General features: G+C 43.5%; 1 protein-coding gene across 3 annotated transcripts; it reads left to right on the top strand.

The window, feature by feature from the left end:
• Positions 1-38489: 38489 nt before the first annotated feature.
• Positions 38490-142897, top strand: HACE1 (HECT domain and ankyrin repeat containing E3 ubiquitin protein ligase 1). 3 transcript variants are annotated; one of them, XM_073675768.1, is made up of 24 exons: positions 38490-38854; positions 40608-40662; positions 40803-40892; positions 44247-44351; positions 45228-45303; positions 45645-45776; positions 52912-52994; positions 55415-55511; positions 60443-60544; positions 61878-61984; positions 67426-67576; positions 70831-71174; positions 75962-76030; positions 80937-81024; positions 88394-88505; positions 88592-88689; positions 92127-92214; positions 92308-92457; positions 93883-94079; positions 104412-104543; positions 123297-123395; positions 127154-127224; positions 136691-136804; positions 142003-142897. In XM_073675768.1, the coding sequence occupies exons 1-24, from the start codon at positions 38779-38781 to the stop codon at positions 142103-142105; spliced, it is 2739 nt and encodes a 912-aa protein (XP_073531869.1). In that variant the 5' UTR covers positions 38490-38778; the 3' UTR covers positions 142106-142897. The 3 variants fall into 3 exon arrangements, with proteins under 3 accessions (XP_073531869.1, XP_073531868.1, XP_073531871.1); XM_073675767.1 differs by having other exon boundaries at positions 67426-67672; XM_073675770.1 differs by lacking the exon at positions 136691-136804 and having other exon boundaries at positions 67426-67672.
• Positions 142898-144179: the final 1282 nt, after the last annotated feature.

The raw sequence follows: 144179 nt of genomic DNA, 5'->3' as shown, positions 1-144179 counted from the left end.
GATGGGAACAGTGCCAACAGTGAAACATGAAAAGCCGGCAATTCAGCAGCGGCATACACCTGTACCCGACAATTTAGAACCGAAAGAATAGAGCTTCACACATAGATTAGATAGATATAAACATGTCAGCCACATATATACGAAGTACAGTGAAAGTGCTGCTTACTGTACTTGTCATTTAGCGTAAAGGATTTATCAAAAAAAATAATAGTGTTTTCATGCACCGTCTCTTTAAAAAAGCCGGCCGGCAATTCAGCAGCGGTACCCGACAATTTATAACAGACAGAATAGAGCTTCACACATAGATTAGATAGATAGAAACATGTCAGTCACATATATATGAAGTACAGTGATAGTGTTGGTTACTGTACTTGTCATTTAGTATTAAAATAAAGGATTTATTATTAAAAAAATTGGCGTGGGGTTCCCCTTAATTTTAGGCTCTAGCGGAGGTTAAGCAGACGGCTGGGGCAGATGTTTGAAGCCTGGGAAGGGGGTAATACCCACGGAGCTTCCCAGGCTACTAATATCAGCCCCCAGCTGAATACATAGCCTTTACTAGCTATTAAAATGGGGGACCCCCCCAAAAAAATGACGTGGGGTCCCCCCTAATTTAATAGCTAGCAAAGGCTAGGCAGACAGCTGGGGGCTGATATTAATAGCCCAGGAAGGGAGCCATGAATATTGGCCCCCTCCCAGGCTAGAAACACCAGCCGTCAGCCGCCCCAGAAATGGCGCATTCATAGGATGCGCCAATTCTGGCACTTAGCCTCGCTCTTCCACGCTGCCCTGGTGCGGTGGCAGTGGGGTAATAGGGTTGGGGTTGATGTCAGCTTATAATGCCAGCTGACATCAAGCCCAGGTTAGTAATGGAGAGGCGTCTATAAGACACCCCCATTACTAATCCCATAGTCAAAGTTAAAAAAAACACAAACACCCAGAATAAAGTCCTTTAATTGAAATAAAGACACAATCCTTTATTGTTCTAAATTAAACCATACTTACCGTCACGCCCATTCCAGCTGAAGCCAACGATCTCCTGCAATAAAAGAAAAATAATAAAGCAACCTCATCCTTACCTTTCCATGGTTCCCACGACAGCTTCAGCTCTGCTACATCGAGATGACAGGCTGGACCGCAGCAGAACGCTGCCATCCAGCCTCTCATCCCGCAGACACTGAGAAGCGCAGGCTTGCTTGCGCTGCTCAGCGTCTCTCTGTGACGACATCCAGATGAGCCGAGTTCATGTCCAATGAACTCGGCTCACCTCATGCACGTCACTGACAGCGTGGGAAAATTCTCACGCTGAAGCGGTGAGTGCAGGAGAATTCTCCCACGCTGTCAGTGACGTGCATAAGGTGAGCTCATGTCCAATGAACTCAGCTCACCTCCTGCACGTCACTGACAGCGTGGGAGAATTCTCCTGCACTCAGCGCTTCAGCGTGAGAATTTTCCCACGCTGTCAGTGACGTGCATGAGGTGAGCCGAGTTCATTGGACATGAACTCGGCTCATCTGGATGTCGTCACAGAGAGACGCTGAGCAGCGCAAGCAAGCCTGCGCTTCTCAGTGTCTGCGGGATGACAGGCTGGATGGCAGCGTTCTGCTGCGGTCCAGCCTGTCATCTCGATGTAGCAGAGCTGAAGCTGTCGTGGGAACCATGGAAAGGTAAGGATGAGGTTGCTTTATTATTTTTCTTTTATTGCAGGAGATCGTTGGCTTCAGCTGGAATGGGCGTGATGGTAAGTATGGTTTAATTTAGAACAATAAAGGATTGTGTCTTTATTTCAATTAAAGGACTTTATTCTGGGTGTTTGTGTTTTTTTTAACTTTGACTATGGGGTTAGTAATGGGGGTGTCTTATAGACGCCTCTCCATTACTAACCTGGGCTTGATGTCAGCTGGCATTATAAGCTGACATCAACCCCAACCCTATTACCCCCTGCCACCGCACCAGGGCAGCGTGGAAGAGCGAGGCTAAGTGCCAGAATTGGCGCATCCTATGAATGCGCCATTTCTGGGGCGGCTGACGGCTGGTGTTTCTAGCCTGGGAGGGGGCCAATATTCATGGCTCCCTTCCTGGGCTATTAATATCAGCCCCCAGCTGTCTGCCTAGCCTTTGCTAGCTATTAAATTAGGGGGGACCCCACGTCATTTTTTTTGGGGGGTCCCCCATTTTAATAGCTAGTAAAGGCTATGTATTCAGCTGGGGGCTGATATTAGTAGCCTGGGAAGCTCCGTGGGTATTACCCCCTTCCCAGGCTTCAAACATCTGCCCCAGCCGTCTGCTTAACCTCCGCTAGAGCCTAAAATTAAGGGGAACCCCACGCCAATTTTTTTAATAATAAATCCTTTATTTTAATACTAAATGACAAGTACAGTAACCAACACTATCACTGTACTTCATATATATGTGACTGACATGTTTCTATCTATCTAATCTATGTGTGATGCTCTATCTTTCTGTTCTAAATTGTCGGGTACCGCTGCTGAATTGCCGGCCGGCTTTTTTAAAGAGACAGTGCATGAAAACACTATTATTTTTTTAAATAAATCCTTTACACTAAATGACAAGTATAGTAAGCAACACTATCACTGTACTTATTATATATGTGACTGACATGTTTCTATCTATCTAATCTATGTGTGAAGCTCTATTCTTTCTGTTCTAAATTGTCGGGTACAGATGCTGAATTGCCGGCCGGCTTTTTTAAAGAGACGGTGCATGAAAACACTAATATTTTTTTTAATAAATCCTTTACACTAAATGACAAGTGCAGTAACCAACACTGTCACTGTGCTTCTTATATGTGTGACTGACATGTTTCTATCTATCTAATCTATGTGTGATGCTCTATTCCTTCTTGTCTAAATTGTCGGGTACCGGTGTATGCCGCTGCTGAATTTGCCGGCCGGCTTTTTTAAAGAGAGTGTCTTCTGAGCAGTTTGTCAGCTTTTGGACACCTTTGCAGGTGTTTTCTATGTGTTTCTATGTGTTTTTGTTTGCCTGCCATTGGTTTTAACGGTGTTCGACGGTGTTCTAAGGTGTTCGACGAACAGTTCGACGAACAGTTCCTCGAACATCCCGGTGTTCGACGAACCGAACCGAACCCGAACACTACGGGGGTGGCTCAACACTACTGGTGACTTCCATTTTTCCTTCCCATATGTATGACCTTACATTTCTCCTTGTTAAACCTCATTTGCCATTTAATGCTCCACCTACCCAGCTTATCCAAATCCCTCTGTAGGTCTGCACTGTCCTCTTTTGTATTAATTGTTTTACATAACTTTGTGTCATCTGCAAATATTGATATTTTACTATTTATCCCGTTGACTATGTCGTTAATAAAGATATTAAATAACATTGGGCCTAGTACAGACCCCTGTGGTACCCCACTAGTGACGCTTACCCAATCTGAGTATATTCCATTTATAACCACCCTCTGCCTTCTATCCTTTAGCCAGTTAGCTACCCACTTGCAGACATTTTCTCCCAGCCCCATCATTCTCATTTTGTATACCAACCTATTATGTGGCACGCTATCGAACGCTTTTGAGAAGTCGAGATACACGACATCCACTGGTTCCCCCTGATCTACTCGAGAGCTAACCTCCTCGTAGAAGTCAATCAGGTTTGTTTGGCAGGAGCGATTCCTCATGAATCCATGTTGGTTCGGGATTAAAAGATTATTAGCATCAAGATGCTCCGTAATTGCCTCTTTAATGAAGCTTTCAAAAATTTTGCCCACAACGGACGTCAGACTCACCGGCCGATAGTTTCCGGCGTCACTTTTCGCTCCCTTTTTGAATATTGGCACTACATTCGCCTGTCGCCAATCAAGTGGCACAGACCCAGTCTCAACAGAGTCCTTAAATATAAGATATAACGGTCTGTCTATCACATTACTTAGTTCCCTTAGTACCCGTGGGTGTATGCCATCAGGTCCTGGTGATTTGTTTATTTTAATGTTACTGAGGCGTTTCTGTACCCCAGCTTGGGTTAGATTTGTCATACTTAGTGGAGGATTAAGTTTGTCACTTCTCATTTCTCCTGTTAGTTCGATTTCCTTTGTGAAAGTTGTCGAAAAAAAAATTATTTAATAGATTAGCTTTATCCTCATCTTTCTCTATGATTTTGCCTTCCTCACTTTTTATCGGTCCAATATTATCCGATTTAATCCTTTTACTATTTATATACGTAAAGAACAGTTTGGGATTTGATCTACTTTCCCTAGCAATACGTCTCTCTGTTTCCTCCTTCGCTATTTTTATTTGTTTTTTACAGGTTCTCGTTTTTTCCTTGTAACACATTAGTGACTCCTTACTGTTTTCCTGTTTTAATCTCTTGAATGCCTCTTTTTTGCTATTTAACGCCCCTTTTACGTTCTTGTTCAACCATATTGGTTTCCTCTTATTTCTGGCCCTTTTATTCCCATACGGTATATATCTCTCGCACTGAGTATTCAGAATTCTTTTGAAGGTTTCCCATTTACTATTCGTATTCCTTTGATTAAGAATTTTGTCCCAGTCAATAAGTTGAAGGCTTTCTTTCAGCTGATCAAACTTCGCCCTCCTAAAGTTTAATGTTTTTGTTGTTCCCTTATTGATAACCCTACTGAAGGGCATTTTGAAGTTGATAATATTATGGTCGCTATTACCTAGGTGCCCCCCAATCTGTACCTCAGTTATTCTATCAGGCCTATTAGTCAATATTAAGTCCAACACGGCCTTCCCTCTCGTTGGTTCCTGCACTAGTTGGGAGAGATAATTATCCTTAATATTTGTCAAGAACCTTTTTCCTTTCTGAGATCTACAGGTTTCTGTTTCCCAGTCAATATCCGGGTAGTTGAAATCCCCCATTACAATCACTTCATTATGTTTTGCTACTTTGTCTATTTGTCCTAATAGCAGATTCTCATTCTCCTCTGTTATATCGGGTGGCTTATAGCAGACCCCCAGTAATATTTTATTATTATTTTTAGTTCCCTCTATCTCTACCCACATGGACTCGACCCCCTCTTCTCCCTCTCCTATATCTTCCCTTAGTCTGGGTTTTAGACATGACTTTACATATAAGCAGACTCCTCCGCCTTTCCCCTGTTTCCGGTCCCTTCTAAATAAACTATAATCTAATAAATTTACCGCCCAGTCGTAGCTATCGTCTAGCCAAGTCTCTGTTATACCTACGATGTCATACCTCTCCTCCGATATAAGCGCCTGCAGCTCATCCGCCTTATTGGTCAGGCTTCTTGCGTTGGTCAGCATGCAAGATAAAACTTTGGGGTTATTTAGCATCCTATTCTTCTCTAACGATCTAACTGTACTATCCCCACCCCCCTCTCCACCCTCATTATATTCACTTCTCCCCTTCCCCCTTGCTTGCCTCACATTCCACCTATTTCCTTGGTTTCCCCCCCCCCGTCTCTAGTTTAAAAACTCCTCCAACCTATTAGCCATCTTCTTCCCCAGCACCGCTGCACCCTCCCCATTGAGGTGCAGCCCGTCCCTACGGTAGAGCCTGTAGCCGACCGCGAAGTCGGCCCAGTTCTCCATGAACCCAAACCCTTCTGCCTTGCACCAACTCTTTAGCCACTTATTCACCTCCCTAACTTCCCGTTGGCGCTCCTGTGTGGCTCGCGGGATTGGTAGTATTTCTGAGAAAACTACCTTGGAGGTCCTTGCCCTAAGCTTCCTACCTAGGTCCCTGAAATCATTTTTAAGGACCCTCCATCTACCACTCACTTTGTCATTGGTGCCGATGTGGACCAAGACCGCTGGGTCTTCACCAGCCCCACCCAGTAACCTGTCAACCCGATCCGCGATGTGCCGGACTCGAGCGCCAGGGAGGCAGCACACCGTTCGGCGATCCCGGTCTTTGTGACAGATTGCCCTGTCTGTCCCCCTAATAATAGAGTCACCCACTACCAGAACCTGTCTTGCCTGCCCTACACTTCCCCCCTCCCCCTCATTACTGGAGCATACACTCCCCCGGCGGTCAGAGGATCTGTCGTGCTCCAATAATGCCGGTTCTGAACCAGCCTTCCTATACTTCTTCCCTCTATCCCTCCTAACTGTTATCCAGCTCCCTGCCTGTTCAGCCTGCACTTCCCCTCTATGCTCCACTCCCAGTATTGACCCATTGAGTGTCTGCTCGGTGAGCAGCAAACTCCGTTCCATGTTGTCGATGCTCCTCAGTACCGCTATCTGAGCACTTAGATCCAGAATTTGGGCTTCCAAGTGCACGATATGCTCACATCTCTCACAGCAGTATGGATCCTCGAGCGGTTGCTCACGGAATGCATACATTGCGCAAGATGTACACTGCACGGCTCCGGCCAAAATGGACGTCATTCTAAATATGGAGATACAGTCAGTATATATATACAAGTACAAAACAAAATTATTTATATATAGGTGTATGGACGGGGATCAATTAGGGATGTGCAAGTGTATCAATTAGATATTGGCGGGGGATCAGTAAAGTATGGACGGGGGATCAATTAAGTATCAAGTATGGACGGGGGAATCAGATAAGTAGGTCAGGTGGATTAATTAAGTAAAAGTAAAGTAAAGAAAGATGAAATACAGTCAGCAATTCAGTCCTAAGTCCTCCCTTCCAAACTCCCTGAATCCAAAGTCACTGAAAAACAAGTCACACACTTACTTTCGTTCGCACTTACGCTCCGGACACACGCAGCTCGTTCACACTCGCAAACTAAGAGATTTAAAGAGTTTTTTTTTTTTTTTTTCCTTTTCCAGCAATGTACCCTTCACCTCAATGCAATTCCAAAGGACTTGATGTCCAACCAGCTGCCCCTTATAAACCCTTAATTATGACCCCTTCCCCTTAATTAACCCCTTGTGAGTAAATCTACACCTCAGGATTTTAGTGCAATGTAGTTAACCCTTAGATACACAGGTAGTAAACTAAGAAACTAAAACTGTAGTGAGAAAATAGGTTTTAAAAAGCCCAATAAATCTAAACAGGTAGAAAAGCACTCAGCAGGTCACAATGCAGCACTCACCGCAATTCACACAGGTATTTTCTGCAGGATTCCCAAATACCTCTGCACTGAAAAACAAGTCACACACTTACTTTCGTTCGCACTTACGCTCCGGACACACGCAGCTCGTTCACACTCGCAAACTAAGAGATTTAAAGAGTTTTTTTTTTTTTTCCTTTTCCAGCAATGTACCCTTCACCTCAATGCACTTCCAAAAGTGACCGCGGCCAGTTTTGCATTGCGATGTGAGATCGGACTGAGATCCACGGACGTCTGCATGAGCCCTAACTACTCAGGCCAAGGAGTCATGTGGGTAGCCAAGAAATAACATAATGGCTGCATCTAGGTAAGACCGATGGTAAGAGCTGGAGCATTCACGTTAGCAGGTGTCCTAATGGGTGGGTATAGGATCTCATTTTATACTATTTCCTACCCCATGGCAAATCGTTTAGAATCTTGGAAAATCTCTTTAAAAGCCATTCTCACCCTAGCAAGTGTTTATTCACATAACAAATGCATATTTTGTATCAGTGCACTGTATAATATAAAACAATATGAGAAATAGGAGAATCGCAGCTCATGAGTTAAGCTTGCTGATGCGCTCAGGCTGAGAAAAGCTCAATCAATAGTAGCATGTTGCTATGGTAGCAGTATAGTCCGAAAATTGGTGCTTCTTTTAGTGGTTCAAGAACATGCATCCATTTTACAATGTATCAAGAGCAGTAATTTCAGCAACTGAACCTAAGGTTCCCCTCAAGGGCTGATATTTTGTTGCCGTTTTATATATCAATTGTACATGCATGCTGCATAGTTGTTGAAAAGGTTGTGTTGTATCTAGCTAAATATGAGCTTTATCCACAACAATCAAACCCTCTTTCCCTTTTAAGTGTAATGGGTGTAACCTTTAAGTCCCTTTTCTCAATGCATTTGTCTTTTTCTTCTTTGTACCCCTTGTATTTGTGGGTTCCCTCATTCCCCTTTGTTGGGTGCATCGTCTGGGCAGCAGTTGGGTGCTGGCAACCGCACGTGACGCATTCTGCATTCATCACACACTGGTGAGAGTTAAGAGAAAGGAGATGGAGAACCAAATATGTCAGTATACAAGATTCTAAAAGAACAGATTGACAAAGAGTAAAACGAACAATTTGAGGGCTTGTATTGTACACTGTTCAGCAAGTTGATGCCAAGTTTGTTAAAGAGAGGTCTCTGGAGGTTTGATACGATTTTCCGCAATCTCAAAGAGGGCATGACCATATGGAAGGATAGGCTTGTGGCCCAGGAAGCTAGAAGAACCTGTTACACATCCTCCTTCTGGCGTCCTGTTAGATGAAAAGGTACAAAGAGTCAATAATAGGCAACTGCTTGGTGTTGTGGCCACACCAACCATTTTTATACAAACTGCCGCCAACCCTCAAAGGTGGTGCATGAACGTAGGCTGCTGTCAGACTAGAAGTGCCCGCTACTGAGAGCCTAACTGTGAACTCCTTGTTGTATCCCTGATAACAATTGCGACAAAGTGGAATAAAAGCTGCAGGACATCAGAAAAAAAAAGTAAACAAGTGATAGCCACTAAGTCTATATTTTGATGGATTAACAAAAAAATTGACTTATAGCTCGATTAACTGAAAATACAATAACATTGTATAATGAAGAAAGAAAACTCAGTTATTGTGCAGTGGGGACAGTGGAGGAACTGTTCAGCTTGATGTCATAAAATGTGACAAGGGGGCAACCAATATTGTTAGTCCTGATGGAGTCCCTGTTCACAGAAGTCAATTTGCTCATATGCAGCAGAGGTATCGCCCATGTCTTTACCAGGCAAAAGACCAACACAAGTGGCCAACACAATGGTATTCAAATGCAGTGGATGTTATTATCTTCAGAGTTTTTCAGCCACAACTTCTGGACCTATTAGCTAGCCCTAAGATTGGAGTGATATCTATTGTACAATAATCTCAAGAGTCTCAGCTGACCAGGCCTGTGAGTGAGAAGACTGGCCACCAGCAGATGGTCAGCAAACAGTGGACTTTGAAGAGACGGCTAGAGAAGAGAAGGCAATTTCACAACAATGGAAGGTGGTTATCCTAGAGTCTATGGGAGTAATGCTGAATGTCTGATTCACCTCCAGGACTGACTTTAGGGGACTCTTCATGTGTCTTTTCTGTCTCCCCATGAGTCTAGTTTCTCTTGTCTCAATTTGATGACTTCAGTCTTGGGCGGTAGTAGTGTGGGTACTAGCAGGAGCTATGGCTCCACTGGCCCATACACCAACAAGAGTTACTCATTTTTAGGGAACATTGTTTTCTTGCTGAATGGGAAATAAGATAGAAGGCCAGAAGACAGTTGGCTGCCAGTTAGTGTGGCTGAAAGGAGGGGGAAGTACTCCTGTGTATACCAGTTTGGCAGACATAAATGTTATGATCTGCAACATAAACTAAGGAAAGAATGGGAAAAGCTGTCCCTACAGTAAGACTAAGCTGAATCCCTACGATGTAGCGGGCAGCCTGTTCCTTGTGAACAGACCCGCCTTCGTCCTCGGCTAGTCTGAACGGAGACCTATAGAATAAAGGGAGGGGTCCCTAAAAGAACTAAGGACTGGGACAAAAATGGGACACCTCCTAACAGAAGTTGATGCAGAGCAAAAAGACAAACTGACAAAAAGTACTAGAGGTCCCAGAGGACCAAGCAAACTAGACAGAGATAGGCACCGAAGCACCTGGCTATAGAGACAGGCAAAAAACACTGAAGTCCAGCAAAGCCAGAAGGGCAGAGCTGGAATATATAGGCAGCTGGTCACGTGACCGCAAAACACAAGATAGCAAAAACTAACGGGAGAGTTCTAACAGTACCCCCTCTTCTATGAGGATCCTCCAGGCCCAGGCCTATCAGGAAACCTCCTGTGGAAAGCTTTAACAAGCCTAGGAGCAGAGACATCATCCGTCCTTACCCAGGAGTTGTCTTCGGGACCGAAACCCTTCCAGGAGACAAGATACTGTAATCTCCCTCTCTGCCATCTAGAATTCAAGATACGAGAAATTTCATATTCACCGTCTTCCACCACAGTAGGAACTGTGACAGTGGCGTCCCTATTAGAAACGTCAGCCTTTTTCAACAAGGAAACATGAAACACAGAATTAATCTTCCAATGAAGTAGGGACATCCAACCTGACAGCAGATGTGTTAACAACCTGAAGCACTTTAAATGGACCCACAAACTTAGGACCCAGTTTTTTAGAGGGAATCCTCAACCGCAAGTTCTTCGAGGACAACCAAACCAATAGGCCTAGGCCATTCCTGCACAGCCTGAACCTTCACAGGGTCCATCTCAAAGCCCTCGCTGGAGACAATGTAGCCCAAAAAACTAATTTTCTGCACAGCGAACTCACATTTCTCCAGCTTAGCAAAGAGTGAATTATCACTCAATAAATGCAAAACTTCACGTACACTCTGCCAATGGGACTCTAAATCTGGTGAATAAATCAAAATGTCATCCAAATACACAACCACATGCTTACCAATCAAAGGTCTCAGAATGTCATTAATAAGGTTCTGAAAAAATGCAGGTGCATTGGTAAGACCGAAGGGCATCACCAGATTCTCAAAATGACCTACCGGAGTGTTAAAAGCAGTTTTCCATTCATCACCCTCCTTCACACATAACAAATTGTATGCCCCTCGGAGATCAATTTTCGAGAACCACTTGGTCCCCACTAACTGGTTAAACAAGTCAGGAATTAACGGCAATGGGTAGGAATTGCGTACGGTAATCTTATTAATTTCACGAAAATCCAGACATGGACATAAACCGCCGTCCTTTTTTTTTAACAAAGAAGAATCCGACTGCAACAGGCGACTTAGAAGGTCTAATGTGACCAGCAGCCAGGCTAGTCTCTATGTACTCCTCCAAGGCCTTTCTTTCAGGGATAGTAAGATTAAACAAGCGACTTTTGGGAAGAGTAGCACCTCGGACTCCAAGACTTAATCACATTAGTAGACCAGTCCAACAAAGGATTGTGCAGTTTTAACCAAGGCAATCCTAGAACAACTGGAGAGGACAAATTATCCAAAACAACCAAATCCAAAATTTCTTGGTGAACATCATTGATAGTGAGAGAAAATGCAGCAGTTTTGTGAGTAATACATTTCAAAGGAGTGTTATCAATTGCAACCACAGAAACAGGAGATGACAAAGGTTTGGATTTCAATTTAAGTTTTTCCAAAAACCCTTTATCAATCACATTAAGTGTTGAACCACAGTCCACAAATACCTGAAATTCAATCAAATCTCCCTGCAGAGTAGTACACCCAGAAAGGAACACTCCTGCAGAGTGTAAACAAGCTATAGGGGTGTAACTGACCTTTTTTTTTCTTTACTTAAACGACGCTCACAATACTTAATCAAATGATCAGCTTTACCACAATAAAGACACAAACCTTCAGCGAATCTCCGATCTCTTTCTTGAGAGCGGAGTGACATCGCCCCAACCTCCATTGGTTCTCCGCTGTCAGAGCAGATTTTCTGGAAACTAGGACCTGAAGTTACAGGAGTTTTTACATCATTGACCCTGGACCTTATTCTCCTGTCCACATGAACAGCTAACTGCATAGCTTCTTGCAGAGTCTCAGGTGCAGGGAATGCAATTAGCAAATCCTTAACCCTTTCACTCAGACCAGCAAGAAATAAACTTTTCAGCGTCGAATGCTTCCACTTAACTTCTGAAGCCCATCTCCTGAAGTGTGTGCAATAAATTTCAACATCATCTGACCCCTGATTCAAACGTCTAAGTTCTGATTCAGCAGATGAGATTCGATCAGGATCGTCATATAATAGCCCCATAGCAGAAAAAAATTCCTCAACCGAACTTAAATACGGATCATTAGGTTGGAGAGAAAAGGCCCACCCATGTGGTTCTTTGCGCAAAAGTGACATAATAAAACCAATGCGCTGTGATTCATTCCCAGAGGACCTCGGTCTCAAACGAAAATATAACAAACAAGCATTTTTAAAGGAAAAAAAAATCTTGCTGTTTACCATAAAAATATCAGGCAGTCCTACCTTCGGTTCCACAAAATGCGCTCCAGGACAGCTACTCACGTGTTGCTGAAGCTCGGCCACCTCCAGAGACAATCCCTGCAGGCGTTGAGCCAACTCCTGGACGGAAACCATATTGATCCCCGAATTTCTTTCCTTTTAGTTTTTTTTTTTTTGGGCAGGACTTATTGTTATGATCTGCAACATAAAGTAAGGAAAGAATGGGAAAAGCTGTCCCTACAGTAAGACTAAGCTGAATCCCTAGGATGTAGCGGGCAGCCTGTTCCTTGTGAACAGACCCGCCTTCGTCCTCGGCTAGTCTGAACGGAGACCTATAGAATAAAGGGAGGGGTCTCTAAAAGAACTAAGGACTGGGACAAAAATGGGACACCTCCTAACAGAAGTTGATGCAGAGCAAAAAGACAAACTGACAAAAAGTACTAGAGGTCCCAGAGGACCAAGCAAACTAGACAGAGATAGGCACCGAAGCACCTGGCTAGAGAGACAGGTGAAAAACACTGAAGTCCAGCAAAGCCAGAAGGGCAGAGCTGGAATATAAAGGCAGCTGGTCACGTGACCGCAAAACACAAGATAGCAAAAACTAACAGGAGGGTTCTAACAATAAAGGGCCCATCATTTGCGTTTTTTAAGTCACTTTTTAATTCTTGTCTTGCAGTATTCCTTGACTTTTTCTGCACCAAAGTCTTCACAATGGAGCAAGTGGTTCATGAATTTTGCACAAAATAAAAAATGTTTTTTGTATTTTTGCGTTTAACCTTTCTTGTGACTTTTTTGGGTAAAAAGTAACACATTCTGCAAAAAAGTCTCAAAATTGGTGCTAAAATTTCAGCCATTTATAAATTTAATCCAGGGTGGAACCTAAGTACATATTTGCAATTTTTAAAAATTTGCAATTGGTCCATCCAAAAACATCTAGATACCTCCAAACTCATCCACAATGACAAACAAAAAAAACAGGCAAAAAACACTAAAATCTAGGCTCAGTGATTTTTCTCGTACGCAAAAAAAAAGACAAAAAGCTGACAAACATCAGTGTTTTTTTTATCAGAATTTCATCAATGTTTGGTGAGAGTGTCAGTTTTCACCATCAGTTTCATCAGTCTTTTTTGGGTACAAGAAGGTTTCTCAACCTTCTATCAAACAAACATGAAAATCGGATAACACACAGATAACCCACGGATGGCATCCGAGTGCAGTCAGATTTTTTTTCATGGACCCATAGACTTGCATTGGCAAGTTTGATCTGTGACTTGTATCAAAATCAGAAATGTCTCTATGTTTTGGTGCAGACCACTCGGTTCATAAGAATTTCCAGAAATGTGAACAGCCCAATAGACCATATTGGGTACGAATTCTCTTCATAAAAAAACACAGAACATGTACATGAAAAACTGATGTCTGAATGAGGCCTAACTCCAAGGACTGCCTGTGGATGTCTAATGTGGACTGAAATGCAATAATAATTACAATAATTGTATTTAATACATTACTAAATCACCTTTGATTCGTGTACTACATTAGTTACACTCCTTTTTTGTGATAGAATGAGTGTAAAATTTGCGACAATGAAACCCCAAATTCTCTTAATTTTGGTACTCTTTCTTTAAAACACATTAATAAATCTGCCATAACTGTGGAAAAAAAGTCATGGACTGCACATCCAAATATTACTCATAGATCTATTGTGGCTAAGCAAAATTAACAAGGTTCTTAGGGAAACATTTTTAGCAGAATGTATAAAGCCCATTGCCACATAACAGCGAATCTATTAGTGGGTCCCTAAGCTGTAAGGTGTAGTGCCGCACAGCAACCACTGCCGCAGCGACACCATGCCAGCAAGGGAGAGACCCAGGCACCCTACAACAACCATGTTGTCAGACAAAGCCCCCATGGCTCCAGGTCACACCACCCCACAGGCACAGCAACAACACCAAGTGAAAAAAGCTAAGAAAACTCACCTTCCACATGGTATCAAAGAAAAAGCTGGTAGTATAATAGGCAGTACCCATCTTTCAGTGTACTTATAAACAACTTGGCCAAATGGGAAGCGTACTGGTACCAAGTAAAGCAAAAAGAGGGGACAGACAATGCAATATACATACCTGCACAAAAAGAGATGGAACGCACATCCAAATATTAGATATGCATTGATCTTATTATACAATCCAATTAAAATGTTAACTAAGATCCTCGTGTACTGTTTTGTACATTTTTTGTAGCCACAATAGCTTGATGTAAGAGACTGAAGTACAGGTATCACTTATTTTGTTCTCAGCTTGGACCACATGGAAGGTGAGGTTTTTCTTTTAGATCTGTTCACTTGATGTTATGGCAGTGGTGCTGCGCCTGTGGGGTGGTGTGACCTGAAGCTCTGGGGGCTTTGCCGGTCAGCATGGATGCTGTGGGGCACCTGGGTCACTCCCCCCTGCTGATGCGGTATCACTTCAACACTGGTCGACACACCTTTAAGGTAACCAAGAGGTTCTCCTTGAAGTAGAAGTGGGCTTTAAAAAGTCTGATCAGAATGTTAACGAAGATCCTACTGTTCAATTTTGTACATTTTGGTTATCTGCAATAGATCCATGTGTAATATTTGAATGCGCGGTGTATGTCACCAATTAACTGAACGATTAAGCGGAAGTCGATTTGAAAAGTCACAACATTTTTGTGCAACGAACAATTGAGCAAAAATTTTCCGGCTTTTGGCAGTTTCACTCTAGTTTCTCCAAAATGGTCCAAATGGAGGCAGACATTCCTGATTCATTAAGAGGTGAATGCCTCTTAATGAATCAGAAGCATCTGACAAGTGATGTGTGCCTTGCCACAAATCTCACTCCATTCAGGGATTGGAGTGAGAATTCTGGTGTAAGGAACGTCATGAATTAGATGAGCTGTGGTGTCATGCCCCTATCCCGCCCCAGCTCCAAGTTGGGCAAAAATTTTGAGAGTTTTCAAAGCGATTTACGCCAGCATTCTAATAAATTAAGGCCTATGTGTTTTTGTACAGTTAGATTAATACATCTGTCTCTATATCTTAATTCTGGTTTCCTCCTTGACCCTCTATCAAAGGTAGCTGTAAAAATAAAAACAAAGACATAAAAATGTGACAACAGTGTCTCTTTTTCCTAGATGAGTTTTTAGAGGATGGTCACAATGTTTAAGTGTAAAAAACCTCATAATGGCCAAGTGCACACGCAATCTTCTTTTGAATTAGAAACTGAGCGGAAACAAAGTTTTGCATGCGTTTTGAGATTTCGAGGAGGGTTTGGAGAGTTTCCGCTCAGTTTCCATTCAGTTTCTGCTTCAAAAACTTCTCAAAAACCTGTGTGCACATAGCTAATGGCTGAGACCACCCAAGTGGTTTTATTGGAATTTTGCCATCATTTTTTTTTTCTTTTGCACCAAAGAATACAAAATTTGGGGAAAAAAAGGATATATAATAAAAAAGTATGTAAACATATAACTAAAGAATAGAAAATTAGAAAAACCTTTCTCTAACGGACAAAGGTTAAAAATATGATTGGGTGAAGAAGTGCTGAAACACGGCTAGATATAAGAATTAACAAATGCTGCCATCTGCTGGCAACTAGTGGTAAAGTAACCAAAGAAAGTGTGCCAGAAACAAAAATATTAATCAATTTTATGTATACAATTTATTTTTATTATACATGCAAGTTTTAGAATCAAGTTTATTGTAATTTTTTTAATTAGATATGTAGCACGCACAAGCAAATAATTCAATTCATATGCAGAGTCAAAAAAAAACTTTAGAAATACAGATAAGTATTTCCCACCAATATATTAAAATATATATCACAGGTCAAATACTTACACATACAGTACAGACCAAAAGTTTGGACACACCTTCTCATTTAAAGATTTTTCTGTATTTTCATGACTATGAAAATTGTACATTCACATTGAAGGCATCAAAACTATGAATTAACACATGTGGAATTATATACTTAACAAAAAAGTGTGAAACAACTGAAAATATGTCGTATATTCTAGCTTCTTCAAAGTAGCCACCTTTTGCTTTGATGACTGCTTTGCACACTCTTGGCATTCTCTTGATGACCTTCAAGAGGTAGTCACCGGAAATGGTCTTCCAACAATCTTGAAGGAGTTCCCAGAGATGCTTAGCACTTGTTGGCCCTTTTGCCTCCACTCTGCTGTCCAGCTCACCCCAAGCCATCTCGATTGGGTTCAGGTCTGGTGACTGTGGAGGCCAGGTCATCTGGCATAGCACCCCATCACTCTCCTCCTTGGTCAAATAGCCCTTACACAGCCTGGAGGTGTGTTTGGGGTCATTGTCCTGTTGAAAAATAAATGATGGTCCAACTAAACGCAAACTGGATGGAATAGCATGCCGCTGCAAGATGCTGTGGTTGCCATGCTGGTTCAGTATGCCTTCAATTTTGAATAAATCCCCAACAGTGTCACCAGCAAAGCACCCCCACACCATCACACCTCCTCCTCCTTGCTTCACGGTGGGAACCAGGCATGTAGAGTCCATTCGTTCACCTTTTCTGCGTCGCAAAAAGACACGATGGTTGGAACCGAAGATCTCATATTTGGACTCATCAGACCAAAACACAGATTTCCACTGGTCTAATGTCCATTCCTTGTGTTGTTTAGCCCAAAAACGTCTCTTCTGCTTGTTGCATGTCCTTAGCAGTGGTTTCCTAGCAGCTATTTTACCATGAAGGCCAGCTGCACAAAGTCTCCTCTTTACAGTTTTTGAATAAATGTATCTGCTGCTAGAACTCTGTGTGTCATTGACCTGCTCTCTAATCTGAGCTGCTGTTAACCTGCGATTTCTGAGGCTGGTGACTCGGATAAACTTATCCTCAGAAGCAGAGGTGACTCTTGGTCTTCCTTTCCTGGGGCGGTCCTCATGTGAGCCAGTTTCTTTGTAGCGCTTGATGGTTTTTGCAACTGCACTTGGGGACACTTTCAAAGTTTGCCCAATTTTTCGGACTGACTGACCTTCATTTCTTAAAGTAATGATGGTCACTTGTTTTTCTTTACTTAGCTGCTTTTTTCTTGCCATAATACAAATTCTAACAGTCTATTCAGTAGGACTATCAGCTGTGTATCCACCAGACTTCTGCACAACACAACTGACGGTCCCAACCCCATTTATAAGGCAAGGAATCCCACTTATTAAACCTGACAGGGCACACCTGTGAAGTGAAAACCATTTCCGGTGACTACCTCTTGAAGCTCATCAAGAGAATGCCAAGAGTGTGCAAAGCAGTCATCAAAGCAAAAGGTGGCTACTTTGAAGAACCTAGAATATAAGACATATTTTCAGTTGTTTCACACTTTTTTGTTAAGTATATAATTCCACATGTGTTAATTCATAGTTTTGATGCCTTCAGTGTGAATGTACAATTTTCATAGTCATGAAAATACAGAAAAATCTTTAAATGAGAAGGTGTGTCCAAACTTTTGGTCTGTACTGTATAATGAGCTCATCCACCAAACACCCGACGGGCGTTTCACTAATGCTTTGTCGACCCCTGAAAAATCCCATAGATGTATGTACATACAGTGGGGAAAATAAGTATTTGATACACTGCCGATTTTGCAAGTTTTCCCACCTACAAAGAATGGGGGGGTCTATAATTTTTATCATAGGTACACTTACCTGTGAGAGACAGAATCTAAAAATAAAAACCAGAAAATCCCATTGTATGATTTTTACATAATTAAATTGCATTTATTGCATGAAATAAGTATTTGATCATCTACCAACCAGCAAGAATTCTGGCTCTCACAGACCTGTTAGTTTTTCATTAAGAAGTCCTCCTACTCTGCACTCATTACCTTTATTAATTTCACCTGTGTAAAAGATACCTGTCCACATAATCAATTACACTCAAACTTCTCCACCATGGCCAAGACCAAATAACTGTCTAAGGACACCAGGGACAAAATTTTAGACCTGCACAAGGCTGGGATGGGCTACATGCCAATAGGCAAGCAGCTTGGTGAGAAAGCAACAACTGTTGGCACAATTATTAGGAAATGGAAGAAACACAAGATGACTGTCAATCTTCCGCAGTCTGGGGCTCCATGCAAGATCTCGCCTCGTGGGGTAAGGATGATTCCGAGAAATGTCATGAATCAGCCCAGAACTACACGGGAGGACTTGGTCAATGATCTGAAGAGAGCTGGGACTACAGTCTCAAACATTACCATTAGTAACACACTACGCGGTCATGGCTTAATATCCCGCAGGGCATGCAAGGTCCCCCTGCTCACACTAGCACATATCCAGGCCAGTTTGAAGTTCACCAGTGATCATCTGGATGATCTAGAGGAGGCATGGGAGAAAGTTATGTGGTCAGATGAGACCAAAGTAGAACTTTTTGGTATCAACTCGACTCGCAATATTTGGAGGAAGAAGAAGGGTTAGTACAAACCCAAGAATACTGTCCCAACGGTGAAGCATGGTGGGGGAAACATCATACTTTGGGGGTGCTTTTATGCAAAGGTGACAGGACAACGGCACCGTATTGAAGGGAGGATGGATGGGATCATGTATCACGGTGAGATTGCAGCTTGACAATGACCCAAAACAGATAGCCAGGGCAACTAAGGAGTGACTCCATAAGAAGCATTTCAAGGTTCTGGTGTTGCCTAGCCAGTCTCCAGACCTGAACCCAACAGAAAATCTTTGGAGGGAGCTGAAACTCAATGTTGCCCAGCGAAAGCCCCGAAACCTAAAAGATCTGGAGAAGATATGTATGGAGAAGTGGGCCAAAATCCCTGCTGCAGTGTGTGCAAACTTTGTTTTTCTATTGTATCAAATACTTATTTCATGCAATAAAATGCAAATTAATTATGTAAAAATCATACAATATGATTTTCTGGATTGTTTTTAAGATTCTGTCTCTCACAGTTGAAGTGTAACTACGATAAAAATTGCAGACCTCTCCATTCTTTGTAGGTGGGTAAAACTTGCAATTAATTGGTAGTGTATCAAATACTTATTTTCCACACTGTATATAACTGATTTTCACATATGCATTGACCTTGCTGTATGTATGTATGTATTGTGACAGAGTCACTGGTGAGATATACGAGGGAAGGTACAGTATGTGTCACTCAGGTTGTTCTCGTCTGTGAACTGAAACCTACTAAATTTCTGCCAGCATGTTATATCCTGGGGGTTAACTCTCTTAAAGGGTGTGGTTTTATGGGAATGGCAAAGAGGCTGGGAGGTTATTCCCCTACCTCCCCTCAGGGTGTGACTGAGCAAGGTTTAAATGCTTAGTCCTGTTTTTGGTTCTGTTGTTGGTGAGTCTCAAGAGACAAATCTCCAGACTGTGTAACTTCAGCTCAGAGAGGAGTTGACGGTGCTGAAAATTGGTGCAGGGCGAACCCGCACACATATGGGCTGTGTTACCATTTGTCTTTTGTTTTACGTCTTTATGTCTTTATGCCATCAAGTCTGAGTTTATTTTTGCTGAAGTCTACAGTGCTTTATGCTGACATAATAAACCTGCAGACAAAACCGTTCCTGTATCTACTTCTGACTGAAGCCGGGTGAGTTGCCTTGCCACAGTTGGTGTGAGAGTGCAGGCACGATTCCAGGAACACATGTACCTGCCACAGAGATAGGTGGATGTCCTGGATAAGGGCCACCAGCCAGCCAGATATGTCCGGCAACATAGAGGAGCTCCTCAACAGCAACATCAACAGCACTTGCAGAGCCAGCAGAGCCTACAACAGCAGCACCGGGAGCTTCTACACCAGCAACGAGAACAGCAGTTGCAGAGCCAGCAAGCACAGCAAGAGACCAATAAACTCCTCATGCAGCAGATCCAACAGCAGCAACGGTAGATGGACCTCCTATCAGGGGAGATCTGCAGCAGGAAGGCGATGTGTCATATGTCTGGAAGGCGGTAAGGCATGCGTTGCAAAAGATGACCCCAGGGGATGATGCTGAGGCATTTCTGACTATGTATAAGGGAAAAAAAAGGGAAAATTTCAGCCTACCATGTATATGCCATAAGGGTCCACTGGTGCTCGGAAATCCTTGGTAGCAAATCCAGGGATGAGAAGCAGTAAGAAGTAGATTAGAAAAACTCCAGCACCTTCTCCGTATCCATCACAAGAGATGTAAAGTTAAAACATCCATTTTATTAGTTCCATTAAAAAAGCGCCATATGTAAGGCAGACCTTACGCGTTTTGAACCAAACAGGGGTTCTTAATCATAGGTTACATTGCTATAGTTAAAAGACATATATATATACATATGGACTGAAAACAGAAGAGAAAATAGGGTGGAGACAACAAAGAACAGGAAGTTCATTAGTGAATGAAAATCCTCCTGAGGATAATTGCTCAGTAATATCCATAAATTAAGCTTATGTGCATAGTATGCTGGCAAATTATGTACACCATTAGAAAAAAGTATCAAAAAATGTACATTAGATCATTGCGAAAATTGAGACCATTGGGAATGCGAAAGTTAAGTTTAAGAATCCATGAGGCTTCTCTGGCTAAGAGAAGCTTGCCTCTATATCCTAGTATTTGTCTTTGCACCTTATCTATACCAATAACCTTAAGTGTGGAAAGATCATCACAGTGAACAGATTTGCCAGCATACTATGTAGGGATAAAGAACAACATATTGTGGATCAATCTTTCCCCACAGCACCTCCCATTGACCTTTCTAGGAATTTACTTGAACAAATATCAGTAAAAACTTTGGAATCTTTGGATGCTGATTTTGTAACAGATATACCAAAAGACTCATTCACAACATTGTTTCCAAATCCACTATTCTATCCATTAACCTCTAGAACACCTGGGATAGACAGTTTTCAAAATATAATTGAAAGAGAACTCCTAAAAATACTGGATAGCGAATCAGTCACAACAGATAATTTGACCACCAAAGAACTACAAGCACTGAAATTGTTAAAAAACAATGACAATATTATCATTAGAGCGTCCGACAAAGGTGGTTCTCTTGTAATCCTTGATAAGGCATTATACATCAGAGAAGTTAACTCCATGCAATCAGATGTAAAAACCTATAGTAAACTAGCTGAAGATCCAACTAATCACGTAAAAGGAAAATTGGATTTTATCCTAAGAGGAGGCTTGCAAAAGGGACTCATTAGTCAAAAATTGTATGAATATCTATTAACTGAGTCACCGCCCTTCCTAAACTGCACAAAGAAACATTTCCACCCCCATTCCGCCCCATTGTGGATGGAATTGGTTCACTTACTGAAAGAACTGCAGCATGGATTGATCGGCTACTACAGCCTATAGTTTTGCCCACTACAGGATACATCAGGGATAGCAAGCATTTATTATCTGCTTTGAAATCTTTTGAGTGGAAACGTAATGATAGATGGGTCACCACAGATATTGTATCATTATACACTAGCATCCCGCACCATCTCTCATTACAATCTATCTTCTATCACCTTAACAATATCAATCTCTATGCAAAAGAATTAAATGAGTTTATACTAAATTTGATACAATTCTTACTTGAAAATAATTTTTTTTACTTTAATGGAGATTTTTTTCTGCAGCCCTGCGGTTGCCCTATGGGTGCGTCTTTTTCCCCATTATTAGCTAATTTATACGTAGCTTGGTGGGAATTATTTCATATTCACACTCTTGACAATCCTTTTTTGCCTTACATCAGGTGGTACGCCAGATACATAGATGATGTCATCATGATCTGGCGTACCCCTGATGATGCGGCACTTTATGTGCTATCCACGTTTCTACAGTTTTTAAATGACAATACATTTAATTTACAATTTACCATTAACATCTGTCAAAATGAGACCGTCTTTTTGGATGTATATTTAACTGGAGACAGCAGCAATAACTGCATCCACATATGTCTGTACAGAAAACCAACCAGTGGCAATGCGACATTGATGGCAAACAGCTGTCATCCAGCACATACTATTAAAAACGTACCACTAGGTGAACACATTAGAGCCAGACATCTATGCTCTACGGATGAGAGCTATATTCATGAATGTGACATACTGAAGCGCAGGTTTAAACATAGAGGCTACTCAAATACACATATTTGTAGAGGCCGTAATATAGCCTTTCACAAAACACAAGAATCTTTACTGGAGAATAATATGGTTTGTAAGAGAAATAAACCACAAGTTACTTTCTCCACAGCTTATAGTACAGACTATCAGGCTATTATAGATTTAATTCGGAAATATGCTTGTATATTACATCAGGACAAAGCACTTCAGAGCATCCTTAAGGAAAAATTAATTTTGTGGCTAAAAAATCCTCCAATATAGGAAATTTCTTATAATTATTATTTATTATTATAGCGCCATTTATTCCACGGCACTTTACATGTGAAAAAGGGGTATACATAGCAAAAACACTTACAATAATCTTGAACACAATGTGACAGCGACTGGTACAGGAGGAGCGAGGACCCTGCCCGCGAGGGCTCACAATCTACAAGGGATGGGTGAGGATACAGTAGGTGAGGGTAGAGCTGGTCGTGCAGCGGTGGTTACTGCAAGTTGTAGGCTTGTCGGAAGAGGTGGGTCTTCAGGCTCCTTTTGAAGGTTTCCACGGTCGACGAGAGTCTGTGTTGGGGTAGAGAGTTCCAGAGTAGGGGGGAAGCACAGGAGAAATCTTGTATGCGATTGTGGGAGGAGGAGATAAGAGGGGAGTAGAGAAGGAGATCTTGTGAGGATCGGAGGTTGCGTGCGGGTATGTAACGGGAGACTAGGTCACAGATGTATGGAGGAGACAGGTTGTGAATGGCTTTGTATGTCATGGTTAGGGTTTTGAACTGGAGTCTCTGAGCAATGGGGAGCCAGTGAAGAGATTGACAGAGAGGAGAGGCTGGGGAATAGCGGGGGGACAGGTTGATTAGACGAGCAGCAGAGTTTAGGATAGATTGGAGGGGTGCGAGAGTTTTAGATGGAAGGCCACAGAGCAGGAGGTTGCAGTAGTCAAGGCGGGAGATGATGAGGGCGTGCACTAGTGTTTTTGCAGATTCATGGTTTAGGAATGTGCGGATCCGGGAGATATTTTTGAGTTGGAGTCGGCAGGAAGTGGAAAGGGCTTGGATATGTAGTTTGAAGGAGAGTTCAGAGTCCAGGGTTACCCCAAGGCAGCGAGCTTGATGGACTGGGGAGAGTGGCCATTGATGTTGATAGATAGGTCAGTTGGGGGGGGGGGTGAATGGGATGGCGGAAAGATGATGAATTCTGTTTTGTCCATGTTAAGTTTTAGAAATCTAGCAGAGAAGAAGGACGAAATAGCAGACAGACATTGTGGGATTTTGGTTAGTAAGGAGATGATATCTGGTCCGGAGAGGTAGATCTGTGTGTCATCAGCATAGAGGTGATAATGAAAGCCATGAGACTCTATGAGAAGTCCCAGGCTGAAGGTGTAGATGGAGAAGAGCAGGGGTCCTAGAATTTAACCTTGGGGGACACCGACAGATAGGGGGCGAGATGAGGAGGTGGTGTGTGAGTAGGAGACACTGAATGTCCTGTCTGTTAGGTATGAGGAGATCCAGGATAGGGCCAAGTCTGTGATACCGAGAGATGAGAGAGTTTGTAGTAAGAGGGAATGGTCCACTGTGTCAAAGGCAGATGACAGGTCTAGGAGGAGGAGGACAGAGTAGTGTCGCTTAGATTTGGCGGTTAGTAGGTCGTTGGTGACTTTAGTCAGTGCAGTTTCAGTAGAATGGTGCGGTTGGAAACCAGATAGTAGGCGGTCGAAGAGGGAGCAGGAGGAGAGGTGGGAGGACAGCTCAGAATGGACATGTTGTTCCAGTAGTTTTGAGGCATAGGTGAGAAGTGATATGGAGCGATAGCTAGTCAGAGAGGATGGGTCAAGGGAGGGCTTTTTGAGGATGGGTGTGATTGAGGCATGTTTGAAGCATGAGGGGAAGACACCAGTTGTTAGTGACAGGTTGAAGAGGTGGGCTAGGGCTGGGATGAAGATCGTGGTAAGGTTTGGGATGAGGTAGGACGGGATTGGGTCAAGTTTACAGGTGGTGAGGTGTGATTTGGAGAGTAAAGAGGAAAGTTGGTTTTGGAGGAGGAGGGTTGAGAAGGTGTGGGGAGGGGCTGTGGGGGCTTTAGGCAAAAGCTTTGTCTGATGGTGTCAATCTTCTGCTTGAAGAATGAGGCAAAGTCTTCGGCTGAAATAAGAGGAGAGGGAGGAGGCACTGGGGGACGGAGGAGAGAATTGAAGGTGTTGAATAGTTGTTTGGGGTTGTGAGACAGAGAAGATATGAGAGATGCGAAGTATGTTTGTTTTGCTGCAGTGAGTGTGGACTTGAAGGTAGTGAGGGACTGTTTGAATGCGATGAAGTGCTCATTGGAGTGGGACCTTTTCCATCTACGCTCAGCAACCCTGGAGGCCCGTCACAGTTCTTTAGTTAGGCTGGTGTGCCAGGGTTGTCTGTTGATTGTGAGAGCTTTGGTATTTGTGAGGGGGGCGACCGAATCGAGAGCTGCAGATGTTGTGGTGTTGTATAAAGTGGCAGCAACATCTGCATCATGTAAGGAACTAATGTCTGTAAGAGAGAGAAGGGATTCAGAGAGTGAGTGTAGGTTAAAGTGTTTGAGATTTCTGCGAGGGTATGCAAGTTTGTGGAGTGGGGATTGTTGCCCTGGAGAGGAGAGGGTAGAGAATATAAGTAGGTTGTGGTCAGAGAGAGGGAGAGGTGAGTTAGAGAGGTTAGATAGGGAACAGAGGCGGGTGAAGACGAGGTCCAGTGTGTGGCCATCTTTGTGGGTGGGTGTGGAAGACCACTGAGTAAGACCGAAGGAGGTAGTGAGGGATAGAAGCTTAGAGGCAGCTGAGAGGGAAGTGTCAATGGGAATGTTAAAGTCGCCCATGAGGATAGTGGGGATGTCAACGGAGAGGAAATGAAGTAGCCAAGTGGTGAAGTGGTCAAAGAAAGTGGTGGTTGATCCTTGGGGGCGGTAAATGACAGCCAGTTGGAGGTTGGACGGGGAGTAGGTGCGCACGCAGTGCACTTCAAAAGAGGGGAGAGTAATTGAGGGCGGCAGTGGGATATGGGTGAAGGAGCAGTTATCTGAGAGGAGGAAACCTATTCCTCCATCATGCTTGACGGTGGGGCATGGGAGAGGTGGAATCCACCGTACGAAAGTGCAGCAGGAGAGGCCGTGTCAGACGGGGTGAGCCAGGTTTCAGTGATGCTGAGGAAGGAAAGCTTGTTAGTGATGAAGAGGTCGTGAATGTAGGAAAGTTTGTTGCAGACGGAGCGAGCGTTCCATAGAGCTCCTGTTAGAGGGACTGGGGAAGAAAGAGCTGGGCGGATGGGTATAAGGTTAGAAGGGTTACGAGAGTTTGGGATAGATCGTGGGTAGGAGGTGGAAGTGACTGCAGGGATGTGGTGAGGAGGGCCAGGATGTGGAGAGATGTCGCCGGCAGTGAGGAGCAGAGAAAGGATTAGTAGGTGGCAGAGGGAGGGCATGAGGTGGCTGTCTGTTTTTGGAGACAAAGGACTGTATGTTGAGGAATAGCTCTGAGGAGGAGGTGAGATGGGTGGGGAGAATGGAGGGAGAGATAAAGAGTTCATTACTAGGTGTAGGGATTAGGGATGGTTGGAAAAGGTGAAGGATTAAGGAGGTGAGAGTGAAAACAAAGACAAACATTGTTTACTGTGACTTAGTATCCAGTTCCCTTCAGTTCCCTTCAGGTTCAATTCAGGATTAATTCATATTTCTCACACTTAAGCAATGGACACACTTAAGGTGATGGACACAGACAAAAGTCTAACAGACTCCTAGCCCACAATATATTTGTAACATAATGCATTCAGCTGTGAACCAGGGGGGAGTGGTCTGTGATCATCTTGATCAGCTGATTGTAGCGTCGGCGTCCCTGCCTCCTGCCATACAGGGACGCCGTTCCCCTCACCTCTCCGCTCCGTGCCCGGCGGCTTCCTCCCGCTCTGCTGGCAGCACGCGCTGCTTCCCGGCCTCTGTGCTTAGGGCGCGTGCGCTCCCCCTCTCTTAAAGGGGCTGCGCGCGCCATCCTAAGGAGTCCCCGGCCAATGGCCGGAGGACCTCACCATATATAAGGCACCTCCTCCAAAATGGAGGTGCCCGAGCAATCTTGTTGCAAAGCCTTTCAACTCTGCTTCAGCCCTCAGGTCCCATTACCAGTCACCTGCCTGATACCTGCCTGATATCTGCTTACCTGCTTGCTATCCTGTGGTCCGACAGTCTGCCTACCAGCACCTGCCAGTCTGTCTATGGATCAGTCCGCCTGCGGACCAGGAAGTACCTGCCAGATACCTGCCTGATACCTGCCTGCCTGTCCAGAGACTCTTACTCGCTCACCTGGGAGCGCTCACCTGCTACCTGCCTGCTAGCCTACCTGGAGGCTTAGCCGTCACTTGCTGTGACCATCTGCCTGTCCAGAGACTCTTACTCGCTCACCTGGGAGCGCTCACCTGCTACCTGCCTGCTAGCCTACCTAGAGGCTCTGCCGTCACTTGCCGTGACCACCTGCCTGTCCAGAGACTCTTGCCCGCTCACCTGGAGCGCTCACCTGCTACCTGCCTGAGAGCCTATCTAGAGACTCTTCCCTGCTGTCACTTGCCGTGACCACCTGCCCGTCTAGAGACTCTTTCCCTGCTGTCACTTGCCGTGACCATCCGCCTGTCAAGAGACTGTCCCCGTCACTTGCCGTGACTTCCTGCCTTTCTACCCAGAGACTGTCCCTGTCACTTGCCGTGACTACCTGCCCGCCTTCCCTGGGAGCCACCCGCTTCCTTACAAGGACTGCCCCTTTGTATAGTTGCTCAGAGGTTCCACCTCCCAGACCCGTTACACTGATTAAGGCTGAACCTGATGCTGGATAGTCAAAGGCTAAGTAAACAAGGTCATAAATGAAAGTGGGGGGTAGCTGGTGTTACTTGAAGAACATACCATTAGTAAATAGGAGCAGAGAGGTATAGAGAAGTCTGCATGGAAGTCAGGATGGGAAAGCTGAGTCACGTACCATTAGTAAATAGGAGCAGAGAGGTATAGAGAAGTCTGCATGGAAGTCAGGATGGGAAAGCTGAGTCACGTACCATTAGTAAATAGGAGCAGAGAGGTATAGAGAAGTTTGCATGGAAGTCAGGATGGGAAAGCTGAGTCACATACCATTAGTAAATAGGAGCAGAGAGGTATAGAGAAGTCTGCATGGAAGTCAGGATGGGAAAGCTGAGTCACGTACCATTAGTAAATAGGAGCAGAGAGGTATAGAGAAGTCTGCATGGAAGTAGGATGGGAAAGCTGAGTCACGTACCATTAGTAAATAGGAGCAGAGAGGTAGAGAGAAGTCTGCATGGAAGTCAGGATGGGAAAGCTGAGTCACGTACCATTAGTAAATAAGAGCAGAGAGGTATAGAGAAGTCTGCATGGAAGTCAGGATGGGAAAGCTGAGTCACGTACCATTAGTAAATAGGAGCAGAGAGGTATAGAGAAGTCTGCATGGAAGTCAGGATGGGAAAGCTGAGTCATATACCATTAGTAAATAGGAGCAGAGAGGTATAGAGAAGTCAGCATGGAAGTCAGGATGGGAAAGCTGAGTCACGTACCTATAAGAGGAATGGATAAACGGAGATGCTGATTAGAGTGCGGTGGTGTAAGGTAAGGTACAGTCTGCATGCATCATATTATTCAGGATTAATTCATATTTCTCACACTTAAGCAATGGACACTTAAGGTGATGGACACAGACTAAAGTCTAATAGACTCCTGGCCCACAATTATCTCCAAGTTTTTTGTCCACCAAACGCCCAAGGTCAGACACATGGCTTCATATTAATGGATCCTATAAATGTGGAGGCACCAAGTGTAATATTTGCAAATTTATGTTCAAGACCCAGACATTTACTGACAGGGCAGGCAAAATATATAATATCAAGCACTTTATTAATTGCTCTAGTACATATGTCATTTATCAAGCACTGTGCACATCCTGCAAAAAATTTTATGTGGGTTGCACTAGCCGCATGCTCAAAAGACGCATCGCTGAGCATGTTGCTGGAGCGACTCCGAATCCTAATGCAGTGAGTCGCTCCATGTCAGGGCTCAGCAAACATTTTGCTGATTTTCACTGTAGTGATCTTTCCACACTTAAGGTTATTGGTATAGGCAATGTGCAAAGACAAATACTTGGAGGAGATAGAGGCAAGCTTCTCCTAGCCAGAGAAGACTCATGGATTCTTAAACTTAACTCTCGCATTCCCAATGGTCTCAATTTTCGCAATGATTTAATGTACCTTTTTTGATACTTTTTTCTAATGGTGTACTTAATTTGCAAGCATACTATGCACATAAGTTTAATTTATGGATATTACTGAGCAATTATCCTCAGGAGGATTTTCATTCACTAATGAACTTCCTGTTCTTTGTTGTCTCCACCCTATTTTCTCTTCTGTGTTTCAGTCCATATGTATATATATGTCTTTTAACTATAGAGACGTCTTGTGACAGTATATAATTGTTCGTAGGGGTTTCCCACAGTAGCTCGCCCATCGAATTTTAGTTAAAATTTTGAATTTTTTTTCCTGTAGTTGATGTTTGTTTGTGCCCATTGTTCTTAAATTGCATGTTTAATAAAAAACAGATTTTTTTTTTCTGTCAGACACCCCCATTACTAACCACATAGTCAAAAGAAATAAACACACACACAGAAAAGTCTTTTATTTGTAAAAATCTTTCACCAACAAATTCCCTCTTTCACCCATTTATTAAAAATAAAAAAATAATCCACACCGGTCCGCCATAATCCAAAAAATGGAGGTCCCACAACGATCCCCATCTTCTTCATACAGTGTGTGGAGCCCCGTTCAGAGAATGAAGCTCCATAGACTGGAGCAGCAGCAGCTGCCGGCTCTCATGCTGCGCTCCGCGAAACCCGGCTGCTGTGACGAGCGGTGATGTCAGTAATGTTTCCACAGTTCACAGCTGTCAGGTCACACAGAGGGCTGCGCGAGAGCCAGAATGATGAGAGGTAACGTTACCCGGCTAGTAGACACGCTGCCATGTCTGTTTAGTGGCCAGTGTGAACATGAACTAACATGCTACATTCACATTAGCTTATATACCAGTTTTTAGGGTTTTTTTTCAGTTTGTTTGTACCATGTGCATATTAAGGTGTGGCCTGCCTTTTATTTGAGCTGGGCATTATAATCGTGTGGTTCTGTGGCGCCCCGAGGGTTCGGTTGCCACAGGGGTATTGCACCTCAACCAGAGGTGTGATATTCCACTCCCAGGTAAGGATGGAGTGTGGACCAGGGCTCAGTTAGCTGCATGCACACACACACTCACCCCATTTCCGGGCGACAGCTCGACGGTGCTCCCATATAATTGCAGGCACAACTGACCATGTCCCTGGCTGGAGTGGGGAGGGGGGAGAGAACCCAGTGATGTAGGAGCAGAAGGGGATGGTTTCTGGAGCATAGGAAGGAGCTCATTGGGTGCAGGTCACCTGAGCTCAGACACAGAGAGGCAGATAAAAGGTGGGAGCCATCTTAGAAGTTCAGTTTGGTGGAGTTCAGAGAAGAAAGAGAGCTGACAGGGAGCTGTGGCTCAGCCTGAGCTCAGCTCCACGAGGCAGGCCTGGAGAGAAGGCCGGGGCCAGAGAGGAGAAGAGGAGAAGGAGAAGGAAGGAAAGAGGAAAGACAGAGGAGTAGAAAGGCTCCAGAAGCAAGAAGGCAGAAGGGACCTTAAGAGAGCAGAACGGACAGCAACCGTTGCAAGCCCGCGTTATATCAGGTGAAGGGTCAGGCCATGGAAGGGTACCGGATTCCCAAGTTGGTGGAGGTAAATCATCCCTCAGCCAAGAACCGGAGGTCGTGATCATTTATTGGTGCGACCCCTTGCTACACCCGCTAGGAAGGCACCATATAAGGTCAGGGAAACTGGCGCCAAGTTTTACCAGAGAAGGCCCGAGGCAGCCGGACAGAAGCGTGGTCACTGGTGGGGCACGAGAGGCCAGAGAAAGGATAGAAGGGGGTCCTGTGCCACACTCCTGAGTTGCCTGGGGGTTGACCGAGCCCCTCACCTGGTGGACGCAGCACGGCTTGGGCAGTCATTGCTGACAGAAGTGACTTGGATATCAACTGTGAGTAAAAGGCCTGAACTGCACCATTGGACTCTGTGTGATTTATGCTGCGCCTGCACCATCACCCCCAGAATCCACCTACATTGCCCTGAGGCTACACTCTTCCCGTGGGGAGTTATCCTATCGATGTGCTGCACACCAACACCAGCCTCAGCGGTCTGTCTTGCAGCGGCGGTCATCACTGACCGCAATCCACGGGTGGCGTAGTCGGACATTCAAAACACTGATAAATAGACTGCCACAATTTGGTCTGACCACCCTGAGCCACGGGATCGGGTTGCCACTACTACCCCCATCAGCACCGTACACCAGAAGGCCCGGTTCCGGGTACCCCAGGCCCAGGTGGCGAGTCAGCTTTGGCGTAGTCGGCAGCATTGTGACCAACCCGCCACAAACGTGTATTGCGTGCCTGAAAAGAAACTGTTTCACTGTATTGAAAATGGCGCCCGCCCCGGCAGAACGGACGCCATAATGTGCGCGCCAAAAGACAACAGGAAGCCACCTCCCATCGTGGGCCAGGTCCCAGAATGGCGCCAAAGAAGGACCCCACCCCCAACAGCCATGAGTGCGGCTGTAGAGATGTCCATCAAGGTGGGGGGGCTGCCCCTGAGAGTGATTGTCAGCAGGTTGCCCCGGGACCACCCCCAACAGGGGCGGAAGGAGAGGAAGACCGAGGGGCAGGGTGCGCTTTGGATCAGTCTCGCCAGATCACACCCGGAGAAGGAGAGGAGCGTCAACTCCAGCACCCTGGCAAGCGGCCTGCTGCAGGCCGAGGCGTCCCCGTACAGCCTCATGGAGCTGATGGCTCAGCTCCCCGCAGAAGACCCTGAGTTCCTGCGGACAGCGCTGGAGGAGCTGGACCGGAGGATGGTCCGAGCGCAGAGGGAAGTCATCGATGGATGGAGGGAGGAGATGGCCCGGCGGGTCGCGACCCGGCAGCAAGAGACACTGCCAGTACCCGGCAGTGCGCCTGCCCCCGAAGACAGAGAGAGAAGACCGGAGGCCGAGAACAGCGCTGCCGCGGAGGCAGGTAAGGCGGACGCCCCTGCCCTGGGTCCTGACGCCGTAGCCTTACCCCTGAGTCCCGCCGCGGATCCAGAAGTCCCGGGAGCCGCTGCAGCTTCCACGCTCCCACCGCATACACCTGGGCCTCAGGCCGCAAGCACCGCCACTGAACCACGCCCCCCGTCGTGGCCCCTGACCCCGGGTTCGGTCGGAAGCGGCCCGCTCCAGGCCTGGTCGCAAGGCCTGGCCTTCCCAGGCGCCCCCCAACCGCGTGCGCCCCCGGTCCCGAAGCCACCACCCCTTGTCACTGACCTGTACAGTCAGCTCGCTGGACCCGATGGAGAGCCGGTCCCTGTACCAGAGGGATGGGTTCACCCGAGTCAGCGGAAAAACCTGTCCGCAGAGGCCGAGGCCCCGCCTGCTCCGCTCTTGCCCCTACCACAGCCAGTCACCGTTTCTCAGCTCCCGGAGGAAGAGGTCCAGGTAGGATGGGACCAAACCGGGGAGGATGTGATGGGGTTTGCCCAGGAGACACGAACGGCCGCAGTCCGCAGGCGGGAGTTCTGTCACCGACAGGTGTTGCAGTTGGAGAAGGAGAGACAGGTGCGGCGCCAGAGGTATGAGCAGCTGCAGGCCCGGAGTGCGGAACAGAAAATGCGCGCCCGACGAGACCCCCAAACCGCACGCAGTCCCAGAATCATAGGGACTGTGGTGAAATTCCACCAAGAAGAGTGGTGGAGTTTCATCAAGGACCCGACGACGGACATGGATGTGTTTGTCACCCGGAGGGACGTAGAGAGTCACCTGCCAGAAGGACACCCGAAGCGGGATTTATTCCCGGGAGATCTAGTGTTCTACACCAGACACAGAGGTCTGCGGGTGGTATGCCCTCAATGTCCAGAGGGTGGAGGAGGAGCAGTACCAGGAGTATTGTTGCCCAGAGGACCCGGACGGGTCTGAAGAATATGGTGAGGAGGAAGAAGGTGCGCAGGGAGGACACCGCTACTAAGGAATGGCAGCGTACCAATGTACATAGTTGCCCGTCAGGGTGAAGGAACTGTTGCAGAGAGTTACCCGGTATCGGGTCAGTTAAAACCGGCTGAGGACTGGGAGCAGCCAACTTACTGAACTATCCGGCCGAGGACTGGGAGTGGTGGCTGAAGACGAGGTCCAGCAGCTGAATCAGCTACGCCCTGCAGCCACCCCAGGGCCTTCGTTGAGGGTTTACGAACGGGTTCCTCGTGTTTGTGTTTATGTGTTTGCACTTAATAGAAAGATGGACACCTGGTTGCAAAGTGCACTGTGACCAGTTAACCAAAGTTTTACATGAAGAATGTTTACAATAAAAATGTTTTATATGTGACAGATGTGGTTATAAAAGTGAAAAGAGTTTTATAATGTTTTACATATGTGAAGAAAGTCTTATAATAACTGCTGAAAGAGAAAATGTGCCAGTAACATTAAAAGAGAAGAATTGCCTCCCATAAAGGGATGAGTTATGATGGTTTATAGTCTTATATGTGAATGCATTCTAAAAACTTGCATGTTTCTGAATGGTCTTTTGCTTTGTTCCAGCCCGAGGACATGCTGTGGTTTACCAGGGGGAATGTGGCGCCCCGAGGGTTCAGTTGCCACAGGGGTATTGCACCTCAACCAGAGGTGTGATATTCAACTCCCAGGTAAGGATGGAGTGTGGATCAGGGCTCAGTTAGCTGCATGCACACACACACACTCACCCCATTTCCGGGCGACAGCTCGACGGTGCTCCCATATAATAGCAGGCACAACTGACCATGTCCCTGGCTGGAGTGGGGAGGGGGGAGAGAACCCAGTGATGTAGGAGCAGAAGGGGACGGTTTCTGGAGCATAGGAAGGAGCAGGTCACCTGAGCTCAGACACAGAGAGGCAGATAAAAGGTGGGAGCCATCTTAGAAGTTCAGTTTGGTGGAGTTCAGAGAAGAAAGAGAGCTGACAGGAAGCTGTGGCTCAGCCTGAGCTCAGCTCCACGAGGCAGGCCTGGAGAGAAGGCCGGGGCCAGAGAGGAGAAGAGGAGAAGGAGAAGGAAGGAAAGAGGAGAGACAGAGGAGTAGAAAGGCTCCAGAAACAAGAAGGCAAAAGGGACCCTAAGAGAGCAGAACGGACAGCAACCGTTGCAAGCCCGCGTTATATCGGGTGAAGGGTCAGGTCGTGGAAGGGTACCGGATTCCCAAGTTGGTGGAGGTAAATCATCCCTCAGCCAAGAACCGGAGGTCGTGATCATTTATTGGTGCGACCCCTTGCTACACCCGCTAGGAAGGCACAACATAAGGTCAGGGAAACTGGCGCCAAGTTTTACCAGAGAAGGCCCGAGGCCCTCACCTGGTGGACGCAGCATGACTTGGGCAGTCATTGCTGACAGAAGTGACTTGGATATCAACTGTGAGTAAAAGGCCTGAACTGCACCATTGGACTCTGTGTGATTTATGCTGCGCCTGCACCATCACCCCCAGCATCCACCTACATTGCCCTGAGGCTATACTCTTCCCGTGAGGAGTTATCCTATCCCTGTGCTGCACACCAACACCAGCCTCAGCGGTCTGCCTTGCAGCGGCGGTCATCCCTGACCGCAATCCACGGGTGGCGTAGTCGGACATTCAAAACACTGATAAATAGACTGCCACAATTTGGTCTGACCACCCTGAGCCACGGGATCGGGTTGCCACTACTACCCCCATCAGCACCGTACACCAGAAGGCCCGGTTCCGGGTACCCCACGGCCCAGGGGGCGAGTCAGTTCCCCATGGCTGCGTGTCTACTAACCAGATTCAGTCCTTATCCACACGGACGTCACTTGACAAACGGTAATATTTTTAATATTAGAGGTTAGCACCGTCCTGATGGTGTGGTGAGATGGCTTTTGCATTTTTTTTTTATCACAGTTATGTTAACCAAGTACCTTATATTATTTTCATGCACTATTGCTGTTTATTCATTTACTGCAGGGTATTTGCTTATTATGTTTCAATCTTTGGATTTGTCTGTTTAGTGGCCAGTGTGAACATTAACTAACATGCTGCATGCACACCAACTTATATTCCAATTCATTTCTTTAGTTTTTTTTTTCCCATCGCTGTCACCAGTTTGCAGGGGACACAACTCCGCTGCCTCCAATCATCAGGATAATAACGCAATTGGCTGACAAGTGATGGATGAGGCCGTAGCTGCTTCCACTACTAGGCCAGTTATTGGGGAACTCATAGTGAGTGTATGGTATATACACCTCCAATTCCAACGCCTGGAATATACAGGTGCCTCTCACTAAATTAGAATATCATCAAAAAGTTTATTTACTTCAGTTCTTCAATACAAAAAGTGAAACTCATATATTATATAGAGTCATTACAAGCAGAGTGATCTATTTCAAGTGTTTATTTCTGTTAATGTTGATGATTATGGCTTACAGCCACTGAAAACACAAAAGTCATTATCTCAGTAAATTAGAATACTTCATAACAACAGCTTGAAAAATGTTTTTAAATCCGAAATGTTGGCCTACTGAAATGTATGTTCAGTAAATGCACTCAATATTTGGTCGGGGCTCTTTTTGCATCAATTACTGCATCAATGTGGCGTGGTATGGAGGCAATCAGCCTGTGGCACTGCTGAGGTGTTATGGAGGCCCAGATTGCTTTGATAGCAGCCTTCAGCTCGTCTGTATTGTTGGGTCTGGTGTCTCTCATCTTCCTCTTGACAATACCCCATAGATTCTCTATGGGGTTAAGGTCAAGTGAGTTTGATGGTCAATCAAGCACAGTGATACTGTTGTTTTTAAACCAGGTATTGGTACTTTTGGCAGTGTGGACAGGTGCCAAGTCCTGCTGGAGAATGAAATTTCTATCTCCAAAAATCTTGTCGGCAGAGGGAAGCATGAAGTGCTCTAAAATTTCCTGGTAGACGGCTGCGCTGACTTTGGTCTTGATAAAACACAGTGGACCTACACCAGCAGATGACATGGCTCCCCAAACCATCACTGATTGTGGAAACTTCACACTAGACCTCAAGCAGCTTGGATTGTGGCCTCTCCACTCTTCCTCCAGACTCTGGGACCTTGATTTCCAAATGAAATGCAAAATTTACTTTGTTCTGAAAACAACACCTTGTACCACTGAGCAACAGTCCAGGTCTTTTTCTCCTTGGCCCAGGTAAGACGCTTCTGGCGTCGTCTATTGGTCATAAGTGGCTTGACACAAGGAATGCAACACTTATAGCCCATTTCCTGGATACGTCTGTGTGTGGTGGCTCTTGAAGCAATGACTCCAGCAGCAGTCCACTCTTTGAATTTTTGAATGGCCTTTTCTTAACAATCCTTTCAAGGCTGCGGTTATCCCGGTTGCTTATGCACCTTTTCCTACCACACTTTTTCCTTCCACTCAACTATCCATTAATATGCTTGGATACAGCATTGTGTGAACAGCCAGCTTCTTTAACAATGTCCTCTTGTGGCTTACCCTCCTTGTGGAGTGTGTCAATGACTGCCTTCTGGACATCTGTCAAGTCTGCAGTCTTCCCCATGATTGTTGAGCCTACTGAAACAGACTAAGGGACCTTTTTAGACGCGTAGGAAGCCTTTGCAGGTGTTTTTGTTAATTATTCTAATTTACTGAGATAATGACTTTTGTGTTTTCATTGGCTGTAAGCCATAATCTTCAACATTAACAGAAATAAACACTTGAAATAGATCAGTCTGTTTGTAATGACTCTATATAATGTATGAGCTTCACTTTTAGTATTGAAGAACTGAAATAAATTAACTTTTTGATGATATTCTAATTTTGTGAGAAGCACCTGTATATATACACCTGTATGGTCACTGCCAGCTCCACAATAACAAAAGGAAGTACTAGCTGCCACTATCAATCGTTTATACAGGCAGATTGGACACCTGTTACGGGTAGCATATGGCTTCAGGGGTGCAGTTTACAGAGCAAGAGGAACAGAGGTATTAAGTTTTATATATTCGGGAAAGGTAAGCAGTGTTTATAAAAAATATACAAAGATGTTGCAAAATGTGAACAAAATAATACGATATATACAATTACATAATATAAAAAGGAATAACAAAAAAGAAGTACTAAACCTGATATCATGGAAATTACTCAGAGCTGAGTGGAGGGAAGCACTCCTTAGGAAAACAGACAGAACTCACAGCAAGCTGCACCTTCCAGGACTGACAAAATGCAAAAACCCAAATTTTGCTTTTTATTAGACATAGGTTAAGTGTTACGGGTCCGGGAGGTGGAACTTCTGTGCTGCGGTGCAAGGAGGGACCCAGAGGGGCGTAACTAAGTATCAACTCGGACTGACCCTGGTTGTACGGCGGCTAACGACTCCGTGACCAGGGAGGGACCGAGCAGAGGGACCAGGTGCTACTCTGGGGACGACCTTGTAAGGGAGCAGGTGACTCCCACGGTACAGATGGCAGGGACTGACCGGAATTGCAGATGGGCACAGCAGGCAGGCTGGCGAGCAGAAGCCTCCAGGTAGGCAATCAGGTAGACACGGCAAGTGACGGCAGGAGTCTCTAAGTAGGCTGGCAGGTGGTCACGGCAAGTGACGGCAGGAGCCTGCGGGTAGGCTCAGCAGGTAACAGGCAGGTAACAGGCAGGTGCTTCCAGGTAAGCGGGCTGGCAGGCACGGCAGGTAACAGGCAGGTAAGAGGCAGGACTAGTCAGGCTAGCAGTGGGACCTGAGGGCTGAAGCATAGGTAAGTATACTGTGCGACAACTGTTGTTCGGGCACCTCCATTTTGGAGGCGTTGCCTTATATATGGGAGGTCCTCCGGCAATTGGCCGGGGACTCCTTAGGACGGCGCGCGCGGCCCCTTTAAGAGAGAGGGAGCGCGCGCGCGCCCTAAGCACAGTGCCCGGGAAGCTGCGCGCGCCGGCAGCAGCAGGAAGAGGAGCGCTGGAGGACGCCGAGCGGGGAGCGAGGAGGTGAGAGGGACGGCGTCTCTGCCTGGCAGGGGGCAGAGACGCCGATGCTACATTAAGTCCACATACCACACCCAGGTGAGCTCATGTGGTGGCTTGTTGTGGGATTTGCTAGGTGTGTTAGAATTATATGAGATCCCTAACTTTCAGGACATCTTCGTCCCTGGTGGTCCCAGGCGGAAGATATTGTCGTCATGTTTCCTATCGCAATTTTACCTTTCTATAGAGTTGAAACATGGACTGGATAGCATCATCCATCAGACCTATATTAAGTTGGAGGGGTTAGGATGGCCTTACGGTGATATGAGTAAATGTGTTATGTTCATCCCTTCGCTACGACGTCAAAAATGTATCTCCCATAAATATCGGATCGATGCAAACCCCAATATTTATCACTAGCCACTGGCTTCAAAGTGTCTCAGACAAGCCCTTTGAACAGAGGAAGCTCTAGCCTTGGAAATGTACTTCTCTGCCTCTGAATAAACGAATCCCGGTTTTGGTGGATGGCTCTCAGATCACATCTCTGTTGTAATTACCTGGTCATTGCAGGAGCTCCCTACTTTAATGGAAGTTGAAGTGTCATCTCTTTCTCACTTCCCCAGTTATAATTAATCCCAGATGTTTAATGTGAGGGTGATATGCCCCCTAACCAGAGATGTCTTTATGGATTTTAATATCTATGACAATGTGGCCTTCGGCTATGTTCCCAGGATGAGCTTTTGATGTTACAGATTTTCTGCACCCATTAAGTAAAATAGGTTACTTGTGTTTTTTCAAAAATATGCAGCGCAAAAAACTCACCAAAAACTGATTGTGGGCACGGAGACTTAGGCCCAGGTTCAGTGTTTGGTCAGTATTTTCCATCAGTATTTATAAGCCAAAATCAGGAGTGGAACAATCAGAGGAAAAGTATAATAGAAACACGTCACCACTTCTGTATTTATCACCCACTCCTGGTTTTGGCTTACAAATACTGAGGTAAAACACTGAATGTGGCCTTAGGGGCACCTCTCTCCCACTGTTGGCTACCATGCCGTGATGGGTCTTCAGTGGGCAAGACAGGCCCAGCTAGTAGACCATAGTGAAGCCCCTCATACTCTAGGTCCCATGAATGTCATCTGTAGCCCAGAATGGCCGCAGCAGGAAGCCAGAAGACCATGCTCTACACGCAGCACAAAAGACATCACCACATAAACATCTCAGGAACACCCTTAGTAACCATGGCTCGCAGTGGCTTGTGGGTAATGTAGTCTGCATGGAAGGGAGGCTTTATTACATTCCCACCTGTGCTCACACTAATGAACTACAGTTCCCAGTAGCCTTCGGAAGAACAGAACGGCGCAGGTCGGAAGCCGCGCGGCTCAGTGTGTTGTGCACACAGCAGCAATAACCGGCTCAGTAGGTTACGGCGCGGTGTGAGGATGGACGTGAGGAGCGGCACTGCTGGTGCCGCCCCCTACTGTCCTGTCACTTACAGCGCAGCCGTGCCCCGGGTGTGACAGCTGAGCTGCTCCAGCACTTCCTTGTCTTATCCCGGAGCTGTCAGGTCCTCCTCACCCAGGGGCGCTGGATTATCCTAGTGGGGGCTGCGCTCCCTAGTATGGAGAGAGCCATGGAGCAGCTCAACCGCCTGACTAGATCCCTGCGCCGAGCCCGCACCGTGGAGCTCCCGGAAGGTAATGGAAGGTGACTGGTCGTGTACAGGATGGTGATGCTGTGCATGTCATGTCCTTATAATGGATGTGTATAGATGGTGTATGGTGAGCAGCGGCTGTAAGTCACTGGTAGCATCGTGTCTGATATGTGCAGGTCATAGGTGGCGACAGGTATCTATCATGGGGACAGGTACACTCCACCGGTGACATCTATGTATCACGGGGACGGGTACACTCCACCGGTGACATCTGTGTATCATGGGGACGGGTACACTCCACCGGTGACATCTGTGTATCATGGGGATTGGTACACTCCACCGGTGACATCTGTGTATCATGGGGACGGGTGCACTCCACTGGTGACATCTATGTATCATGGGGACGGGTACACTCCACTGGTGACATCTGTGTATCATGGGGACGGGTACACTCCACCGGTGACATCTATGTATCTTGGAGACGGGTACACTCGACTGGTGACATCTATGTATCACGGGGACGGGTATACTCCACCGGTGACATCTATGTATCACGGGGACGGGTATACTCCACCGGTGACATCTATGTATCACGGGGATGGGTATACTCCACCGGTGACATCTGTGTATCACGGGGACGGGTATACTCCACCGGTGACATCTATGTATCACGGGGACGGGTATACTCCACCGGTGACATCTATGTATCACGGGGACGGGTATACTCCACCGGTGACATCTATGTATCACGGGGACGGGTATACTCCACCGGTGACATCTGTGTATCACGGGGACGGGTATACTCCACCGGTGACATCTGTGTATCACGGGGACGGGTATACTCCACCGGTGACATCTATGTATCACGGGGACGGGTATACTCCACCGGTGACATCTATGTATCACGGGGACGGGTATACTCCACCGGTGACATCTATGTATCACGGGGACGGGTATACTCCACCGGTGACATCTGTGTATCATGGGGACGGGTACACTCCACTGGTGACATCTATGTATCATGGGGACGGGTACACTCCACTGGTGACATCTGTGTATCATGGGGACGGGTACACTCCACCGGTGACATCTATGTATCTTGGAGACGGGTACACTCGACTGGTGACATCTATGTATCACGGGGACGGGTATACTCCACTGGTGACATCTATGTATCACGGGGACGGGTACACTCCACCGGTGACATCTATGTATCACGGGGACGGGTACACTCCACCGGTGACATCTATGTGTCACGGGGACGGGTACACTCCACCGGTGACATCTGTGCGTCACGGGGACGGGTACACTCCACCGGTGACATCTGTGCGTCACGGGGACGGGTACACTCCACCGGTGACATCTGTGTATTATGGGGACGGGTACACTCCACCCGTGACATCTGTGTATTATGGAGACGGGTACACTCCACTAGTGACATCTATGTATCATGGCTGCTACTACTACTGGGGGAAAGTATGAAGGTTTGCCGTTACTTTACTGGGGAGAGAGAAGTGGAACACGTGCTGTTAGCTCTACTAGGGGGAGGGAAGCATTACTATGGTAGAAGTGCTCGCACAGCATTGTTGCCCAGTGTTTGCTGCCTGCTTTGTTTGCTATCACTGAGAGAAAGCACACCAAGGAGGAGGTTTCCCCTGTATATGACACATGATGCGGCTGCTTGTGTGAGTTCAGTGTCCTCTAATCACATTATTGCTCTTCTGCCTCATGATGTGTCTCTTATGTGATTCTATTCTATAGATTTCTGATTGTTAGTTCCTTCTTGTGTTTTGTAGATAATGAGACTGCTGTTTACACCTTGATGCCAATGGTAATGGCTGATCAGCACAGGTATGTCACAAGGTGACACCGGGTGGTGAGGCCACACATGTGACACTGGGGGAGTACTATGGAATACGTACATCGCATAGAAACCTCTTTACTAGATGATACATAATGTACTTTAATTTCCATATTTTTTATTCTTTAAGGTCTGTTCAGGAGTTGCTTTCAAATTCTAAGTTTGATGTGAACTATGCCTTTGGAAGAGTAAAACGAAGTTTACTTCACATTGCTGCCAAGTAAGACATTTATCATTTACTGTATGTAATTATTTTTTTTTAATCAGATTTCTTTTTATTAAACATTTTTCAAATAATTACAGCCATGGAGAACATCCCCCCCCCCGAATATATCACATACAAAAACAGAAAAGAGGATAATCCCCCTCCCCACCTTCCAAAACACAAGTCCTGCAACTGTTTGTATATGGACACATTAAAGAGTATCTTCTGTATACCATATTAACATCTCCATATATGCAAATAAGACCAAGAGTAATTCCTCAACGTGTAAGAAAAAGTTATCTGTCGTCCAGAAAATGCCCATTTAATTTACTGTATGTTTTACACTTTAATTTGGCTTATTAAAGGAGGTTTGTACCCCTGTAGGTGGAAAAGAAGCCTCGCAATCTTTTGTCTGTCCTGTCTGTTTGCCCTCACACAAACAAAATATGCTGAAAATTTCTCATTATTGTCCCTGTTATTTAATTTTCGCGTTGTAACCCATCGCACTTTAGGTCAAGACTGGCATGTGAAAATCCCACTCTTAAAGGGATTGTCCACTACTTTAGATTACCCCCCCCCCCCCCCCGGGAATCACTAAGACTTTTTGTAAAGACCTTCCGTTGCAGATAATGCCTGTGAGTGGCGCTATCACTGGCCGCTCACAGGCATCACGTGACCCCCGGCTGCAGCCGGCTCTGACATCCGCTGACGTCACGACAAATGCTGGCAGCAGCCGGGGGTCTTTGTCTTCTGCGTTCCACGGTGGATGCCAGGCTGTGGGTGGGGTTACCCCCTGCGTCACACCCGGCATCCATCGCACGCTCTGCCTCTCCCCATTTATTGGGAAAGCGCACGGTGGATGCGGGGGGTATCCCCACCCACAACCTAACAGCCAGCGCGGGGACCCCAGCGCTGAGTCACGCCTCTCTTGTCGTCAGCGTGGGGTCACGTGATGCCTGTGAGCGGCCAGTGATAGCGCCGCTCACAGGCATTATCTGCAACAGAAGATCTTTACAAAAAGTCTTAGGGGCCCCGGGGGGATGCATTAGGGGGTAATATAAAGTAGTGTACAACTTCTTTAATAAGTGTTAATAATAATCTGTATTTGCTGGACATCCTGTTTAAGAAAAAAGTGTCTGGGAAGGGGTTAAACTAGCTTTCCAGGATCAACAAAAATGTTTCTAAAGACAGTTAATGTTATAAATATAACAAATCACGTATTAATTACCTGTTATATTCCTCCCTTTGCTCCACCGTTGCGTTTCACTGCTCCCCATTGGTATCTGCTTACTACTCTGTACCAGTCACTTGCCATAATATTAATAATAATGTTTATTTCTATAGCGCCAACATGTTCCGCAGCGCTTTACAATTAAGTAGGGACTTGTACAGACAATATAAACAATACAATGTAACACATTTCAACATTACAGGAGGAGTGAGGGCCCTGCTCGCAAGCTTACAATCTATATGGAAATGGGGGGACACAATAGGTAGAACGTGCTGTTATGTACAGTCCAGCCATCTACCCATATGAACGCTGCTGCCAATCACTGAGCAATACATTGATATTGAGATGGAATACACAAGGCAACTGAGGTCAGTGGATGGCTGCGTGATAACGTGGCGAGACTGCATGTAGTGTAGACAAGGTGGCTCAGTGGTTAGCACTGTTGCTTTGCAGCCCTGGGGTCCTAGATTAAGATACCACCAAGGCCAACATTTACAAGGAGTTTGTATGTTCTCCCCATGTTTGTGTGGGTTTCCTCCGGGTTCTCAGGTTTCCTCCCAAACTCCAAATACATACTGATAGGGAATGTAGATTGTGAGCCTCAATGGGGACAGCGATGATAATGTCTGTAAAGCGCTGCAGAATTAATGGGTCTATATAAGCGAGTTGTAGATAGCATGGAAAAACACCTTATTAAAACATAGCTTTTACTTAATAATTCAATAAAATCTAATAAGACCATTGACCACCGACCAAAATGGATTTAACACGTATTGCACATATATTGTCCAAAGCACTCTATGCCTTAAATCACATTTGGAAAAAACACACCAAAATAAAAAAGTTCCAGTGCATTAAAATGTTTAGATCTCACCCATTTGAGCCAAGGGGCATCCAGATGTGGAACTCCAGGGATGGACGGATCCAATCTTCTTTATTATCTGCCCTGTCGTGCCCCGTGTATTTTCTCTCGACCCAACAAGGGCAGTACCTAAATCAACTCTACAAATGACCCCAGAGATAATATATATATGTCCCTCCCGACGTTTTTCTTTCTCAGTAACGAGATGTCATTGGGAGTGTTACTCTTATAGGGGGAGAAAAGAGGCATATGGTTCTTCTCAGAAAAATTGCCTCTATTCTAATAAAGTGCTGAGTGACAAAAGATGTATATGTCCTCCGTAGGAGTATCTTACAGTGGTAAGTATCTCCTGATAAAGGGCTGAGTGCTACTACACCTTTATTACAGAAACATGTTTCTACATTTTTTGTCACTGAGCACTTTATTAGAATAGAAGCAATTTTTCTGAGAAGAACCATATGCCTTTTTTTTTTCCACTCTTTTTTTTTCTCCCCTATATGAGTAACACTTCCCTGATGACATCTCATTACTGAGAAAGAAACGCGTCAGGAGAGACATATATATTATCTCTGGGGTCATTTGTAGAGCTGATTTGGGTACTGCCTTTATTAGGGTGGGAGCAAATACAAGGGGCACAACATGGCAGATAATAAGGAAGATTGGATCCGTCCATCCCTGGGTGAGATCTAAACTTTTTAATGCACTGGAACTTTTTTTATTTTGGTGTATTTTTTCCATATGTGATTTAAGGCATAGAGTGCTTTGGACAAAATATGTGCAATACGTGTTAAATCCATTTTGGTCGGTGGTCAATTGTCTTATTAGATTTTATTGAATTATCAAGTAAAAGTTAAGTTCTAATAAGGTGTTTTTCCATGCTATCTACAATATGATCTTGAAAAACTGGACCCTGTAAGTTTATACAGAGATCACAGCTGATTACATGAGCGATTTAAGCGAGTAAAATGTGACTTCTGCAGAGGAGTAAGCTGGAAGCAGCCGGGCGCCTGCACTGGAGCCACAGGGGATCATCAGGTCAGTCCTGTTTATTATGTCATTTTACTACATTTACTGCCTTTATGCAAATTATCGTTCATTCTGGAAAAACTCTTCGACATTACTGACAAATCCAAATCCTCTAATTACAAATTTATTGTGAAATCTTTGAATTATTTACTTGCCATTAAAGGACCGTTAGTTATTTATTTCCTGTCTAATCGCACCTTTTTTCCTCTTTTGTTCTATTTGCTCGTCATACTTTCACTGCTTTTTCCAGTTGCGGCTCTGTGGAGTGCTTAGTTTTGCTTCTGAAGAGAGGAGCCAATCCAAACTATCAGGATATCTCAGGATGCACACCTCTTCATTTGGCGGCTCGAAATGGGTATGTGTTCAAGATCTGTTTGAAGGAATATCTTTAAAAATAATCTATCTGCAGGTATTTGCTATGTAATCTGAGAGCAGCACAACGTAGGGAGAGAGATCCTGATTACAGTGATGTATCACTTAGTTTACTGAGTGCAGCAGTTGTGATGGAAACACTTTTTTTTCGTCATAGATTTAGCAGAGCTTTTAACTCTGAGCTCTACATAATCCTGTCCACACCACCTATTGGCAGCTTTCTGAGTACACTATATAGTGACAGAGAGCTGCTAATCAGTGCTGGGGGTGGGGTTGGACTAGTAGGCATGAGGCAGCTTGTCCTGTAATGATAATCTCCTGCTGATAAAACACTGATTGTATTGAAACAGCAAAACATAACCTAGTAAGTGACACACCACTGTATTCAGGGTCTCTGCTCCCACATCATGCTGCTGTCAGATTATATAGCAAGAATTTGCTGACATTCCCTTTAATTTAAAGAATTAGAATTTTTTAGAATACCCAGACCTGTCTTTTTCTTGTTTTGTTCAGTATTGGGTTCTCTCATTGACTGTGACATACCACTTTTTCTGTCTCGCTTTCGCCTTGACTGTCATGTCTCCTCAGTCCTCCCTTTCTCCCTGCTACTGTTGTGAAGATTCTTTACAGTCAATGCAGCATGTTTTTTGATGCCAAACATGATTAGCTTCCTCCCCTATATAATAAAGTTGAAATAGTTTGATTATTTTATAACTTACTGCTATTTGGTGTACGTTTTTCGGCCACGGGTGAATGGGATTTTGAGAACCTCATCCATGTGTATTGTACTAGAATCCAAGACGTCTCTTCTTAACTCTCCTTTATTATCTGTATGTAACTTTGTATACAATTCTTACAGGCAGAAGAAATGCATGAGCAAACTTCTGGAATATAACGCAGATGTCAACATTTGTAACAATGAGGGCCTGACTGCAGTAAGTGAATGTGATCCATGTGCGCTTTTACATACTTGCACAGCGGACGCTGTGAGGTTGGTCCGTGATAAAGGCGAGACCGGGCAGTCACGTGACTACGAATATGCGATAAGCATATTTTTGGACACATTCTGATTAGATATGCACGGCCTCGCTCAATACAATGACAGTGTGTGGTGTGCACACGCTGCGAGGATTCACTAATCTGCAGTCACACAGAGTGACTGCAGACTTTCATGATAAACCTGGACAACCCCTTTAAGTTACTGATACTAGTGCTGAGAACTGCTCAGGTGGTTTTGTATTATTTTTCATAGACATTCTTTGTCTCCCTTTTATAGATTCACTGGCTGGCTGTGAATGGCCGGACAGAGCTCCTGCATGACCTCGTGCAGCACGTCAGCAATGTGGATGTGGAAGATGCAATGGGACAGACGGCACTGCACGTGGCCTGTCAAAATGGACACAAGACGGTATGTCTCCTTTTTGTTTTAACTGAGTGGAATGGTTTACAATTGTAAGAAGAAATACACTGTACAAAGTAGCACAACCGTATCAAACAGGCAGGTGCTTATCCAATCTATAGGTGAATTCCTGTTTTTATTGTTCAGATGTATCTCTTCATAGCCTGGGGAACCATACGTTTTTATGCCTTTGTCTCTGCACAGTAAAATGGCATAATCCATGGGTCAAGCCTGTTAGATAGATGTTTCAGTAGACTATCAAATACATGTATATTAGAAAACTTTCTGTCAGCCTCATTGACTTTGCATGGAGCGGCAGTGCTTGATCTTTGCTTGTTTTTAAAAATATTAAAAAAAATTAAAAAATATAACATTTTAAATCACCCCCCTTTTGCCCCATTCAAAATAAAATAATAAAAAATAAACCCCACATACACATATTTGGTATCGCCGCTTTCAGAATCGCCTGATCTATCAATATAAAAAAAGAATTAATCCGATTGGTAAACGGCGTAACGAGTGAAAAAAATTCCAAACGGCAGAATTACGTTTTTTTGGTCGCCGCAACATTGCAATAAAATGCAATAACGGGCGATCAAAACATCGTATCTACCCCAAAATGGTATCAATAAAAACGTCAGCCGTGCGCGCAAAAAATAAGCCCTCACCCGGCACCAGATCCCGAAAAATGGACGCTATGGGTCTCGGAAAATGGCGCCCTCTTTTTTTTTTTTTTTTTTTTTTTAAGCCAACTTTGGATTTTTTTTCACCACTTAAATAAAACATAACCTATACATGTTTGGTGTCTACGAACTCATAATGACCTGGAGAATAATTATGGCAGGTCAGTTTTAGCATCCAGTGAACGTGGAAAGAAAAAAGGCAAACAAACAAAAAAAAAAAACCTGTGGAATTGCATTTTTTTTTTGCAATTTCACCCCACTTGGAATTTTTTTCCCATTTTCCCGTATGCGATATGGTAAAACTAGTAATGGAATTTAAAAGTACAACTCGTCCCACAAAAAAGTAAGCCCTCACATGGCCATATTGACCAAAAAATAAAAAGGCTATGGCTCTGGGAACAAGGAGAGCAAAAAACGAAAATGCAAAAAACGGAAAATCCCAAGGTCGTAAAGGGGTTAAAAAATTACCCATTTTTTTAAAGAATACATTTAACATAAAAATCTGATTTAAACAGTAGGTCATTTTCTGATTACATATGCCCTTTAAAGAAATAGAATGATGTCACAGATTTATGAAAACCTAAAGGAATGTAGGACAGGTTGTTCTGCTATCTGTGGCACTCCTTAGATAATGTGTGAGGCTACGTTCCCACAATGAGCTTTTGGTGAGTTTTTGATGTTGCAGATTATCTGCACCGTTTCTGCATCTATTAAATAAATTAGGTTACATGCGTTTTTGAGTGCATTTTTTTTCTTTTGTGTCTTCTTGATATGTTCTGTCTTAACTAAAGCCTCTTCCTGGTACTTGGCTTTGGCAAAACTTTTAGTACAGTTCTGTGCGGATTACATTCATTTTTTTTGCAGAAACTTAGTAAAAACATGTGGTTTTTACCTGCAGATTCTCAGCATATAATATAATTTTATGGGAAAAATCTGCACATAAAACTCAGCGTAACCGCAAGAGAAATTGACATGTTGTGGATTTGAAACACCCACCAAGGAAAGGGGCAGACGTGTATCTAGGTTTTCTGTCACCTGGGGCAAGAATTCAGTTTGGCGCCCCCCCAAGCACACATGAGATTTGCACACTTAGTTATGCGCCGACGAGCTGTTCTCCCATATGCTCAAAAACTGAAAGAAGCAGGAAGAAAAGCTCGTTGTCATGTGACAGTAAGAATGAAAATCACATATGAGTGAACTGGCCATATGATGACTGCTGGAACCAGCAAGCAGAGCTGAATCTTGACAGTGAGTATATTGCACATTGTTAGGATTGGCTACAGTGTTTCATTTTATAATTAAAGGGCTTGTCCTGGTTTGAGATGAAAGTCTGCTGTGTCTCTATGTGACTACAGGCTTCTGAATTCTCACAGCGCATGCACTGCACACTTTTAGGATTCTTCCTTGCCGGTGGCAAGAGTGGACTGTCATGTCAGCACAAGTATGCGATTTGTTTACTTCTGGCGACATTCAGACTAGACGTGTCCGGCCTCGCTCAATTCATTTTCATTGAGTGAGGCCACGCATGTCTAGTCGGCATGTGACCACATGTATGCAAATCGCCGACACCAGAGAATCCTGACAGCGTGCATTGCGCACTATGGGAATTCAGAAGTCTGCAGTCACATAGAATGACTGCAGAATCATCACAAACTTGGACAACCCCTTTAATGCTCCTATCATAAATATAAATATGAGCATTAGTCAGTATCACAAATAACATTTACATCCAGGTACCTTACCTGAGACGTCTTCTCTGATTAGAGTCTTTCTTTCTTTTCTTCCTCTTGTGCAGATGTCATGATGACTTTTCTCATCCACAGCTCGTCTCTGCAGACTTCCATCTTCTCTGGTCTTCTGCAGCACATCGCCACATGATGCCCTTAAAGATAGGAGTGTGATTTATAATGCTCCTGAATAAAAATGTCTGCCCTACACTGAGCCCCTAAATAAATAGTTGCCCCTCAATATATTCCCTGCACAAAATATGACCCACACACTGCCGCTCTTATAGTACATGCTCTCCACTGTGCCTCCTCCTTTCCATACTGGGCCCCCTCTTCACACTGTCCTCTCACACAGTGCTACCCCTATAGGACCCAGTCTCTATGCTGTGCCCCCTCATCACTTTCTCCCTCCTTGGCTTACTGGCCCCTCTTGGCTGTGCCCTTATACTGTCCCCCCATGCTACCCTCTCACACTACTTAGCCTCTATTCTCTTCCCCCCCAACACTGTCTCCTCACACTATTCCCCTCAATAGTCTCCTCACACACTTCCCCCTCCCTCCTCATTCTGTCCCCTCTAACATCCCCCTGCTAACGATACTGTCTCCCGCACTCTCCATATTGCCTTCTCACATATCCCCCCCCCCCCCCTGATTCCCCATACTGTGTCTGCACTCATTCCACCACTGACCATTTTGTGTCTGCACCTATACCCACACTCGCTCCCCATACTGTGTACGCATACAGTGGGTACAGAAAGTATTCAGACCCCTTTAAATTTTTCACTCTTTGTTTCATTGCAGCCATTTGGTAAATTCTAAAAAGTTCATTTTTTTTCTCATTAAAGTACACTCTGCACCCCATCTTGACTGAAAGAAAGCAGAAATGTAGAAATTTTTGCAAATTTATTAAAAAAGAAAAACTGAAATATCACATGGTCATAAGTATTCAGACCCTTTGCTCAGACACTCATACTTAAGTCACATGCTGTCCATTTCCTTGTGATCCTCCTTGAGATGGTTCTACTCCTTCATTGGAGTCCAGCTGTGTTTAATTAAACTGATAGGACTTGATTTGGAAGGCACACAACTGTCTATATAAGACCTCACAGCGCGTGTCAGACCAAATGAGAATCATGAGCTCAAATGAACTGCCCAAGGAGCTCAGAGACAGAATTGTGGCAAGGCACAGATCTAGCCAAGGTTGCAAAAGAATTTCTGCATTACTCAAGGTTCCTAAGAGCACAGTGGCCTCCATAATCCTTAAATGGAAGAAGTTTGGGACCACCAGAAGTCTTCCTAGACCTGGCCGTCCAGCCAAACTGAGCAGTCGTGGGAGAAGAGACTTGGTGAGAGGTAAAGAAGAACCCCCAAGGTCACTGTGGCTGAGCTCCAGAGATGCAGTAGGGAGATGGGAGAAAGTTCCACAAAGTCCACTATCACTGCAGCCCTCCACCAGTCGGGACTTTGTGTCAGAGTGGCCCGAAGGAAGCCTCTCCTCAGTGCAGGACATACAGTATGAAAGCCCGCATAGAGTTTGCTCAAAAACACATGAAGGACTCCCAGACTATGAGAAATAAGATTCTCTGGTCTGATGAAACGAAGATAGAACTTTTTGGTGATAATTCTAAGCGGTATGTGTGGAGAAAACCAGGCACTGCTCATCACCTGCTCAATACAATCCCAACAGTGAAACTTGGTGGCAACATCATGCTATGGGGGTGGTTTTCAGCTGCAGGGACAGGGCGACTGGTTGCAATTGAAGGAAACATGAATGCGGCCAAGTACAGAGATATCCTGGATGAAAACCTCTTCCAGAGTGCTCTGGACCTCAGACTTGGCCGAAGTTTCACCTTCCAACAAGCCAATGACCCTAAGCACACAGCTAAAATAACAAAGGAGTGGCTTCAGAACAACTCTGTGACCATTCTTGACTGGCCCAGCCAAAGCCCTGACCTAAACCCAATTGAGCATCTCTGGAGAGACCTGAAAATGGCTGTCCACCAACGTTCACCATCCAACCTGACGGAACTGGAGAGGACCTGCAAGGAAGAATGGCAGAGAATCCCCAAATCCAGGTGTGAAAAACTTATTGCATCATTCCCACCAAGACTCATGGCTGTACTGGCTCAAAAAGGTGCTTCTACTCAATACTGAGCAAAGGGTCTAAATACTTATGACCATGTGATATTTCAGTTTTTAATTTTTTAATAAATTTGCAAAAATTTCTACATTTCTGTTTTTTTCAGTCAAGATGGGGTGCAGAGTGTACTTTAATGAGAAAAAAATGAACTTTTTAGAATTGACCAAATGGCTGCAATGAAACAAAGAGTGAAAAATGTAAAGGGGTCTGAATACTTTCCGTACCCACTGTACATTCTCCCTTTGCTCCCCAAACTGCGTTCACACCCATTTTCCCCATTCTGTGTCCGAACCAATCCCTCCACTCACCATACTCTTTCTGCACCCATCCCCCTTCATACATTCCCTCCTTGCTCCCCATACTGTGTCCGCACCATCCCCTCTCTTCTCTTTCTTCCTTCCTAGTCGAACCGCACCCCCCACTCACCATATTGTCTGCCCCTATCCCCCCATTCTATTTCCCAATGCCCCTCCACCTCCCCTCTTGCTCCTCATAGTGTCTTCAAATTTTTCCCGCTCCCTATATTGTCTGCATTTGTCTCTTCCTTGCTCCCCAAACTGTGTCTTCAAATCTTTCCCCACACACTTATTCTCCCCCCACACACTAAATACCCCCACACCCTAAATCCCCCACCACACACTAAATACCCCCACGTTACACTAAATCTTTAGTTTCTTCAGCTCTGGAGCACTTGCTACCAATGCTCGCCGGCGAGTAATGGCAGCAACATGATCACATGACCTGATTATGCTGCTGACGTCTCCCTGACCTGGTGGTCAAAGCTTCAATTGTACTCGCATCTGAAAGACGTGAGTACAATTGTTCACTGAGAGCCGGCGCTTTGCATGTGCTGTGAGCCGGCTGTCAGCTTGACAGCCGGTTCAGAGAACTGCCAACTCTGTGGGGGGCATCAAAATACAGCAACTAAGGGAGACACCTTGGACTGCCGCATTAGGTGGCCCCATGGCGCCCCCCTGCCGGCTGCGCCCGGGGCAGATACCCCAGCATCCCCCTCTAGATACGCCTCTGCACAGTGGGCATGAGATTTCTATAAATTCCATCCACTTTGCTGGAACTGTAAGACACTGCATTTTTGACCTAGTGAAAATGTGCAGCGTCAAAAACTCATTATCGCCACACAGCCTAAGGGTTCCCAAAGCTTCCACTAGTCTGCAAGGTTCCGGCATGAAGATGTCCCAACGTCTGATGGTTATAATAGTACTTCTCATTAATTAAAAACAATGGCATGCCAAGTATTAGCCCATCACTGGGGTTCCCTTTTTGCTTTCTTTTAGGGCATACAAGGCATTTCATCCATAGTTGTTAAATAGCTGTTTCTAAGAAAGGGAAAAAGGTTTAGGGAAATCGGAACCCTTTAAATCAATTAGATCGTGTTCACTTAGCCCCCCAGCAGGTGTAAAAAGAAAACAAATCCTAAACAAACCATATTTTATTCATTTTAACTTGTGAGATTAATGGTAGCCAAGTGGATTTACAGCATCTGTTCATTCAGAAATGTATCCGGTGATGTGACACGTTACCAACTACAGCGCTGACGCATGCACGCTCTATGGGCTCTTCTTTTGCTCCTATTGAACTGGACTGTTCAAAAATTTTCTCTGAATACTATTAATCTCTCCTGATTTGATTGGCGGAGATGCACCATGTGATCAGAGATGCGACTTCTTTAAAGGGAATCTGTCACCGGAGATTTTTGCTTTCCCATCTGATAACAGCAAGATTTAGGGACAGACACCCTGATTCCAGTGACGTCTCACTTAAAGGTCTGTGTGTTGTATTCTTTTTTATAAAATCACTGTTTTATCTGCTGCAGAGCTATCAGTTCTCTGAATGTTAAACATGAGCTGTGTATAACTCAAGACCCACACCACTGATTGGTAGCTTTCTATGTAAACTGCACCATAGGCAGAAAGCTGCCAATCAGTGATGGGGGTGGGGTTATGCAGAGCTCATGAATATGGAGGACTGGAGGACTGCATGGCTGCAGGTTTACTAGTCTTCTAGTGATGATCTCCTGCTGATAAAACAGTGATTTCATCAAAACAACATTAAGCAGACAAGTAAGTGATACATCACTGGAATCGACAGATTCCATTTAAGCTTAGTCCGATAATTTGCTAGCACCTTGATGCATAGTGCTGGGACAGTAGGGAATAAGCCTGAGTAAGCGTTGTGCAGCCCTCTGTGGTTGTAGATCACAGGCTCCTGTTCTAACATTTGAGATCAGAGAAACCTGCCGATGCTCACTGCGGCATTGAGGAGGTAGAATTAGGGGCTCCATTGTTAACCTCACACTCCCAATGACACAATCTTATGGGCCAGTATTTATAAGCTAGCACATTATAAAGTTAATAAAAAGGAAGATGAAAAATAGAAAATCCTGGGATCACAAATACAATTTGTACATTTTGTTGTTATTACTACTACAGTAAAAGACTTTCTAGACTCCTGCCTTATGAGATATCATTTTCAAGCTAGCTGTACTAGACTTTGCAGCGTTACATGCTGCATACTTCTTGCTTGCACTAAATAACTTCCATGCTTATATTTCCTTGATTTTTTTTGAAAAATAGACCGTGTCATGTCTGTTGGACAGCGGAGCAGATATAAACAGACCGAATGTATCTGGAGCTACTCCATTGTATTTTGCATGCAGGTAAGATTGTATGAGTTACAAGGGGGGCAGCGGGGAGGCGGCACTAAAGGCCAATTCAATAGGCCATGGTGCTCATATTACAAGCCTGTATGACTATATCACCGTACTTCATGGGCCTTCCTATTGTCACACTCCTGCTTACTATTAACTACAAGTAAGACAACTATACCTTGTACATATACCGGGAGAGGCGAAATGGCCGCATTACTGTAGAGAATTCCAGTGACAGTGATGTTGTTGAAGCAGAAGATCTTGGCAGGGTGATACCCAGATATTTTCTATAATTGTGTTTATTGAAAGAGGTGAATCTCGATCTGGAACAGAAAATCATTGGAAAAAAAAACCCACAGATTTGTTTTAACCCTTTAAATGCACCGTTGATCAGTTTTGTTCGGGTAGTGAGAACCCCACCTATCACTCAAACCACAGAGTGTAAGTGCTCATTTTATGCTTTAGTGTGCACACAGTAGTGTAAGACCTATAGTATTTCTGTGGAGCATCTACACTGCTCTGGTGCGTTCATTTAGAAGTTGATTGATTCTGTGCCATTGTTCTGAGCGACCAGTGGGGTGGACATTGGACAAAACCTGACCCAAAGTGCTTTTAGAAACAACAAAAATCAAAAGAAAATGAATTTTTTTTTAAACTTAATCAAGAATATTTTATAGATGTGTTTCACTACATTGTTAGTTGTCCCCTGCAAGCTTTTAGGATGAGTTAGCCTTCTGGCCAAGCCTTCCCTTGCTAAGCTACATCCTCTGATGCAGACGATCATATATATATCTCTATCTATATCTAGATAGATCGAATGAATGAATGAATATTTATATATTTTTATATACACACACACACACACACTTAAATCTCTTGCAGTTTTTATCTTGTTCATTATGTGAAATCCCATCCATAATTCTCGACACCTAAAACTTCAGCAATAATGGTGACCAAATGCTTCATATATTTTAATCCATACATACACTTATGCATAATGTTGAATCTCTTTATACCTGTTAAACATTATCAAAAAGTATAGTAGTCTTCTTAAAGTTTCTACAAAAACACTGCAATAATTAAAGGTTACCCAGGATTTTGATATGACGGAGCTATCCTTAGGAAAGGTCATCAATATCAGATTGGTGGGGATCTGACACTTGCCACCCTCATAAATTTGCTGCTTTCTGCCCAGTGACGGCTGGTTGTGAACAGTGAATGGAGCCGTAACAGCAAAGCTCCGATCACTGTGTAGTAACCTGTGTCGAGAACATCAGATTAGCTCCTATTGAAGTGACCGGAGCGGTTATGGTTCAATACACTGTTTACATCTGAGCGGATATGATAACAGTTTATCGGTGGGTGTGCCAGGTGTTAGACGTCACCAATTTACTATAGATGAACAGTTCTGAGATTAGATCAATATCAAAAGCCTGGACAAGTCATTTAAATTTGAAATCTTCAAGAGATAAGAAAAATAAAGTGTCCATAAACTCCTTAACATTGAAATTGCAACACCAAGAAGGAATAGTGATAAAATTATGGAAATCACATGATCAGTTGATATATTAATGAGATGCATATAATGAAAAATTGAAACAAAAATATAACGCATCTCGATTTAGTGAGTATCAAGTTTGAGCACCACATTCAGAAGTACACACATCTGTGTGGCCTAAACGTGCTACCATGGCCTGCGGCATCTCCGGACTTGTCTCCCATTGAGCACGTGTGGGACGACATTGGTCGCCTATTACAAAGGGAGCTGCCAGCAGCAGATCTTGATGATTTGTGGTCCTAAGTGCTTTCATTGTGGCAGAACATTCCTCAGACAACTATTAATAACCTTATTTATATAATGTGGCGTGTAAATCTGTATTTCTTCATAGGGCGCTCATAGTTGACTGAATAAATTGAGATGTTTTGAAAATGTTGTTTCCATTTTTTCATCCTTTGTATATAATTAACATGTCTATCCATCCTGTGATTTTTGTAATTCCATGACTTTGTTTTTAATGTTGCAATTTCAGTGTTCAGTAAACGTACATTAATGTAGTCTGGCTTTTTTCCTTTGTTTTTTTCTTTTTACTTTTTAGGATAGATTTACTTTTTTTCTGTCCATGAAGTATCTTATTCCATCTCATTTTTAGCATGCTAGTGCTGCATCGATGTTAGATTAGTATATTGTCTTTCATTTCTTTTACATTACGTTTTTTGCTGCAGTTCACTGAAAGGAAATTACAGTAAATGCTTTTCTTGTGGAAGATAAGATAACATAAAATTAATTTCTCCTCCAGCAGTAGTTTGTAAAAGAGAAATAATCAGAAATGGATAGAGATTTTCTGCTCACATGGCTTCTGGTCAGATTATAATTACCATTCCATCAAGTGTACGGCTTGTAGCTCAAATGATTTCTTTGTTTCCCTCAGCCATGGACAAAGAGATACAGCACAGATCTTATTACTGCGTGGTGCAAAGTACCTGCCAGATAAGAATGGTGTCACTCCACTAGATCTGTGTGTGCAGGTATGTCTTCAATCAGAACTGCGGCACAAAGACATCTGTGGGATGGCCTATTTATTAAAGGGGTTGTCTATTAAAAAGATGTTATCTCATATCCATAGGATGGGGGATAACTTGTTGATCTGTTGGGATATAACTGCTGAGACCCGGAACAATCTGCACAACGGGGCACTTTCTCTATCGCTTCATTGGGGGACACAGGAAACCATGGGTGTATGCTGCTGCCACTAGGAGGCTGACACTAGGCAGAAATAGGCTAACTCCTCTCCAGCAGGCTACACCCACTGACAGGGAGAGAACTAACCAGTTTTTGCTTAGTGTCCAAGGAGGCAAGACATGGGTCTGCGCTCAGACCCGTCTCTACCATCTTGTTGTGTTTTACTAATGATCTTTTTCTTTCAGATTCAGCTTGTGACTTCGGGCAACAGGGTGTAACAGCTCACCCTGATTTCCCACCATCTGGGACAGAGAGAACAATGTGGTGTCGCCCACATCGTCCACTTTCTTGTCTAACAGGCAGGACCCTTTTTTCCCTCCAACACCTCAAGCGTGTCTCGGAGCTGCTCATGGCTCACGGTCCTGCCTTCCCCAGCCCCCTCCTCAGAGCGGGCCGGGAGGAAGACGGTCACTAGTCAGTGACCCTCACCTCATCCAGGGTCGACACCGTCTTCTGCACCGTCTGGGACCAGAGATGGTGCGGGAAGGAAGACACAAAGATCCTAGTGACCCCCTTTTTATTCCCGGGGGCTTCTGATGCCGTCTTCAGAACTGTGAAGAAGGAGTCAGGACCACGTCTGGATGCAGGTATCCCTCCCTTCCATAGCTCCCTGTAATTGGCTGCGGGGCTCCACAGCAAAGACACATGTGTCTTTCCAATAAATTTAGACCCCGGCTTCGGACCAGCTCCATGCTCCGCTTAGGCCACTCCCCCCTTCTCCCTAGCCTATCATAGCCGCGGTGCCTTCCCCGCGCCTTTTTGAACCAATCCTTGGGGTTTTTACTGTCTTCTCAGCGCGGGCTCTCTGCGTGCCCTTTTTGGCCCTGCCCCCCCTCCATTCCCACCATCTTTTTCGATGCGACTGCAGAGGCATCTCATATGCACAGCCCCGGCTACAGCTTCCCTGCTGCTGCCTGCGGGACCCAGCTCTGCCCGAGCCACGGCATCTGTGCAGCTGCCTGCGGGCCCCGACTCAGATCCAGCTGCAGCATCTGTGCGGCTGCCGGCGGGCCCCGGCTCGGGCCCAGCTGTGGCATCGGTGCGGCTGCCTAGAAGCGAGCGCATCTCAGTCTTTGGCTAAGGACCCCATGCGGCTGTCTAAGAATACGTCCGCCTCTGCAGCTCTGATCAGTTCCTCCTGAATCAGATACTTGCAGCTATGACCGACATTACACAGGTTGAAAGAGCGGGTTCACTCCCACTCAACATCTGGACCACCATCCAGGTTCATTTCCATGATTCCCACTCCTCTCTCCCAGAGGTAGTCTGGGGTCTGTCGCTGATCCCCTGCCATTTACATCTCGACTCTTAAGTTACAGGACATGATGCACAGCTGGTCAACAGCTATCAGCAGACTTAATCAGGAGGACTACCTCTCCCACGGAGCCTTCGGTCTACCTCCAGAACGCTAGACGATTCATCCATGAAATTTCCATCAGTGAATCCCCGCAGACAGGGGAGACTTTCAGGATAAGGTATCCAGATCAGGTAACATTCTGACATCCTCGTTCCTGCAGCCCATTTCCTCTAAAGGATTCCTCGGATACTGCCTCATCGCATGGCATTCCTGTATATGTATATACAGGAGCCGCACTCCCTGTGCCTAGGGATAGGTTTCGCGGGTATGTACCGTAACCCGTCGTACTCGGTCAGCTCCTCTACAGTCTATAGTAGGAATCAGGAGCAGGGTGTTATATCACCACTGCTATTTATGGACAGACAGGCCATCATCCATCCTTACCTCTGCTACAGAGAGTTACTTATGCGTCAACTGTCTGTTATCTTCTCAACATCCTGCTGTAGGTCAGACCCATTAGCCCTGTTTCCCTATGGCAGACATTCTCTTCTGCCCACAGCCACATCTAGGGAAAAATTACCTATATTAACTATTACTCGCTCTCTGACTGTTATCCATAGCGGATCAGACCTACTACCTTCCTTGTCCGCAGTTACAGTGCAGCGTCCTGCTTTTACCTACTGTATAATATCCAATCCATGATCGTCAGCCTGTTTGTGTATCGGTACTTAACACCTTATTCCTTCAGGAACTCACCACTTCAAGTCTTCATCAGTTACGTCATGATGTCTTTCCAGCCCTGACGGTATTACAGACCTAGTATCTGGTGCGTGTCAGGAACAGGCCTCTGTTCATCGTGGAAACGGATTCGCTCAGCCCTCTCATCCTTTTTCAGTAGCCTCGTCCGTTAAGGTCTGGTACGTGGTGCCGCGCCACGGCTTTGTCCTTCTCTCTCCATGAACAGTTACAAGCCACTGGATATCTCTGCATCGTCAGGTCGCTGGTTCAGTCCTCGTCACTGCTTCTGCTTGCCGCCGCTATGGGACTTTCAGGATTGCTCCGGTCCGTCCAAGCTCCTGGCCAATTTTTCCCTCCGAGCTCCTATAGGAAGTTGTGAGTGCCCCTACACGAGTTGTTGTCTCTGTTTTTTCTTTTTCCCCATAGTTGTCAGCAGCGCCCGACATTTGCAGGTTAATTGGTTGTTAACGGAGCTCATCTCGGGGAAACTCAGCTTGGATTCATGATTCCGCGTACAGGTACTCGTCTTCTCTTCCTCCCTTCAGGATTGTCACTTGTCTAGGACCAAGATGGACTATCGTTTTCCGGACGGCTTAGGATGGATCCATAACTCCACATCCTGAGTAGTCTGCCGCCTACCTGACAAGGCCCCCTTTAATGCAGTGTCCCTTACCGTATCTTCCCCTTCGACGAGAGAACTTCCGCCATTCAGGATATGATGGCCCTTCCTCAAGCCAGCCTGTCCAGCGTAACACGGACCAGTCGGTCGTTTACATTTCCAGAGACAGGTAAAGTTTTTCCTCATCACAGTTTTCACTTCAGTTGGGCAGTCGTTACTCCAGCCTGACAGGTGTCATTAGATGAGCGGTCGTTACTCCAGCCTGACAGGTGTCATCAGATGGGCGGTCGTTACTCCAGCCTGACAGGTGTCATCATGATTACTCCTGTCGCGTGTGTGTGGAATCTTCCCTCCATTGGCGCCCAGGCTCCCATGGTAAGAGTCCTCGATTCTTCCCTTTCAAAGTCGGACTCTTTGGTTTCTATCTTCCTGCCCTGTTTTCCCCCTTCTAGCATCTCTGTAATATAGGGGGACAGTGTAAAACTTGGGACAGGGTGTCCTTTCGTCTTACCTCTGGGCGAAGTTTTTCCTGTATAGGAGGAGCCATCCTCTTCTCTTTTAAGCTCTCTGCCTGTCGAAAGTACCAAGTATCCAGTGACACTTGTTCCCCGGCCTTTTAGGGCCTCAGTCAATAGCCACCGGGAAGTCCATGATTCTCTGTCTTCCCAGCCATGTATTACATCCAGGGTGGAGCGCTAAATTAGACAGTCTGGTTCTTTCCGCTGAACTCACTGTTCTGTTTTTTCTCCGCAGTTTCTCCCAAAGGGGGACACTCCAAGATTATCCAAAATCTTTCTACCTCTCCAGGAACTGATGATCCTTCCTGGTCTTCGGTCCACACCTTCTTCCTACACGGTAGCTCCGTTCGGCCTCAGCAGCGCCAATCTGAATAGGAGGTCCCTCATGCAGCAGTGACCTACCTTACCTTTTTGAGTACTTGTCTCTTCCCACCCTAGGGACTGCTTTTGGACGTCCCATGGTTTCATGTGTCCCCCAATGAAGCGATAGAGAAAAGAGGATTTTTGGTATTCACCGTAAAATCCCTTTCTCGGAGCCTTCATTGGGGGACACAGCACCCACCCTTATTTGTGCCATTGTTGGTTCATCTCAGGGTAGTCTCTTTATACCTCCTTTCCTACTGCTTTCTTACAAACTGGTTAATTCTCTCCCTGTCAGTGGGTGTAGCCTGCTGGGGAGGAGGTAGCCTTTTTTATTTCTGCCTAGTGTCAGCCTCCTAGTGGCAGCAGCATACACCCATGGTTTCCTGTGTCCCCCAATGAAGGCTCCGAGAAAGGGATTTTACGGTGAGTACCAAAAATCCTCTTTTTATCCCTATTAGAATGGAAAGGCAGTGTGCATGCCTGACCACCGCTCCATTCATTCTCTATGGGTCTGATGCTATGCTCACCTTTTTTGTGCCACCCCATAGAGACTTTTTTTAATAGTGATAAAAATTCCCCATTCTATCGATCGCCCACCAATCAGTTAGTTATCACCTATCCACAGGACTTATTTTCACAAAAAAAGCCCTTTAAAGGGAACCTGTCACTCGATTCATGCTGCCCAATACATGGGCAGTATGAATCAGAGCCTGGTTGCACGACTGCAGCCAGCCAGGAGCATTTAAGAGTTAGACTATGCAGTCCGGGACTAGCCAGAGCCCCCGGTCGGCTGCTCCCATAGATGCTTCATGTGATTGACAGGTCTCTCCATTAATAAGAGACCTGTCAATCACCTGCAGTGGCGCCATATTAGTCTCATCTCTGGCTATTGTCTAAGTATATTTTCTCTGAAATGTCGGATGGTTTTAGAGAGAAGTATACCTGGCTGCAATCATGCAGCTAGGCTCTAATTCTTGCTGCCTGTGGTTTGGGGAGCATGAATCAGCTGATAGGTTCCCAATAAGTATTTTACTAATATATAAAAGAGCTGCAAAAGTCAATGTTTTCCGAACTTCCACCAATATGCTGTGTCCACATATGGATGGTCCATTCTAGGTGACAGATGCCAAATGTGAATTCAAGAGTGTGTACACTATGTAATTCTGGTGTGTTTTCTGCTAGGGTGGTTATGGAGAAACCTGTGACGTGCTTATACAGCATCATCCCAGACTTTTTGAGACGTTAATTCAGATGACTCAGAATGAAGATCTTCGGGAAAATATGGTAGGGTTCTCTGGATATTTTACATATTCTGTTTATCACACTTCCTTAAAGGGTTTGTGCTACAAAGAGAAATGATCACCTATTTGATGTTTAGATAATGCTGGGGTTTCCACAGTAAGGGACCACCGCAAGTCCACTTTGAATGTCGTAGTGGTTCAGCCCTACAATCAAAGCCTATGAGACTAAGCCAGGTGATAAGTAGTGATTATGCACAACCCCTTTAAGTTATATTAATCCATTTGATATTTTATGCATGAATTCTAATTTCAAACTAGTGACCGAACAACGTGAAATGTGACCAGTTCTAAACATTGACCTGTTCATATTAAGGAGATATCTAGCACATACATTAGATGGGCGGCTGGTCCTACGGAAATTGGTGGGTAAGGCCAACTTTCAATAAATGGTTATCACCACCTGTATGATACACATGACTCCCCGTCTTATTAACGAGGTTTTCTAAAATGACATACTCTTTTAAATGTTAGCTTGTTTTCGCACAGTACGGGCTCCTCAAATGTATGGCGTAATTTAACTTTTTTTATTTATAGACACTAATACTTCGATGGCATAATATTTCCAGAAATGCTTATATTTCACGATTGCCTATTGGGTTTCCGTGTGAAAAATCAAATCCTCAACGCAGACTGAAAAGATAGAAAGTTCTGCATGTAGAAAGGTTAACCACTAACTGACAACCACTGTACATAAGTTTTTAAAAATATAAAACCTATAAATAAAAGTTTGGATCCTACCTCTGTTCCTTAGTTAAAAAAAAAAAAAATTGAAGCAAATTAACATATTTGGTATCACCATGTCCATAAAAAGTTATATTTCTCAAAATTTAAAATGATTTTACTTTCATGGTAACCCCTGTAAAGCAGAAGAAAAATTGACATGCCAGTATCGCCCCCATCACTGCCACTGCTCAAAGGTATGCAAAAAAGGTGATCAAAAGGAACAAAACCTCGTATTTACCCTTAAACCCGATCGATAAAATCTACCGCTGGACGTGCACCAAATAAGCCTTCATACAGGTCCATCGGAAGAAAAATTAAAAAGTTCTTGGTCTCAGAAATGGCAACAGAAACTAATTTTTTTAACAACATTCTGAATTTTTTTAACCATTAAAATAAAACAAATATATATACAAGTTTGATGTTTGCCATTTTCGTACTGAATTATGTTACTGGGTCATTTTTACCGAACAATTAATGCTGGTATTGAAGTGCTAAGAGATTTTTGGTGCTAATTTTTGAATAATTAAATAATTTAGTGAATCTGTCTGCTTCACTTTTATACTATTTATCTCCGATTAATATTCTTCTCATAGTTACGTCAAGTCCTTGAACATTTGTCACAACTAAATGAAAACCAATACCTCAAGATACTCACAAGCCTCGCTGAAGTTGCCACTACAAATGGTCACAAACTCTTAAGGTAATGATAAAGAATCACAACATTTCTTCATATTGCCTGGAGGGGTGAAAACTTTTATCATCTGTCCACAGGGTGATCTCTGGTACCTCCACCTGTGACAATAATGGGGGTCGGTGTCCTTAAATGGATCAGTGGCCATGTATGAGCACCATCGCTTCATTCCAAGTCTGAGATTAATAGAGATGGCCGAGTGTCGTACTTGTACTCTGCATTAGTCTTATACATATTGGATGGAGGACTGCTTTCATATGTGACTGCTGCTCCATTATAATGGGGGCATGGGACCCCCGTTCTTGTGTAGACTTTCCTTCACGTAATGATGCAATTGAATTATGTTTATAAATATATTTTAGATTTGCTATTAAAGCAAAAGTGGCGTGAAAATGACAATATTAAGATTATCCCTTCTGCATATAAAGGCAAGTTACATTTTTTTTTCTACCTCTTCTGTAAAATGGAGGGTGCCTGACTAGCTTAGATGTACAACATAAGGCAGGTTGCAAACGGTGTGGATTATCCACTGGATATCTGCAGCGTTTTGGCACAAATTTCGCATAAATTTCACTTGTGCATTGCAAAAGTGAAGATCGCAATGAATTCCATACAAAGAAATTATATGATGCAGATTTTAACCCCCCCAGTGGGTCAATTTATGTGCAGAAAATTTCCACAGTGTGTGGATGAGATTTTTAAAATCTTACTAACTTAACTGGTACTATATTACAATGTGTTTTCCAGCCCGTCCATCCGGACAGCACACCAGAAGGTAGTCCTTCCTTGACCTATGACGGGACAAGATCACAGAGGTTAAAAGGCCCTTCGCACCTCCACCCACCAGTGTTTTTCCTGTCCCCACAGGAGATAGTCGCATGAGAGGTTGCTCCTAGAGTGAACGTATATTATCCTATGGAGCTCCACTGTACGGACTCCCACGCATTAGGGGGGCCTAGATAGATACAGTGACTGTATCAGAGTATGGAATCGGGGGGTCTCTGCCTTCCATTCCCCCTGTCAAGCGGTCCGGGGACGACACCTCTCTGGGTAGAGGTCCCTCTGGCAACAGCCAGCCAGTGCACCTACTGCTACTGCTAATATCAAAAGTCAGAATAAATGAGATTGATGCTGAAGGAGAGATTCATTACTAGAAAGAGCTTAGTGCTAAATTCCTGTGAGACATTTGTCTATTAGGAGTTATTTCATACCAATAATATCTATCTCCTTCTCTGGCCGTGAGTTTCCCCAATTGATAGGCTAATAGAAGTGTTAACTAGAAGCTTTAACCCAGTATTAGAAAATTGCTTCAAGTAGGACCAACACAAACTTGTGTTTTTAAATTGCACAAACTGATAAGGTGATAAATAGATAATAAAGATTACCTTTTTAATAATCACAGAACCTTTAGTTAGGGCTTATTTGCCTTATGACAATTTGTACGCTGGTTCTTAGGAACAATTTTTTGGGTCTGTGTAAATGTCTCGAAGGGCTAGGCCTCTGGGATTATACTAGCCTCATGCCTTGATGCTGAAGGTGGGCCTCTGGCCTCATGTGCTTAAGTTTGGCTTCAGGTACGGAAGCTAGGCCTTAGACCTCTAGGCTAAAGTTAGGTCACATGCCTGGGTTACGTCTCATGATTTGACTTAAGTCAGTTGGCCGCATGTCCTGGCTGCACAGGGCCTCATGATTGGGATTCAGAATATAACTTATGCCGAGCATGTTTGTCCTTATTTTGTGGTTGAATAATACTCAGATATTTTCACTGTTGTCTTCCAGACCAGTATCAGTCTAACTACTCCATCCATAGGAGGGCACATGATGTTAATACAGCACATTATTTCTGTGAAGGAAAAGGCAGGCTGGTTGGCACTCCGTATGATTCTTGTGGTGCACGTGGAGGAAATGCTGGTCAAACCAAGTAGGATCCCGGCACTCACATGTGAAATAATTAGCCGTTTATTGTTGTCTCAACATACAAGTTGTGAAGACCTGGGGTCTTCCATGGGCATAACGCTACTCAGACAACACAGGGTGAGGGTAAAACAGTGTGGCACTACTTTATTGAACCACAAAGTGGACAATAAACGCATAGAACAGTCCCAGCAAATACCCAAGATGGTACAACATTACACAGTCTTCCCCTTCCTTCTCCGCCCGCCTGGGATAGAGCAGCTGTGACTTTGGAGACTTCCAGGGCCGACTACCTCAACCAGTGGCCCCCCGCTTCTGGCAGGCCTCCACAGAGAGGAGGTAGCGGCAAGCTCAGTCTATCGAGGTATAAGACCAGGAGACCTGAGGGTCCCACCCTGGCCTCTCCGAGAGTTTCCATGGGGCCAGGCAACCGGTGGGTCCCTTCTGGCCACTACAAATGTCTCCGTGTGTTCTAGGCGATCGGTGGGTCCCTCCTAGCAGCCCCAAAACAACATATCCATGGGGCCAGGTGACTTCTTCGTCCTCTCCTCGTCTCCCCAAAAGTATCCACGGTCTCTCTGATGGTTAAATGTAGCGAATCCGTTCCAGTCAGGGCCGTACCCTTAGACTAGAATCATGTAGAATACAAATCTGTGTCTCTTTGGGTGATGCCATGCAATCCATCTATTGCCCTGAAGGATGTCTCTCATTCTCCTTGTAAAGTCTTTCTTCAATATCTGCTTCAAGTTTCTCTGCTACAGAAGCACATGTCCTTTCTGCTTCTCTGGGCTCAAGTCTGACTCCTACAGAAGCATATCTCCTTTTTAAGAACACATCCACAGGTAAAGTGGTTTTTTGAGGGCAGCCTCACATGGCTCAGCTATCAGTGTTTTAGTTAATCAATTTACATAGTTGGTATCACAGGGGCTGTTGTAAAGAAACATCTAGCTGACCTTTAGTACAATTTGTCATTAGCATAGTAAACCTGATTGTTTCCAAACGAGTAGTATTCAGCATTCAGGGTTCTACAAATATACAAATACTGGTCTGTACACAGCCACAGAGATACACATATATTTACAAGTCAATTTAAACACATTAGTGGTATTCTCTTCGTTTAACTAATCTAATTGTCTGGCTTACTAAGATTTTAAGCTGTATCATCACCCAAGTTATCATACGTTTCAGACCCTATTATTGAAAAAAGCCCAGGATGGGCTAAAATGTCTGATGACTTGTATTTTGAGACAATAAACAGCCAAGTATTTCACATGTGAGTGCCGGGAGGGCAATCTTCACAGCTTTAATGATCAAACCAAGCTTTTGAGTTTTCATTGGCTTTAAGCCATAATCATCAACATTAACAGAAATAAACACTTAAAATAGATCACTCTGTTTGTAATGACTATATAATATGAGTTTCACTTTTTGTATTGAAGAACTGAAATAAATTAACTTTTTGATGATTTTCTAATTTAGTGAGAAGCACTTGTATATATGAATATTGCACAACTGATGGTAAGGACTTTTATTTAGGGCACTTTCATCAATTGCAGTGTCCCGACTCTCTGTGTCGTTAACATCGGCACCACAGGAGTGATTATCCACGCTTCTCTATCAGGTGGTCTGATGATGGACCCAGCATTGGTAATGGCAGGGGATGTTACCTGACCGATTTCTTTAGTTTCCATTGCGTCCAGCCCCTTGCTTGAGGCGTAGAGATTTAAGGATTCAGATTAGACGTCCGTGGGCTCCTGGGGTGTGTAAGACATAAACATCCCAATGCTTTGCCCACTTATCTAAGGACTAGTTTAATCTTTTTGGCTGTGCAAGGCCTCGGTCCTATAGGACTCCTTGTGCTATTATAAGCTGGTCTGTAACCAAGGTTTAGCCTGAGCCTAGGAGGACCGCTGAAGGAACAGTCCTGTGTTATTAAGCACATGCGAGTTTACTTTTGGTCTGCAGCAGTCCTCATTGTGTTTGTGGCGGTGGCCATCACCATACTTTTTGCTGTGCAAGATGATGTGTTTAAGGTGTATTCTCTGGCTGTGGTGTTATAAGTATAATTCATCTAACAATCACTGCGGTTCATTATTGGTGTTGGGGTATGACAGGGGACTGTCTCACTCTCTCCTTTTCTACTGTATAATTTGATTACCACAATTATACTAAATATTTGGCATTATAGACGTATATCAGGGAATCACTACGGTGATTTATCTTTGCAGATTTCTATAATTGTGTATATTTTCTTCTGACATTACAGATGGTTTCTATATCTTGCCTGGTTCTTGCCTCGGACTTTGGTCCTTTATGGCTTCTGTATCCACCCTGGTGCCATTTCTATAATACTACTTCTAGTTTGCTGTCCGGTGGGACGGACTTGAAGAAGGGAATTGGACCTACTGGTAATTCGGTATCCAGGTAGTCCCTCAGGAGTCAGACAGCACCCTTATTTCCCCTCCCATATGTTTTTCTTTAGCGTTGCACAAGATCAATCTTTCTGCAGATCATTCATTCATCTAGTCGACATGTCTCGAGATCGAGCTGGGGCCGTTAAAGTGTTTATCTTGCATCTGAGTTTTCTAGTGGCTCGTATAGACCATTTGCATCCATTCTTCGGTGGTACTTTGAAAAACACTGAAGGGTGGAGGTGGGAGGGGCCATTTAACCTCTCTGTGGTCCTGTACTGTCATAGGTCAAGGAAGGACTACCTCCTGGTATGTCTGGAAATCAAATTACCGGTAGGTCTAATTCCCTTTTTTCCCCATTCAACATCACACAGTGTGAATTTCCCCTAACTGTTCATACATATATATATATATATATATATATATATATATATATATATATATATATATATATTATATATTTATTTATTTATTTATAATACTTCATATTTATATTGGTTGTTAGTTTCATATGGTTGGTAAAAGGAACCTGTCAACAGGATTCAAAGCCCAAACTATTTGTGTATGTAACTCAAAGACCAGTCAAGCAATAGCTTTACTTGGCCAGCCAGTCCATTCCTCTGTTTCTGAGAAATCAGTGTTTTAATTGATATGTAAATGAGGCTGTAGATCTGAAGCATCTGTCACTCCAGCTCTATTCCCCACTTAGCTCTACTTCCTCCTGCTTGATTGGCTGCTCCTTTTGTCTGAAGTTACACTGCATAGATCCAGTCAGTAATGTAGGCAGGAGGAAGCGGCGATGGGTAGGAAATAGAGCTGGAGTGACAGATGCTTCAGATCTACAGCTTCATTTTTATATCAATTCAAACGCTGATTTCTCCGTAAAGAAGGAACTGACTGGTTATGTAAAGGTATTGCTGGACTTGTCATTGAAAGAACTACACTCACATATAACTAGTTTAGGGTGGGAAATCCTGCTGACGGTTTCCCTTTAAAGTAATGTAAGCAATCTGTACCTTTTTTGCACACCGTGTTAACCATTTAGAGACTCAAGTTCATCTTTGCTGTATGAATAAGTGCCATTCTAAAGAAAGTCCAAATTCACATAAATCTCTGCATCAAAAGTCTCTCCAGTAGTTATGAAGCTCAAATGAAGAGTCTTCTGCGGATTGTGCGGATATTTTGCCATGTTTTTCGCCTTGGACCTTCATCCCCCAGTAATGGAAATGACATGGGCTACAATGGAAACAAAACGCCAAGAAACCAGGTGTTCAAGGTCAGAAAAGTATATGACGTTTTTAGGAAGATAGACGTAAAAGAGCTGAATGTGACAAAGCATGCACTCATTTATCACACCCCTACTGAACAGGACGTAAGTTTGGTCAACCTCATGCATGCTCATTTTCAGTTTAGTCCAATGACTTCCCTTTTATCTGTCAATCAAAACGCCATTTATACTTTCTTGTACCCTTCCTAAAAATGCTCTTTTTTTGTCATTTTCCTTTTTCTTGTTTAAAGCGAAGCTTCATTTTGGAGCCCCTTTTTGGGATATGCTAGAAATTAACCATCTTTAAAAGAAGGAAATTTTCCTCCTGAGATGGAGCTTCTCTTTAGATTTGCAATCCACTTGGTTTAACTTGATGTAAGATTATAGAATTCTAATATTATATTTGTTACATTATTACTGGTAAAAGTAACAATGATCATATTCCCTATAGTACTTCTATGTTTAGTTATAGTGTTAGTATAGGTTTATGGTTTATCTGGTATTATGTTTATCTGTACCAAACAAGAAGACACTAAACGATCTCTTCCCAGGTTATTTAGGGTAAAGTTATATAAGTGTTACAAGATAAGTTTTTTTAAATGTAAAATCCCATGATGATCAGATCATTTAATAAAAAGCGTTCCCAAATTTAATCGGCCTCCGTGAGTCACACACATGTTCTATCTGTGTTTTTCATAGATAGTAATGCAAATGCCTTTAAGAGAGGAAGAGGACTGGAACTTTAGCCCCACATATTGGATTTAGAAATGCTAAAAGTCAATGTTGCTACCCTTTAACAAGCCTTGCCACATGACTTGGGATGAGAAGCCAAACCAGGAACTCAATTTTCAGACACATGTTTAGGAGTGTTTGCCTCTCATCAGTGCAAAGCAAGAGGTTTGACTTAGCTTGGTGAGAAGCCTCTAATAGGGGGTTTATGTGGTAACTTAAGTAGTCAGTATAAGTAGACTTACAGGCCATACAATGACTAAAAAATAAAGGGCAATGTAATTAAAAAAAAAATAAAGATAAGTTTAAGTCACTCACTTTTCCTCGTTCAAAAAATATACATATTCGGAATTGTTCTATCCGGAAAAGTCTGATTTCATCAAAATATAAATTTATGTACCCATGAGGTAAATGTCATCAATAAAAAAATAAATTGAAATGCACATCTACCTCCAAAAATGCAATACCAACAAAAACTACAACTTGTCATGCAAAAAACAAACCCTCCACAAGTTCATTGATGGAGAAGTCTTATTGCACAGTGAATGTCGTAAAAACAAAACCCAATAAACAATGGCAGAATTGTGTTTTTTTTTTCCTGTTTTCAGTACACAATATGGTAAAATGTCATTCAAAACTAAAACTCATCCCCCAAAAAACAAGCCCTAACATCTATATCAATGAAAAAAAAATGTTATAGCTCTTGGAAGAAGAGAAGGAAAAAAAGCGAAGGTGCAAAAATGAAAATTGTCTGCGTCCTTAAGGAAATAATAACCAATATAGGTGAAATAAATGCTTTAATTATCTACATTTTTTTTGTTACAGATAAACATCATATCTGCTAGATTTTGAGTTGGCTTATGAGCCTTCCGCATTTATTTTTGTGTAAGAGATATATTTTCTGCATCCACAAATAAAGTAGCTGTAATTCTAGTACACAAGCAAAATGTGAAATTGCCATGTAGCTCAAGATGGATTAATCTGGGAGCATCAGTTGGCATGTAAACCATTAATAAGCTGTATTAGCAGTACCCAACCCATATACCTAAAGAACTTGTTAAATCCCAAGTGGGTTTGCACATTTTTTCTGTTTTTCCACTTTAATGTTATTCTGATTAGTTTGATTTGATATCGTGTCATTTTGGTGTCTCAAAACTATGTCGTAGATACTTAGTACTTTTATTTGAGTATATTAAAGGGGTTGTGCCAAGTTTGAGAGTTATCTACTCACAGAATAAGGGATAACTTCCCGATCTTTGGGGGGTCCGACCGCTGGGACCCTGACTGATCCCAAGACCCAGGGCTCAAAACAGCCCTGTGTGAAGGGAGTGGTGGCCAATAATGTGCAATGCTGATTCATTCATTCATTCTTATGGGAATGCTAAACACTAGCCAAATTCTGCTATTTCCAGTGGTCCCATTAAGAATGAATGGAGCGGCAGTGCTCGACCACCTCTATATTCACACAAGTCTCTTCAGGGTCCCAGTTCTTGGGATCAGTGGGGGTTCTAGCAGTCAGAACCCCAGTGAATTGGGAAGTTATCCCCTATCCTTTGGAGAGGGAATAACTTCCAAACATGGCACAGCCCCTTTAATGAGCTGTTATTTGTAAAGACATGGCTTTACTGGGTAGACTCTTATCCAAAAAATGCTCACTCACATTTCTAAATGTTTCACGCTCACTAGCTAGACAGCAGTTTTGGGATATAGCAATATATCATTTCGTTCAATGTTTCAGAAATTGTATGGATGGGTGAAGATCGTTTAAGAATCAGGATAACTCATTCCATTGCTTACAGAGGACCTCCTTACTCCTTCCATTCACCGAATTCAGATGCTATAAATTGCGGATCTACCATAGTACTTGCCATAGCATAGAAATGTGTACAGTGAGACTGATAATTCTTGAATCAATTTAATGAGGTGATAGATGGGTAAAGCAAAAGGAGACATCGGCTGTATGATGTAATCCTTCCCCTGTATGAGATGGAAGCCAATCACTTCTCTGACAAAGCCCAACTTCTCCCAATGGTATCTTCAAACTTGCAGAAGACCTAGAGATGATTGACTCCTATTCTTGTGTTAAAGGGCTTGTCCAGCTCGATAAAAAGCTTAGTTATAGAGTTGGCTAATGAAACGCCCTCCACTGCCATGCGTGCAGCTGCGCTCTCGGCACTCGCACTTCTGGCTCATCGTTGACACAGCAGAGCAGTTCTTGTTCCCTCTGTATGTCGGCGACGTGCCTGCATGAGGCTGGCTGTCAGGCTTATTTCCTTAGCTACGCCAGCCCTCTTCCCCTGTCTATCCATCACCCTTGGCAGAGAAGTTTAATTATCTTTTTACGATTTCTCATGTGGGAAATTTTGCCATTAGGAAAATTTTTCACCTTGGGAACAGCTAAATTAAAATCTCTAACCATATTTTTTTTCCAATATCTACCTTGCATATTTGATATTATGACTTTGTTCTTTCCTTAATACGATTGTCATAAGCAATATTGGAAGTCTTTAATTTGATTGCTGCCTTTATTTCAGCCATTAGAGCTACTTTGGCATTCATTAGATGAATGGCTTGTGCTCATTGCCACTGAGCTGACGAAAAACAAGAGAGACTCGACCAACATCGCTTGCATTTTACTCAAGCAAAAGCCATTGGATCAACAAGATATTTCTCTGGATCATCAATCAAGCGTTGGAGAGAATGGCCGCACAGAACATCTTTCAGTATCACCAAGCGCTGCAGACTTTGAGAACTGTGCGAATGCTGGGAAGCAGGAAGCTGTTGCAGATGGTCAGGATGTTATCTCAATGACCGCAAACAGGCTCAGCGCTGTCATTCAAGCCTTCTATATGTGCTGCTCTTGCCAGATGCCTCAAGGGTTTGTGTCTTTTATTTTATTTGGGTGATAAATGTAATGTGCCCCATAAAATCTTAATTCAAGTTAGAATGATAACTTATCTGTAAGTAAGAAATAGTATGCTGTTTTTTTAACTTGGATTTTTAGTCTTTTCTGTTGAAGTCAGAAATTGTTTGGATTTTTTTTTACTACTTTAACTTTATGTAAAGTCTGTAGTATTAAGTTTTAGAACGATTATCATTTTAAAAGATTTCTAAAATCACATTATTATATTCTTAATTACAGTAAATCTGTTAAAGGGGTTGTCTGGTCTCGGGTACAAGTCATATAGAGTGACTGCAGACTTGTGAATCCTCACAGCGTGCACTCTGTAAGGATTCACCAGTGCTGGTAGCGGGTGGTCATGTGGCCACAAGTATGCCATTTGCATAATTCCGGCAACAACCTGACTAGACATGTCCGGTCTCGCTCAATTCTCTTGTATTGAGTGAGGCTGTGCACGTCTAGTAGGCATGTGACCACATATATGCAAATGGTATACTTGTGTTCCCGCGCTTTCCCGCTCCTGGCACCGACATCAAAGAGTTCTCACAGCGCACAGTGTGCGCGCTCCGAGGATTCACATGTCTGCAGTTACATAGAGTGTAACTTAAAGGCTGGAGAACCCCTTTAAGTAGAAGGGTAATATTTCAAATAAGAACCGATGGAGCAAATAGGGTATTTAAAGGAAAACTGTCACCAGGTTTTTGTTACCCTATCAGAGAGCAGAATAATGTACAGACACCCTGATTTCAGCGACGTGTCACTTACTGAGCTGCTTGCTGTCATTTTGATAAAATCATAATTTTATCTGCTGCAGATCTAGCCTTTATCCGAATGCTGAGCTCTGTACCCCCACCCACACCACTGATTGGCAGCTTTCTGCCCATGTACCGTATACACAGAAAACTGCCAATCAGTGGTGGGTGAGGTTATAAAGAGCTCATGAATATGCTTGGCTACCTGGCAGCAGGTTTACTAGTCCAATAATAATGATCTCCTGCTGATGAAACTATAGTTTTTGAAAAAAAAATCACACTAAGCAGGCCAGTAAGTGATACATCGCTGGAATCAGGGTCTTTGCCTCTACATTATGTTGCTTTCAGGTTAGGTGGCAATAACCTGGTGACAGATTCCCTCTTTAACTTCTTACCCACTATTTGATGCATACGTTTTTATAGCAATTTTAAGCTTTTTTTCTTTTTCTTTTTTTTTTTTTTTTAACAATGAGCTTCAAATCTCCTGCATACACATATGGTTATAAGGTGTAATAAAATACACAGGTTGATGTAGCTTAAAGCACCTTATACACTTTATGTAGCTGTTATCCAAACAATGGTTCGGCCGATCCTTCAGCCTGCAGCTATCTCACCTGACTCTCCCATACACAGGAGCGCTCCTGTGTTCTCTACGAGAGAGCTATGGTAAAAACATCTCTGGTGACCTCTTATCTTTTAGGTAACAAATGGATCGGCAGCCGACATACCCACTAATCTGTTGGTTCAAACTCGTCGATATCGGCAGGTTCAGCCGACATCAGTCTTATGTGTATGGGGGGGCCTGCGTGGTAACTTTGGCCACAATACAGGTCGCAAGGCCAAAGATTGCTGTATGCCACTGCCACATCAAACTGTAATGCAAGTGAATGGGGCCGCATTATAACCCGTAAGGTTCCACGACTGGTTAGTCACTAACAAGCAAACTGTTTCCTACAGGCTTTGCAGTTTTCAATGCAACCCCATTCAGTTTTGCTGGGCTGTAGCATACAGCAATCTGTGGCCACACGACCTGTGTTGCTAAGTAGCTCCAACCTATTGATCCAGAGGAAGGAAAACCCCTCTGAAGCAGTTGTCTCTGATAGTGAATGCCCCATTGTCAGGTCTAGGTATAAGTAAATGACTAGACTCTGCACTTGCCTTAGTTCCCGTATGTCCTTTTCATGCACAATTGTATACAGTATTCTAAGAGACTTTTATATAGTGTTCTTGTCATGAGTATTTGTCTCTTAATGCATCCTATGATCTTATTTGCCTTGGCCACAGCTGCCTGGCACTTCTTGCTAAAATGTATTGTCCACCAATTCCACAAAATCTGTTTTAGTGGCAATTTTCCCCAGTGCTTTACAAATTAGTACTGAATTTTAAAATAAAAAATTTAAGATATCTTCAGCAGCCACCAAAGGGGATATTATATTGAACTTGGTAACACAGTGTGCTCCAATGCCCCTACAGGGTTGCCAGCATGTTTCCTTTTAAAGGGAACCTGTCAAATACTATTAACCTGCAGATATAGCGTTAATCTGCAGGTTAATAGCGTTACAAAGATGCCGATGGAAATTGAACTTTATTCATCCTGGGAGCCAACATTGTTCAGTCATGCAGTCACGCCAGAATGGTTACAGTCACCGATCAGCACACAGTGAGTCGCTGTAAGCACTCCCCAGCACTTTGACCGCTCGCTCTGTGGATATCCGGCTGTTAATATGTTCTGCACATGCCCGGACTGACTGGCAGGTAGGAACGCAGGCAGGATAGGGACCAGTACAGACTGGGATATAGGAACGGATCCGCAGGCGCGGTATACAAGCAGAGCAGCGCAAAACCCGCAGGTGCGGTAGACGAGCAGAGCAGCGCAAAACCCGCAGGTGCGGTAGACGAGCAGAGCAGCGCAAAACCCGCAGGTGCGGTAGACGAGCAGAGCAGCGCAAAACCCGCAGGTGCGGTAGACGAGCAGAGCAGCGCAAAACCCGCAGGTGCGGTAGACGAGCAGAGCAGCGCAAAACCCGCAGGTGCGGTAGACGAGCAGAGCAGCGCAAAACCCGCAGGTGCGGTAGACGAGCAGAGCAGCGCAAAACCCGCAGGTGCGGTAGACGAGCAGAGCAGCGCAAAACCCGCAGGTGCGGTAGACGAGCAGAGCAGCGCAAAACCCGCAGGTGCGGTAGACGAGCAGAGCAGCGCAAAACCCGCAGGTGCGGTAGACGAGCAGAGCAGCGCAAAACCCGCAGGTGCGGTAGACGAGCAGAGCAGCGCAAAACCCGCAGGTGCGGTAGACGAGCAGAGCAGCGCAAAACCCGCAGGTGCGGTAGACGAGCAGAGCAGCGCAAAACCCGCAGGTGCGGTAGACGAGCAGAGCAGCGCAAAACCCGCAGGTGCGGTAGACGAGCAGAGCAGCGCAAAACCCGCAGGTGCGGTAGACGAGCAGAGCAGCGCAAAACCCGCAGGTGCGGTAGACGAGCAGAGCAGCGCAAAACCCGCAGGTGCGGTAGACGAGCAGAGCAGCGCAAAACCCGCAGGTGCGGTAGACGAGCAGAGCAGCGCAAAACCCGCAGGTGCGGTAGACGAGCAGAGCAGCGCAAAACCCGCAGGTGCGGTAGACGAGCAGAGCAGCGCAAAACCCGCAGGTGCGGTAGACGAGCAGAGCAGCGCAAAACCCGCAGGTGCGGTAGACGAGCAGAGTACAAACCGCAGGTGCGGTGAACAAGCTAAGCAGAGCGAAACTGCAGGTGCGGTGAACAAGCAGAGCGAAACCGCAGGTGCGGTGAACAAGCAGAGCAGAGTGAAACCGCAGGTGTGGCAGACGAGAAGAGTGAAACCGCAGATGCGGTGGGCAAGCAGAGCAGAACAGAGCAGAAGGTGCAGGCAGGCAGACAGGACAGGGCTCTGTTCACATGGAACAGACTGGAAAATACAGGAAGATAGTTAGAACACGGGAGGTAGATACGGAGGCAGGGAAACGGGACAAGCAGAACCAGATACACACAAGGTACTTACTATGAAGTAGCGAGTGGACACAAAATTCACAAACAGAAGTACAGAGACAATGAGTTGGAGTTAGGTACAAGTTCAGACGCTGCAGGAAAAGGGAAGATACGGACATAGAGAGAAACAGGTAACGGGCTAGGACACTGTTCAGTCAGGAACTGAACCAGGAACAAGATACAGGAACGAGCCTGGGACCTCAGCCCCCAGGGTGGCGGAACAGACTAGAAGTCACAGATACAGGTAACAGGCCTGGGTATATAGCCCCCAGGGTGGCTGAAACAGACAAGATACAGGACAGGACCTGGCAACTCTGTTGCACAGAACACACTGAATGAAAGTGTTGCTCAGGCACCTCCTACTGGGTGGAGGGGGTTTAAGTATCCAGTGACTCACAGCAATAGGCTGGGGACGCATTAGGACTGTGCATGTAACTATAAGAAACAGGCAGTAACCGCGCCGCAGCCCTAAGCAATCAGACAAGAGACATGCACACTGCAGGTACTGGAGCAAAGTGTGCAGCCTGGACTGAGAGGTAAGATAGCGGTCTTGCATGGTGGGAGGTGGTAAGCCATGCCAGCACGCCTCCAGGGATGTTACATAATAAAAGTGCCGGGGCGGGTTTACAGCCGCAGCTCACAATGCTGTGACTGATGACTGGAGTCACTCCGTGCACGTTTCTTGACTGTTCGAAATCTGAAGACTCCCAGTAGGAATAATGGTCCTTTTCTACAGGTAGTCACACTTTCAGTATGGCAGCCAGGAAGCATTGTAACGCTGTTATTCTGCAGATTAATAGCGTTTGTGGACGTGACCGGATCCCTTTAAAGAAATGTATCCAGCACTGAATTTTGGGTCTTGAAGCATAAGGACACAGTGATAAACCGTGAAGTTTCTCGTTTAGTTATTCCTTTTGTTGTATTAAAAATATAAGGGCTTACACCCATCAGGTACAAATGGAAAAGTTGTTTTTATGTGGCAAGTTTTAATTATCTGTATGTTTTCATCTAGGATGACTTCTCCAAGATTTATTGAATTTGTCTGCAAACATGATGAAGTTCTAAAATGTTTCGTTACAAGGTAGGTTATAGTAATGTCTTGTCTAGAAGGAAAGAGGCTTAGATTTTTTTTTAAAGTACAGCGGATATAAAAAGTCTATACAACCCTGTTAAAATGCCAGGATTTTGTCATGTAAAAAAAAATTTATACCAAGAAGAATAATTTCAGAACTTTTTCTACTTTTAAAGTTACCCAAAATCTGTACAATTGAAAAACCAACTGAAATCTTTCAGGTGGAAAAATAAATTAACTATTAATTAATATTAAAATATTATGAAGTACCCTTTGAATTTATGACATCATTCAGTCTTTTTGGGTAGGAGTCTATAAGCATGGCACATCTAGAATTGGCAGTCTTTTACTACTCTTCCTTGCACTAGTTCTTCAAATCTGTCAGATTGAGAGGGCATCACCCTCTTCAGGTCAACCCACAGATTATCAATTGGATTCAAGTCTTGGGCTTGGGCTGGGCCATTCCAAAATTTTGATCTTCTGGCGAAGCCATTCTTTTGATGATTTGGAGGGATGCTTAAAGGTGAAATTCCTCCTCATGATCAGCTTTTTAGCAGAAGGTTTTGTTACAAAATTAACTGATATATAGAACTGTTCATAATTCCCTCCTCTTTGACTAAAGCTCCAATTCCAGCTTCCGAAAAACAGCCTGAAATCATAGTGCTGCCTCCACTATGCTTCACTGTGGGTATAGCGTTCTTTTGGTAATGTGCAGTGTTGGCTTCCCGTCAAACATACCTTTTGGAATTGTGGCCAAAAAAGCTCAACCATGGTCTCATCAGACCATAACATGTTTTCCCTTATTCTTTTAGCAGACTTATTGTAGCTTTTGGCGAAATATTGCCGGGCTTGGATGTTTTCTTTTGTAAGAAAAGGCTTCCATCATGCCAACCTACCCAACCCCACAGGCCAGATATGAAAAATACAGGAGATTGTTGTCACTTACACTATACAACCAGTACTTGCCAGAAATTCCTGCGGCTCCTTTAATGGTTTAGCCTCTTAGCAGTTTACTGGGCCAATTTTCTTCTTGTCTATTATCAGTTTTTTATTGTTTCGGGATGTCCTGCTATAGGTAATGTCATTGTTGTGCGAAATATAAGCGACGTCCTGATGACCTTCTTCACAGTGTTCCATGGTAGAGGTAATTGGAAATGGTCTTGGAAATTTTTTTGGACCTTTCTCCTGACTGATAACTTTCAGCAATGAGATCCCTTTACTGTGTTGTGAGCTGTTTACAGACAATGGCTTTTATTGTAAAATTCAACTAAGAAAAGGCCAGGAAACCCCTACTAGAACAGTTAAACTTTATATGGGGTTAATCAGAACCAATATACATGATGGCAGCTGTATACGAAATACCATTGAACATGAGTTTAAATGTTGTTGGCTAATTCTGAAGATAATGACATCCCCAATTATAAGAGGGAGTTCACACTTATGCAGCCACATTATTTTAGTTTTGTTTTTATTTGTCCCCTCAAAATTATTCAATTTTTTCCTCAGTTGAATTGTACAGATTATAGGTGACATTTATGTGTGTGTACTCGTGTATGCGGGTTATAACATGCACCGGATTACAAGACGCACCTCAAATTTTGATGTACAAAATAGGAATTTTTTTTTTTTTTAAATAAAATGGTGCGCCTTATAATCCTTTTTACCTGGGGGGCTGCGGTGGTGGAGCGAGGGTCAAATATACCGGAGATTGGCGGCGGAGGCAGGAGTCGGGCGATGCTGCAGGCCCCGTCCTCAGAAGTGTCGCTGATTCAAGACTGTGGTGGTGGCGGTAGCAGGGCGATGCTGCGGCCCCTTCCTCAGAAGAAGTGTCGCTGATTCAAGGCGGTGGTGGTGGCAGCGGTAGCAGGACGATGCTACAGGCCCCAGTGGTGGCGGGATCTCATCTCCCGAGATCTCAATCTGCGCATGATCCGGCAGCCATTTTGCAAAAGCGCAGGGTTATGTACGGGATAGGGAACCTCGCCACCGCTCACCTCCGAATTCTCAGGACGGGGCCCGCAGCATCGCCCCACTACCGCTGCAGCCACCAACCTCCTGTATCTGGGACCCCGATCGGACGCCGCCCCCCCAGGGAAAATACTATACGTGCTTATTATAAGACACACCCCTTTTTACTCCCAAATTTTGGGTGGGGGGGAAAGTGCGTCTTATGATCCGAAAAATATGGTATGTATATATGTATTATACGTACGTACGTACGTAAGTACATACATGCTCACACTTTTTTTTTTTTTAAAGTCCTGCCTCCCACTACATTTTTTTTGTTTTGGGGGACGGGCGGTGGGGGGAGAAGGGTGTGTTATAAGCATGTTGTTGTTTTGCCATAATTTATTATTATTTTTTTATGACACGACAGCAATAATATATTTAGAACACTGCTAGCTCTCTGACCCCTTCCCCAAGAAAAAAATTAAAAAAATGGGTATCTACAAGACCTAAAGGGAGTCTCTCAGCACTTAATTACTGTTCAAACCAAGTGCAAGTGCTCAATGCACGCTTGGCGTGGCCATACAGTTCAGTGCACCTTCCCACCTACTTGTTTTCCATCTATAAGGAAGCCGTAGATAGATGGAAGAAAATCTATTTTGTGAGAAGGTTGACTGAAATGCTTGGGTGCACAGACTGCTTGGTTTGAACAGTCATTTTGTTCTTGAGGCCTTCCTTTAAGAATTTATTCTCCAGACTTTGTAGCATGAAATATGAACAGTAAATAAAAACAAATTTATAAACATAGCAATTTATATTTACCCCAAACAGTGCTGAAAAATATTATAATTTATTGTGCCTAAAACAATGTCCCTCCTCCCTCTCCTTTCTCCTACCCCTATCTCATCCCAAGTTCTTCCATGTTGTTTCTTCTTTATACTTTATGAAATGAATGTTGATATTTATTAGTGGTTACATTATAACGTTATTTCTTTTTTGAATATTACAAAAATAAATAAATAAAATAATGCGTGTGTATGTGTGTACATACATACAAAGAATGGAGTGGTCTGTAATTTTTATCTTAGGTACACTTCAACTGTGAGAGACTTAATCTAAAAAAAATAAACAGAAAATCACATTGTGTGATTTTTAAATATTTCATACAATAAAATGCAATTTAATTTAGTATTTGATCACCTGCCAACCATCAAGAACTGTGGCTCTCACAGACCTGTTAGTTTTTCTTTAAGAAGCCCTCCTACTCTGCACTCATTACCTGTATTAATTGCACCTGTTTCAACTTGTTACCTGTAGAAAAGACACCTGTCCACACAATCAATCACACTCCAACCTCTCCACCATGGCCAAGACCAAAGAGCTGTCTAAGGACACCAGGGACCTAATTGTAGACCTGCACAAGCTGGGATGGGCTACAGGACAAGAGGCAAGCAGCTTGGTGAGAAGGCAACAACTATTGGCAAAATTATTAGAAAATGGAAGAAACACAAGATGACTGTCAATCTTCCTCAGTCTGGGACTCCATTCAAGATCTTGCCTCGAGGGGTAAGGATGATTCTGAGAGAGGTCATGAATCAGCCCAAAACTAAACAAGAAGACCTGGTCAATGACCTGAAGAATGCTGGGATCAAAGTCTCAAACACTACCGTTAGTAACACACTATGCCATCATGGATTAAAATCCTGCAGAGCACGCAAGGTCCTCCTGCTCATGCTAGCACATGTCCAGACCCGTTTGAAGATTGCCAATGATCATCTGTATGATCCAGAGATGGCATGGGAGAAGGTCATGTGGTCAGATGAGACCAAAATAGAACTTTTTTGCATCAGCTTCACTTGCCGTGTTTGGAGGAAGAAGAGTATAAATACAACCCCAAGAACACTGTATCAACCATGAAGTATGGTGGAGGAAACATTCTGCTTTGGGGCTGCTTTTCTGCAAAGGGTACAGAATGACTGCACAGTATTGAAGGAAGAATGGATGGAGTCATGGATCGCCAGATTTTGGCCAACAATCTCCTTCCCTCCAGTAAGAGCATTGAAGATTGGTCTTGGGTCGTGGGTGTTGAGTCTACCAGCATTACAATGACCCAAGACACACAGCCAGGACAACTAAGGAGTGGCTTCGTAAGAAGCATTTCAAAGTTCTGGAGTGGCCTAGCCAGTCTCCAGACCTGAACTCAATGAAAAAATTTTTGGAGAGAGCTGAAACTCAATGTTGCCCAGCGACAGTCCCGAAACCTAGAAGATCTGTGTGGAGGAGTGGGCCAAAATCCCTGCTTCAGTATGTGCAAACTTGGTCAAGAAATACAGGAAACGTCTGACCTCTGTAATTGCAAACAACTGTTTCTGTACCAAATATTAAGTTCTGTTTTTCTATTGTATAAAATACTAATTTCATGCAATAAAATGCAAATTAATTATGTAAAAATCATACAGTGTGATTTTCTGGATTTTTTTTTTTTAAGATTTGGTCTCTCACAGGTGAAGTGTACCAACGACAAAAAATACAGATCTCTCCATTCTTTGTAGGTGGGAAAACTTTCAATATCGGCAGTGTATCAAATACTTATTTTCTCCACTGTATTTACAGTATGTAAGCTCACAAGAGCTTATAATCTAAGAGGAAATTAGGTACCCAAGATATGTGACGGACCAGCCACTACCTATGCAAATGTTATGTGGAGCCTTCACTTATACGAGAGTCCTGCTGGTCATTGCTTCTTATAATATGAAGTAAACTTTAACTGTACAAAAGTAATTTTTACAAGTTCAGGAAAAGAGTTTTTAACTTTGAAAAGGAAAGGCATAAAATCTAAAACACATTACTTGCTAAATCCTCCCTCATGTCCCAGCACGGTCGCTCTGGCCCTGGTTCTTTTATAGTGCGATACAAATCACCCTTTACATAAGGAAATTTAAGCTATTTTATTTTCTTCACTTTGCAGAAACCCTAAAATCATATTTGATCACTTTCATTTTTTGTTGGAGTGTCCTGAACTGATGTCGAGGTTTATGCACATCATAAAAGCTCAGGTTAGTATGATTTATTGTTACAATTTTTTTTTTCTATTTGAATGAAATTAATTGGGCCATAACATTACATTCCTTACTGAGAAAATACAATTTGCCTTAACCCCTTTACCTCCGGGCTCTTTTCCGTTTTTGCGTATTCGTTTTTTCCTCCTCTTCTTTCAACAGCCATAATTTTTTTTTATTTTTCCATCCTCGTAGCCATGCGAGGGCTTGTTTTTGCAGGATAAATTGTACTTTTGAATGACACCATTCATTTTATAGTGTGATGCACTGGAAAGCAGAGACAAAAATTCCAAGTATAGTGAAATTGCAAAAAAATTGTTTCTAAGGCTTTTTACTTACCATGTTAACTATGCAGTAAAAATGACCTGGCAACATGTTTCTCCAGGTCAGTATTGGACACACCAAACATATAGTTTTTTCTTTTTGTGGTGAAAAAAAATTAGGAAATTTAGTAAGAGAAAAAAAAATTACCTTGTTGCCATTTTTTATTTTATTTGTTGATGGCACTTTGTGAGAGCTTATTTTTTGTGCCCTGAGGTGCCGATTTATTGATAGCATTTTGGGGTAGATACTACATTTTGATCGCATCCTTGTTGCATTTTTTTGCAGTGTTGCAACGTCTGAAAAAACGTAATTCTGGCGTTAAGAATTTTTTTCTCATTATATTGTTTTCCAATCAGGTTAATTATTTTTATATTTTGATAGGCCAGAGATTTATAGACATAACAATGCCACATATGTGTATGTATTTTTTTTTTAATGGGGCAGAAGTGTGTGTGTGTGTGTGGGGGGAAGGCGGGGGGGGGTGATTTGAACTTTTATGTTTTTTTTTAACTTTTCACTGTACTTGTAAGTCCCCATGGGGGACTTGAACCTGTTGTTGTCAATGGTTTGTGCTATATTCAGCAATAATCACACTCTCCTATGAACACCAGACAGAATCTGGCATTCACAGAACTGTCATGACAGGTACGGTGGTCTTCGGCTGACCCCTGGCTGTCATATCAACTCTTCAACTCCCCGCAATTGCATCACGGAACTCTGCTTCATCCGCGATTGTTAGAGGCAGAGTGATGGCTGAATATCTCAGCCATCATCTGCCAGGAAAGATGCAGGCTCAGTTTCTGAGCCCGCCACAAAGGCAGGGAGCCAGCATATGATGCAACTCTCCGTCATATGTTGGTAAGGAGTTAGCCAGCGTTGTGATTTCCTGCTTTTATGCCTCCTATATTAAGTATTCAAAATATTACTGTACTACTGAACTGTAGATGGCAGGATAGTATATGAGCTATGTCGTATTTTTTCTTTATTGAATACAAAATCAAATAATTTTAGCTCAGTTTCTAAAAGAATAAAAAACAGAACAGTGAAGCAATTATGACTACATCTGGGTGTCGGAACTGTATTGATGTGTGAAATATTCACTCGGATTACGGTAATTTAGCACATATACCATATACACCAAATGATGAGGAAACCTTTGACATGTAGCTTGACATGTTTCTGCCTCTGTAGTCTTCTACAAGGGAATTGTAATAAGAAATTTGCTGTAAATACACAGCGAAACAAATTGAATCCACAATTGAAACTGGTAGAAATCCCATGGGAGGGCTATAACGATTTATTAACTGAATAATGGCAAATTACACTAATAATGTCTGATGTCGTTTTGTTTTCTAATGTATGGAAAGATTAGCTGAATTTTCTGGCTACATTATTAATAACTAAGTGATGTGATATAAACATTAGTGTTCTTTGACGAAGATTGAAACACACATCCTTCATTCTAACTGTGTTTTTATTTTAATATGTCTATATACATCATTTATGTGGCAGGTTTTATCTATGTAATCTGAGTGCAGCATGAGGTTGGGGCTGAGACACTGAATTAAGGGATGTCCTCTATTAGGCTGTGTGCTGTTGTTTCAATACATTAAGTGCTTTATCAGCAGGAGATTATCACTGCCTGGACTAGTAAGCTGCCTGGTCTGACCACGCCCCCAGCACTGATTAGCAGCTTTCTGTAAATATACAATGTGGACAGGAAGCTTTGGTGTGGGCGGGGTTAGCTGTGGTGTGGGTGGGGTTAGCTTTCTCAGCTCTGCTTCATTCTAAATCTAAATACTCTGTGTCAGAACAGCTACACCCAGTAATCCAAGTGATAGATGGTTGGATTCAGCTTCTCTTTCCCTACATTATGCTGCTCTCAGATGAGGTAGCTAAAACCTGCTGACAGATTTCTTTTAAAACATAGAATAGTTCTTCATGTATTTTTCTTACTTTTTTCATTATTAAGCATAATGAAATGTGCAATTCGTAGGAGGAATTTCTGGAATTTATATTGCAGTTGTGTGTATTTTAGTGTCTGGTTACTGTTAGTAGCTGAGAGGTGTGTACTGGTATTGTGCTGTAGGCCTCGCTAGGCGCTGGTTTTGGTAGTTAGGACATAGGACATAGAATAAATCAATGTGCAGTACTCTGACCTCTGCGGCATTTATTACTTTTTATCCTTTGACAGAATTGGTAGCTAAGAGGAATTTAAGAATAATTGTAAGTAAAGTTGTGATGCATTCCTGGCTTTGAAGTATAGCAGTCAGTGTAATGTTAGGGTGTGTAAATCTGTGTGTAATATGTAGTGGATATCCAGGTATCGCTTTTGTACTTACCAGATGTGTACTGAATAATAAAGAACATTTTGGTGATTCTTGCACCTTTTTCATGTCTCAGTCGGCTTGCTTTATGCTAAAATGAGCATAGTTCTTTTAAGAATCTTTATTCCGTTAGATATTTTTGTAAAAGTGTTATTATTCTCTATAGGCACATGAGCTTATTGTACACTTTTATGTCAATAAGTTGATAAAATATCTTTTTATTATTACTTTCAGTCATTTATCAGGCTAGAAAGCATGATATACTGCATATAGCAGCATTTTGGGGATGAATATCTTGCAGGAAACCGATATAGGTATTTTTAGCAGCCTAGCAATAGTCCTGGCTCAAGGTTTACCCTAATACTACTGCCCAGACAAAAGTGCCTCTGCCAAATGTCAGTGCCCATGACGTTAGCAGCAGGATAAAGACAGTTATGCAGGTGTGCTCAACGTTATTGGCAACCATGGTTGTCTGGGCATAAGTATTGATGACCTATCGTCAGGGTAGGTTTCAATAGTAGATTGTTGGAGGACCAGCACAGCTCTAAAAGGGGTTGTCCTACCCCTTTTTAAATGTTGTACTCCCCCTTTTAAATAAATAACAGATATTCACCTTCCATAATGGCGCAGGTCTAGTGATTGTCAGCTCCAGGTCTCACTGGGCTCTAGTGATGGTCAGCTCCAGGTCTCCCTGGACTCTATTGATGGTCTGCTCCAAGTCTCCCCCGGGCTCTAGTGATTGTCAGCTCCAGATCTCCTGGGCTCTCTAGTGATTGTCAGCTCCTGGTCTCTCCGGGCTCTAGTGATTGTCAGCTCCAGGTCTCCCCGGGCTCTAGTGATTGTCAGCTCCAGGTCTCCCTGGGCTCTACTGATTGTCAGCTCCAGGTCTCCCTGGGCTCTACTGATTGTCAGCTCCAGGTCTCCCTGGGCTCTACTGATTGTCAGCTCCAGGTCTCCCCGGGCTCTAGTGATTGTCAGCTCCAGGTCTCCCGGGCTCTAGTGATTGTCAGCTCCAGGTCTCGCCGGGCTCTAGTGATTGTCAGCTCCAGGTCTCCCGGGCTCTAGTGACTGTCAGCTCCTAGTCTCCCCGGGCTCTAGTGATGGTCAGCTCCAGGTCTCCCTGGGCTCTAGTGATGGTCAGCTCCAGGTCTCCCTGGACTCTATTGATGGTCTGCTCCAAGTCTCCCCCGGGCTCTAGTGATTGTCAGCTCCAGATCTCCTGGGCTCTCTAGTGATTGTCAGCTCCTGGTCTCTCTGGGCTCTAGTGATTGTCAGCTCCAGGTCTCCCCGGGCTCTAGTGATTGTCAGCTCCAGATCTCCCTGGGCTCTACTGATTGTCAGCTCCAGGTCTCCCTGGGCTCTACTGATTGTCAGCTCCAGGTCTCCCCGGGCTCTAGTGATTGTCAGCTCCAGGTCTCCCGGGCTCTAGTGATTGTCAGCTCCAGGTCTCGCCGGGCTCTAGTGATTGTCAGCTCCAGGTCTCCCGGGCTCTAGTGACTGTCAGCTCCTAGTCTCCCCGGGCTCTAGTGATGGTCAGCTCCAGGTCTCCCTGGGCTCTAGTGATGGTCAGCTCCAGGTCTCCCTGGACTCTATTGATGGTCTGCTCCAAGTCTCCCCCGGGCTCTAGTGATTGTCAGCTCCAGATCTCCTGGGCTCTCTAGTGATTGTCAGCTCCTGGTCTCTCTGGGCTCTAGTGATTGTCAGCTCCAGGTCTCCCCGGGCTCTAGTGATTGTCAGCTCCAGATCTCCCTGGGCTCTACTGATTGTCAGCTCCAGGTCTCCCTGGGCTCTACTGATTGTCAGCTCCAGGTCTCCCTGGGCTCTACTGATTGTCAGCTCCTGGTCTCCCCGGGCTCTAGTGATTGTCAGCTCCAGGTCTCGCCGGGCTCTAGTGATTGTCAGCTCCAGGTCTCGCCGGGCTCTAGTGATTGTCAGCTCCAGGTCTCGCCGGGCTCTAGTGATTGTCAGCTCCAGGTCTCCCCGGGCTCTAGTGATTGTCAGCTCCAGGTCTCCCGGGCTCTAGTGATTGTCAGCTCCATGTCTCCCGGGCTCTAGTGATTGTCAGCTCCAAGTCTCCCCGGGCTCTAGTGATTGTTAGCTCCAGGTCTCCCCAGGTTCTAGTGATTACCAGCTCCAGGTCTCCCCGAGCTCTAGTGATTGTCAGCTCCAGGTCTCCCCTGGGCTCTAGTGATTGTCAGCTCCAGGTCTCCCCTGGGCTCTAGTGATTGTCAGCTCCAGGTCTCCCCTGGGCTCTAGTGATTGTCAGCTCCAGGTCTCCCGGGCTCTAGTGATTGTCAGCTCCATGTCTCCCGGGCTCTAGTGATTGTCAGCTCCAGGTCTCCCCGGGCTCTAGTGATTGTCAGCTCCAGGTCTCCCTGGGCTCTACTGATTGTCAGCTCCAGGTCTCCCTGGGCTCTACTGATTGTCAGCTCCAGGTCTCCCTGGGCTCTACTGATTGTCAGCTCCAGGTCTCCCCGGGCTCTAGTGATTGTCAGCTCCAGGTCTCCCGGGCTCTAGTGATTGTCAGCTCCAGGTCTCGCCGGGCTCTAGTGATTGTCAGCTCCAGGTCTCCCGGGCTCTAGTGACTGTCAGCTCCTAGTCTCCCCGGGCTCTAGTGATGGTCAGCTCCAGGTCTCCCTGGGCTCTAGTGATGGTCAGCTCCAGGTCTCCCTGGACTCTATTGATGGTCTGCTCCAAGTCTCCCCCGGGCTCTAGTGATTGTCAGCTCCAGATCTCCTGGGCTCTCTAGTGATTGTCAGCTCCTGGTCTCTCTGGGCTCTAGTGATTGTCAGCTCCAGGTCTCCCCGGGCTCTAGTGATTGTCAGCTCCAGATCTCCCTGGGCTCTACTGATTGTCAGCTCCAGGTCTCCCTGGGCTCTAGTGATTGTCAGCTCCTGGTCTCCCCGGGCTCTAGTGATTGTCAGCTCCAGGTCTCCCGGGCTCTAGTGATTGTCAGCTCCAGGTCTCGCCGGGCTCTAGTGATTGTCAGCTCCAGGTCTCCCCGGGCTCTAGTGATTGTCAGCTCCAGGTCTCCCGGGCTCTAGTGATTGTCAGCTCCATGTCTCCCGGGCTCTAGTGATTGTCAGCTCCAAGTCTCCCCGGGCTCTAGTGATTGTTAGCTCCAGGTCTCCCCAGGTTCTAGTGATTGTCAGCTCCAGGTCTCCCGGGCTCTAGTGATTGTCAGCTCCAGGTCTCCCGGGCTCTAGTGATTACCAGCTCCAGGTCTCCCTGAGCTGTAGTGATTGTCAGCTCCAGGTCTCCCCTGGGCTCTAGTGATTGTCAGCTCCAGGTCTCCCCTGGGCTCTAGTGATTGTCAGCTCCAGGTCTCCCGGGCTCTAGTGATTGTCAGCTCCATGTCTCCCGGGCTCTAGTGATTGTCAGCTCCAGGTCTCCCCGGGCTCTAGTGATTACCAGCTCCAGGTCTCCCCGGGCTCTAGTGATTGTCAGCTCCAGGTCTCCCCTGGGCTCTAGTGATTGTCAGCTCCAGGTCTCCCCTGGGCTCTAGTGATTGTCAGCTCCAGGTCTCCCCTGGGCTCTAGTGATTGTCAGCTCCATGTCTCCCGGGCTCTAGTGATTGTCAGCTCCAGGTCTCCCCGGGCTCTAGTGATTGTCAGCTCCAGGTCTCCCCAGGTTCTAGTGATAGATATTTTACATGGGCTAGAACTTACCGTAATTTAAGAAGATTGCTTAGCCAATAGACAACCCCTTTAACTTCTATTAGAAAAAAATGTTTGTTTTTTTTTGTTGATTTTAATAAATGTGCTGAATGTAATGACTTGCTCTGTTCAGCACTAATGTAATATCCTGTTATAGGCTTGTCAAGCACCAACCAATGGGTGCCACATACACATGTGGGTATAAGTACATTATTTTTGCCATTGGTCATACATGTTGTGTGAGCAGAGCCTCATGCTTATCAAACCTAATTATACTGCAATGAATATTGCAATATTGGGTCAAAGCTCCCCCCCCCCCAAAAAAAAAGCAAAGGTTCAACGTAAAAGAAAAATATACCACATTTTCATAGGACTTTTGCCATTGTATTAATACTCCATTGCAATTCAGCTTCCCTATGCCTGAACTAAGCAGTATGTATTACTTTACATATGTACGTGCACAATTACATTACCGAGACGCAATGGTCAGATTTTCTAAGACTAGTATTTCACATGCTGGTTATAAGTATTGGAGTAAAATGTGCCATAATATGGGGCACACACCTTTTTGGGCTTTTCTTGCTTCAGAAATTGATATATAAGCTTGCCGTGAGCCGGCCTAGTTAGGTGCCACAATTTGCGCTAATTTTCCACATAAATTAAATACTATATTGAAACCGATTTACCTCTCCATTAACTCCAGAAAAGTCGTGCATTATGGTGCACATCCAGAAAAATGGTGCATAATAAATTTCACCCAATGTGCATTCTTTTTTTTTGCATGGGACTGCACATTCACTTTTGGTTATAAAGTGTTCTGATCACATCTTGTAGAAGTAACCATGGCCATACACTTCAGATGGCTATCTCTCCCGAGCCTGCTTATGTTCTGTATAGGGAGAGGCAGCTCGGCCAGACACCTCTGATGGTGGCTTATGTCTTGGGGAACTAAATTTGCCCAAATCTGCAGATTCTGCTGCCTTTAATGTAATGCATATGGGAGTCTTCAGTCTCTGAGCTCTACATTGCGGACATAAAGGTTTATTTCTTCTATTTCAGCCTTTCAAGGAGCGCTGTGAATGGTTTTATGAACACCTACTTGCTGGTCGGCCTGATAATGACATGGTGCACAGACCAGTCAGTGAGAACGACATCTTACTGGTCCACAGAGGTATGGCTGTCTGATTTCTATAATCTGATTTCATATGTAATTTCTGATTTCCACAGAAAGTGTGATTAATCCTTTTACATCTTTAGATTCTATTTTTAGGAGTAGCTGTGAAGTGGTCTTTAAATCAAATAGTGAAAAGCTGAAGCAGGGGATCGCTGTGCGGTTCCATGGGGAGGAAGGCATGGTATGTCTTAGTTTTTTACTGTATATGCAAGTGATCCTGTCCAGTCTGATGATAATCTATCATAGTACAGCTTAGTATTGAAGATGGGATACTGACCTATGGGATGTATATAGTCATCTATGATTTGATTCAATTGTTAATATACTGCATGGGCTTATATAGAAAGCCTATAATCCTGCTTTCCCTGAGTCCCAAAGTGTGATTGACAGCATATCCAGTATATAAATTCTACACGGAAATCTGTCATTCATTGTGTGTGGCGCTGGGAGGTGTATCCATGTCGTTTTTGAAGCAGAAGATGCTTCTGGAAAATGCCGACTGTTTTTCTGACGACTTTCAGGATGTGGTTTTTGTTTTGTTTTTTAAAGCACCACTCCAGTGTTTTGTTTTTTTCATTTCACCATGGGAGTGGTATCATTAATGTATGTTTCCTGCTTGTAGTTGAATATTTCTAAGCTCCCGTCTTCTGCTGTTCTTCGCGCCGCTCCGATCCAGTGTCTGCTGGTGGACTGCGTGTCACTTCTCAATGTAAGTTTGAGAGCCGGAACAAGATTCTCATAGATTTACATTGAGAGCTTGTGAGCGTTGGCTCTGACTTATTGTCAGTCAGGAGCTGTGGTCAAGAGATGGCGGAATAGGACCGGAGCAGTGCCAGAAAGAGCAGAGGACTGCCAACGGCAAGTATTTTAATAGGGGCAGGCAACGGATATTAGTGATAGCACTCCGGCGGTGAAAGAAAAAAAAGCTGGAGTGGGGCTTCAATTTCACGTATAACACACTGGCCAAATTAAGCCACCAGAAGAATGGACTGATCACTATCTTTAACCCACTTCACAGCTATAGAAGCCATAAGTGGTTAAAAGAAGTCACAAAAGACTGACCATGTGCACAAGTCATTCTGTTCATTCTTTTTAGTGCTTTTTCAGGTGGATTCCAAGTGGAATATGCCTAAAAAAAGGCATTTTTTTTTGCACATACCCTTACAGCTCTTAGCGCATTCATCTAGCTTTTGTTATATAAAAGTATTAAATTAGGTAATTAAAAGCGATATATCCTTTATCTGAGTACCCCTTTACCACGCTGTATTTACTGCTGTTACAAACCGATATTGTAACTTACACTAGGTATACACCACTGCATCTTTAAAGCCTTTGTGATACCGAAATATCGCATAATTCGCTTGTACTGATCTTGAGTTACAGCTTGTATTATTGTCTAGAGATGCATTCACCATTTTTTAGGCTTTTAGACGGAAATCTCTCAGATCCCTTGCCGGCTCAGTGTCTTCACAAATCTTACCTTCAGAGAGCTGTAGTTACCGTTACGGTACAGTAATCTGATGTAGGAAACAACGGACTGACCCCAATACCATAGGAGCTCAGCTGAAATATTAGGGGGCTTTCTGACGACAAGCAAAACAACTCCAGACTGGTATAACACAGATTGTTTTACTACGCAGAGCAATATATGCATTATAGAGACGGGGAGATAATGAAGCGTTATTAACCATTGTGGCTTCATTTGGAACATGGACCATTGTGCACCATTTCACAAAAGGATGCTCCTTAATGTGGAAAAGTACAAGGGAGGGTAATGAAATTTAAAAGGGGTACAGAGGCCTTTAGTTATGAAAAAAAATTAAGTATTTTCATTTATTTAGTCTTGACAAGGGGCATTACAGAAAGGAATGAGCTATCAGCCAAAACAAATACACACCATCCTCAGCTGCCCACTGTGAGTGGACATCTCTGGCTAGATGTGGCAAGAGTACAATTCTAGCAGTGGAAGGGATTCATTACTGCAATAATCCTCTTCAGGAAATGAGCAAGCTGATTACTTCATGTAAATGTTCATACTAAGACCCAAGTAGAAAAACTTTGGTTTAACGTTGATCCCACAACAAGAGGACAAAAGGGATTTTTTCTAACACTCCTCCATATAGACATAAGGATGTAGTCAGCTCTTATAGATGTTGGTATAGAGAGACATTTGGTTACTGTTGTAACATTGCCTTTATTTTTAACAACGCCCCTAAATGGTAACTGTAAAAGCCTCTGTCACTCCAGCTCTATTCCCTGCACAGCGCTGCCTCCCCTTACTTAACTGATAATTCCTTTGCCTGAAGCCACGCATCATAGAGGCTGTAGTGACAGAGGCTTCAGAACTGCAGCCTCATTTCCATATCAAATAAAATGCTAATTTCTCAGTAATGGAGGAATAGACTTTCCATGTAAAGGTATTGCTGGACTTGTCTTTGGAAGGACGACAAGCACTTATAAATAGTTTGGGGATGGGGTGATGTCCTATTGACAGATTCCCTGTAATGGCAACATTTAAGACATTAGGGCTTTTCAAATGTCAGTGTGTCCGGTAGGCTTGGTGACAGTTCCCACACGTACTGGAGACTCTGACACAAGTAGACCCATTCAAATCTATGGGTCTGCGCACATCTCTGTATGTTTCCACGGACCGTGTGTCCATGTGCTCCACACACTGACATGTCCGTTTTTTTTCTGGCTGCACGGTCCGCAAAAGTGTCTCACGCTGAACACACATGGTGTCATCAGTGTGACACGTACTGGCGCCTTGTAATCAGCACTACAGTTAGCGCTGTTCCTAAGCGTCTGGTGCTAAACGCTGCCCTCATCATGGTTTCTGCCGGCGCTGCGATCAGCACCAGCAGGGACAATGATGAGGGAAGTAGTAGTCTGCTCCAGCAGTGTCCCTGTGTAAAAATAAGAATAAAATAATAAAATCCATATACTCACCTGTCCTAAATGTCCCCCGCTGTAATCCTCTGACTGCTGACGCGAGAAGAGGGGGAGAATGAGCCGCTCCAGCGAGCAGGCCCCAGAGCTAAGCTCAGTAATTGACAGGACACCACTGCTCCTGAGCTCAGCTCCGGAGCCCGCTCGCTGCAGCGGCTCATTCTCCCCGGCTTCTTGCATCAGCGGTCAGAGGATTACAGTGGGGGACACTTAGGACAGGTGAGTATATGGATTTTCTTATTTTATTCTTATTTTTACAGGTGGACACTGCAGGAGCAGACACTACTACCCTCATCATAGCGCTGGTAGGGAAGCATGATGAGGGCAGTGTTCCGCACCCGGCGCTTGGGAACAGCGTTAACTGTAGCTCTGATTCCCAGGCGCCGGTACGTGTGATCCTGATGCGGCACACAGTTGCCACACGTGTGACACACGGGACACGGATATCTCCGGTACTGTGTTTTCCGGTACCGGAAATATATGGACTTGTGAAACCTGCCTTAGGAAATAGAGGGCAGCAGGGAATCGGAGCCGTAGGACAAGTGGCTTATTTTAGTTTGTGTATACTGGTCTGAGCCCTTTTAATAATAATTCTCCTCTGGACATACCCTTTAAGGGTACTAGTTTTTCAGACGCATTAGTCAAATATTTTTCTATATTCATTTGCAGGGACAAGGAGTCGTCCGGGAATGGTTTGATATTCTCTCTTCTGAAATCATTAATCCTGATTATGCACTTTTCACACAATCTGCAGATGGTAGGTATATAAGATACCATATTTGATGACCATTACCTCCCACAAGAAAAGCTTCTTAGATTTGCTTCTTTTATCTCTCTATTTTGCAAATAGGAACAACTTTCCAGCCAAATAGTAACTCGTCGGTGAATCCAGACCACTTGAACTATTTCCGTTTTGCTGGAGAAATCCTAGGTCTTGCGCTTTACCATCGACAGCTGGTCAACATTTACTTCACCAGGTCATTTTACAAGCACATCCTTGGTATGGACGCAGGCATATTCTCCTTTCCTGGATGGTTGGTAACGTGGGGTTTACCTGTGTACACTTGCTGACTGCGATGATGTCGCACTCGGTAGCTGTACACAGAATGGCGAGGAAACAATAATCCACATCTGTGTGTCCATCGATGACCTCATGTTCAGGTTCCTTTAGTTTTGAAGATCACTTTTATAGGTCATGCTACAGAAGAAAGCAATTTTTCTGAATGTCAGTTTATTATGTTGTTTTTCTTGTAAAATATGTCATTTGGTAAGTTGTTTTTTGTGTTTTGTGCTGTATTTTACTTCCAATCATACATCAGAGTGTGAGCAACCCTTCAGGGACCAAACATTCTGGACAGCAGATTCCCCAAAGGGTAAATAGACCCTATTTAAGGGATATGCTAAAAAATAACTTTTATTAATTGTCCATTAAAAAGTGGTCAATACTTAAAATTACTATAGTGGTTCTGTATTATTCCTATACATAGGAGGGTTTCCTGATATTGATACGCCTCTTCAATCAGCTACAATTGTTCAACCTTTTTGTATATAAGTGTTTGCTATAACTCTGGCCCCCTGTATAGGCGAAACTGGTTGGGGGAGCTATATAGGTGTTTTTTTTGTTACTTTAGAGGTACCTGTAGGAAAGAAAAGTAAATATACTCAGAAAGCGCTACTTAGATTCATGGACTGCAGCCATGATCTAGATAGGAAAACACATATATAGAAAAATAATATGTAGCTGATTGAAGAGGTGTATCAATATCAGGACAATGCAGGACCACTATAGTAATTTTAAGTATTGATCACTTTTTAATGGAAAATTAATAAGTGTTATTTTTTAGCATATCCCTTAAATAGGGTCTATTTACCCTTTGGGTAATATGTATTTTAGTCCCATAGACCTCCCAAATATTTTCTCAGTTTAAAAGTAAAACAATAAAAACGAATGTATTAATGACATGCATTTTTTTTAATCTTGCATTTTTGACACATTACTGCTCATGTGATTTATGACAAATGATAATAAATCACACGACTTGTTCTGCTAAAGACGCAACTGAAAAGAAAAACCTAAAACGCAGGTGCAAAAAAAAAAGTACCAAATATTCCATAAATTAAATACATTTCATTAAAAAAAAAATTGCACGACATTTGTCTCCCAAAAATACAGGTCAGATCTAATAATAACCAATAACTAGTATGATGATTATGAAAGCAGAGTATGTTATCTAAGGTGATCTCTTCTGATAGGTAGCCAAAAATCTGCTAATATAGACAGATCAATGACAGTCAGTCCTTGTTATAGTGAAGTGCAGTACATGAATTCTACTGAAGAGGGCAGCCTTGTGCTATAAATGATTAAACTAGTAAATTGGACGGAATGAAATCTGTTCCTAAATATCTGCATGCTTTAATACTGCAGGTATCCCAGTAAATTATCAGGACGTGGCCTCCATTGACCCAGAATACGCCAAGAACTTGCAGTGGATTTTAGATAATGATATTAGTGACCTGGGACTGGAACTTACTTTCTCCGTGGAGACTGATGTGTTTGGAGCCATGGAAGAAGTGCCCTTAAAACCAGGAGGGGCGAGCATAGTTGTTACACAGGAGAACAAGGTGAGTGATGAGATCAGTGTCAAGATGTGCTTGTAAACCGTCTCCGGAAAGATACACTTCACGCTCTGATATCGTTCCGAAATTACTGTATCTGTTCCACCGGGGTATGATATCTATATGGAGAATTCAACACCTTAAGGAGTCTGTGCTGCCATTAGTCAGTGACATTACTAATCCATCATATTATTAACAGCGGTAAAGTGTTTTATTCATTGGAATTCCCTAAACATGGGAGTTTGCAGGCTTCTGGATGAGCTGAGAAGTAAGCGGCGGCGAAGTTGCACCAGATAACAGCCCATCAAGATGATCTCCTCTATTCCAATGAATTATACATTAATGCTTTGCGTGGTGCTGCGAGGTGGCACTCAGTATTACTGGAATCTCTGATGTTATTTTGGGTACCGCGCTTCCCTCTATTAATATTTCTATTTAATCAGCAGCCTGTTATCCCAACAGCATAGCATGGACCGAAAATTATGACAGTGCTCCATTTATTAGCAGAAATAATATGCATTCTGTGTCATGGTGCTCAGATCCATCATTTGTCACAAAGCGCCAGCGCAGAGAAATGTTTAGATTCTGGTCTCTGCCACATTTTTAATTATGAACATCCATTTTCCGATGACAAATACACAGATTGACTTGAAGGGAGAAGCCAGCCTTATGTTTCAGTAAATGTCTCCACTTTTTGTCTGGGGAGAGACGCAGAACAATGATGCATGATTGAAGACTTAGCTGATTTAGGGCTGAAGGCTAGGTAATGGTGCGCGCGCTATTTTTCTTACATGTGTACAAATGCTGGGAAATTCTCCGTTATAAATTATGTGCCATATAGAAATTCCGATCACCTTGCTCCAAGACAAAGTGATAATTGCATTGTCTGACACCAGCTAAAGGAATTGTGCCAGTTACAGGTCAGGCCGGAGTTTCTGGGAAGAGGATGGAATGAATATTTCCACATACACCCTGATTTATGGACAGAGATCTTCTTCTTTTCTGCAGGGCGGGGGTTGCACTCTCATTTCCCTTTATGTCTTTATTTTTAATCACACTTCTTTTTTTTTCTTTTCTATTTTCTTACAACTAACACTAGGAGGCCGCTGCTATCCGTCCGTCCTAATCCCGTTTTAATGGCTCAGCTTATAAAGGAAGGACATTAGAGTAATGATTTGAGATGTTCTTTATGGAAACTATTAACCCAGACAACAACAGCGGTGCCACACAAATGGATGGAAATGGAACGTGTGTTGATAGATTAGATCTAGTTCAGTTTCTAGGGGAACCAAGAAATGATTCTTTTTCTCTTCTAGTTGCAAAGTTACACATTCCGTTTATGTATTCTGCACTTTCATCACATACATTTAGTTTCATGTTAGGTTTATTGTTCTACTGCATAGTTTTTTTTTCCATTTGTACATGTCATATCGTCTTTAGAACAAACATTTAAGTTCAGATGTTTGCTCATGAAGCCTTTTTACGTTACCAGTCTACGTCGCTTTGTGAGCTTCATTTATACTATTAGCCTTGACATTCCCTGTGCAAGATCACCACCCACACGCTCCCCTTTCTGCAAGTCTTGGGAAACGACTGCTACTGTTCAGCAGACAGACACTTAGCTTGCTTCCCTGGCCTGTTCCGCAGATTCCTTTTTTCACACCGAGGTTCACAGTAAAGCACATTTCATTAGCCGCAAGTGTCTTCCAAGACAGTGCACATAAGAAAACTGCCGCATACAGCTCAAGAAATACTGTGAGAACTCTAAATAAGGAGTTTAATATAGATACATACATATATATGTATATCTTCTATTTTTTATGGACTTTAACCTATAATGCACTAGATAGCATGGATTTTGGTGTGTGTGTATATCTAACTTGTGTATATGCATGTATATATGTGTGTGTGTGTGGGATGTGTTTATTGTATACATACATATACATATTAGTATGTATATATGTATGTTGTGTGTATACATACATCTCTATGTATAATGTGTGTGTCTATATGTAAGGTGTGTGTGCATGTATATAATATACAGTGTGTATATGTATGCTGGTTTAAATGTGTGTGTATATTTTTATGCATATAGACCTATACACACATAATAAATTATATATATATATATATATATATATATATATATATATATATATATATATATATATATATACACACACATACACACACACACACACACACACACACACACACACACACACAACTCTGGCAAAAATTAAGAGACCACTGCAAAATGTTCATTTTCTCCGATTTTTCTCTTTATAGGTATATTTTTGAGTAAAATGTACATTGTTGTTTTATTCTATAAACTACTGACAACTTGTCTCCAAAATTCAAAGCTAAACATTTTGCATTTATTTGCAGCTAATGAGAAATCGTCAAAATAATAAAGAAACAGTGCTTTCAGACCTCGGATAATTCAAAGAAAATAAGTTCTTATTCATTTAGAAACAACAATACTCACGTTTTAACTCAGAAAGAGTTCAGAAATCAATATTTGGTGGAATAACCATGATTTTTAATCACAGCTTTCATGCGTCTTGGCATGCTTTCCATCAGTCTTTCACACTGCTTTTGGGTGACCTTATGCCACACCTGGCACAAACATTTAAGCAATTCTTCCTTGTTTGATGGCTTGTGACTATCCATCTTCCTCTTGATTACATTCCAGAGGTTTTCAATGGGGTTCAGGTCTGGAGATTGGGCTGGCCATGACAGGGTCTTGATGTGGTGCTCCTTCATCCACACATTGATTGACCTAGCTGTGTGGCATGGAGCATTGCTGGAAAAAACAGTCCTCAGAGTTGGGGAACATTGCCTGAGCAGAAGGAAGCAAGTCTTTTTCAAGGATAACCTTGTATGCGGCTTGATTCATACGTCCTTCGCAAAGACTAACCTGCCCAATTCCAGCCTTGCTGAAGCATCCCCATATCATCACCGATCCTCCACCAAATTTCACAGTGGGTGCAGACACTGTGGCTTGTATGCCTCTCCAGGTCTCTTTCTAACCATTAGACGACCAGGTGTTGGGCAAAGCTGAAAATTAGACTCAAAGAAGATTACCTTACTCCAGTCCTCTATGGTCCAATCCTTATGGTCTTTGGCCATCTTTAGCCTGGCTCTCCTTTGCTTCTCATTGATGATAGGCTTTTTGCTAGCTTTACATGACTTGAGGCCTCTAGGAGCCTGGTCCGAACTGTTCTTGCCGTGCACTTCACCCCAGCTGCCATTTGCCATTCCTCTTTTAGGTCACTTGATGTCATCCTGCGGTTGCTGAGTGACATTCGAATAAGATGATGGTCATCCCGGTCACTGGAGAGTCGCTTTTGCCCTCTGCCGGTCTGTAGCTTTGTTGTCCTCAATGTCTGCTGCTTGACCTTGTTGTAATGGACTGCCGTCTTCGAAATTTTAAGGATGGAGGCAACATGACGCTCACTGTATCCCTCTGCTAGAGAAGCCAGAATTGAACACTTCTTTTCCTCACTCAAGACTTTTCTTTTCAACTCCTTTGGCATGGTTAAAAGTTATTTTTTCATTCAAATTACTTTTGGGCTATTCCTAGCACTTGTTTTGCCATCCAGCTTGTCCTATTGCAAGAGGATTGTGAAGACTTTCCCTCTTTACATAAGATTTGGTTCAGGTGATCACCTAATCAGAAGCACATTAAGTAAAATGAGGTGGACTTTGGTTGGAATTCAACGGACACTGGAATGGAATGGCCGTCAGACATGTAGAGATGGGGATTTTTAGAAAACTGTGCAGTTTTTAATTTTTGCCAGAGCTGTGTATGTATAAATGTATAATATATATATGTGTGTGTGTGTGTGTGTGTGTGTGTGTGTGTGTGTGTGTGTGTGTATGTATGTATGTAGATATAAATATATATAATATTATACACGTTTATATCTACATACATACACACATTGTATATTATATACACACACACACCATACATGTAGTCATATACAAACACACATCTCTATCTATCAATCTATAGATAGATAGATGGTGCGTGTGCATGTATGTATATTGTGTGCATATATAATATACAATGTGTGTATGAATGTGTATGTATATTTGTGTGTGTGCATATGTCTATATGTAAGGCGTGTGTGCATATATGTATGTTGTGTATGTATGTATATGTGTGTGTATGTATATATACTCTAGTACATTAAAGCTTAATGTAAGTCTGTAAAAAAAAAAAAAAGAAAAAAAAGAGATTACGCAGCACATAAGTGCATGATTTATGCCAAAGATATCATTTTAAGATGAGTCTTCAGTTTTAATTGCTATGCTTATTCCGGTTTAGACAGCCGTTCAATTAACTATGAATGTGGAAAAGTGCTTTGTATCCTTCGATGTGCTCGTCTTCTAGTTAATCGCGTTTTTGATAAAGCAGATCCTGTGGAAATGAGTCGGTGTTCGGTACCTGCTTGGATCCACACAGTAAACATCTTTGCTGCGTGTTTTTCTTTAGTCTGCGGAGTGCTGACCTCTTAACAATTGCTGGAGGGTAGCTTCGGCAATTTCTTTTTACCTTGTGAAATGCATACATCTGCAAGACGCAGACATCGTAGAGAAAAGCACAGCACAAAAGAACAGCACTTTCTTTTAGGTAAGGAATAGTGAATTCTGCTACCTATGTGCTACTGTGCCAAGATGTCTAGCTCCTGGTTTTATTTTGTAGGCTTTAAGGGCTCATGCAGCATAGGTAATTGCAAGGAATTGTGTTCTGTGGATAAGGACGCTTTGGTAAATTCTCGTGTTATTGTGACATTTGTTATAAAAAGTTTAAAATTGTGTCGTAAACTATTAGCATCCATCATTCTGTTCTTCATTAATGCTGATGTGTCCCAAATTCTACCAGAGGATGTGTTCTCGTAGACCTCTGTTTTGTCTCACCATTCAGTGGATGTGTACATTGACAACTGGACATGGCTATTCCACCTGCCTGTAGGGTGTATCCTTACACATTCTGACACTCTGTGTCCAGTTAATAATGTCCAAGAGAGAACATCATAGAATCATAGAATGTTAGAGTTGGAGGGGACCTCCAGGGTCATCGTCTCCAACCCCCTGCTCAATGCAAGAGTCACTAAACCATCTCAAGCAGATGTCTGTCCAGCCTCTGTTTGAAGACGTCCATTGAAGGAGAACTCCTCACCTCTTGTGGAAGCCTGTTCTACTGATTAATTACCCTCACTGTCCAAAAGCTTTTTCTAATATCTAATATGTATCTGCTCCCATTCAGTTTCATCCCATTGCTTCTAGTCTTTCCTTGTGCAAATGAGAATAAAGATGATCCTTCTACAATGTGACAGCCCTTGAGATATTTGTAGACAGCTATTAAGTCTCCTCTGTCTTCTCTTTTGCAAGCTAAACATTCCCAGATCCTTTAACCGTTCCTCATAGGACATTGTTTGCAGACCGGTCACCATCCTGGTCACTTTTCCCTGAACTTGCTCCAGTTTTTCAATATCTTTTTTTAAAATGTGGCTCCCAGAACTGGACATCACCTTCATACACCATCATTAGTGAATAGTAACCAGAGAAAAGCGCTTGCTTCTTTCTGTGATTATGGCTATCTGATCAGCACCTGCTCAATAACAGGAGCTAGCAGAGTGCTTGTACACACTGCATTACAGATCCCAGGATGATGCCGATCCCAGGATGATGCCGATCCCAGCAAGCTGCTGTGATTTGCTGGTTGTGAATCAATCCTGTGTTACTTCTTAATAGGCCTTCACATGAATGCCAGGACAGGATGGCACCACATCTGGTCAGTCTTGCCTGTACAACACCTTTTTTAGCAGAAGGGGCCCACTGTTTCCTATAATAATAAAATAATCTAGGGGTTAGTAGCTAGTTTTCTAGTGATCTATGATAGTGGAGGAATTATTGACTGCATGACTGGTGGTCTAAAGTATTGAAGAGGTTAATGTTAATTTCTCTGGATGTTTAGGGTAGTAAGAGTTAAAACCTGGGTCCAGCAGCATTTTGGCTGTAGAAATAGCTATTGTCTCCCTAACAGAAACTGATTGCGATGTGATGGAAGCACTAGTGATGACATCCCTTGTCCGCCACTAGCTTTGGACCTGTGGTGGACCTAGCCTTTTCCATGTGTCATAAAGAATGATTGACATACTGTATATAACATAGCCGAATGTGGCCTCCTGGAGTGCATGAGAATAATCCATCACAAGCTCTTCTCCTCTAACCATTTGCTCTGATGGCAGTACAGTTAAAAGTATGCTTCATCATTTTGCTTATTTTTATGAACAATTAAATCTTCTAAGCAATTAATATGTCTACTCCCACCTAAAATATAAAAATGGCACTGTGTAAGTGGTCTTTTGCATTTACCATCAAATCCCTTTGTCTGAATCACGAGGGACACAAACATCCTTTATTGTGCCAGCTAGTTCCAGATTCATACCTGCCTGTGATGTCCCTCAAAAAATTGATAAGGATGGCTTTTAAAAACAGCACCACACATGTCCATGGGTGGCACTCAAGCCCATTACCTTCATTAGATGTTCCATGAGATTAATCACCTTGAAAGGGAATATGTCAGTAGGATTAACCCCCCTAAGTCATCTATATGGGCATATAGGTCATAAAATGATACCTTGATATCTGCGATCCGATGTCTTGTTCTAGAGAAATCCACATTTTTCTTATATGTAAATGAGCTGATCAGGACTATGAGCCAGACACTGATCTGCATGAGAATCTACCTCCAGGGTTTATTTTACATGAAAGGTGGCATTACCAGTGTGAGATATGTATCTAACACAGAACAGTAGAACTGAACTTTTGTCTCATAACAAACATGTTGGAAGCTGCAGCTCTCACAGCTTTGCTGTATTGCAACAGTATTACACCCTGTCTGCCTGTGAGATGGAAGCTGAAGCTGAGTGGAACCTGCAGATGTGTCAGGTATAATCACACACAGCTCTGCAGTAAGATCCGGAGATCAGACTGTCAGTCATTACATTTCTAACACCATCTTCATGTAAAATAACCCCTGGAGGCAGATTCTCATCCAGTTCAGCGTACAACCATAGATCTGATATACATATAAGAAAAATATCTCTGGAATAAAAAGTCAGATTGCAGATATCAAGGTATTCAGCTTCCTATGACCTATATACCCATATAGACCGCTTAGGAGGGTTGATCCTACTATCAGATTTACTTTAATGGCAAGTACAGAGGCCTACTTGGATGTAAGTAAATGTTAACTTTTATACTATATTGATTGGAATTTTATAACATATAGTCCCCGATTCATCAAGACCGGCGTTCATGGCGTCATCTTTGTAGTAAGATTTGTGGAGTAAGGTACACCACAGCTCGTCATGAATTAGACAAACTGGCGTCACCACACCCTATCCCGCCCTGCTTTGCCCATTTTGGCGGATCTGCCTGAAACTGATGTAAATGCACCAAAAATCGCAAAATGTTTGCTCATCCTTTGTAACTCTTTAAAGTATTTTACGCCAGATTTCTGACGGAAACACTTTGTAATTGGGGCCATGTCAGGTCTATAAATATATGAGCACTGACTAAATTATTGTTCAGGTACTTTTAACCCTACATTTTTCTGAAATCACGGCAAAATGCAAAACAAAAATAAATAAAGCACACACAATGTGAATAAACCCACTACTTCCCGTCACACTCAGAGTAAATATGTACTTTATTGATTCTTTTTTTAAACTCTAAACAGATCCAAAATTCTATCATAATATATCTTTTTTTCGGGATCCTAAGTATTTTTTTTATTTGTGATACAGAGCTTTATATCTTTCTTTTTTCTGCCTGATCAGATGGGGAAGCCTAACTATTGTCTTCAATGAATAAATCTGTATCTGTTAAAAAGATTTTTATATATATATATACTATATAAAAAGTTAGACAACTTTCTGATATAGTTTTGGGTTTCCTTTTCGTTTGCAGTGAGTCAATTAGAACACTCTTTGTTTACGTCCGGAGGCAGAAAACCAGTACATAACCATTACTCTCTCACCTGGGAAATGGATCCGGCTATATCCAGGGTGGGAAATAGTCTCTGAGCTAAACCTCCTACAATCCACACTGACAGATATACAATGTTGCAAACTATTTAAGAGATATGTGAAGGCTTACTCTGCCCTGAATGATCATTTGAGAAGTTAGTCAGAAGTAGAAGATGACAGAGAGTATAAGTGCTGGGTCAGACTACACATGACTTGTCTGTAGTCTGTTACCATGGAGACATGTCTGTTGAGGAGCTGTACACACAAAATTAAAGACTATTTTCAATTGTGTCTCATTTATCACTTCATATTTATTGGGTAAGTATGAAAAAACAACACAAATTAAATCTCTATATGCATTGCATGAAATCTGTCGCCAGGTTTTTGCCTCCTAATCTGATATAGGGGTAGAAACCATTATTGTCACTTATTGGGCTGCCTGCTGTAGTTTTGATAAAATCATTGTTTTATCAGGAGCAGATTATCACTAGAGGACTAGTAAACCTGCTGCCATGCAATCCTCCATATTTATGAGCTCTGTATACTGATTGGCAGCTTTCTGCCTATGCACAGTGTACACAGAATGCTGCCAAGCAGTGGTGTGGGTGGGGTTGTGCAGAGTTCAGCATGCAAAGAACTGGTAGATCTGGTTACTGCAGCAAACAACCCAGTAAGTGACACATCTCTGGAATCAGGGTCTCTGCCCTTACATTATGCTGCTCTCAGATGGAGTAGCAAAAATGGGGTGACATTCCCTTTAAGCTCTGCTGCAAGTGGACCTTCTAGTACTTTGTTATTGTACGCCTTGCACAGATTATGAGTGACATTAATGGAGCACTCCCACTAACATTTTTATTGTCTAAATGTGTGTGGATGTAATGTAGTGTGAGTGTATTAACATACCCACCTACTGCCGCTCTCTCCGGTGTCCGACGCGGTTATTTTGCTCTCCTGAATGACACCACTGCTATGCAGTCACACTGTTCTGCATGACCCAGAAGTGACTTTTATGGAACATAAGGAACATAAGAATGAGGCTCAATAGACTTCCATGGCACCAGTGACTTCCGGCTCACGTATAGTGTAGGATGGGCCAGGTCTTATTTGCGGTGACGTCACTGAGAAGAGCAGAAGACCGGCACTGGACACTGGAGAGAGCAGCAGTAGGTGAGTATATTAATACACTCACATTACATTACATGCACATATACACATTTAAACGATAGCAAAGTTAGTGAGAGTGCTTCTTTAAAGGTGGAAAAAGTTCTCAAATGATTCTTCTTGGTATGATTTTTTTTTTTACATGACAAATTTCAATAGGGGTGTAGACTTTTTATATCCGCTGTATTACAAATTAGCAATGGTGTGTAAAAAAAATAATTTGTTAATAATCATTAATGCGGCACCTAATATACAGCAGTCTTGAAGCCTTGTTACCGGCAACAATAAAATGATGAAATGATGCAAGATGGAGAAGCCGTATTCATGTGTACTGATTCATTGAAGAAATAGTTAAAGCAATAATTACCTGGTATCTCTCAGGTTAAACAAAAAGTCACCAGAACATTGTGGTTAAATATGTTCTAATTCAGTAATCTAGTTTTGACTTTTTTTTTTGAGTTTCAGGCAGGGAGGGTATGGCCGTTCACAGCCCCCAAAAACACAGTAACGTGTACTTCCACAGAGTCCACAATGTGTATTTGTTTCTAAATAAGCCATGTTCTATACTGACATCTCTGGGGCCCCAATATGTGCATTCATCCATGAACCCATAGAATATTCTCTCCTCTTCCCGTTCTGTCCCCTTTGTCCTTTCCTTTCTTTCTGTGCTGTCGAGGACTCTTCCTTCCACTAGATGTCACTGTACCTCTGCTCTGCTGCACTTTTAATCTCTGCCAATTCTTTCTCCAACCTAATCTTATTATACAATATTTAGGATGCGTTTATGTGTATGTTCAGTAATTTGCAATGGTGTTTAAAAAAATGATTAAAAAAAATAATTTGTTGTACGCATTAATGCGGCACCTAATATGCAGCAGCCCTGAAGCCTTGTTACCGGCAACAATAAAGCGATGAAATGATGCAAGATGGAGAAGCCGTTTTCCTGAAGAATGTCTTGTGTCTCAAAATGAAGTTTCATAGTTTTATTTCTGCAAAAAAAAAATAATGCCAAAGCCAGACGTGATATTAGATGAAGGGTTACTTACGTAATCAAACACATAGCAGACACATTGAGTTTGGATGGCTCTTTTTCTCTGTCTCTTTTTTTAATCTTTTTTTTCTATCACAGGCAGAATATGTCCAGCTCGTTACTGAACTTCGCATGACAAGAGCCATTCAGCCACAAATCAATGGGTTTTTGCAGGGGTTCCACATGTTCATACCACCTTCTCTAATACAGCTTTTTGATGAATTTGAGCTGGTGAGCATTTTTTTTTCTTTTTTACTATTTACTGTTGCTTTAATACATTGAGATTGCATTTTTATTCTCCCTATTTACAATCAATTTCTTTAAGGTCGCCGGTGTTCCATCTTTTAGTAGTAACCATATTTATTGCACAATGATTGTTTTTTTTTTTTTCTTCTTCCTTTTTTATAACTTTTCACATATCTGCTAGTTCCTGCAGTCCTAATGTAATGTGTTTTATGGTCTTCAAAAATATTGATATGAAATGTGATATCCGGCTTCGAGTGTGACTCACTATCCTAAAAAGGTGACACTGGCGAGTGCTTAGATCCTGGGAATAAATTACGGCTTTGTAGCGTCTGTCATATGATGTTATTGCCGGTGCTATGGTTCACCGTGAGACTTGATTCAATTAATAGCAGAAAGCTACATATTAAAATGATTCTACTGTTTTCTCCTTTTTTTGTTTTATATACACACATATGTGTATTTACTTATTTTATAGGGATATAGAGTATATATAGAATTGTGTTTGTGCTGAAATCTCCTGATTTTTGCTCCAAGCCAAAGTTGCTTAAAGGGATTTTCCATTACTGCAATATTGATGGCGCTTTAGTGAGCAGCATATCCCCTTCATTTTTTATCCAGATACATTGCTGTACGTTTGGATGTATGTCTGGTATCTCAGCTCGGTCGCATTCAAGTGAAAGGGAGTGACATGCAGTGCAAGGCAAGCACACAACCAAATGTATAGTGTTGTGGCTGCTGAACAGTGAAGAGGGGATGTATCACTTGCTTAAGTCTTGTAGCCTCTCTATTCAGCTCATCTTCCTGGGAGTTGGACCCCGATCATCGGATAGTAATGCCAGTGGTATTCATTAATGATTTTCAAGCTTTAGAGGAGTGTGCTCATCTTATTTCTTCAGGAGAACAGAGCTCCCCAGCCTTGCATCTTCTTGCTTGCCGGGGGCGGTGAACTCCTGAAGATTGACAGTGTAGACCAGCAGTATTGTCCTACCACTGGTCCAGACTGAGTCATCCAGTAATACTAGCAGAATTATCTTTGCCTCTAAAGCATGGGAGAAGCACTGCCTCGATCCTTGGTTGCAGCCATTTTCAGAGGGATTCTTGCAAGCTCTATAGCGAGCAGCTTGTAAGCGTGTGCTCATTGCCTGGTAGACTGGCCACTCTGAGGTGGCTGGTAATCTAGGCAACGAGAGAAGTAAACAATAGCTAAAAATCCCTTTGCAATTTACTTGTTATTGAAAATCTTCTCCGTTCCTAAGAACAAAGTTGCTTGTTTATACATACAGTGGGTACGGAAAGTATTCAGACCCCTTTAAAAATTTCACTCTTTGTTTCATTGCAGCCATTTGGTAAAATTCTAAAAAGTTCATTTTTTTCCTCATTAAAGTACACTCTGAACTCCATCTTGACTGAAAAAAAACAGAAATGTAGAAATGTTTGCAAATTTATTAAAAAAGAAAAACTGAAATATCACATGGTCATAAGTATTCAGACCCTTTGCTCAGTATTGAGTAGAAGCACCCTTTTGAGCTAGTACAGCCAGTGGTCTTCTTGGCAATGATGCAACAAGTTTTTCACACCTTGCAGATCCTCTCCAGTTCCCTCAGGTTGGATTGTAAACGTTGGTGTACAGCCATTTTCAGGTCTGTCCAGAGATGCTCAATTGGGTTTAGGAAAGGGTTCTGGCTGGGCCAGTCAAGACTGGTCACAAAGTTGTTCTGAAGTCACTCCTTTGTTATTTTAGCTGTGTGCTTTGGGTCATTGTCTTGTTGGCAGGTGAACCTTCTGCCAAGTCTGAGGTCCAGAGCACTCTGGAAGAGGTTTTCATCCAGGATATCTCTGTACTTGGCCGCATTCATGTTTCCTTCAATTGCAACCAGTCGTCCTGTCCCTGCAGTTGAAAAACACCCTCATAGCATGATGCTTCCACCACCATGTTTCACTGTTGGGATTGTATTGGGCAGGTGATGAGCAGTGCCTGGTTTTCTCCACACATACCGCTTAGAATTATCACCAAAAAGTTCTATCTTCGTCTCATCAGACCAGAGAATCTTATTTCTCATAGTCTGGGAGTCCTTCATGTGTTTTTGAGCAAACTCTATGCAGGCTTTCATATGTCTTGCACTGAGAAGAGGCTTCCGTCGGGCCACTCTGCCATAAAGTCCCGACTGGTGGAGGGCTGCAGTGACAGTTGACTTTGTGGAACTTTCTCCCATCTCCCTACTGCATCTCTGGAGCTCAGCCACAGTGATCTTGGGGGTTCTTCTTTACCTCTCTTACCAAGGCTCTTCTCCCACGACTGCTCAGTTTGGCTGGACGGCCAGGTTTAGGAATACTTCTGGTGGTCCCAAACTTCTTCCATTTAAGGATTATGGAGGCCACTGTGCTCTTAGGAATCTTGAGTAATGCAGAAATTCTTTTGTAACCTTGGCCAGATCTGTGCCTTGCCACAATTCTGTCTCTGAGCTCCTCTGGCAGTTCCTTTGAGCTCATGATTCTCATTTGGTCTGACATGCACTGTGAGCTGAGAGGTCTTTCAGTTTTTCTTTTTTAATAAATTTGCAAAAATTTCTACTTTTCTGTTTTTTGTTCAGTCAAGATGAGGTGTAGAGTGTACTTTAATGAGAAACAAAAATGAACTTTTTAGAATTTATCAAATGGCTGCAATGAAACAAAGAGTGAAAAATTTAAAGGGGTCTGAATACTTTCCTTACCCACTGTATAATGTGTTTGTGGGTGTCTATATGTAAGGTGTGTGTGCATATAATATACAATGTGTGTATGTATGCAAGTTTATAAATATATATATATGTCAAGGGCTGTCACATTGTAGAAGGATCATCTTTATTCTCATTTGCACAAGGAAAGACTAGAAGCAATGGGATGAAACTAAATGGGAGGAGAGACAGATTAGATATTAGAAAAAACTTTTTGACAGTTAGGGTGATTAATGAGTGGAACAGGCTGCCACGAGAGGTGGTGAGTTCCCCTTCAATGGACGTCTTCAAACAGAGGCTGGACAGACATCTGTCTGAGATGATTTAGTGAATCCTGCAGTGAGCAGGGGGTTGGACCAGATGACCCAGGAGGTCCCTTCCAACTCTACCATTCTAATATATATATATATATATATATATATATATATATATATATATATATATATATATATATATATATATATGTGTATATATATATATATATATATATATATATATATATATATATTACAGTACAGACCAAAAGTTTGGACACACCTTCTCATTTAAAGATTTTTCTGTATTTTCATGACTATGAAAATTGTACATTCACACTGAAGGCATCAAAACTATGAATTAACACATGTGGAATTATATACTTAACAAAAAAGTGTGAAACAACTGAAAATATGTCTTATATTCTAGGTTCTTCAAAGTAGCCACCTTTTGCTTTGATGACTGCTTTGCACACTCTTGGCATTCTCTTGATGAGTTTCAATAGGTAGTCACCGGAAATGGTTTTCACTTCACAGGTGTGCCCTGTCAGGTTTAATAAGTGGGATTTCTTGCCTTATAAATGGGGTTGGGACCATCAGTTGTGTTGTGCAGAAGTCTGGTGGATACACAGCTGATAGTCCTACTGAATAGACTGTTCGAATTTGTATTATGGCAAGAAAAAAGCAGCTAAGTAAAGAAAAACGAGTGGCCATCATTACTTTAAGAAATGAAGGTCAGTCAGTCCGAAAAATTGGGCCAACTTTGAATGTGTCCCCAAGTGCAGTTGCAAAAACCATCAAGCGCTACAAAGAAACTGGCTCACATGAGGACTGCCCCAGGAAAGGAAGACCAAGAGTCACCTCTGCTTCTGAGGATAAGTTTATCCGAGTCACCAGCCTCAGAAATCGCAGGCTAACAGCAGCTCAGATTAGAGACCAGGTCAATGCCACACAGAGTTCTAGCAGCAGACACATCTCTACAACAACTGTTAAGAGGAGACTTTATGCAGCAGGCCTTCATGGTAGAATAGCTGCTAGGAAACCACTGCTAAGGACAGGCAACAAGCAGAAGAGACTTGTTTGGACTAAAGAACACAAGGAATGGACATTAGACCAGTGGAAATCTGTGCTTTGGTCTGGTGAGTCCAAATTTGAGATCTTTGGCTCCAACCATTGTGTCTTTGTGCGTCGCAGAAAAGGTGAACGGATGGACTCTACATGCCTGGTTCCCACCGTGAAGCATGGAGGAGGAGGTGTGATGGTGTGGGGGTGCTTTACTGGTGACACTGTTGGGGATTTATTCAAAATTGAAGGCATACTGAACCAGCATGGCTACCGCAACATCTTGCAGCGACATGCTATTCCATCTGGTTTGCGTTTAGTTGGACCATCATTTATTTTTCAACAGGACAGTGACCCCAAACACACCTCCAGGCTGTGTAAGGGCTATTTGACCAAGAAGGAGAGTGATGGGGTGCTAAGCCAGATGACCTGGCCTCCACAGTCACCAGACCTGAACCCAATTGAGATGGTTTGGGATGAACTGGACCGCAGAGTGAAGGCAAAAGGGCCAACAAGTGCTAAGCATCTCTGGGAACTCCTTCAAGATTGTTGGAAGACCATTTCCGGTGACTACCTCTTGAAGCTCATCAAGAGAATTCCAAGAGTGTGCAAAGCAGTCATCAAAACAAAAGGTGGCTACTTTGAAGAACCTAGAATATAAGACATATTTTCAGTTGTTTCACACTTTTTTTGTTAAGTATATAATTCCACATGTGTTAATTCATAGTTTTGATGGCTTCAGTGTGAATGAACAATTTTCATAGTCATGAAAATACAGAAAAATCTTTAAATGAGAAGGTGTGTCCAAACTTTTGGTCTGTACTGTATATATATATATATATATATATAACTATGAATTAACACATGTGGAATTATATACTTAACAAAAAAGTGTGACTCTTGGCATTCTCTTGATCAGCTTCAAGAGGTAGTCACCGGAAATGGTTTTCACTTCACAGGTGTGCCCTGTCAGGTTTAATAAGTGGGATTTCTTGCCTTATAAATGGGGTTGGGACCATCAGTTGTGTTGTGCAGAAGTCTGGTGGATACACAGCTGATATTCCTACTGAATAGACTGTTAGCTGCTTTTTTCTTGCCATAGTACAAATTCTAAGTAAAGAAAAACGAGTGGCCATCATTACTTTAAGAAATGAAGGTCAGTCAGTGCGAAAAATTGGGAAAACTTTGAAAGTGTCCCCAAGTTCAGTTGCAAAAACCATCAAGCGTTACAAAGAAACTGGCTCATATGAGGACCGCCCCAGGAAAGGAAGACCAAGAGTCACCTCTGCTTCTGAGGATAAGTTTATCTGAGTCACCAGCCTCAGAATTCGCAGGTTAACAGCAGCTCAGATTAGAGACCAGGTCAATGCCACAAAGAGTTCTAGCAGCAGACACATCTCTACAACTGTTAAGAGGAGACTTTGTGCAGCAGGCCTTCATTGTAAAATAGCTGCTAGGAAACCACTGCTAAGGACAGGCAACAAGCAGAAGAGACTTGTTTGGGCTAAAGAACACAAGGAACGGACATTAGACCAGTGGAAATCTGTGCTTTGGTCTGATGAGTCCAAATTTGAGATCTTTGGTTCCAACCACGGTGTCTTTGTGCGACGCAGAAAAGGTGAACGGATGGACTCTACATGCCTGGTTCCCACCGTGAAGCATGGAGGAGGAGGTGTGATGGTGCTTTGCTGGTGACACTGTTGGGGATTTATTCAAAATTGAAGGCATACTGAACCAGCATGGCTACCACAGCATCTTGCAACGGCATGCTATTCCATCCGGTTTGCGTTTAGTTGGACCATCATTTATTTTTCAACAGGACAATGACCCCAAACACACCTCCAGGCTGTGTAAGGGCTATTTGACCAAGAGGGAGAGTGATGGGGTGCTACGCCAGATGACCTGGCCTCCACAGTCACCAGACCTGAACCCAATCGAGATGGTTTGGGGTGAGCTGGACCGCAGAGTGAAGGCAAAAGGGCCAACAAGTGCTAAGCATCTCTGGGAACTCCTTCAAGATTGTTGGAAGACCATTTCCGGTGACTACCTCTTGAAGCTCATCAAGAGAATGGCAAGAGTGTGCAAAGCAGTCATCAAAGCAAAAGGTGGCTACTTTGAAGAACCTAGACTATAAGACATATTTTCAGTTGTTTCACACTTTTTTGTTAACTATATAATTCCACATGTGTTAATTCGTAGTTTTGAGGACTTCAGTGTGAATGTACAATTTTCAAAGTCAAGAAAATACAGAAAAATCTTTAAATGAGAAGATGTGTCCAAACTTTTGGTCTGTACTGTATATATAATGTATGTATGTGTAACAGTGGGGGATTACTTTCAACATCCTTATGTGGAAGAGTTAATGGAACTTTCCTTGTTATATATTTAGGAATTTGCATTAACTTTAGTTCCCCCTCATTCTGGTAAACGGGAGGGGTGCATTCCAACACTATCAAACCACACACACACACACACACACACACACACACACACACACACACACACACACACACACACACACACACACACACACACACACACACACACGTATATACACACACACGTATATACACACTGCTCAAAAAAATAAAGGGAACACTCAAATAACACATTCTAGATCTGAATGAATGAAATATTCTCATTGAAAACTTTGTTCTGTACAAAGTTGAATGTGCTGACAACAAAATCACACAAAAATCATCAATGGAAATCAAATTTATTAACCAATAGAGGCCTGGATTTGGAGTCACCCCCAAAATTAAAGTGGAAAAACACACTACAGGCTGATCCAACTTTGATGTAATGTCCTTAAAACAAGTCAAAATGAGGCTCAGTATTGTGTGTGGCCTCCACGTGCCTGTATGACCTCCCTACAACGCCTGGGCATGCTCCTGATGAGGTTGCGGATGGTCTCCTGTGGGATCTCCTCCCAGACCTGGACTAAAGCATCCGCCAACTCCTGGACAGTCTGTGGTGTAACGTGACATTGGTGGATGGAGCGAGACATGATGTCCCAGATGTGCTCAATTGGATTCAGGTCTGGGGAACGGGCGGGCCAGTCCATAGCTTCAATGCCTTCATCTTGCAGGAACTGCTGACACACTCCAGCCACATGAGGTCTGGCATTGTCCTGCATTAGGAGGAACACAGGGCCAACCACACCAGCATATGGTCTCACAAGGGGTCTGAGGATCTCATCTCGGTACCTAATCCCAGTCAGGCTACCTCTGGCGAGCACATGGAGGGCTGTGCGGCCCTCAAAGAAATGCCACCCCACACCATTACTGACCCACTGCCAAACCGGTCATGCTGAAGGATGTTGCAGGCAGCAGATCGCTCTCTACGGCGTCTCCAGACTCTGTCACGTCTGTCACATGTGCTCAGTGTGAACCTGCTTTCATCTGTGAAGAGCACAGGGCGCCAGTGGCGGCTTTGCCAATCCTGGTGTTCTGTGGCAAATGCCAAGCGTCCTGCACGGTGTTGGGCTGTGAGCACAACCCCCATCTGTGGACGTCGGGCCCTCATACCACCCTCATGGAGTCGGTTTCTAACCGTTTGTGCAGACACATGTACATTTGTGGCCTGCTGGAGGTCATTTTGCAGGGCTCTGGCAATGCTCCTCCTGTTCCTCCTTGCACAAAGGCGGAGGTAGAGGTCCTGCAACATTCAAAAGTGACCAAAACATCAGCCAGAAAGCATTAGTACTGAGATGTGGTCTGTGGTCCCCACCTTCAGAACCGCTCCAATAATTTCCATCTATTGTCTATTCCATTTGCACAACAGCATGTGAAATTGATTGTCAATCAGTGTTGCTTCCTAAGTGGACAGTTTGATTTCACAGAAGTTTGATTTACTTGGAGTTATATTCTGTTGTTTAAGTGTTCCCTTTATTTTTTTGAGCAGTGTATATGTGTGTATATATATATATATATATATATATATATATATATATATATATATATATACACACATATATATGCACATACGCACTCATATATATATGGTTCGTGTGCATATATGTATATTGTGTGTGTATATAATATACAATGTGTGTATGTATATTTATATGTGTGCATATATCTGTATGGTGTGTGTGTGTGTATGTATAATATACAAAGGGTCTGAATACTTATGACCATGTGATATTTCTGTTTTTCTTTTTTAATAAATTAGAAAAATGTCTACATTTCTGTTTTTTTTCAGTCAAGATGGGGTGCAGAGTGTACTTGAATGAGGAAAAAAATGAACTTTTTAGAATTTACCAAATGACTGCAATGAAACAGTGAAAAATGTAAAGGGGTCTGAATACTTTCTGTTCCCACTGTATGTGTGCCAAAATGGTATCCATATAAACATTGTATCGACCCACTAATAATAAGCTTTCACTTGGCTATATTGACCTAAAAATGAAATCGTTACAGGTCTCTAAAAATGGCAGCACAATCAAAACGTTTTATTTATTTTTTATTTACAAATCTTTTTTTTTTTTCTTCATTGCAAAAATAATAAAAGTTTGGCATTGTCGTAATCGCACTGATGAGAAGAATAATGTTGCCAGGTCATTTTAACCACTCAATGTATGCCATAAAAACAATCTGAAAAAACGATGTCCGAATGTTTTCACAATTTCGCCGCACTTGAAATTTCTTTTCATGTTTCCAGTACACGATTTGTTAAAATGAATGAAGTAGTTCAAAAGTACAACTCGTCCCGGAAAAAAACAAGCCCTGATACGTTTATATTGATCGAATAATAAATAAGTTATGGCTTTTGGAAGAAGGGAGGTAAAAAGAAAAATGCAAAAACAGAAATGTACCCTGTCGGGAAGGGGTTAAAAAGTTCTATTGTGAGACTAGTCTAATTATGAGCATAACACACAAGTCTCTATAGACTCCTGTTGTAGCACGGCCTGACAATGGTGTAACGGACAGACCTAAGAGTAGATTGATGTATTTTTGGTACTGATTAATTGAAGGGGTTCTCCAGGAATAGAGAGAAAATTATGAAAATGTCATCATGATTAAATTATTAAATACATTTAATTAGTGCTTTAATTAGATTATTCTAATAGTAACTGTCTTATTACACTGACAGAAACCTGTCCTACAATGATTATAGGGCAGATGTCTGTGAGCATGTGCAGTAGGAAGCTCCACGGCTGTGACATGGAGATGACCTACAAGGCATACCGTCAAGCTATCTCCATGTCACAGCTGTGGAGCTTCCTACTGCACATGCTTAACAAGACAGCCTCCATTTTAATGTATTATAATGTACTATAATGATCACCATTGTAGACTAAAAAAAGAATGTGATTTGCTTGCTAAGGGTATTTAGGAATTTATTCACAATGACATTTGTTTTTGTCTGGAAAGTGTCTTTAAATATTATTTTTTTTATAATATGAAAACTATTTTTTCTGGAAAATCTGCTTATAGCCTCTACAGAAAGGAAGAGGAGAAGGACTTAAGTGCCATCTATTGGATTTAGCAACCCTAAAAGTCTATATTGACCCTTTGAAGGGCATTTCCACATGACTTGGAATAAGAAGCCAAACCAGAAACTCCATTTGCAGACACGTGTTTCATCAGTGCAAAGCAAGCGAACTGGATTGGCTGGGCAAGAAGCCTCTGACAGGGAGTCTAAAGGGTAATTTTTCTCCTTCTGGAGAGTGGCAAGTTAGCATATGGAGACTTCTCACCCAGCCATACCAGTTCTCCTGCTTTGCACTAGTGAGGGGCAAATACTACAAAAACACATCTGCAATTGGAGTTTCTGATTTGTCAGCTGAGCATTAGCATTTGTCCTCATGCATTAGATGCCAGCTATGTTACCGAGTCGGCATCTGTCGCTGACAGCAGCTGCCGTAGCATGTGTCTACAAATAAAGTTTTTGGTTTGCCGTCTTATTCCAAGTCATGTGGAAATACCTTGTAGAGGGTTGATATTGACTTTCAGGATTGTTACTTCCAATAGATGGCACTAGAGCTTTTGTCCTCTTCCCCTGTGAATAGGCCATTTGCTCATTTCAATTCCCAAGGGAGCATTGCATTGCCTATAAGTCTCCTTACGCCAACATAGCGCTCTCAAAAAGAAAAAAAGCTTTACCACTTAGACTTGTGGACCATCTCTAGCAGTATAACTAGTCATATTAAATTTAGGAGTCTTTCTGAACATTGAGAAATCCCTTTGTTAGTGGCGATAAAAGCAATAGTGGGTGAAACAGAACTGTAAAGGGGTTTTCTAGGATCGGGGCCATTGTCGATTAGCTGTTTGGCCAAGCACTGTCGTCTTTTCGTTGCGTCCGCTGCTCACTCTACCTGCACAACTCTATAGTAGGGCTGTGTTGGGTATAAATTCAGCATTGACCTATTCATACCTAATACCTGGCACAGCCTCTATGAAGGGTACATCTTGCAGATAGATGGGCTTGAACGCTAATACGGCTGGTTGGCAGGGTGTGCCAAACCATTGATTTACTATTGATGGTCTATTGTGATACTGGATAGTGCAACATTTACGGAGAATTTTTACACATTGGGAAATAGCAGCTATATGATTCCCTAAGTGCAGGGTATAGTGGGATATAATTTATACCTTCTTTTATCCACGTGCATATTTTTTTGTAGGTCCGTTTATCCGAAGAGATATAGTATGTTAGGAAATAAATAACAGTGGTTTGAAAGAATAAATGTACGTTATTTCTTTTCTTTATTTTTTTTCTAAATTGCTATAATCAGCCCATAAATTGCCGAAGCCTCGTGTTTTGTTATAAAACCTGTATTTTCCTTTGTAGGTTTTCGGGTGGTTAGCACAGTACTGCATTCTTTTTTTTTTCTCTTATGTGGCAGTCATATATACAATACTCCTAATAATGTATAATCGGTAATTATCTTTCTGTGCATATTTTGAATTGTCTTCTAAATGTAATCTGCAGAGTAAATAAATCCAATGTGCTGTGAAGAGTTCCAATGCAAATAAGCCTCTCTGTAATTGCTAGATAGGAGAACGCCAGCATTACCGCACATTGCACAGCGCAAAGATACACATTATTAACGAGCGAAAGATAAATATGCACAGTCAGTTCTCTTAATTTCCTAATACAATTCTGGAGCACATCACGGCACTCACAGGGGGACAAATAAGACACTTATTAATTGTTTACATTTATTATCGGGATTATGGCGCACATTTTATTTGGAAATTAGATTGCAGTTGAAAGGCTAGAGGTGCACTGTACAATTAAACATCTGAATATGCATGTCTTAACGCTCCGGCTTTAAATTCCTGCTTCACGTATATCCTTTTTTTTTTTTTGAAGGCTTTGATATTTTGGTAACAAGCATGTCAGTGCTGTTCCTCCAATTTTAAATGACATTGCAGAGGCATTGAAAATGGCCGAGGAAAGCTGCAGAGCTATGCCATATATTTCTTTTACCAGGAACATATTTGTCTGAATTATTAAATAGGCTCGCTATGTAGGGTTGTGCACCAGTAAGCTCTTTTTTTGGGTCACTAGTGATGTTCTGCATTCAGCCTAGATGTGGTTGCTAAGCTTGGATACATGTTAATGCTTTAGAATCGGATCAGTAGCAATAAATACAAATAATTAGCCCACCTATCAATCACTTTCTAATACAAGGAAAAAGGAGCATTGTACACTTTGGGCATATGTTTAGTTGTTAATTATTTATATATTTAATTGAATAGTGCCAGCGGGACGTATTCATCCATGTGGCATGCAGAAACAGCAGCCTTCCTGTCACTTGTCTGATACAGTTCCGTAATGATGAAATCCCATAGTGTATTCATAGTTTTGGACTTTTATGATCCACCAACATTTAATAAACCAGCAAGAAAAAAGATGAGCAGGACACATATTCAATAAAAATGCATATAGCCTTTATTATACAAGATTAAAAAAAATACACAGACACATGGAAAAAATGGCAGGAGAGTCCATAAAAAAAAAAAAAAAAAAAAAAAAGAGTATAGGGAAAAAAAAAAGATATACACGTGTGTGTGTGTGTGTCTCTCTTGATGAGCTTCAAGAGGTAGTCACCGGAAATGGTCTTCCAACAATCTTGAAGGAGTTCCCAGAGATGCTTAGCACTTGTTGGCCCTTTTGCCTTCACTCTGCGGTCCAGCTCACCCCAAACCATCTCGATTGTGTCCAGGTCTGGTGACTGTGGAGGCCAGGTCATCTGGCGTAGCACCCCATCACTCTCCCTCTTGGTCAAATAGCCCTTACACAGCCTGGAGGTGTGTTTGGGGTCATTGTCCTGTTGAAAAATAAATGATGGTCCAACTAAACGCAAACCGGATGGAATAGCAGGCCGCTGCAAGATGCTGTGGTAGCCATGCTGGTTCAGTATGCCTTCAATTTTGAATAAATCCCCAACCGTGTCACCAGCAAAGCACCCCCACACCATCACACCTCCTCCTCCATGCTTCACGGTGGGAACCAGGCATGTAGAGTCCATCCGTTCACCTTTTCTTCGTCGCACAAAGACACGGTGGTTGGAACCAAAGATCTGAAATTTGTACTCATCAGACCAAAGCACAGATTTCCACTGGTCTAATGTCCGTTCCTTGTGTTCTTTAGCCCAAACAAGTCTCTTCTACTTGTTGCCTGTCCTTAGCAGTGGTTTCCTAGCAGCTATTTTACCATGAAGGCCTGCTGCACAAAGTCTCCTCTTAACAGTTGTTGAAGAGATGTGTCTGCTGCTCGAACTCTGTGTGGCATTGACCTGGTCTCTAATCTGAGCTGCTGTTAACCTGCAATTTCTGAGACTGGTGACTCGGATAAACTTATCCTCAGAAGCAGAGGTGACTCTTGGTCTTCCTTTCCTGGGGCGGTCCTCATGTGAGCCAGTTTCTTTGTAGCGCTTGATGGTTTTTGCAACTGCACTTGGGGACACTTTGAAAGTTTGCCCAATTTTTCGGACTGACTGACCTTCATTTCTTAAAGTAATGATGGCCACTCGTTTTTCTTTACTTAGCTGCTTTTTTCTTGCCATAATGCAAATTCTAACCGTTTATTCAGTTGGACTATCAGCTGTGTATCCACCAGACTTTTGCACAACACAACTGATGGTCCCAACCCCATTTATAAGGCAAGAAATCCCACTTATTAAACCTGACAGGGTACACCTGTGAAGTGAAAACCATTTCCGGTGACTACCTCTTGAAGCTCATCAAGAGAATGCCAAGAGTGTGCAAAGCAGTCATCAAAGCAAAAGGTGGCTACTTTGACGAACCTAGAATATAAGACATAATTTCAGTTGTTTCACATGTTTTTGTTAAGTATATAATTCCACGTGTTAATTCATAGTTTTGATGCCTTCAGTGTGAATGTACAATTTTCATAGTCATGAAAATACAGAAAAATCTGTAAATGAGAAGGTGTGTCCAAACTATGTATGTGTGTGTGTGTGTGTGTGTATGTATGTATGTATATATATATATATATATATATATATATATATATATATATATAATATAGATAGATATAATATACTAGCTATTGTGAACCCGGGTGGCGAGCATTTTTCTCCCATGCTGGTATGTGCTGCCCCCATCCTGTCCCCACCATCCTATCCTCATATGCATGGCACCCCTCATCCCTATCCTGGTATGCATGGCACCCCTCACCCCTATCCTGGTATGCATGGCACCCCTCATCCCTATCCTGGTATGTATGGTACCCCTCACCCCCAATCCTGGTATGCATATGCATGGCACCCCTTGCCCCCAATCCTGGTGTGCATGGCACCCCTCAACCCCAATCCTGGAAGGCATGGCACCCCTCAACCCCAATCCTGGTATGCGTGGCACCCCTCATCCCCAGTCCTGGTATGCATGGCACCCTATCCTGGTATGTATGGTATCCCTCATCGTGGTGTGCATGGGCCCCTCACCCACATCCTGGTATGCTTGGCACCCCTCATCCCTATCCTGGTATGCATGGCCCCTCATCCGAATCCTGGTATGCATAGCACCCCTCATCCCCAATCCCGGTATGCATGGCACCCCTCATCCCCAATCGCGGTATGCATGGCACCCCTCATCCCCAATCGCGGTATGCATGGCACCCCTCATCCCCAATCGCGGTATGCATTGCACCCCTCATCCCCAATCGCGGTATGCATGGCACCCCTCATCCCCAATCGCGGTATGCATGGCACCCCTCATCCCCAATCGCGGTATGCATGGCACCCCTCATCCCCAATCGCGGTATGCATGGCACCCCTCATCCCCAATCGCGGTATGCATGGCACCCCTCATCCCCAATCGCGGTATGCATGGCACCCCTCATCCCCAATCGCGGTATGCATGGCACCCCTCATCCCCAATCGCGGTATGCATGGCACCCCTCATCCCCAATCGCGGTATGCATGGCACCCCTCATCCCCAATCGCGGTATGCATGGCACCCCTCATCCCCAATCGCGGTATGCATGGCACCCCTCATCCCCAATCGCGGTATGCATGGCACCCCTCATCCCCAATCGCGGTATGCATGGCACCCCTCATCCCCAATCGCGGTATGCATGGCACCCCTCATCCCCAATCGCGGTATGCATGGCACCCCTCATCCCCAATCGCGGTATGCATGGCACCCCTCATCCCCAATCGCGGTATGCATGGCACCCCTCATCCCCAATCGCGGTATGCATGGCACCCCTCACCCCCAATCGCGGTATGCATGGCACCCCTCACCCCCAATCGCGGTATGCATGGCACCCCTCACCCCCAATCGCGGTATGCATGGCACCCCTCACCCCCAATCGCGGTATGCATGGCACCCCTCACCCCCAATCGCGGTATGCATGGCACCCCTCACCCCCAATCGCGGTATGCATGGCACCCCTCACCCCCAATCGCGGTATGCATGGCACCCCTCACCCCCAATCGCGGTATGCATGGCACCCCTCACCCCCAATCGCGGTATGCATGGCACCCCTCACCCCCAATCGCGGTATGCATGGCACCCCTCACCCCCAATCGCGGTATGCATGGCACCCCTCACCCCCAATCGCGGTATGCATGGCACCCCTCACCCCCAATCGCGGTATGCATGGCACCCCTCACCCCCAATCGCGGTATGCATGGCACCCCTCACCCCCAATCGCGGTATGCATGGCACCCCTCACCCCCAATCGCGGTATGCATGGCACCCCTCACCCCCAATCGCGGTATGCATGGCACCCCTCATCCCCAATCGCGGTATGCATGGCACCCCTCATCCCCAATCGCGGTATGCATGGCACCCCTCATCCCCAATCGCGGTATGCATGGCACCCCTCATCCCCAATCGCGGTATGCATGGCACCCCTCATCCCCAATCGCGGTATGCATGGCACCCCTCATCCCCAATCGCGGTATGCATGGCACCCCTCATCCCCAATCGCGGTATGCATGGCACCCCTCATCCCCAATCGCGGTATGCATGGCACCCCTCATCCCCAATCGCGGTATGCATGGCACCCCTCATCCCCAATCGCGGTATGCATGGCACCCCTCATCCCCAATCGCGGTATGCATGGCACCCCTCATCCCCAATCGCGGTATGCATGGCACCCCTCATCCCCAATCGCGGTATGCATGGCACCCCTCATCCCCAATCGCGGTATGCATGGCACCCCTCACCCCCAATCGCGGTATGCATGGCACCCCTCACCCCCAATCGCGGTATGCATGGCACCCCTCACCCCCAATCGCGGTATGCATGGCACCCCTCACCCCCAATCGCGGTATGCATGGCACCCCTCACCCCCAATCGCGGTATGCATGGCACCCCTCACCCCCAATCGCGGTATGCATGGCACCCCTCACCCCCAATCGCGGTATGCATGGCACCCCTCACCCCCAATCGCGGTATGCATGGCACCCCTCACCCCCAATCGCGGTATGCATGGCACCCCTCACCCCCAATCGCGGTATGCATGGCACCCCTCACCCCCAATCGCGGTATGCATGGCACCCCTCACCCCCAATCGCGGTATGCATGGCACCCCTCACCCCCAATCGCGGTATGCATGGCACCCCTCACCCCCAATCGCGGTATGCATGGCACCCCTCACCCCCAATCGCGGTATGCATGGCACCCCTCACCCCCAATCGCGGTATGCATGGCACCCCTCACCCCCAATCGCGGTATGCATGGCACCCCTCACCCCCAATCGCGGTATGCATGGCACCCCTCACCCCCAATCGCGGTATGCATGGCACCCCTCACCCCCAATCGCGGTATGCATGGCACCCCTCACCCCCAATCGCGGTATGCATGGCACCCCTCACCCCCAATCGCGGTATGCATGGCACCCCTCACCCCCAATCGCGGTATGCATGGCACCCCTCACCCCCAATCGCGGTATGCATGGCACCCCTCACCCCCAATCGCGGTATGCATGGCACCCCTCACCCCCAATCGCGGTATGCATGGCACCCCTCACCCCCAATCGCGGTATGCATGGCACCCCTCACCCCCAATCGCGGTATGCATGGCACCCCTCACCCCCAATCGCGGTATGCATGGCACCCCTCACCCCCAATCGCGGTATGCATGGCACCCCTCACCCCCAATCGCGGTATGCATGGCACCCCTCACCCCCAATCGCGGTATGCATGGCACCCCTCACCCCCAATCGCGGTATGCATGGCACCCCTCACCCCCAATCGCGGTATGCATGGCACCCCTCACCCCCAATCGCGGTATGCATGGCACCCCTCACCCCCAATCGCGGTATGCATGGCACCCCTCACCCCCAATCGCGGTATGCATGGCACCCCTCACCCCCAATCGCGGTATGCATGGCACCCCTCACCCCCAATCCTGGTATGCATGGCACCCCTCATCCTGGTATGCATAGCACCCCTTATCCCAATTCTGGTATGTATGGCCTCCTCATCCCAGAAACCTGGTTTGCATGGCACCCAATCCCTCATCCTAGTATGCATGGTATCCCTCATCCTGGTATGTATGGTACCCCTCATCCCTATTCTGGTATGCGTGGAACCCCTCACCCCCCCAATCCTGATATGTGTGGTACCCCTCACCCCACAATCCTGGTATGCAGGGACCATGCATACCCCGCAATCCTGATATGCATGGTCCCCTCACCCTCCAATCCTGGTATGCATGGTCCCCCTCACCCCCCAATCCTGGTATGCATGGTCCCCCTCACCCCCCAATCCTGGTATGCATGGTCCCCTCACCCCCCAATCCTGGTATGCATGGCTCCCTCATCCCCAATCCTGGTATGCGTGGTCCCCTCACCCCCCAATCCTGGTATGCGTGGTCCCCTCACCCCCCAATCCTGGTATGCGTGGTCCCCTCACCCCCCAATCCTGGTATGCGTGGTCCCCTCACCCCCCAATCCTGGTATGCGTGGTCCCCTCACCCCCCAATCCTGGTATGCGTGGTCCCCTCACCCCCCAATCCTGGTATGCGTGGTCCCCTCACCCCCCAATCCTGGTATGCGTGGTCCCCTCACCCCCCAATCCTGGTATGTGTGGTACCCATCATCCCCCCAGTCTTGGTATGTGTGGCCCCCTCATCCCTTTCACACTGTACACACATACAGAAAAATAAACACTTATGCTCACCTTTCTTCCCTGTGCTCCAGCGCTACGGTGTCCTGCTCTGCCGGAGGCCGGGGGAGGAGTGTGGCGCCGGAGTACACGCATGCCCATACCGTGCTATCCGGCGCAATTTTGCTGAAGACACACTGCAAATGTGTCTTCAGTAAAATGGCGCTGGATAGCGCTATGCGCATGTGCCGATCCGATGCCACACTCTTCCCCCGGCCTCCGGCGAAGAAAGGCGCCGCGGCAGCGCTCCTCCAGGTCAGGTAAGTATGGCGCCGGAGATCGCGGTATGCGTTCAGTGCCTATGCATACGGCGATCTCCGGCGCCATACACTCCTCTTACCTGTAACGGCTGGATGTGGTCTTCTGTCACGCATGCGCAGTCTATAATGGCTTCAGACAGACACGCATCCCCGGTTATATTATATATTATATATATATATATATATATATATATATATATATATATATATATATATATATATATATATATATATATATATATATATATATATATATATATATATATATATATATATATAATGCGCACACACACACACATATTTATATCTATTTATCTCAAAAGTGACATTAGAAAGCAAGGTATATACTGAGCATAAGGATCACAGTGGACAAAAATCAATCTGATAAGAGGACTCCATAATTACCGTAATAATGCTCTCTGACTTAACACCCAATGCACGTTTCACAACAACTTTGTCTGGGGATTCCACTTTTGATATTTAACTTCTTACTTATGCCTTTATACCCTTTGAGGTGATCCCTCTGTTCCTTGTAAATGTATATGTCTGATATATATTTAATATATATATATTTAATATATATAAGTGTATGTATCTATCTATATGTATGTGTAAAAAAATGTATATTTTATTCTTATATATATATTTTGTAATATTATCTAATAAAGGCTATATGCATTTTTATTGAATATGTGAATAATCATATCCATATAATTTTTGTTAGATTATTGTCTACACATGTTCATTGGGATGTATTTTCTGCACCGCTTGTTGGGTCACTCCGTTAACATTTATTAGCATTGTATTTCAAAGCTTAATTGGTAACTGACGCATTGATGATTTTGTAATTTAAGGAACTTCTGCTGTCCGGCATGCCAGAAATAGACGTGAATGACTGGATCAAGAATACCGAATATACTAGTGGTTATGATAAAGATGATCAAGTAATTAAGGTGAATCGCTTACTTGCTTGTATGTTTAAACCCATGTATTCCACTACATTATGTTGGCTATCACACATTGAGTGAGATTAAGGTCCTCCCACAGATCGGTATTATACAGCACAGGTATTGTATTATTAAACTCGGGGTTGTATTGTGTATCAGATTTCATATGGAAGCATACAGAGTCTTTATGGGTTTTTTTTGGATTTAATATAAATCTGACATGTGAAGACTTAAGACTATTGTCCCCTAGAAGGTTTACCTGAGCTGTTGCCTCTGATAACAGCCACTGGACAACCTCGTTATTGCAGATCACAGTTACTTGTAACCCTATAGTGCAGGGTTCATTGATGGCCAGTAGCAAAAACCTCCATAGAGTTTTTGTACTCTGTATTAGGGGATATTCTAATTTATTATCCAGGAATCCATATAAAATATCCTCTAGATATACAGTGGCATGTAAAAGTTTGGGCACCCCTGGTCAAAATTACTGCTATTGTGAACAGTTAAGCAAGTTGAAGATGAAATAATGTCTAAAAGGCCTTAAATGAAAGATGACACATTTCAGGCATTTTTAGGCAAATAAATATAAATATATATGTACAGTACAGACCAAAAGTTTGCACACACCTTCTCATTTAAAGATTTTTCTGTATTTTCATGACTATGAAAATTGTACATTCACACTGAAGGCATCAGAACTATGAATTAACACATGTGGAATTATATACTTAACAAAAAAGTGTGAAGCAACTGAAAATATGTCTTATATTCTAGGTTCTTCAAAGTAGCCACCTTTTGCTTTAATGACGAGCTTTGCACACTCTTGGCATTCTCTTGATGAGCTTCAAGAGGTAGTCACCGGAAATGGTTTTCACTTCACAAGTGTGCCCTGTCAGGTTTAATAAGTGGGATTTCTTGTCTTATAAATGGGGTTGGGACCATCAGTTGTGTTGTGCAGAAGTCTGGTGGATACACAGCTGATAGTCCTACTGAATAGACTGTTAGAATTTGTATTATGGCAAGAAAAAAGCAGCTAAGTAAAGAAAAACGAGTGGCCACCATTACTTTACGAAATGAAGGTCAGTCAGTGCGAAAAATTGGGCAAACTTTGAAAGTGTCCCCAAGTGCAGTTGCAAAAACCATCAGCACTACAAAGAAACTGGCTTACATGAGGACCGCCCCAGGAAAGGAAGACCAAGAGTCACCTCTGCTTCTGAGGATAAGTTTATCCGAGTCACCAGCCTAAGAAATCGCAGGTTAACAGCAGCTCAGATTAGAGACCAGGTCAATGCCACACAGAGTTCTAGCAGCAGACCCCTCTCTTCAACAACTGTTAAGAGGAGACTTTGCGCAGCAGGCCTTCATGGTAAAATAGCTGCTAGGAAACCACTGCTAAGGACAGGCAACAAGCAGAAGAGACTTGTTTGGGCTAAAGAACACAAGGAATGGACATTAGACCAGTGGAAATCTGTGCTTTGAACCAGCATGACTACCACAGCATCTTGCAGCGGCATGCTATTCCATCCGGTTTGCGCTTAGTTGGACCATCTTTTATTTTTCAACAGGACAATGACCCCAAACACACCTCCAGGCTATGTAAGGGCTATTTGACCAAGAAGTAGAGTGATGGGGTGCTACGCCAGATGACCTGGCCTCCACAGTCACCAGACCTGAACCCAATTGGGATGGTTTGGGGTGAGCTGGACCGCAGAGTGAAGGCAAAAGGGCCAACAAGTGCTAAGCATCTCTGGGAACTCCTTCAAGATTGTTGGAAGACCATTTCCGGTGACTACCTCTTGAAGCTCATCAAGAGAATGGCAAGAGTGTGCAAAGCAGTCATCAAAGCATAAGGTGGCTACTTTGACAAACCTAGAATATAAGACATAATTTCAGTTGTTTCACATGTTTTTGTTAAGTATATAATTCCACATGTGTTAATTCATAGTTTTGATGCCTTCAGTGTGAATGTACAATTTTCATAGTCAAGAAAATACAGAAAAATCTTTAAATGAGAAGGTGTGTCCAAACTTTTGGTCTGTACTGTATATATGTATATTTTCATCTTTTACATTTTAGAATAAAAAAATGAAAATGGGCACCCTGCATGGTTAGCACCTAGTAGCATCCCTTTTTACACTTGTAAACACTTTTTGTAGTCGTAAAAGAGTCTTTCAATTCTTGTTTGAAGGATTTACATCCATTCTTCCTTGGAAAACTCTTCCAGTTCTGTGAGATTTTTGGGTCGTCTTGCATGCACTGCTATTTTGAGGTCTAGCCACAGATTTTCAATGATGTTCAGATCAGGGGAATTGAGGGCCATTGTAAAACCTTTAGCTTGCGCCTTTTGAGTTAGTCTATTGTGAATTTTGACGTGTGTTTAGAATTATTATCCATTTGTAGAAGTCATCCTCTTCTCCACTTCAGCTTTTTTACAGATGGTGTTATGCTTGCATCAAGAATTTGTTGAAATTTCATTGAATCCATTTTTCCCTCTTCGTTCCCCATGCCATTGGCTGCAACACAACCCCAAAGCATGATTGATTCACCCCCATGCTTAATGGTTGCCGAGATGTTTCTTTTTTCTCCACACATACCTTTGATCATTGTGGCCAAAGAGTTCTATTTTAACCTCATCGGTCCATAGGACTTGTTTCTAAAATCTATCAGGCTTGTTTAGATGTTCTTTTGCATACTTCTGACTTTGAATTTTATGGTGAGGATGAAGGAAAGGTTTTCTTCTGATGACTCTTCCATGAAGACCATATGTGTGCTGGTGTCTGTGAACAATAGAACAATGTACCACAACTCCAGAGTCTGCTAAACCTTTCTGAAGGTCTTTTGCAGTCAAGCAGAGGTTCTGATTTGCTTCTTTAGCAATCCTACGAGCATCTCTCACTGGAATTTTGCTTTATCTTCCAGATCTTTTCTTGACCTCCACTGTTCCTTTTAACTGCCATTTCTTAATTTAATTTTGAACTGAGGAAAGGGCAACTTGAAAACGCTTTGCTATCTTCTTATGGCCTTCTCCTGCTTTGTGGGCCTCCACCATTTTCATTTTCAGAGTGCTAGGCAGCTGCTTAGAAGAACCCATGGCTGCTGTTTTTTGGCACAAGGTTAGAGGAGGCTGGATTTTTATAAAGTTGGGAAATTTGCATCACCGGCCTTTCCTAACGATGATAGTGAACAAGCCATAATCCTAACAGGCTAATTAAGGTCTGAAAGCTTGGTCAAAGTTATCTGAGCACACAAAACTCCAAGGGTGCCCTAACTTTTGCAACGGCCCATTTTCCTTTTTGTAATTTTTAAAATGCAAAAAATGACTATATATTCTTTGTTTGTCTAAAATACAAAGGAAATGTGTCATCTTTAACTTCAGGCCTTTTAGAAATCATTTCATCTTCAACTTGCTTAGCTGTTCACAATAACAGTAATTTTGACCAGGGGTGCCCAAACTTTTACATGTCTCTGTATTGGATACATTCACATATGTCAGAACCAGTGCTCTGCAAAAATGCCAAATTTATTTTCTCTGTGGATTTGCTGTGATAGAGAGATGAGATTTGTTTTTAAGAGCAATTCCATGGAGAAAGCAGATCAGACTTTCACATTATGTCCTTTTACCGGGACTTTTACAGATATGGCTGTCTTAATGGGGAAAAAAAGTACCATGACTGAATATGTGGGTAGGATGTATCATCCTGTATGTTACTTTATCCAAGGTTTTTTTTTCTTTTAATTTAACACTGTTATTTGTTTGTTTCCAGTGGTTTTGGGAGGTTGTACAAGAATTAACACAGGAGGAGAGAGTATTGCTTTTGCAATTTGTAACAGGCAGGTATGTAAGACTCTACCGTCAGGATCTATAAGGATTTTTATATAGAATATATGCTAAATGTGCAATTTACTGTTAAAGGAGTTTTCCAGGACTAAACTATTGATGACCTATGCTTCCGGTAGATCATCAATATGAGATTGTTGGGGGTCTGGCTCCCGGTACACTTAAAGGTCAGCTGAAAACTGCTTCGGCAACAGCCAGATATAAATGATGTACGGGGGCGGAACACAGCAGCTCAGTACATTGCTTAGTGCTGGCAACCCCTTTAAATACTCATGAAACCACAAATTTACACTTTCTGGCACTTGCTCTGACATGGTCTCTGTAGTGGTTGTCACTATTTACAAAATTATTATTTTTTTGTTTATATATGTGTAGCAATAGTGGTTGATCAGAAAATGTATCCGTCATCCACCAACAAAGAATGTTAATTAAGCACCTCACATTATTTGTACATACGCATAGTGCAGGGGTGCACAATCTCTTTTAGTTTGAGGTCCACATTATCATCTTTTTCTACTTTAGGGGGACACAATTAATTTAAGCTGCTTTGTATCTTGCTAATATGACATTGTCACTCAAGTGGTGGCTAAATAATGAAATTCTCATATGTAATCATGTGTAGATTTGCACATTATTCCCTAGCTGCTGCTCTTCGGGTCTTATTCTATTAAATGGTACTCACATCATTCACAAAGCAGACACATACAGCACTCACATCACTCACATATCAGACACATATAGCACATGCAGCGCTCACATATCAGACACATACAGCACACACACCATTCACATATTAAACACATACAGCACATGCAGCGCTCACATACAGCACAGACACCAGTCACATATCAGACAAATACAGCACACAGATCACTCACATATCAGATATATGCAGCACACACACATCTGTCACATATTAAACACATGTAGCACACACACACCGCTCACATACAGCACAGACACCAGTCACATATCAGACAAATACAGCACACAGATCACTCACATATCAGACACATGCAGTGCACACACACCTGTCACATATCAGACTCATGCAGCACATACACATCACCCTCATATCAGACACCTACAGCACACACACCACTCACAAATCCGACTCATACAACACACACCACTCACATATCAGACAGACACAACACACACTCACCGCTCACATATCAGACACATGCATCCCATTCATCACTTACATATCGGGCACATGCAGTAAACACGCACCGCTCACATATCAGACAAATTCAGCACACACACATCCCTCACGTATCACATGCAGCTGACGTCATATATTTTAATCATCTGTACATTGGGCAGATGTTGGTAAAATGTTGCACATCAAGGATTACAAACATCACTTAAATGGTGTTGTCCACTACTTGGACAACCCAAATGTGTAAAATAAAAACAGCCTATACTCCCCTCCATTTCTGGCGGTGTTCCAGTGATGTCGGCGCTTGGGCTCCCGAGAGATTGTTTTTCCTTGCAGTCAATATATGGCCGCTTCACTCTCTCTTCCTTCAGACGTAACGACATCCGGAGGAAGTCAGAGCAGCAGCAGTTCTCTGTGTTTTGTCCGAATTTAGTGAGTGTGAAATGGCCGCTGATTGGCTGTAGGGCTCACGTGTCATATCAATATCACGCAAGTCACAGGAGACCCGGCGCCGACATTCATTGATTGGAATGGCGCCAGCACTTGAGGTGAGTACAGTTTTTTTTTGGTTTACCTTGGGGAATATAGCAAATGAGAAGGGTTTTTCCGAGTAATGCCCCTTTAAGGCCAATTTACACTGGCCGCTAATCGGGAATGAGTGTTCCTAGGACTGCTTGCTTCCTATTGGCCAGTCTAAACAGGTTACCCAAATTTCTTGTTAGTCAGATGCAGATCTCACACATTCTGTTATGTAACAATCCACCTGCACGGAGAATAGAGGGGAATCATGGTGTATGCACATTTCACACTGTCACGATTCGACAGTCTGCAGTCACATAAGGCGTCTGCAGATTTTTTCTTCTGAGACTTTAAGCTTACTTTAAAAATTCCTGCTGTCTTCAGTATATCGTCCTGTGTATCCAGGTGACGTGTTGCCGATAACACGATGTTTTATGAAACTAGAGTGATCGGTTCTGTGCGCATGGAAGTGTGGTCAGCCTATTTAAACAGGCCAATAAATGAAAGCCGAATGACTTGCATGTGGCCGACGCGGCGGCAATGAATGAAACCCCAAGCACACCAAAATACTCGGCGAGCACCTGAGCATGCTTGCCTAAAGAGTTAATGAGGCATACTCACTCATCACTAGTTTTGATGCTAAACTGGCTGATATCTCAGAACCACTGTAAGTGATGGCAGCTATGTACTGACTGCTATTTAAAAGCATACTCGCTCATCACTAATCAAAACCTTAATGCAACAAGCCAGCAGCACAGAAAGAGAGCACACTGTCAGAGCTCATTGTCAGGGGATTTGGTGTGGAGAGACCAGTGCCACCCCACAACATGGGGATTTGGATTAAAATTTCTTTGACCTCCGGACCCCCCTTTTAAATTTGGAAAAAGTTAATGATTTTCTTTTACATGACAAAAACCTGACATATAAAATATTATAGAGAGAGAGGGAGATCTAGATGTATATAAAAACAGCTCATTGGTCATTAGACCGTCGAATCAAATAAAACTAGTTTCAGCCTCCTAATGGTTAAATGTATTTCTTCATGTCTCTATTAACAAATATATCTGCCTCCTTCCTCTGCTTCCGTCTATTTCTGTGTGTTTTTCCATTATGATTTCATCTCTGTCTAAGCATAGCTTTAGTACCACTTCAGCGACAAAAAAATCAACCATTCCGTCCCCTGACTGCACACCATAAAATTAATTCAATGGATATGGTAAAACAAATGCATCCATGATTGCAGCTTTTAAGATTCCTGGATGTCTTTAAGAATAACTAAGATGTCTTTGTCTCCTGCTGTATATGCGCCTTACAGTCATAATAGAATAGCTTGAGCTCTGATAGCTGCATTGTGTCTCCTGCTGTACATCTGCCTTGTAGTAATATCGGAATGGCTTGAATTCTGATAGTTGTATTGTTTATGAAGCAGTACTGTGGTATGGATATACATCAATGCAAAGCTTTACATAAATCCCATACAAAGAACTCTTACATATTCTAACCTTTCCCCAACTGCTTAAAATGGACACTTGCTTCCAATAATTCCTATTGCTTACAGAAAAATGCTGATGGTTTATATGATTTATCAAGTAGTCGTGTTGCTGGAATCTGCTATTGAATAATGACCTATATAAATGTTTTTTTTTCTCCAAATGTATATGTTCTGTCGGAGAATATCTGTATTCAGTAAAGCTCTGGTAGACCACTACAATATGTAGGTTTGTATTCCCTCTAAACCTTCCATCGGCTGCTGTACAGCAATATGACATTTTATTTTAAACATAGATTATAGTTGTGTCTATAAAAGTGAAACGCAGCCAAAAGGCAACAGCAACAGAAAGTGTAAATCACACAATATATTTAGTGCTCACCTCTCACCAAAGCCTTTTGGGGATGAAACATTCAGTTAAAAAGTTTGATGGATGTTTTGCCATATAGTAAAGCCTTTCATTGTGTTTTCCTTTTAAACCAAAAATATAAAAATGCACCTAAAACGTATAAAAAACAAAACAAAACTAAACATACAGGATAAAAAAAAGCACATAAAAAATATATAATATACAGATATTATGGCCCCGATTCATCATTGGCATTTTTTAAAAGTTGCAACCTTTTTTCATTTTATGGTTTTAGTTGCCGTTTTTTTTACCAAATTCATCGAAATGGGGCATGTGGTTAACGAATTTGGCACAAAGTAGCAAAAAAAGGTCTTTCTTGCTGTTTTGAACCGCCAAAAGTCGCAATTTGTCAACAAAAAGTGGCAAATATTCAACAGAATACTGGCGCACTCTTAAATACACTAGGGGTGACTGTAGTGAAATTGCACCAAATTTTGCAACTTTTTAAAAAGACACAGTTGATGATCAGGTGAAAACATCTAGAATCAGTAAACTCCGCCCACAAAATGGAAAAAAACAAAGGTGGCAAACATATATAAAATAGACTTCCAAAAAGACGTAAATAGAATATTGAATTGGGTGCCAACTGAAAAAGGCACAAAACTAGACAAAACAGGTGCAAAGGCAGTGATAAATAACGGGCCTATATCTTAAAAGGACTTACACTTTTTGAGAAAATATTTTAACATTTTAATGTGATCTAATGACTCCTGTTTGAACATTTTGCTACATCATAGATTATTATTCTCAGTGGTGGGTCCACAAATAAGTATTTGATACTTTGGCACCAGTCTCCTTGCTGTATCTGTTGGTGGAAATGTCTTGACTCATGCATCAGCATACAGACTCATTTTGGCGTGGTAACTCCTCGCTTTTATGGGATGATAATATTTGCCTATTTGAGCTCTTCAATCACAGGAATAAGTTTTTCTGCTTCCATCCTTGTTGGCAATCCTCACTTTTTCTATGCATTGTTGGTGCTCTCAAACATGTTGGATGGTCTTCCTCACATGAGACAACTACACCAACAGTAATACAGGCTTCTTGTTTTGCTCCTCTGTGGCCCTCTCCATAGTCCTGGGGGAGTACACCAAATAAGACAATTGCTGCTCATCCCCACTACTAGCTAGATATGATGCAGTAACCGTTCCACAGCTCTCCATTCCTTGGTCAGGCTGTTTGTCTAATCTTAGTTGGGAACAAGAACCTTTTTATGCTTTCTGTCACATATCCCAGGGACATGGACACACCTTGTAATGTCCTCCCTTACTAGCCACTGATTCATGTGTGTCACTATCAGTTCACTGCATTAACCTGTGCTTCTAATGATCGTCACTTTGGACCTCCTGAGCATTAGCAGTGGTATTCAGACTGTGGCATTTCTCCCATTAAACATGCCACTCACTCACAACACTTATAGTAGGCATACAAAAACATGCGTGTATTCGAATGCAACGTTCATTTTTATGTATATAGATTATATATTATATATATAATATACTCACATCTTTATTTATATATATATATGCAGTGTATATATATCTATCAGATGGGGCAATGCTGGTGCTGTTGATAGTTGTGCCCATCAGGCAGGCATGGTGGCAGCCTGTACCCTGTGACCCCTGCAGACCTGTACTCTGCACAGGTCACTAAAGAGGTCGGTACTTGCTGTCAGAAGTCACAATGGAGCCGGTCACGTCAGAGATTGCTAGTTATGCAATTTCCTAGTACAGAGGGAATGTGACAGTAGGGGGCGCAGAGATGAAGGCAGGCGGCGGCAGAGGAGGGAAGGGGTGATCCGCTTGACATGTCCCGGGCCGGTACCGGCCAGATCACAGTGCCGCTTCCGCCAGTAGCGCAGTGGGATTTGCACTCGCTCGCTATCCACTCACTGCTGCGAGGCTCAGGCCCAGCTCAGCTGCCAGAGTGGAGGTCGCGGCCTGCTCCTTTCCGTGCAGCCTCCCTCTCTCCTTTCCTCTCTGCGCAGTTGGAAATAAGACTCACCTGCTGGAGAAGAAGCCGCAGCAGCGGTGCCAGGGAGTAGAGGCAGCCGCCTCTCAGGCGGTGGTGGTGATGAGCAGCAGCGTCTTTCGGCCTCTAGCAGACGGTCTCGTCATTCCCCTTCCCCCCCCAACCACCACGGAGGACACAAAAAAAGTAGAACACAGGCAGCGGCTGGGGCGAATGAAGGAGAGGAGAAGGGTTTATGAGTGAGATGTCACTAAGAGGGGAAGAGAATGCCAGGGACCAGGGAGAGTCAGCCTGGGACTGAGTTCCTAACACCCCTCTCTCGCTGTTGCTTTTACGTCCAACAGCTGGTATATAAAAACATGCGTGTAGTCAAATGCAACATTGTGTCAAAACTTCAAAGCAATCGGTGAAGAACTTTTGGAGATTTAAGATTTTGAACAAAGGAACGTTGACATTTTTATATCTATCTATCTATCTATATATATATATATATATATATATATATATATATATATATATATATATATATATATATATATATATATATATATATATATATATATATATATATATATATATATTATACACACACACACACACACACACATATATTATATATACACACATATATAGGTGTGTGTGTGTGTATATATATGTTTCTATGTGTATGTACAGTACAGACCAAAAGTTTGGACACACCTTCTCATTTAAAGATGTTTCAGTATTTTCATGACTATGAAATTTGTACATTCACACTGAAGGCATCAAAACTATGAATTAACACATGTGGAATTATATACTTAACAAAAAAGTGTGAAACAACTGAAAATATGTCTTATATTCAAGGTACTTCTAAGTAGCCACCTTTTGCTTTGATGACTGCTTTGCACACTCTTGGCATTCTCTTGATGAGCTTCAAGAGGTAGTCACCGGAAATATTTTTCACTTCACAGGTGTTCCCTGTCAGGTTTAATAAGTGGGATTTCTTGCCTTATAAATGGGGTTGGGACCATCAGTTGTGTTGTGCAGAAGTCAGGTGAATACACAGCTGATAGTCCTACTGAATAGACTGTTAGAATTTGTATTATGGCAAGAAAAAAGCAGCTAAGTAAAGAAAAACGACTGGCCATCATTACTTTAAGAAGTGAAGGTCAGTCAGTCCGAAAAATTGGGCAAACTTTGAAAGTGTCCCCAAGTGCAGTTGCAAAAACCATCAAGCGATACAAAGAAACTGGCTCACATGAGGACCGCCCCAGGAAAGGAAGACCAAGAGTCACCTCTGCTTCTGAGGATAAGTTTATCCGAGCCACCAGCCTCAGAAATCGCAGGTTAACAGCAGCTCAGATTAGAGACCATGTCAATGCCACACAGAGTTCTAGCAGCAGACACATCTCTACAACAACTGTTAAGAGGAGACTTTGTGCAGCAGGCCTTCATGGTAAAATAGCTGCTAGGAAACCACTGCTAAGGACAGGCAACAAGTAGAAGAGACTTGTTTGGGCTAAAGAACACATTAGACCAGTGGAAATCTGTGCTTTGGTCTGATGAGTCCAAATTTGAGATCTTTTGTTCCAACCACCGTGTCTTTGTGCGACGCAGAAAAGGTGAACAGATGGACTCTACATGCCTGGTTCCCACCATGAAGCATGGAGGAGGCGGTGTGATGGTGTGGGGGTGCTTTGCCGGTAACACTGTTGGGGATTTATTAAAAATTGAAGGCATACTGAACCAGCATGGCTACCACAGCATCTTGCAGCGGCATGCTATTCCATCCGGTTTGCGTTTAGTTGGACCATCATTTATTTTTCAGCAGGACAATGACCCCAAACACACCTCCAGGCTGTGTAAGGGCTATTTGGCCAAGGAGAGTGATGGGGTGCTACGCCAGATGACCTGGCCTCCACAGTCACCAGACCTGAACCCAATCGAGATGGTTTGGGGTGAGCTGGACCGCAGAGTGAAAGCAAAAGGGCCAACAAGTGCTAAGCATCTCTGGGAACTCCTTCAAGATTGTTGGAAGACCATTTCCGGTGACTACCTCTGGAAACTCATCAAGAGAATGCCAAGAGTGTGCAAAGCAGTCATCAAAGCAAAAGGTGGCTACTTTGAAGTACCTAGAATATAAGACATATTTTCAGTTGTTTCACTCTTTTTTGTTAAGTATATAATTCCACATGTGTTAATTCATAGTTTTGATGCCTTCAGTGTGAATGTACAATTTTCATAGTCATGAGAATACAGAAAAATCTTTAAATGAGAAGGTGTGTCCAAATTTTTGGTCTGTACTGTATATATATATATATATATATATATATATATATATATATATATATATATATATATATATATATATATATATATATATATATATATATATATATATACATATACATACAGGAAGCCACGCGAAACGCGCGTCGGGGCTGCAGTACGGTGACGTGGTCACTCTAGTCCCCATGGGTGAGTCCCTGACTCTGTACCGTTTTCCCTGCTCTAGTCAATTTTTTTCTTCCACTCTGAGCAGTGGCTATCTTTTATATCTCATTGTACTCTTCCCACTTAGATTCTGAGCTTGCACACATGCCCTACAGCTGTTTACATTGTGTATCAAGCCTGCTATACTACTGCACAGGCGCAAGATTACGTTGCGCTATGTGGATGACGCAGGACACGTCATCCACATCCATCCGAGCCCGAGGACGGCGATTAGGAGAGAGGAGGCACAGACGCTCTAGCAAGGATGCTCATTGGACTGGACCATCCTCACTTAAAAATGATATTCAGAAGTTAGTCAGTTAAAAGGCGGGCAACTAGATTATTACAAGGGATGGAAGGTCTCTCATATGATGCGAGGTTGGAAAAGTTGAGCTTGTTTAGCTTAGAAAAAAGACGCCTCAGAGGAGATCTCATTTACATGTGTGTGTGTATATATATATATATATATATATACTTGTGGTCAGTACAAAGGACTAGCACATGACTTATTCCATCCAAAGACCATACTAAGACCATACTAAGGACCAGGGGCACTCATTACGGGTGGAAGAAAGGCGATTCCTGCACCTAAACAAAGGGTTCTTTACAGTCAGAGCAGTCAGACTGTGGAATGCCGACCACAAGAGGTAGTAATGGCAGATACTATAAAAGCTTGTAAAAAAGATCTGGATGATTTCCTCACTACACATAACATTGTGGGTAATAGATAATTTACTGACAAAATGTATAATTGATGGAGAAAGGTTGAACTTGATGAACCTAGGTCTTTTTTCAACCTATGTAAGTAAATACAGCACGGGAGCAATTGAATTGTATTTTTGGGGTTATACAGGTGGTGTCAGGAGACAATATACACGTTTGTGTATTGCAGTACAGGAGCAGATAAAGGTGGTGCCATTTGTTGAGAGGTTCAAAAACTGTGACGGGTTCCCTTTTAAGCGGACCATAAATCTGGACTAAATTCCACCATATCTTGTCAGCTATTAACAAGTGGATATAACAACTAGCCGAAATATGCCAGTGAAGAGTGCTGATGAGACATCATCGTACCTATGTGGCCTGCTTCCGGTCACTCTTACTACTTACGGGCTGATTTTCGTTATCGGCAGAGACTACACCGGCCATTTGCTAGTTGAGGTAATAACTGCAATTTTTGAAGGTCTTTTCAAGTAAATGTTTGTAATAAACGCTCGGCGTTTGATTTGTCAGTTGCTTCATTTCTTACTTGACTGGGTTTCAATTTATTTGCTTCTTGTTTCCTCCATTTGGTATAATTCTTTCATATAGTTTCATGTTACACATGGGTTGCAGCAACAATAATATGCATTTATGTCAACAACTCCTGTGCTGCCATTATTACACGGTATCAGACATCTACATATGTAATAAGTCATGGTTTGTTTGTCATTTTGTTTAGTTCCAGAGTGCCTCATGGCGGTTTTGCATATATCATGGGAGGAAGTGGGCTCCAAAATTTCACCATTGCCGCTGTGGCATACACATCAAATCTGCTCCCAACATCTAGTACATGGTATGTTCAGAAAGTCACATCTTAAATTTCATGCAGACATTCATTCTGTATCGTTATAATGATATTATAATGCCATTGTGTTAGTGCGATTTTCTTTTTTGACATCTATATATCATATCACGTTACGGCATTCTCAGCCTAGTTTCCTTCAGTCATACTGGGCAGAATCTGAGACCGATAAACTCCTGCCAGAAAATGAGCCGGCTTATGTGGGCACATGCCTGGTTTTGCTTCAGATGGCTTTTTAAGTATGGATGTTAATTGTGCCTCCTTGCCAAGAGGAGACTGGTGTATAGTTTTCTGGGAAAAGATTCAGTATGCCTTGCAATTAATGGCATCAGAACCTGCTATTTTCTAGGCTTATGAGCCCAGGGAGAAGTTTCAGTCTATGATTGACAATGTCTACATGCCCCCTCCTACAGAAAGTTATTAAAAAGGTCCTATCGCCAATTCTGGGACGTCTGTTTTAGTAAATGTAGATATAGGTCAGTTGAATTGTTATTTAGCATTCCCAAGAGATAAAAAATAACACCTTTATTTAGAAAACCAGTTCAAATCCATTATCGTCATGTCGGGGATAGGTAGGAAAGGAGAGAATAGGGTATAAAAATACATAACCGGTGATAATTATGAAAATGCGGTGGTTCAAAAGGTGTCAACTGTTATGTATTATTAAATCCTATTCTCTACTTCCCTACTCTTCCCCTAAAGGACAATAGGGTTTAAAAATAACCCTGTCAGCACAATTTTGTAATGTTAATTAAAGACATGGCTTTAATGATGCTGTAATACTGATTAAATTGATACCTTTGGTGAACAAATCCCTTGTATAGTTATTCTTTAATTAGCAGAAAACTTGAAATGACTGTTAGATTTCAGTGCATTGAGGCTGGACTGTACACTTGGTCTTCTCCTCCTTGTCTGTGATTTCCCAGCCCCTCCACCTGCCTCCGGTCTGTGATTCCTCAGCCCCTCCACCTGCCTCCGGTCTTTGAATGACCTTCCTCCTCTGTTTGAAATCTCACGCCGGCGCTATCATTGCCATGGGTGGCGCATGCACAGATTTTAGTTCTCGGCTCAATGACGTATTTTAGAGATGACTGTGCATGCTTTGCTTATGAAAGTGACCTCGTTATTTTTATTGTAGACCAACCGGGAACTCAATCTGTACACGCGCCGCTCACAACCATGACTGCACCAACTTGAGATTTCAAACAGAGGAGGCAGGTCATTCAAAGACCGGAGACAGGCAAGTGGAGGGGCTGGGGAATCACAGACTGGAGGTAGGCAGAAGGGCCGGGAAATCACAGACTGGAGGCAGGCAGGGGAGTCTGGCAATCACAGACTGGAGGCGGGCGGGGGAGTCTGGCAATCGCAGCCTGGAGGCGGGCGGGGGAGACTGGGAATCGCAGACTGGAGGCGGGCGGGGGAGACTGGGAATCGCAGCCTGGAGGCGGGCGGGGGAGTCTGGGAATCGCAGCCTGGAGGCGGGCGGGGGAGTCTGGGAATCGCAGCCTGGAGGCGGGCGGGGGAGTCTGGGAATCGCAGCCTGGAGGCGGGCGGGGGAGTCTGGGAATCGCAGCCTGGAGGCGGGCGGGGGAGTCTGGGAATCGCAGCCTGGAGGCGGGCGGGGGAGTCTGGGAATCGCAGCCTGGAGGCGGGCGGGGGAGTCTGGGAATCGCAGACTGGAGGCGGGCGGGGGAGTCTGGGAATCGCAGCCTGGAGGCGGGCGGGGGAGTCTGGGAATCGCAGCCTGGAGGCGGGCGGGGGAGTCTGGGAATCGCAGCCTGGAGGCGGGCGGGGGAGTCTGGGAATCGCAGCCTGGAGGCGGGCGGGGGAGTCTGGGAATCGCAGCCTGGAGGCGGGCGGGGGAGTCTGGGAATCGCAGCCTGGAGGCGGGCGGGGGAGTCTGGGAATCGCAGCCTGGAGGCGGGCGGGGGAGTCTGGGAATCGCAGCCTGGAGGCGGGCGGGGGAGTCTGGGAATCGCAGCCTGGAGGCGGGCGGGGGAGTCTGGGAATCGCAGCCTGGAGGCGGGCGGGGGAGTCTGGGAATCGCAGCCTGGAGGCGGGCGGGGGAGTCTGGGAATCGCAGCCTGGAGGCGGGCGGGGGAGTCTGGGAATCGCAGCCTGGAGGCGGGCGGGGGAGTCTGGGAATCGCAGCCTGGAGGCGGGCGGGGGAGTCTGGGAATCGCAGCCTGGAGGCGGGCGGGGGAGTCTGGGAATCGCAGCCTGGAGGCGGGCGGGGGAGTCTGGGAATCGCAGCCTGGAGGCGGGCGGGGGAGTCTGGGAATCGCAGCCTGGAGGCGGGCGGGGGAGTCTGGGAATCGCAGCCTGGAGGCGGGCGGGGGAGTCTGGGAATCGCAGCCTGGAGGCGGGCGGGGGAGTCTGGGAATCGCAGCCTGGAGGCGGGCGGGGGAGTCTGGGAATCGCAGCCTGGAGGCGGGCGGGGGAGTCTGGGAATCGCAGCCTGGAGGCGGGCGGGGGAGTCTGGGAATCGCAGCCTGGAGGCGGGCGGGGGAGTCTGGGAATCGCAGCCTGGAGGCGGGCGGGGGAGTCTGGGAATCGCAGACTGGAGGCGGGCGGGGGAGTCTGATCTTCTTTCTGGTGGTGTTACGAAAACCTGACAGAATAGTTTTATTTTTTAGGTATTCAGATAGAACAGAATACTAACCGGGGACCTACATGGGGTGTGTACCCAGCCTAAAGTAGATATGTTGAAAGATGCCAGATTCTTTTTAAAGGGAATCTGTCGGTAGGATCAACCCTCCTAAGCTGTCTATATGGGCATGTAGGTCATAGAAAGCTGAATAAACTGATACTTTAATATCTGTGATCTGATGTCTTATTCCAGAGCAATCCGTGTTTGTCTTGTATGTAAATGACCTTTTCCAGGCTATGGGAAGGATGTTACAATAATTACTCGTAGGATAATGAAGCATGTCTATAATGTAGTATATATTATATTCCAAAATAGTGTCTATAGCATGCAATTGTATGATATGACTATTATAACATGCCAGGACAGATCGCTAATTACAGTATAAAGCACAAAGAAAAAATACAACTAGCTGATGTCCCCAGTATTAATAAAAATTTTAATATTCATTGAATGACCAAAAATTGGGGGGAAGGGGTGTATTCATACACATGCAAACAGGGGCACACACTCCACAAAAACATGCATGCTTATATATAGTATTAACTCACAGTGGTTAAATTGCATAATCTATGCACAATGGCAAAAACCCCAGTATTTATCCACTAGTGTTGTATATATTATACCTAAAACTTAAACTGCAACTTCATTTGTTAATGTATCATTATACACAATGAGGTGGTAGGTTACCTGAAGATAGTATAGACCAGGGCTCCTTTATGGATGTGCGTCCACCTCGATGCACGTTTCACCACAGCCTTCGTTAGGGAACCTGGGGAGGATTTTGCCTACAAGATGACTCTGCCTCCAGAGCTTATTATATATAAAAGGGGAGTTACCAGTGTGAGACAAGTAACTAACCAAGAACAGGAAAAATGAAATTGGTCTTCTTGAAAACACACATATTTTGCAGCTCTTGAGCTCTGCTGTATTGTAAAAATATTGCAGCCCTGTCTGTCTGTGAGCTGGAAGCTGAAGCTGAGCGGAACCTGTAGATGTGTCAGGTATAATCACACACAGCTCTGCAGTAAGATCCGGAGATCAGCCATTACATATCACTCTGGTATTGCCCCCTTCATGTAAAATAATCCCTGGAGTCAGAGTTATCTACCAGGCAGTGTCCACCCCAGAGCCTGGAAGTGGTAATTTATACAGAGTAATAAAAGATGATTTATCAACAACAAGGCTTCTGCTATGAGGCATGCAGGTATCACGCTTTTCAGCATTCTATAACCTGTATGCCTATATTACTGGTTTAAAATCTGTAGGTCAGATGTGGTGACAGTTTTCATTTAAAGCGGTTGTCCGGTCAAAAGTGATGTCTGCAGTCACTCTGTGTGATTGCAGACTTATCAATCCCCCCAGCGCAGGTATTGTGCGCTGCAGGGATTCGACTGTATGAGACTCTGTAACGGATGGTATGTATGTGTAATGCATACCCCTTGCCAGTGGGCGTGGCCTCGCTCTCCATACACATATATTGAGCGAGGCCGCGCCTTCTAGTCGGATGCACCCAATGCCCGTCCACGTCACTAGACTGGGCGTGGCCTCGCTCCATACAAGTGAATGGAGCGAGGCGGCGCTGAATGGCCGGGGGTACGTATAACACATACCTTCCGTTACCAGGTCTCATAGCGGCGAATCCCCGCAGCTCACAGCCTGCGCTGGGGGGGATTCATAAATCTGCAGTCACACAGAGCGTGCTGGATTAGAGAGGAGATTTCCATTTTTGGAAAGCCTCATGACTTCCTCAGATATTTATTATAGGAAAGAAAAATTAATTTTCTGCAATATAAGATTATTATCATGTGTATTATGGAGCAGCTAGAAAAAAATAAAATGACAATTTTCTTTATGGAATTCAAGCTTTTAGCTTAAAAAAAAAAAATTGCCATTTTAAACTTTTCTCATTACTAAGTGCATTGATTTAAGGATTACCATCTATCGCTCTGACATATCCACAGGATATAGTATAAATGTATAGTAGATGAAGGTTCCATTTGTGGGAGCTATGTCTATATTGAGAATGGGGCCCTGATGTGGGTTGCCGTCAATGGACAGAGGGTCATAATTCCCGTTGATTTGTATAGGAACCACTGCCTATCTACTGACAGTAATGCACAATGGGGCCCCATGCTGGAGATAAATATATAGTAGACGCAAATGCCATAAATAGGACCAGCATCTATGGCATATCCTGTAAATATGCCATACGTTTCTGAGATGGGAATACCCCTTTAAATGAACCTTATTTATTCTACTCTTATTTTACTCCATTATTTTCACAGCGCTTTACAGACCTCAACATCACTGTCCCCATTGGAACTCACAATCTAAATTCCCTATCAGTATGTCTTTGTCGTTACACACACTTGCCAGTATTGTAAGTTGCACACTCATTCATTATAACAAAACCTCACTTATCTATGTATACTTTAAGCAGTAACATATGGTTTAACCTTTTCCTTTTTTTTTTCACAACTGTTGACTATGACTTTTGGGTTTTTACATAATACTGGCTTCTCTGGTTTATGTCTTTCAGCATCAATATGCTTAAATTGCCGGAATACCCGAGTAAGGAAATCCTTAAGGACAGGCTTCTTGTGGCATTGCACTGCGGAAGCTATGGTTACACAATGGCATAATGAAGGAAGAAAAACTCATCTGACTACTGATGCGCAATTCAGAGTGGCAGAACCAATTTAAAAATCTGTCAAGAGGAAAGCAGGCTAGATACTGCCCACGGGCAGGGCTGACTTTCAAAGATTTGTAAAGTACCTATTTTCTCCTACATTAAGTGTTTGTGTGGATGTTTGATTCGAAAAGGAGAGAAAAAAAAAAAAAAAGCTGGTCTTAGCCGTGGCATCACGATTTTCTGATTACTTCTGGAGAAACAAGCTGCAATTTACAAGGGAAGACAACATTTGAGTTTTCGGCCAGTTTTTATATGTTCAGGTTTTGTGGTGTGTTTAAATACTCTATCAGTTTTGCTTTTAATCTGTTTTATTGTTTTTATTAAGCATCATTTATGGAGGAAGTGTGCGCGCCGCCGTCTGTTGTAAAGTCTGCAGCTGTAATTGTCTGTGCTCTGCACTTCTACCATTTCACTGTGCATATGCTGTAAAAGTGAATTGTTTTGTAATCCTACCCTGCCATTTCCAAAGTCATACCTTTTTAATTTAGTTTATAACCAGTTTAGTTGTGTCGTTCAGCAGGTCAGTTTCCCCATAACTTATTAAGCTACTGATCTGTTTTTCATTTTATAGCTGACCAGGATATGGACCGTCATGTTTTTATGTTTTACTTTGGTCTGTCTTTTTCCTATTACATGTTTTTAGTCTGTTTTTTTTTTCAGTTTTGTTGCGCAAAAGTATCTGAAATGTATTTTTGTACAAAACGAACCTACAAAAATAAAGTATTTTATAAATTGCATTTAATACACTGTCACAATATCAAGACTCATTTTCTTTATGTCTTAACGCCCACGATGGATCATTAATGTTGTACTACAGATCACAAATCATTGGGAACGACCAAGCTGCCACAAAGGTTTCTTAATTGAAAAGATAAGAGCAGTAGCATTAAGCTCATATTAAATGGAGAGGATAATTGGTGTGAACACGATACATTGAAGCGGTCATTATGTGGCCATACTAATAAAGAAACAGCGGCTAGTCTATGCACTGTTCTTTTGGTTCCAAATCAAAGCTTTCAATGTCAGTAATACAATATTGTGTTTGTTAGCAGATTTTATTGGCTTCCCTCAAGCAAAATGCCTACTGCATTGATTTCTGAAAAGTTTTTCTACATTGTACAAAAATCTGCTCTTTCATTTTAGGAAGAATCTCGAATTTCTGTCTGATGCAAACATTTATTGCTGCTGCTAAAATATGAGAAGATCTTTGCAAGTCATTTTCATACATAAAATTAGAAAAGCCAGGTCAAATGAGAAATTGTTAATTTTGAGCTGACATATAATTTGGATTTCTACTGAAAAAAAACAAAAACCCTGATTTATAAATGCAGGCGGTTTAATATCTTCCTGAAAATCCCAGGAGTGACTTTCTGCCTCTCTCTTTGCTAAATACAGACTCGAAACTGAGATAACATGTCCAGACAGCAATTGTAGATCCTCAAGCTGATAAACATTGCATTGAGGGGAAATTCATGCAGTAAGAACCCAATTAGATAAATAGGAAAAGAACAGTAGATAAAAGATGAATATTATTGCTCGGGATTTTGAATAGTCTAATGCGCTAGCTGCTTTTTAATGGCAGGCGGCATTAATTGAGAGCAGGAATAATTTGTGGTTTTCCAAACAATGAGACATTTGCATATTGCTATTACAAGGTTACAGAGAATAAAACTTGCTAATTGTCATCTCTATTACATTAGTTCTATACCAAAACCATGATACTTATTGGCTTTATTTTTCTATTCTTCAAAATGAAATTGTTAAAGGGAATCTGTCAGAAGGATCAAACCTGCTCAGCCGTCTATATGAGCATGTAGGTCATAGAAAGCTGAATAAAGTGATACCTTGATATGTCATATGATGTCTTATTCCAGATAAATTCATGATTTTCTTCTATGTAAATGAGCTGTCGAGATCTTTGAGCCCCCATCTTCCTCCAGAGTTTATTTTAGCTGAAAGGGGGCAGTACCAGTATGAGACATGTAATGATTGACACTTTGCTCTTATAATCACACACTGCTCTA

The sequence above is a fragment of the Phyllobates terribilis genome, unplaced genomic scaffold, assembly GCF_046119375.1.
Source record: "Phyllobates terribilis strain yellow unplaced genomic scaffold, ASM4611937v1 Scaffold_3__8_contigs__length_932513732, whole genome shotgun sequence".
NCBI lineage: Eukaryota > Metazoa > Chordata > Amphibia > Anura > Dendrobatidae > Phyllobates > Phyllobates terribilis.
Note: the sequence above shows the minus strand (reverse complement) of the source record. Positions and strands in the feature narration are given on the sequence as shown.

Bases quoted from the DNA above. Each gene is read 5' to 3' on its own strand.
- HACE1 (XM_073675767.1), top strand. From the start codon at position 38,779: ATGGAGAGAGCCATGGAGCAGCTCAACCGCCTGACTAGATCCCTGCGC. The intron at 38,855-40,607 runs GTAATGGAAGGT...TGTGTTTTGTAG, and splicing joins CACCGTGGAGCTCCCGGAAG to ATAATGAGACTGCTGTTTAC. The intron at 45,304-45,644 runs GTAAGTGAATGT...TCCCTTTTATAG, and splicing joins ACAATGAGGGCCTGACTGCA to ATTCACTGGCTGGCTGTGAA.